The sequence below is a fragment of the Symphalangus syndactylus genome, chromosome 10 (genome assembly GCF_028878055.3).
Source record: "Symphalangus syndactylus isolate Jambi chromosome 10, NHGRI_mSymSyn1-v2.1_pri, whole genome shotgun sequence".
Lineage (NCBI taxonomy): Eukaryota > Metazoa > Chordata > Mammalia > Primates > Hylobatidae > Symphalangus > Symphalangus syndactylus.
This window is the reverse complement of record NC_072432.2, coordinates 108,289,520-108,433,698: the sequence shown is the minus strand read 5'-3', so window position 1 is coordinate 108,433,698 and position 144,179 is coordinate 108,289,520. Positions and strand designations below refer to the sequence as shown.

The 144,179-nt window shown below is 40.1% G+C and overlaps 1 protein-coding gene across 1 annotated transcript; it reads left to right on the top strand.

The window, feature by feature from the left end:
• Positions 1-46,473: 46,473 nt before the first annotated feature.
• LOC129491657 (collagen alpha-4(VI) chain-like) lies at positions 46,474-137,641 on the top strand. Its single transcript, XM_063610758.1, has 37 exons — positions 46,474-46,556; positions 50,602-51,204; positions 53,431-54,018; positions 54,713-55,318; positions 58,198-58,827; positions 63,239-63,784; positions 64,337-64,891; positions 68,984-69,318; positions 70,552-70,630; positions 72,604-72,749; positions 72,901-72,993; positions 74,594-74,647; positions 80,150-80,221; positions 82,422-82,448; positions 83,872-83,916; positions 86,166-86,219; positions 89,269-89,331; positions 89,686-89,751; positions 95,957-96,010; positions 96,128-96,163; positions 99,384-99,446; positions 101,385-101,447; positions 102,527-102,589; positions 103,100-103,162; positions 105,462-105,512; positions 109,814-109,849; positions 109,956-110,018; positions 111,298-111,360; positions 112,561-112,596; positions 113,924-113,960; positions 116,261-116,272; positions 116,362-116,855; positions 124,803-124,893; positions 127,660-128,343; positions 130,117-130,213; positions 130,861-131,090; positions 136,960-137,641. The coding sequence occupies exons 1-37, from the start codon at positions 46,481-46,483 to the stop codon at positions 137,130-137,132; spliced, it is 7,047 nt and encodes a 2,348-aa protein (XP_063466828.1). The 5' UTR covers positions 46,474-46,480; the 3' UTR covers positions 137,133-137,641.
• Positions 137,642-144,179: the final 6,538 nt, after the last annotated feature.

The following is a 144,179-nucleotide window of genomic DNA, read 5'->3' as shown; positions in this document are numbered from 1 at the left end:
CAGAGATGGGAACCACAGGGAGGGAACTAAACCCACCCCTGTCTTGCTGTCATTAGCATGATCCACTCTTTCCCTGAGTGCTGAATTTCAAGGCCATGAAGAGGCTTGGCTGGGAACGGGCCTTGAGCTTCCTGTGACTTCCTTCTAAATCTAGTGCAGTGGTTCTCAAAGTGTGATCTCTGCACCAGCAGCATCAGCATCACCTGTCAGAACCTCAGAAATGCAGATTTCCAGGCCCCGCCCAATCCTACTGACCCAGACACTCTGGGATGGAGCCCGGAAACCTATGTATGACCAGATTCCTGGGTGGTTCTGAAGCAGCTAAATGTGAGGACTACTGCTGTAAAGTCTCATTTCCCATCTCTTCCCACAGCCACACCAAGTGAATCCCAATCCTCCCAATACACGGACCTCAACACTCCTGCCGCTAGTTGAGTCTGAAACATCCATCTCTTCCTGTCCTGCTTTGCTCTTATTCTGCCTTTGGAACTCAACTCAAGCCACCTTTCTTCTGGAACACGGTTAGACTCCCCGAGCTGATTTAGGTAGTGCTCCTCCCAGCCTCTGCCTTCTCTCTTTTAGCAATTATTACATGATGCTTTTAACTGTTGGCTGCTGAATGTCTTGCTCACCACAGTGTGAGCTGTCTTGGACATTTTGTTTAATCCCCAGTGCCTGGCCCATGAAATTTTGAATATTTGTTGAATGAAATAATAAATTACCATCTCTTGGGCAGCAATTTACAAGAGAATAAGAACAGCGACATGAATAATAAGTAACATTTATGCAGTCTTTCCTGTGACTTTTTAACATTAAAAAATCAATTTTATTAAAGTAAAATATACAAACAATGAAATGTACATTTTTTTTTTCTTTTTTTTTTGAGACGGAGTCTCGCTCTGTCGCTCAGGCTGGAGTGCAGTGGCGCAATCTCGGCTCACTGCAAGCTCCGCCTCCCGGGTTCACGCCATTCTCCTGCCTCAGCCTCTCTGAGTAGCTGGGACTACAGGCGCCCGCCACCACGCCCGGCTAATTTTTTGTCTTTTTTAGTAGAGACGGGGTTTCACCGTGGTCTCGATCTCCTGACCTCGTGATCCGCCCGCCTCGGCCTCCCAAAGTGCTGGGATTACAAGCATGAGCCACCGCGCCCGGCCGAAATGTACATGTTTTAAGGATACAGTTCAATGAGTTTTGACAAATTTATGCACCCACGTGAGCACCATTACTCTGAAAACTTCTCTGTGCCCCTTCAAAATCAATGTCTCTGCCTTCTCAACTCTAGGTAAGCATGGACCCGCTTTTTGTCATTATATGTTAGTTTTGTATTTCTTAAAGATTTAGAAATGCAGAATTACAGTATTTACTCTCTAGTGTGACTTCTTTTGCTCAGAATATTTTTGGGATTTAGCCATGTTGTTGTGTGTATCAGTAAGGCATTCTTTTTTTGCTGAGTAGTCTTTCATTGTATGGCTATGCCACAATTTATCCGTTCACTGGTCTTTGGACATTTGGATTGTTTCCAGTTTTTGGCTATTGAGAATAAAGCTGCATATATTGATTGCCTTGACTTAGCCATTCTACAGTTTATACATATATTGAAATATCATGTTGTACATTACACATATAATTTTTTGTCAATTAACAAATAAAAAGGAATAAAGCTGCTATGAACATTTATGACCAAGTCTTTTTGTGGAAGTACTTACTGCTTTTTGGGTACTTTCATACACATCTTCTCTGAGCTTTACAAAACCTGGGATATCTATCAGTTAACGGCCTGGCATATGTGGGTCTCAGTAAATATTTGTTGAATGGATGGACAAATATACATAGGTATTGTTATTTATTGAAATACGAGAACACCTCTCCAATAAGTTTAGCGACTTGTCCAAGTTACGTGGTTAGTTTGTGATGGATTGTTTACGGCTAGGACTCAGCCTAGAGCTTCCCTGAGGTTTGATGCAATGGAATGAAAACCCTGGGCCTAATGTTTTGGATAGCTGGAGTGAAGGTCTTATTGCTGCGGCTTGTAGGGAGGGGACGGAAAGGATGGCAAGGCAGTCATAGCTGGTGCAGACAGATTGGAGGCGCAGATATACATGCCTTCCAGGGCCGCTGACCACAGCCTCTGAGGCTGTGCACTGCCCAGTTCCAGGGGCACCATGCATGCGCATTATGACCTTGCTACTTATGTGTGGCCCCTTAGCATCACCTGGGAGCTTGTGGGAACTGCAGACTTGCTGATTCCACCCCAGACCTACTGAATCACAATCAGCCTTTAATTACAATCAGTATCTCCAGGTGATTTGTGGACATGTTAGAGTTTGAGAAGCCCTGTACTCTGATAGGAATTGTGCTTCCTGGGGTTGTGCAGGGTGTGGCCCTGATACCTAAATGCTGGGAAGTTTGGCATGGGGCTAGGCTTGTTTTCTTTCCTGGTCCTTCCACATCATTCTTCAGAATGACTGTTGCCTCTTTCTCTGTGTGTATATATGTGTGAGTATACAAACATATATATGTGTATATGTCATCTGTGTGCCCAATCAATTTGCACGTCACTGTTTTTTCACAAACTTGTAGGAAAGGTTATGGCTTGGGGACCCCGCACTCTGATGGAGATTGAGTGGCTGAAATTCTAAGGAAGTTGAGGAGGGGAGAAGCCTGCAGACCTCCCTCCCACTTACCAGGGAGGATACCGAGACAGTGCTGTTCCCATTAAGTCTTCTTCAAGCCTGAATTTCAAAACTATGCTTTCCTGCTTCCAACTATAAATCCAGTTGTAGGAAAGGCCAAGGATTTTAACAATCAACAGCAAGGGGATTCCTAAGCAAGGGTGTGTGCAGACCAGTGCCTTCTCAAGCTTGTCCCTGTCCTGGTGTGTCTCAGCTCTTGGCAGGGGAGGGTTCCCATGCTGCAGAAAGAGGACATGCTGACTAAGCAGCTCTGTGACATTTACCACAACAGAATTTGTCCATTGTTAAGCATTCAGAGTTTGAGACCAGCCTGGGCAATGTGGTGAAACCCTGTCTCTAAAAAAAGTACAAAAAATTATCCAGGCACAATAGTGTCTGCTTGTAGTCCTGGTTACTCGGGAGACTGAGGTAGGAGGATTGCTTGAGCCTGGGAGGTCGAGTTGAAGTGAGCTGAGATTGTGCCACTGCACTCCAGCCTTGACAGAGCCAGACCCTGTCTCTAAAACAAACAAACAAACAAACCACCCCAAAGCTAGTGGCATAAAACAACCACCATTTCATTATGCTCATGGATTCTGTGGGCCAGCACTTTGGAAAGGGCACAGCAGAGATGGCGCGTCCATGCTCCACACAATCTGAAGCCTCAACTTAGAAGACCAAATAAAGGCTGGGGGGTGACACAACAGCTGGCAGCTAGAATCATCTGAAGCTTGTTTCTTCCATGCGTGGTACTGGGGCTGGGAAGACCCAAAGACCAAGACCACTGACCAGAGTGCCACACGGTCTCTCCGTGTGGTTTGGCTTTGTTACACAGCCTGGCAGCCTGCTTTGGGCTTGTTGTTTGACAGTGTGGGGCTCCATGTGCAAGTGTCCCAGAGAACAAGGTAGAAGACACATGGCCTTTTATGATCTAGCTTGGAAAGTCACATAATGCTGGTTCCACCACGTTCTACTGGTTACAAGTAACTTCAAAGGCAAGGGGACATAGACACCCCATCTAGGTGGGGGTGTGGCAAGGTAAAAGAGCAAGTGGATTGACAGATTTTTTTGCTACAGCCATCTTTGGAAAACACAATCTACCAAAGTTGTTATGATCGTTCATTCTTACAGGGGGGCAAAGTTCAGAACGTTCAGGTAGACACCAACATTTTAGTTTTTTTCTCTCTTTAATCTTTGTGGTGACTAACATCTTCCTGTAAATTAGTTTCTAACAAAACAGTTCAGAGCCTTCATTCCAGGAAAGGATGACAAATTTAGTCTATGAAGCATGGATTTTGTGTTAGTTTTGTACTAAGGAGTCTTTTCATAAAAAGGAAAAAGTATATATTGGCATCCAGGGCTCCTAGGAAGGCTCAGTCCTCCCAGGCTTTTTGTATTTCCTAGTTTCTCTCTTTCTGTTTACTGAGAAGAACATTTCTACTCTATCATGGCCTGTTTATCTAAAGAAGATAAAAGGTGAAGGAGAAGATTTAGGAGAGTATTTAAAAAATTTATTCTTTTGAGCCACTAATTCCTGATGAGTGGAAAAGGCTACTATCATAGAGGCTTTCTTTTAGCTTACGAATACCGACGCATTTATTTATCAAATACACTCATGCTGACTTTGACACTATTTTAGTGTTAAATTCGGTCATTGAACATACATTTATTGACTGTTTACTACAAGCTGTACACTGAGTTAAACAGTGGATCCAAAAAAGAGTTGCTACTCTTGTGTGTAAGGAGTTTTCACATTAGTGGTCTGGAAATACTGGTTCGGTTTAGTCTTAGCAGTACTGCTTTCCTTAGGAGATGATTTCAGAGTCAGAGCTGATGAGCCTTCATATTTATCCAGGAGGCAGCAAGGGCCAAAGGACTGGCTGCCTCTGCTTCGGGGGATGCGGAGGAAGGAGGTTGTTAGGAAGCCCTGGACACAGTGGTCAGACATTTATAGGAACTCACGCACATGCCTGCCCACATAGGAGGGTGACTTCAGCAGGTTTCAGCCCCAGATATGTGGGAAGTAGCTCTACAGCAGATATTAATACTCTTCAAACCCCACACTCTCTTGTGGGTAAAAATCTTCCAGAAAACCTTTCCTCCCTTTGTGAAACATTTATTTGATTTGAGTTAGCTTTGTTCCAAGGCTGTCTTCTCAAGGCAAAAAAAAAAAAAAAAAAAAAAAAAAAAAGAAATGTTTTTAGGGAGCCTATTTATGTAGAAAAACTGAGTCTAAACGCCTTAATGTTTCATACACTCCCTTCAGGATCTGTTCCCAGCTTGTTTCTCTTCTGCCATCTCTCCTGACTTGTCCCCTTGTGTGCCATAGTGCAGCTGTAGTCAGTTACTTGTGGTTCTAGGAAGCCATGTGTTCTCTCACATTGGGGACTTTGCCCATGCTGTTTCTGCTGCTTGGAGTGTTTGTTAATGCCTCTTCCCAATTCCACGTGGCTACCTTCTCTTTCTTTAATCAGCTCCTTCAGGAAGCTTCCTAGAGCACTCCTCATCTCCAACTGCGTGAGGGTCTCCTTGCATTCCCCGATGATGGAACTGGCCACACTTCATTGTAATTCTCTATTTATTTGCCAGAAAGTCCTCTGAAAGGCCTGCAAAGAGAAAGGACTTGTAATTATTTTTTAGTGCCTAGTAGATGCTTGCCACATAGTAGTACTAAAGTATTCATTACATGAAAAAAGAAACTTATTTGTAAGGTTTCTACAGCTTATTTATACTTTTTATAACTTAGTATTAACATGTACTTTGACTCCTAGAAAGGTACAGGAATGTATTATAGACATATTATAGAATACAATAACTTCATTGCAAGATTTTAATTAGTCAAAGCATTCTGATCAATGTTAAGATTAGCTGGAAACGTTTGACATTAGTTAGTGTTTAGATTTTGCTGAGGCAGATTGATATGGTTTGGATCTGTGTCACTGCCAAATCTCATGTTGGAATGTAATCCCCGGTGTTGGAGGTGGGGCCTGGTGAAAGGCGGATCATGGAGGAGGGTCACTCCTGAATGGCTTAGCACAGTCCCCTTGGTGATGAGTGAGTTCACATATCTGATTGTTTAAAAGTGTGTGGCACCTCCTACTCTTTCTCTCTCTTGCTCTTGCTCTGGCCATGTGATATGCCTGCTTCCTCTTCACTTTTTGCTGTGAGTAAAAGCTCCCTGAGGCTTCCCAGAAGCTGAGAAGATGCTGGCATCATGCTTGTACAGCCTGCATAACTGTGAGCCAATTAAACCTCTTTTCTTTATAAATTACTCAGCCTCAGGTACTTTATAGCAACGCACGAATGGCCTAACATACAGTTTTAACAGAGTGAGATATGTCTAGTATTTTCTCAGCTAAAGAGAATTAACTCAACCTGGGCTAGAGCAGTCCTGTCCAATGACTAGTTAGTTAGATGATGATAATGATGGTGAAGGTAATTGTGGTGTGGTGGAGGTCATGGTGATGGAGGTGGTGATGGTGATGGAAGTGGTGGCCGGTGATGGTGGTAATAGAGGTAATGGTGGAATGAGAAGTGGTGTGGATAAGGATGGTGTTGGCAGCAGTGGTGAATATGGGAGTGGTGGTAGTGGAGGTGATAGTGGTAGTGATGGTAGTGATTGTGATGACAGTAATGGTTACGACGTTGTGGGGTGGTAGTGATGGTTATAGTGGTGGTGAAGAAGGTGTCAGTGGTAGTCTCGGAGGTAGTGGTAATGGTGACATGGCATGGGGGAAGGAGGTGATGGTCGTGATGGTAGTAATGATGATGGTGGAGAAGGTGATGCTGGTGGTGATGGCCAAGCTTTAAAAAGAGATTGCCCCTACCAGGTAGAAGAAAGACTCCCATAAAAGGGGATTCTGTCATGGATCAAGCACCAGGAAAAGTGCATTTTGCACAGGATTTAACTCAATTTTAACAATATCCCCATGAGAAACATATTGCAACTAAGAAAACAGACTTGTGAGGATAAATGAATTGCCTAAGGTTACACCTTGTCTCAGCCTGAGTTCCCTGAGAAAGCAGAGCCTGAGACAAGGGCTACATGCAGGTGGTTTACTTTGGCACGTGATCTCAGAAAATGCAAATGGAGAGAGGAAAAACATACGGTGGTGGGAAGACTGTCTTGAATTGGCCATTGCTGTGGGCAATAAGAGCTTCCTCTGCGTTCTCCTGGAAACGTCTTAGAAGCTGGGTAGAATGTTCCTCAGAACTGTCTACCTGGGAGAGGAGGGTGAAGAGGAGGGGCTGGGCCCCCATGGCTAATCTTACCACGGGGGTGTGTGCTTGGGTATGAATGACTGATAGGCTCCCACTGTTGTCCCAAGCCTCCCCGCCTTAGAGAAGCCTTGTGGTGGAAACAGTGCAGCTGAGATGAGCCCTGCCTGAAGCCGGTGAGCCAACAACATGTGAGATCAGGCACAAAATGAGCCTAATACATGTAGCTTTTAGGTGATAGAGCAGGGCTTTAGACCAAGTTGGCCAAATCCCAAAGTCCACGATCTGTCTGTTCTCGCAAGCAGTCAGGGAAGGGACCACAGGAAGTTCTGATAGTCATGACTAAAAAAATGAAATTCAAACCACTGTCTGTTCCCAGTTCAGTTTCTTGTCACTGTCTCGCTCTTGTCACGTTCTGGCATCCACGGGTGTGTACTTGGGACGCCCGGCTCTGTACCCAGCCTGTGCTCCTGAGGCCTCTAGGTGGCGCTAGCACATTTTTGGCGGCTTTGAGGCGGCACAGGTGTGTGAGCTGACGGAGTGAAGGATGCAATTTGGCTACCATCAAGATTTTTATTAACAGAGCAACATTTATGAACCCTTAATAAACAGAATTCGAAGATAACCTTTAGAATATCATGATGAAATAAATAGCTGATTTTAATTTCCCACTGCTGTCTTCCTATAAAGATGTTCTCTGATGTTCCCTGAACTGAATTAAATAGCCTAGAGTTGCCAGCTTTTGCAGACAGGGTTGATTTGGAAATATATGCAGGCCTCTAGAGAAGTCTTTCTTGAAGTGTGAACCCAAGGCCCACCTGCATGAGAATGTCTTTGGGTATTAGTTGAAATGTAAAATTTTGGGATTTTCCCCAGACCCTCCATGCTAGGATTGCTGGGGAATCTACATCTTTTCACACACCCCAGCAGGTGTTTAAGCAGTCTTATTCCCAACTCTAAATTTCGACTCTAGGTTGTATTCCTCAATTTGCTCTGAAGCACTAGTCATCAGGAGTCTATTTTTAGCCATCTCACTTTTCTAATTGGCACTAAAACCCTCTGAATTGAGTTATAGGTGCCAAAATATATAAGGTTGCCATTTGAACTCTGCTCCTCTTCTCCTCAGCAGAGAAAAATGAACTGAGAGTCAGGCTTGATTGCCAGCTTGTCCACCTGATTCTCAAGCATAGAACCTCTCTGAGCTAGAGCAAGGCAGCTCACCTGGTGCAGGAGAATCTGACTTCTGGCCATACAGCTAAAGGTGTTTTAGCTCCCTGGTGTTGTGGTGGATTCATATCGTGTCAACTCATCTAAGTCGGAACATATTTTCCAGAATTTCCTTCCCTGCATGCTCTTGCTCCAGTGTGGGCCTCATGAGACATTTTTGCGTGAGAATTGGCAGGCAGGAGTGAGCTTGTGGCTGAGGTCTTTAACACTTGGAAGGTTGTTGTGGGACACTGGCAGCTCATGTTTGCTGTTGATCATTCACTGGGCAGCAACAGGGCCCACAGCTCCTTCATGCTACTGAATCTCTTTCTTTGGCTTCTTCAACTCCTGGGTCAGGTGTGTGTTTGCCTCTGTGGTGGAGGGCATCAGCTTCACCTGCAGGTCACTTGCATCATTGAAGACTGTGAGATGGTGACAGACTGACATGGCTCCATCCATCCTCCTGGTTTCTGGCCCAGCCTCACATGTTCCAGCTGGTCCTGCTCTCTCCCACCTCACATCCATCTTTCCTTCACCACATCCAGCCCTGCTGTCCTGGTCTGCAGTACCAGATGCAGATACAACAGCCTTACATAAATGTGTAACCAGCTCTCATGATTGTGTAAATTCAAATCCCTTTAATAAAGCATTTATTATTATTAAAGCCTTTATTATATTTTTCCTAGTGGTTCTGCTTCTCTGATCATCACACCTAACTGATACAGGTGTGAAGAAAAGCAACACAACCAGGCAAATTTGATGCCTATATGCACACTGGTTTTTTAAAAATTATTTTCACTCTTTGTATTTTTATGTTTTGTATATATTCGGGTAAAAAGTATGCATTTTAAAATTTCACATTTTTGCCTTTTTGATTCAGATACAATTTGAAGAATGAAATATTTTGTTCTTTCCTTGAGATGAGCCCCTTTCATTCCCAGATTCTTAGACAAATGCATTCATGGACTATAAATTAACATTATACAATTAAAATCAAATATCTCAGATATATTTTGAAATTACAATATGCATTACACAACAAAGAAGCAATCATTGAATACACAACTGTATTAGAATGTTCATTCTGCAGTATTGACACACTGATTTCTTACGACTAAAACTGTCACCTGAATTTATCATGACCATCATATCAGATAGAAAGAGCTTTCAACAATTACTTGTTTAATACCTTGATTAACCACATCAGCACTTCTTGAGCACTTATCATGCCCCAGGTGCCATGTATGAGATACTAAGTCTACAAAGAAGTGTGAGACTCAGATCTGGATTGGCACAGGAAGCAGTGACGAGAGGGCTTTGGAGGACATAATAGACTTTCTGGTTTTGCTCCTGTTGGCTCCTGGGTTCCCAAGGGTCCCAGGAAAAGTTCAGGCTCAGGATGGCAGCTGCCAAAGCTAGGGTATTGACCGAGCACTGGCTCTATGGAACCAGAGGACACTCCTCAATTCTGTGCATGCTGGAGGCAAGTAAGGCAGAGTCTGACCAAGCTGGATGCCACCTCTTCTGCCCTCCTTGCTCCCTTTCCTCTGGTTGGATAAGGTGCACAGAAGCTGCATCCCCTCATAGGTCAGAATTTTATAAATGCTGGCATTCTTTTCACATATTCTCGCCAACAAAGGTAGTCTGAAATGGTTTTGCAATTATAAATTATTCTTTAAGGTTTTGTTAAGATTCTCTTTTTGTTTTTGCTTTTTTTCTCTTATGAAGAGCCGAAAACTATAGGGAAAAACTATAGGATATTTTGTCTTTTGTAATAGTTACTAGAATTTACAGTAAAGTAAAAATAGTATTTCTACAGAATAACCAGCTGGAAAATTTAGCTATTCTGAGCTGAAAGTTGAATCAATCACAGCTGTTTAGGGTTGGGAGGGGCCTTATAAGCATGGGAAATGTTATTCTCATTCACCCCTCCCAGATTAAGACTCAAATAAGTGAATAAAGATTTGTGTGCCTTTCCCCCTGGCCCTCCTTGGTAAAATGTGGCAGTCCTGCCGATAAACCCAGCCCAGAGCTTTGTGAGGCCATAGTGTGGGTGTTACTTTTGTTATATATGTAACCCCCAGGAAGTTTTGTTTTTCCTCTGCTTGAAAAAAATAGCTGCCATATACTGGTTTTCTACTATGCACTCAGAACTGTACTAAGCTTTGAAATACATTATTTCAGTTTCTTAAAACAGTCCTTTGAAGCGATATTATTGCAGATGAAGAAGCCAAGGCACAGAGAAGTTAAGGAACTTGCGCAGGTTCAAAGAGCTAGCAAGCAGTGTGCTTGTTCCTCTGCACCCGTCCTTCTCACACTCTAGACCCCAGACCGCAGCATCAGCAGCACCTGTGAACTTATAAGAAATGCAAATTCTTGGGCCCCATCTTCAGATCTACTGAATCAGAAACACTGGCATGGATCTAAACCATCTGTTTAAAAGCCTCCAAGTGATTGTGATGCATACTAACATTTTAGAACTGCTGGTCCTAGGCAATCAAATATGAAGTTGGATCATAAAGCTCCTAAGTGCCACAGGCCACTGGGGAAGGGAGAGGTGTAATAGGCTAGAGTGCTACAGGCAGGCTCTTGGAAGAGCTGCATTTAGATTTAGACCCAGAAGGATAGGTAGACCTAGGAAAGGTGGAGGAGAATAAAGAGAACAGAATCTGGGGGGAATAGCACACAAAAAGCACAGTAGGAGGAGTGGATCTGGTTTATGAAAAAGTATCAGAGACTGGACTGAGGCAGAGGGAAAGAAAGTTGGGGAGAGTGAGTGATGCTTCCTAATAAGAACTTCCAAATAAGGAAGTTATTTATTTCTTTTATTCATGGAATGAGTTTGAATTTGTTTCAATGAGTACTGTGGAGTAATTATAAAGGTCTGAGCAGGTGAGCAATCCATTTAGCTTTAGAAAAAAGGAAAGAGTTTGCTAAGATGGAGGATTTTGTGAGCACTTATATTTCAGTGAAAAAAGCAGAGATAAATTTCAGATGCAAAGAGTATGTGTATGCCTATGTGTGCATGTGTGTGTGTGTATACGTGTGTGTAAAGTACTGGGATGGAGCAGCCTCTTCCATGGACAACTCCCTCCAATGGCATATGTGAGGAATCAGGGAGTGGCTAGGATGTTGGCTAACTTCATAAGACAAAATATTTTTGCTCATCATCTATGTCCACTCCCTTATCCCCTTTTTAGGAAAGGAAAGGGCAATTCCTGATAAGTATTAACCTCTATTCTTCTCACATCTTCCAAGTATCCTTGAACAATGTTGTCAAGAGTAGTGACGAGGAAAAACTGTGCTGAGATTCAACTTCTGGGAATTTATTAACAAGATACGTAAACTGATGCTTGTTCTATTTACACACCCCAAGGATAATTTCCATTTCTAAGGAAATGATCAGTACAAATATAAATCTCATAGTCTTTCTCCTTCAAAGAATTCTGTAGAATCATCTTTACATCTTTACCTGTTACTTCTGACAGGAAACAACTTGCAATGAAGCAGTCTCTTACATCGTGTAGTGGTTTGGAAATGCCGAGAGATTAGAGATTCTCAAGTAAAAGCAGATAATGTGAAAGACAGATGATGCTACTATGAGCTAGAGCAGGACAAAGAATCAAGAAGAACTGAATTTGAATTTTGGGCCTCCTACGTATCAGCTGTATGGCCTAGGGCAAGTCGCCAAACCTCCAGAGAAACAGAAACAATTACTCCTAGAGAATTGTAGAAGGATTAGATATAATCAATGTAAAGCAGATAGCATGCTGGGTGTATTATAATAATTCTGGATGAGTAATAATAATTAGCATTACATAATATACTTAATAATTTTCTGGTCTCCCTAAATTGTGAAAATGGCCCTATCTTTTTTTAGTGAAAATGTTAGCCGTACATCTGAACCCTTCTATAGTGTTGAAGATAACCTGTAGTGATCTGGGTTGACTATATCTGTAGGATAAATTACCAGAGTGGACTTGCTCAGTCTAAGAATATATGCATTTGTAAGTTTGATAAATATTTCCAATTGGCGCCTATGGGCATTGTACCAATTTACCCTCTTGCTAGCAAGGGGAATGAGTTAGGCAGATGCTTGATGAATAAGGCCAGATGACAGCTTCCTGGTGGAAGTTTTATGACGTATCTGCACATTCTTTGACACACCCTCCAGTAGAAGATGGGGTCTATGTCCCCTGTGACTCTAAGAATGTTGACTCATGTTTGACAGATAATTGGGGCAGAAGTGATGCTCTGTGATTTCTGAGGCTACATCATAAAAGGCCATTAGATGTTTCTCTCAGGATGCTCACTCTATGGAAAGCTGCTACTATGAAAGTTCCACCATCCTGAGATCACCAAGCTGGAGAGACCATGTACAGGCACTCCAGTAAACACTGAGCCGAGCTCCCAGCAACAAGGAAGAGTCACTGCTAGCCATGGGAGGAGTGAGGCATTTTGGATGCCCAGCCTGGCAGAGCCCTTCATTGACCACCCCCAATGTCTGACTGTAACTGCATCAGAGATTCTGAGAGAGAAAACTGACAGCCAAGCCCTTCCTGAATTTTGGATCCACACAATCATGAGCAAAATAAAATGATTATTTTAAGCATTTACATTTTGGAGTGGTTTATTATTCAGCAGTAGTAACTTGGACACTTCTCTACAGTGCTTCTTAAACTTCATTTTCAGTCTCCCCAGAAAACCTCTCAAATGAAGGTTCCCTTGGTTTACCAGGGGTAGATTAAATTTCTAACTTATTGGCTCAACTCCAGTCCTGTCTAGCCCCTCAAAACATAGGAGAAAGTGAGTAAGAATGGCATTATTTTAGGGACAACCTTGAATTGGATCCAATTTATATTAAAAAAATTATTCGTTAGTTAATTGCAATACTTCAGCTATTACCTAAGAGGCAGTACAAGGACTTGTAAGCCCATATTTAGGGACCAAGAGACCTTGATGTGAGAATTTGAGAAATGTACTTCATCTCTCTGGGCCTCAGTTTCTTCCTCTGTATTGATGATACTTAGCTCATAGGGTTCTTGAGACTTTAAATAATATAATGGAAAAATGCAATGTATAGTGGTTGACTCAGTGCATAATAGTCAGCCGAGGGAGGAGAAAGAAGAATTTCTTACAACTGCTGCCCTACTAAGCTGGGCACTACTAGGCTTATTATGGGAAGCCACTCCTTGGAGTAATACTTCTACCACACTAGTATTTACAGCCTCCTCAGTGGTTGGTCTGCTCCCACCTTTGCCTTCCAATAGTCTGTTTTCCACCTAGCAGGCCAAATGACTTGAAGTTGGGTCATGTCCCTTCTCTGCTCACAGCCCTCTCATGGGTCCCATTTCATCCACCCTAACAGACCCTACAGATTCACCTCATGTCCTATTACTCTTCACCTGACTCAGCTCCAGCCACTTAGACCTCCTTGCTGTTCCCTGTACCCTCCCAGAGGAACTACACTCTGTTGTGTAGATTGTGCCCTGCAGGAAGTGCTCAGACAAGGAGCAGGGAGAGCTGAAATTCTTCCGGGGCTATACTTACCATGCTGTGCTGCTAGCATGGTTGACATCAAGGTGTCTTCTTGGCTGGCAGTGGCCCTGACTTCCCAATGTAGGCTCCTGTCCCAGGGCCTTTGCACTTGCTTTTCCTTTGCCTTGCATTCCCTCCCTTCGGAATGCCTGACTTGTTCATTAACTTCCTTCTGGCCTCCCCTCAAATGCTACCTTGTCAGAGAAATCTTCCCTTACCCCTATAGAAGCAGTAACCCACACCCTCTTTTTTCTGCAGTGTTTTCCTCCACATCACTAATTGCTATCTGGCAAGTGCTGTATTTGCTTATTTTTGTTTTCCCCACTCTGGAAACTAAATCTATACAACGATTCTTGAGGTGTGGTAGCTGGGCCAGCAGCATCAGCATTGCCTGGAAACTTGCAAGAAATGCAAATTCTCAGTCTCACATACCTATGGAATCAGAAGCTCAGCCCTGGACGCAAGACTTATTAACCTGTGTTTTAATAAACCCTTGAGGTAATTCTGATGAACACTCAAGTTGGAGAAACACTGGTCTAAGAAAGGAATGAGAAAGGGCTTTGTCTGTTCATTTGCTGCTGCATCTCCAGAACTTAGAATAATGCCTGTTATAAAGTAGGTGCTCAATAAATATGTGTTGAATGGGCACTGAATGAATTTGTTGAGTGCTTTATAAATACAGGACAGCCTTTTAAGTGCTTAACAAGCATTGACTCATTTAATCCTCAATCAGTGCTATGAATTAGGTACTATGATTACCTCATTTTATAGTTGAGGAACCTGAGACAGAAAGACTAGCCCAAGGTCCCACGTCTAGGCAGTGAAGGAGCCAGGAACTAGCGCTCAGGTGATTAACCCAGACTGCACACACTGCCTCTCAGCAGCACCAGGGATCCACAGTGGAAGTGTCAGGCTGCTCCAGGCTGTCAAGAAAGTAGAACTTTTTATAAGAAAAAGAGGGGATGATCTCGGTGTACTCCTGTAATGAGTGGGGCTTGGGGCTAAAGGTATGCTGTACTGTGCTAGGCAGCAGAAGATACAGGTTTAGTCTTTTATTTCACTTCCTGGTGGTACAAAATTGGCAAACCTTTCAAACTCCCTGGACCTGATTGCCTTATCTGTGAAATGGGCCCGGAGCTGGGGTCGGAAAATTTGGAACAGGACAGGGCTGCAGTCAGCTCATACCAAGCTGAAGCAGGCATGGTTGGTCCCCACATCACATCCCCTCAGCCTCTCCCCACCTTCAGCCGCAGCTGCCATGGAGAGCCCTGAGAGAGCCCAGAACCCTCCACCCTGACACTTTGTCACTTTAAGAGTGTAAACCAAAAATTATCTGAGACAAGTCTCAATCAATTTAGAAGTTTATTTTGCCAAAGTTAAGGACATGCCTATGACAGCCTCAGGAGGTCCTGGGAACATATGCCCAAGATGGTCAGGCTACAGCTTGATTTTATACATTATAGGGAGACATAAGACATCAATCAGTACGTGTAAGATATACATTGGTTCAGTCCAGAAAGGAGGGACAATGTGAAGCAGGGGCAGGTTGGGTGGGGGACCTTCCAGGTCATAGATAGATTCAAAGATTTTCTGATTGGTAATTGGTTGAAAGAGTTTATCTCAAGACCTGGAATCCATAAAATGGAGTGTCTGGGTTAAGAGAAGGGGCTGTGGAGACCAAGGCTCTTATTATGCAGTTGAAGCCTCCATATAGCAGGCTTCAGAGAGAATAGATTTTAAATGTTTCTTATCAGAATTAAGGAGTGTGTTCTATCAGTCTTAAGGTCTCTGTTTTAATGTTAATTCTAGTCAGCTGTGCCTGAATTCCAAAGGAGGAGGGTATAATAAGGCATATCTGGCCCCTATTTCCCATCACAGCCTGAACTAGTGTTTCAGGTTAACTTTGAAATGCCCTTGGCCAAGAGGAGGGGTCCATTCAGGTGTTGGGGGGCTTACGTTTCTTTTTTTTTTTTGAATCTCACTCTGTCACCGAGGCTGGAGTGCAGTGGCGTGATCTGGGCTCACTGCAACCTCTGCCTCCTAGTTGCAAGCGATTCTCTTTCCTCAGCCTCTAGAAGAGCTGGAACTACAGGTGTGAGCCACCACACCTGGCTACTTTTTGTATTTTTAGTAGAGACAGGGTTTTTCCATGTTTGCCAGGCTGGTCTCAAACTCCTGACCTCAATTGATCTGCCTGCCTTGGCCTCCCAAAGTGCTGGGATTACAGACATGAGCTATTGTGCCCGGCTGGAGGCTTACAATTTTACTTTTGGTTTACAAATGTGTCTCCTGTGTTTTCCCTCTTTATAATCCAGGGCTTTCTCTAATGCTAAGGGAGTCCATTGGGCTTTCTTGTAAGCTTGGCCTGAAGTTGGTAGCCTTAGGAACCACCCTCAATTAACAGGAACAGGAAGCTGCCGTAAAGATCCTGGCCTCCAGTCTTTTAGATGGACAGTCCTAGGAGGCATTTGTATACTTCTCTGGAGGTCATCATAGGATCAAGCCCTGCTTGCTTACAGCAGCAACAATCTCCGTAACATAGCCTCAAGTTGGTCTTTTTTCCCTCTTGTCTCACACTCCACACTCCCTCACTCCTGCTTCTTGGGATCATCTTCCAAATAAATCACCTGCCTCCAAGTCCCTGTGTCTAAGATATTTCTTTAGTTAAGACACTTCTCTTTTTCCCAATTAGAAAAAAATTTACTTCTCAGAAAGGATGCAGCCCCAGGGGTGCACATCTGGGCCAGTGGATGGTGGGCTGGATCCATGTTCTTGGGCTGTAACTGTGCCCAGAAGTCTGAATTCTGATCCAAACCCTAATTGGATAGGGAAACTCAAGAGTGTTTTTCCCTTTCTTCTGGTGATCAGCTCATCCATTCCAGGTTTTGAATGAGCTTTGCAGAGGGACTGATATCTCTATCTCCAGTTTTTATGTTCAGAAGCCTGGGCCAGAGGCTAAAATTTATTGGAAATTCAATCTTTATCCTTCAGATTCAGCATAGACATGTCAAGAAAATGCTGTCTGTGGCCCACACCATGTAGATCAGAGAGATTAGCTCAGCTACTGACAGGTCACGTGGGCAACTCATCTCTTCATCTCTGCCCACTGGGCAGGAGTACTTTCTCTTTCTCTCAGCAGCACCCAGCCTATCTCACACCACTCCTGAACACAATAAGAAGGAAAATAGCCTTCAAAGAGCAAAGGAAGGAATACTTCCCTTTTAAAAATGGACTTTGGGCCGGGCACAGTGGCTCACGCCTGTAATCCCAGCACTTTGGGAGGCCAAGGTGGGTGGATCACCAGGTCAGGAGATCGAGACCATCCTGGCTAACACAGTGAAACCCCGTCTCTACTAAAAATACAAAAAAATGGCCAGGCCCAGTGGCTCACGCTTGTAATCCCAGCACTTTGGGAGGCCGAGGCGGGCAGATCACGAGGTCAGGAGATCGAGACCACGGTGAAACCCCGTCTCTACTAAAAATACAAAAAATTAGCCGGGCGTGGTGGCGGGCGCCTGTAGTCCCAGCTACTCGGAGAGGCTGAGGCAGGAGAATGGCGTGAACCCGGGAGGCGGAGCTTGCAGTGAGCCGAGATTGAGCCACTGCACTCCAGCCTGGGTGAAAAAGTGAGACTCCGTCTCAAAAAAAAAAAACAAAAAAATTAGCTGGGCATGGTGGCGGGCACCTGTAGTCCCAGCTACTCTGGAGGCTGAGGCAGGAGAATGGTGTGAACCCGGGAGGTGGAGATTGCAGTGAGCTGAGATCATGCCACTGCACTCCAGCCTGGGTGACTGGGTGACAGAGCGAGACTCTGTTTCAAAAAAAAAAAAGGACTTTGGAGGTTATTTCTAGGTGGTGGGGTTGTGGTTGGTATTTCTTTCTTCTTCAGGCTTCAGTCTCTCTTTTTTTTTTCTTTTGAGACAGAGTCTCACTTTGTCCCCCAGAGTACAGTGGCCTCATCTTGGCTCACTGCAGCCTCTGCCTCCCGAGTTCAAGCAATTCTCCTGCCTCAGCCTCCTGAGTAGCTGGGTTTACAGGCACGTGCCATCATGCCTGGCTATTTTTCTTTGTATTTTTGGTAGAGATGGGGTTTCACCATATTGGTCAGGCTGGTCTTGAACTCCTGACCTCAGGTGATCCACCTGCCTTGACCTCCCAAAGTACTGGGATTACAGGCTTCAGCCACTGTGCCCCACCTCCTTCAGGCTTCTCTGAATTTTTTACATTTTCTATTAATAACCTGGAACTGTCTTTTTTTGTGCAATATAAAACGTTAAAAAATAAATTCAACTGCACAGGTACTTTGCAGGTACTTTAAAATAAATAAATGAATCATCAATACAATGATGACAGAGGCAGCGGAACATATATTTATTATATATGATTGCATATCATCATATTCTTATTTCATTTCTCAGTTCTTAAATTCCTAGAACACTGCATACTTGGTCTAAATCCCTCTGCCATCCCCAACCTCTACCACTGACCCCATGGCAACTTTACAGAAACAAGCTTTAATCTTAGGGTCTCAACTTTCTTTCAAAGAACAAATTCAGAAACAGGAAGTAAAATGCGTTTGCTGATGGGTAAAATTGTTCTTGAGGAAGTCGTTCGTCGGTGAACCCAGTAAACGTAGCAGCCGTGACTTTTACTACTGAGTATTTGTATTAGGCCATTCTTGCATGGCTGTAAAGAAATACCTGAGGCTGGGTAATTTATAAGGAAAAGAGGTTTAATTGGCTCACGGTTCTGCAGGCTTTCTAGGAAGCATGTGCTGATGTCCACTCGGCTTCTGGGGAGGCTTCAGGAAGTTTACAACCATGGTGGAAGGCCAAACGGGAGCAAGCACATCACATGGCAAAAGCAGGAGCAAGGTGGAGTGAGGCGCCACACACTTTTAAACAACTGGATCTTGAGAGAACTCACTCACTGTCTGGAGGGCAGCATCAAGGGGATGGTGCTAAACCATTCAGGAGAAACCCGCTCCCATGATCCAATCTCCTCTCACCAGACCCTACCTCCAACACTGGGGATTACAATTTGACATGATATTTGGGCGGGACAAATATCCAAACTATGTCAGCATTAATTTTCTTTTTTTTAATTTTAGAGACAGGGTCTTGCCATGTTGCCCAGGCTGGTCTCGAACTTCTGAGTTCAAGCAATCTTCCTGCCTTGGCCTCCCAAAGGGCTAGAATTACAGGATGTGAGTCACCACATCCAGCCTATATCAGCATTTGAGTTTTAGAATGATAACATTAGAAAAAACTATGTAGCAGTTGATATGTGCCAGGGCTGATTTTAATGCTTTGCTGAGGTTAACTCATTCAAACTTTACAGCAACCTTCTGAGATCAGGACTATTACTATTCTCATTTTAGAGATGAGAAAACTGAGGTATAGTTAGATCAAGTAACTGGCCCAAGGTCACACAGCTAATAATCCAGGATTTCATCCCAGAGCTATCTAGCCCCAGAGTCCCTGCTCTCAATGATACATATTTTAAATTTCCTGTCTGTAATTTTTTTCTCTCCATGTGATGACTTCTTTTAAGATTTCCTCTACCTGGCAGTAAAGTATTCAACCCCAGGCATTTTTGAGGTTCTTTCCTCATCTCCACAGGGTCAAATAAGAATTTTCAGCTTGACGCAGGGAGGTAGTTCTGAGTCCAAGATGCTCCTACCTGGGCTGCGGCTTCCTGGTTCCATAACGGTGGCCATGCTCAGAGCTGTTTCTCCCCACTGGCTCCCAGCACTCCAGAGAAGCATGCCCGCTGTGGAGCTGCATTGTGCGGCAGACTCACCCTCCTCAGGCCCCCCAGTCCACTGGGGCTCAGTGGGCATGTAGGGCCTTGGCTGTGTGCCGTGTAGAGACCCCAAACCCCACTGCAGGGGTATAGTCTCAGGACATTTCTGTCTCCCTTCCCAACCCCAGGTATCAGGCTTTGTCACCTCTTCCTGTGAACCCCAAACTGCGTCCTCCTTTGTTGTGCCAAAACGAAGGATTTGTACTTAGTTCCTGGGGTTGACTGGAAGGGGGGTAAAGGCGTCTTAGTGTTGATCCCTCCTGGCAGGGTGGGGTTGGGGAGGAACACACTCATGTCATGTATATGTTTATAAATCCATTATCCTATTGCCAATTCCCATGAACCAACATGTGAAATGAATCAGTAGTGAAGGGAAGCAGAAGTTGGGAAACTTATGGACTAGAAAGTAAGAAAGACAAGACCTAGAATCACTTGGGGGTGATTTTTTTTCTTTAAAAATGACATTTTTATTAAAAGTCTTAAAATGAAGAGACAATGATTAAATGCAGGAAATGAAAAATTATGATTAGTTAGAATCAGTACCTCACAATAGTAAAATTTTGCTCTTTGCTTCTGGAGGAACACCCTAAAACAGGTAATAAAACATTTAAAAATAATACAAAAGGGGAGCTAAATACCTGAAAATTTAAACAAAATGAAGCAAAAAGTAAAAGGGAAACAAATTCATTGCAAGAGATGGAAAAAAATATATATATGTATGTGCGTGTGTATATATATGCATATATATACATATATATGCATATATACATGTATGTATGTATATACGTATATATATGTATATACATACGTGTATATGTATATACGTATATATATTTATATATATATATATATTTCTTTTTTTTTTCTGAGATGGAGTCTCGCTCTGTCACCCAGGCTGGAGTGCAGTGGCGTGATCTCTGCTCACTGCAAGCTCTGCCTCCCGGGTTCACGCCATTCTCCTGCCTCAGCCTCCTGAGTAGCTGGGACTACAGGCACCCGCCACCACGCCTGGCTAATTTTTTGTATTTTGTTTAGTAGAGACGGGGTTTCACCGTGTTAGCCAGGATGGTCTCGATCTCCCGACCTCGTGATCCGCCCGCCTCGGCCTCCCAATGTTCTGGGATTACAGGCCTGAGCCACAGCGCCGGGCGGGAAAATATATTTTAAAGGCTGAAAATAATAAAGAAATTAACTAAACAGCAGGCCCTATTGTCCTGGCTCCTTCAGAAAGATTACTGAAAGAAAACTGGGAAGTGGTTTGGGCAATAGCAGATTCCGGCATAAGGTGAAAAGTTCACAGGTTAGCACCAGCTGGAACAGCTGAGTTTTGAAGGCACTCTGCAGACAAAACCCCACTCCGAGTTTAAGGAGTCAGAATTCCCCAGAGGATTTTATGCATACTAAGGTTTGCGATCCTTTGGTCTGCAGAATCCAAACATTTCCGCTTCACCCGTTAACTGGTATCCTACTCTTCATCAAAGAAAGCTAGGTCATCAAAGAGAGAATTCATCAGGATGGCCAGAGAAAACCTCATGGATATGCCCCAGCTGCAGTGAGTGTTTGTGGGAGGATGTTTCTGGGGTTTTACCCACGGTGGTGTTGTCAGAGGAAAAGCGGGCCATGTGACTGAAGTTAAAAAATAGAAACTGTTCAGTAAAATTATCTAAAAGTTGGGAATGAAGCAAAAAGGTCATTACCTGACATTTTAATACCACGCTAGAGCACCTTCTAATATGCCTGCCTCAGGTTATTCTGCCTCTTAGGGAATGTAATTTTCTTTGACTAAGTACTCAGAATTAATTGGTGCCCATTTGTTTTACAGCTCTGAAAAGTTAAAGATTAAGTTGCATTAAATTGAAAAGGGACTTTTTTTTTTGTCCAGTAGAGAAGATAATCCCAAAGATTATTGTTTTGTTGCCTTGTAGGAAATTAATTAGTATTGTATCTGACTTGTAACTCTTATTTCAGCATGCTTTTTCCACTGACCATATAAACCAGGTTTCTTTCATCCTCATGGAACCGGCTTTGTCTTTCTGCTAGTTCTTTCATTAATGAGTGGAGTAAAACTTTCACATGTGCTTATCTATTTGTATTAATAACCTGGACATTATGCTTTCAGAAAGCATACCAAGTGTTTTTAGGTCTGAGGAGTAAGCTTATGTATTTTTCCATTACTATAAAGAACTACCTGAAGCTGGATGATTTGTAAAGAAAGGAGGTTTACTTTGGCTCACAGTTCTGCAGCTGTACATGCATGGCACCAACATCTGCTCAGCTTCTGGTAAGGGTTTCAGAAAGTCTGCACTCACTGTGGAAGGCAAAGGGAGAGCCTGCATGTTGCGTGGCAAGAGAGGAAGCAAGAGAGAGCTAGGGAGAGTTGCCACAATCTTCTTTTTCTGCTGCTGCTGCTTCTTTTTTTTTTTTTATTTGAGACTGTCATCCAGGCTGGAGTATAGTGGCCCGATCTTGGCTTACTGCAACCTCTGCCTCCCAGGATCCAGTAATCCTCCTGCCTCAGCCTCCCAAGTAGCTGGGACTACAGGCATTAGCCACCATGCCTGGCTAATTTTCGTATTTTTTGTAGAGACAGGGTTTCACCATGTTAGTCAGGCTGGTCTCAAACTCTTGGGCTCAAGTGATACACCTGCGTCAGCCTCCCCAAGTGCTAGGATTACAGGCATGAATTATTGTGCCTGGCTCCTGTGCACACTCTTAAACAACCAGCTCTTGTATGAACTCAGAGTGAAAACTCACTCATTACTTTGAGGAGGGCACCAAGCCACTCCTGAAGAATCTGCCCCCATGACCCAAACACCTCTCACTAGGTCCCACTTCCAACATTGGGGATCACATTTCAACATGAGATTTGGAGGGGACACACATGCAAACCATATCACTGAGGTAATAAACAGGAAACCAGTCAGGGGGGCAAGAGTTAAACTGACTAGGAACAGACTGAGAAGTGTTGCCCTAGAAAGGCTGAGGTGAGTAGTTCAGGATGTTCAGTCTCATTCTGTCTGGAAATGGCCATACCTGGGTGGACCAGGGTTGTTTTAGGCATCACTCTGGACCAACTACATAACTTGTTGTGTTTCTGTCTTGGTTGTTATTTTCCCCCTTTCTTGCTTTTTTGTTACTTGGTCTCTTCCTTTTTGTTTTGAGTTCATTCTTTGAGGCATTATTGTACCTTCTTACTACAAGCAATTTAAATTACTCTTATAACTAAGCAGGGAAAATCAAGAAAATAAAGACAGATGACTTGATATTGCAATCTGATGTAAGTTGATGTAGTTGCTCACAATTATTAGACTTTATTTTCATTCAAAACTAAGTTCTATGCTCAATTGCTACTTCTTTCCTTAGCCAACAGTTTTTTATTTTTTCCTCCTTTCTTGCTTTTTTGTTGCTTGGTCTTTCTTTTGTTTTGGGTTTATTATTTGGGGTATTATCGTACTGTCTTGTTATAAGCTGCTTAAATTCCTGCTATAACAGGATTTTATAAGCAGGGAGAAACACTCAATACAATAATGATAGACAATTCAGTATTGCAGCTTGACTTAAATTGATGTGGTTGTTCACAATTATTAGGTTCTTTATTTTTATTTTATTTTAGGTTTTGGTTAGTATCTGTAGTGTCCAATAGTTAGAAGAGGGAGCTACAGCTCTGTTAGCTTACAATTTTGCTATCATGTTACAATAAAGCAAGTCTCAGACTGAATTTAACCAGATACTTACATTGAAGCAGTCACAAACAGGCAGAGTAGGATTAGAATTAGAATTAGTTTACAGATCACCTGTTCAGCAAGATCAAGAAAGCGTTAGTTCTTTGTCTTATAGGAGATCTGATAGTACCCTGCCTGCATGAAATAAAGGCTTGATAGAAGGCAATGAGACAATGTTCTAGGGATAAGATTTGGATCACCATCTTGGTAGAGCGAAGGGAACAAGAATCCTTCCAAATCAGGGGTTGGACACAGAACCTTGGAGAATCAAGTCTTATGCAATATTTATAAAGTACACTGGGCTGGCAAAGTACTTATACCCTGTTTGTGCAATGATAGAGAGTGTCTCTAATATATCTAGCAAATCCACATATCTAGAACATCATAGATTTCGCTGAAGAAAATCAATTTCCAATGGCCATTAGGCTAATTAAAAAAACGTTGGAGATAAAGATAGCTGTAGCACTGGTTGTAGCCATATCGACTGTGTGGCCTTTTGATTAAATGCTGCTTGACTTTTCAGATTAAGGCAATTCACTTCTCCTAGGACACAGAGGAAAGCTAAAGCCCACATACCAAATTGTTTCTGGAGAAGTGTTTTAAAGAATTTACCCACCACATCATATCGATGAAATGGCAAAATTTCACTGATGCTCTATTACTCTGGTGTAGGAATTAAATAATGAGTCGCAAATCCTTTGAATTAACCTTGATTAAAATGAAAGTTGATTTCCATAGCAGTAAATTTGAAAAGGTGACACTTTGTTAATGCCAGTGCTTTTGAGAAGGCAATACACTGCTTTACATAGATGAGGAAGATTGGAAAGTATTTACACACTAGTGGGAAAAAAATGGGGTTAAAATTATTTTTAACCTGGATCTTGTCGAATAAAGTTGATTTTTGGGTTAAGTCAGTTTTATTAAAAGGCAACTTCTTGTGGTAGTCAAGAGTTTACTTAATATAAACCTCTGAAAGATCATTGACTAATAACCTTGAGATAGTATGTTACAAGGAATTACATTGGTTAGAGTATTTATTATAGAGATAAGTGTTATTTTAAATTGTAAACTGTGTTTGTCATTGGAGGTTGACTTTATGGCTGACCTTGAGATCATTGATCTCCTGACAATGACCTCTTGATTTTGTTGTAATTAGCTAATCATTGTTTAAAAATTGAGCATTTTTTGGAGAGAGGAGTATTCATCCTTGCACAAGTTCTATCTAAGTAAACATTAACTACATAAATTTAGCAGATAAAGACACACAGCAAATTATCTTTTCCCCACAATGGGTTTGAAGACACACAGCAAATTATCTTTTCCCACACTGGGTTTGGACCTGTTTTCTGATGAAGTTGTGTAACAGAATTACTGAACGTTCTGGGTACGGTTTTGAAAATAATGATATCATATGAACGACCATTTAAAAGCCCAGGCTTTGATGGTATAAAGTTAGCTATCTTTTGTTGTTGTCATTTATGTTTTGTTTCTCAATTCTTTCTTGTTCTGCTGTTTGTCATGGGTGTGGAAATCTTGTCTCTCCAGTGAACATAGCTTTTGGGTCTTGAATTCCAAGAGGCCAGTGAAGTGCCGCTTATGCTGTGAATACTTAGCCGGTATTTGTTGGTGATAACTGGGGCTCTTCATTTTTCCAGGGATCCGGTTTTGGAGTGTAGGGATGGAGAAGAATGGTTTAAACGTCCTTGATGCCTTCCCCCCGATCTAAAATGAGGAAGGACTTTATGTCTCTGTGATTTCAGGGGATGAGGTTGGGGAATAAGACTGTATGGTCCTATGTATCTCTTTCAGCTTCCGGATCAAGAGGAATTTGAGAGGGTGCCTGGGCTTATGCTACCAACAGAAATTTATTCATTAATAAGCACATGCTGTCCTGGGCGGGGCCTCATATTGGCTCATGGAGTTGCTGGAATCTTATCTCTCAAAGAGGTACTCTGAATGAATCACAGACTACGTTTGTTGCGTCATTTCTCCTTTTGCCATTTCTCACCCATGGAGTATTTGTGAGAGGTGGTTTACATCTTAAATTCTGCCACAGCCTGGTTTTTACACAGTTCTTATTGAATACATGATGTTACAAATTTGTGACTAGCATTGCTGGATTCATTCTATTAGGCACAAATAAAACATAGATCTTTAAGTTTTAGAGCACTAGAACTGTAACCAAGTCTAAGGAATTCTCGAGTTTAGCACCAAGTCTTCTCTTTCTGGCCTTAAAACTCCCTGAGTCCTCAACAATCTCTTCCCTTTTGGAAGTCACTGTGAACTTTATTTCTTGTATAAACTTCCAGGCTTTGGTAGGGTCTGAATAGTGTTAGCTTCTTGGTTAAATCTCATTATCTCTGCCCCTCTTTCCTGAGGTCACTCCTTCATTCTCTACCCTCTGCCCTCCCATCATTGAAGATGAAAATGGAAACACTTTTATTTGAGGCAGTTTTCAGATAAAAGAGCTGAGAGAATGTAAAAGGAGCAAAGTGAGTAGTGATTTTCTTGGTCAGTTACCCAAGAAAATGACTGTTAATTGCTTATGTTTTCCTTGGGCAACTCATATCACCATTTTGGACATCAGTTTTCTCTTAAATATAAGGGGTTTGACTAGATAATTTGTAAGATCCCTCCCAGGAATAAGTTCTGTGAATGTACAAACATTTGATGCAACTGGGTATTGCAGTTGGCTCTAGGATTCCTGGTAGCAAAAGAAAATAGAAAATGCAGCTGAAATATATGGTGCTCATTGTCTGACAAAAAGAAGTGCAAGCTTGCATCTGCAGAGATGGAATAAAACTCAAGTAAGAGTTCCATTCAATATGGAACCCTGGAGAAAGTTTTAAATTGTGTCTATGCAAAAGTCATAGTGATGATCCTGGATTACAAGTGACCAAAACTCAAATTGAGCTAGTTTAAGCAATTAAGGTAATGTATTGATTCTCAAAAACAACAATTACAACACTCCAACAAAACCAAAAACAAAACAACACAAAACGAAATAAAAAAAGACTACCAACATGTGGAAAGGGCAGGATATAGTTACTTGAATGTTCTCAGGATTTCATCTCTGCCTTCCTCAGTGTTTTGGGGTCAGGCTGGCTGCCCCACAAAGCTAAACAGGAAACTTCAGCACACATCTGTAAAGCTTCATAACTAGAGATGTTAGGAAGAAAACCTAAGGAAGAACTCTGATTGGCCAGTATTGGGTCAACTGTGATTCCCGATTCCTGGGCCAACTGTGGTATGTGGACTGAGATCTGTGGTCAGCAACTCCCCACTGGAACTGAGGATGGAATTTTCCCATAAGTTGAGTAGTTACCATTTAAGGCATGCAAAGAGTAAATGACTGTTTCACTGTTGTTGTCTTTCCTATACTCTAGGTTCAGGTCCACCATGTACATTTGCCCTTTTCAAAAGTCTACCATACCCTTAAAGCCTCTAGGTCTTAAAAAATTCTGGCTTAGCTCCTGCTTGAAGTTTACCTGCCCAGCTTTCTCAGGGTCTATCTCTAAGTGCTTTTCATGGCAATGACTAGCAACCTCAATAGATTAATCTGTGTTATGAACAAATTGACTAGATGTGATAAAGTCCATCTGATGAAGACCACCAAGGGCATATTTGCCATTCAACAATGTTAGGTTAACTTGCGACCAAGGGAGACCACACGTCAGAGAAACCAGCAGGCATCTCACTTGACAAAGGAAGACACAGTCTTGTTATTGTATTTGTGGGAGGGGTGGGGTTTAGGTAAAATTTAAGCAAAGCAGTGTGTGCCAGCTCAAAGCAAAGCAGGGCAGCGTATGAAAGGCTTGACATCTAGCCTGGGCTGAGATGAAACTGTCCTGTTTCATCAGAAACTACAAAGTTAAGATAAATGTGGAGTGTTGTGTGCAAAACCTTTATCTGTAGCTCTGCATCTGGAAATTCAGGCTGTTTTTCTGTGTTAAAATGATTTAGCTCCTCCAGGCAAGAATGCGGTGTTTCATTCTCATTAAATGTAATTTCAAACAGTAAAGTTTCCGACGGTCTATGATTTTAGAAAACAAGTTTTCTCATGTCTTTTTGTTAATTAACAAAAGCAGTTTTTTTTTTCACAGCTTCACAAAGGAAATTCTTTTCCCTCTACAACTGTCAGATATGCTCTTGATCAGGGTCTCTCTTGAAATAACAGTGAGCTTTTGTAGTCTAACATCAAGAAGTAATTTAAGGTGGAAATGTGATGTCAATGTCAGTTACAAGCGGAAGCTGGAGAAGGTTTTTTTTTTTTTTGTTTTTTTTGTTTTTTTTTTTTTTTTTTTTTTTTTTTTGAGGTGGAGTCCTGCTCTGTAGCCCAGACTCTAGTGCAGTGGCACTACACAGCTCACTACAACCTCCACCTGCCGGGTTCAAGTGATTCTCCTTTCTCAGCCTCCTGAGAAGCTGGGATTACAGATGCGTGCCACCACACCTGGCTAATTTTTGTATTTTTAGTAGAGACGGAGATTCACCATGTTGATCAAGCTGGCCTTGAACTCCTGGCCTCAAGTAATCCACCTGCCTTGGCCTCCCAAAGTGCTGGGATTATAGGCATGAGCCACTATGCCCGGGCAAGAAGGTCATTTTTAAGTTTAAACATATGATTGAGGTGATTATTTGCTCACGGATTCACCCTGTGAATACTTGTTGAGATCCTACTATGTGCCCATGATTATAAAGAAGATATCATTTCTATCTTTGAGCAGCTCATAATCTAGTGAGGGAAACCTCGAGGGGGGAAAAAAACTCAGTAAACCCTGATGAGGGTAATAGTGGATTTTGATTTAAATTTTTGCAAGAACAAAGAGGATGGAGTTGTGGACTCCAGTCTGAGGGATTTGGTCCCACTCCTGGTGAAAATAGTCAGGGGGTGAGTGAGGTCTTGGGGTGCGGAGATATCGTTTTGAGGAAGTTGGCAAATGCAGCCAGTTCTGTTCGTCCAGGTCCCTAAGGTGTGTCTCTGAGCTCACCTCCTGAGGGCAGCTCCTGAGCATGCGCTTTGCCTCCCATGGCAAGTGTCCAGGCTTCAGCGTCTCAGCCTGAGGGGTTTTCTCACTGAGAAGGGAAACTACTTAGCCTCCTTCCTGGGCAGCTGGGATGTGCTGGGGTTTACCCCCTTCCCTAGCCCCAAAGGCAACCCTCAACCACTGAGGGATATCAACTGTCTCTCATGGGGATGGTTCTGAGGGTCATTCTACAGAGTTTCTCAGAGGTCCCCAGTGGGATTGAATCCTAGCTGTTTACAGAGGTAACACACTCACGAAAGCACACTTTTTTTGGCTTTTCTTTCTTCAGGTCTTACTTTACCTATTCCTCCCTTGCTTCCTTGGATCACTTTCCAAATAAATCACCTACACCCAAGTTCTTGTCTCAGGATTGGCTTTGGGGGAAACCTAAACTAGACCAGCTAGCTTCTCCTCTGTGAGAGAATAGCAAACCAGGAAGAGTAGGAAGATGTCTTGAGGGTCAAAGAGAGGAGACAGAGCAGACAAAAGTGGTGAAATCCCTGAAGTAATAGAAGAAATAAGGACCTTACTAATTAACCAGGTTCAGTCTTAGAGTTCAGGACCTTGAGCCCAAGGTCATCTTGATATCCAAGATACTCCAGATGGCCCTGGAAGAATAAAAGGGAGACTTGAGGAAGAGAATGTTATTGCGTGAGTGAGCCAGAGAAGTGAACACTGCTTCCTGAGAAGAAAGGGGCAGAAGAATGAGTACATGTCATTAAATATCTGAGCTTAACTGTTTTTGCTGAAAAATTTTATGTGTATTTCTTTGAGGAAATCGGAACATTTGGAGAACACACTGCTTCTTGGCTATATGCTAAGTGACTCTATTTCCAAGCAAAACAAAATTTTGCCCCTGTTATCTTTACATTATGGGTAAATTAAGGGTACATTGATGAAGAATGAACTAGTCTATCATTTGGGAAGTTATCCTCTGAGTAGGAGGCTCTCTAGGTTTTCTGTATAAATTTAACAATCCTGGAAAAACCCAGAGAAGCATAAATTTAAACTCTGTTAATGACAGACTATCTTTCAGCGACAGTTTATTTCAGGAAACTTCATTTGACCCCATTTCCTCGAATACTTATGCCAGAAACTAAACACCACTGCATTCCAAGTATCGGTCCTCAGATTTTGAGATAGTGGTGATAAACATGTATACAAAATGTGATGGTGATGGTAGCTGAGCCCCTCACTCCTAATCCATCCTCTCTCCCCTTTTTCTGTGGTAACAGAGTTGAACAGCATGGGTTGCCTAGCTAGAAACCAAATCTCAAGGCCTCCTTGCAGCTGGGCGTGGCTGTGTGACCAAGCTCTGACTAATGGAATGGTAGTGGGAGTGATGTGAGCCACTTCTGCCTTCCTTGCTTAGGAGGAAGTCTCTGGGCTTAGCTCTTTCACCCTTCCCACTGGTGATACTTGCAGTAACCTCGGATGCCATGTGTTGAATATGGCATGTCTGCATTAGCCTGGATCTCTGAATGAATATGGAGAGAAAAGCCTTCTGCTGACCTGGAATACTTACTTTGGACTAAACCATGTGAGAAAGAAACAGTCTTCTTTGTCCTTTAAGCCATATTATTGTTAGGTTTCTTGTTATAGCAGCTTAACTCTTGCCTTAACTTATGCATATAAATACATACCCTCATTTCTAATCTGATTGACGTGAGCTAGGTTAGAGTACCCAAGGTTTATGCAGACATTTGAGCTTCCCTGCCTAGGTAAAGCTTACCAATGCAGGGAGCATTTGTCATTGTTTAATTCATTGTGTTATTTCTTCATTCGTTCATCCATCCATCAATCCATTCATCCATCAATCCATTCATCCATCAATCCATTCATGCATTATATATGGTGTGCTGAGACTCAATATGTGCAAGACTGTTTACTATGGGATATCTAGGGGATATGAATGACACAAAGATGAATGACACCCAGTTCCTGTTTTCAAGAAACTTGTAGTCTAGAGACTTTAGATGAAGACTAAAACATTGAAATAGGAATAAGTACGATGAATTTTTATTCTTGGGAATTTTAATTAAAATTGAAAAAGGGTAGTTTCATTTATATTACTTTATTATTACTTTTTTGGAGAACGCTGTCTCTTATGTTTTTGCATTCATTTTCAAGACCAGTGTTTACAGAGTGAATGGCCATTTTTATTTAATGGCAATAAAGCATGTATGAGTGCAAGCAATGTGTCAGTTGCCATAAACACAGCCCTTGCTCCTCCCCTTGCTCTCCTTCATGGTCCTGGGAGAGTATTAAACACTGGAAAAGCTGAAGTGTCATTGTGCCCTTCAGACTTCCTGTGCTCTAGGGAATTCCTGAGGCTCAAATAGCTTCTCAAGGAATGAAGACAAGAAAGAGAAATTGAAAGAACCAGGCTGACAGATTTTGACAGGTAAGAGGAATTTCCTTTTCCCAGGAATAGTTTTATGGGTGAGTGTTTTTTAGTTTATTTCTATTTATTTTTGCAAATGCATTTCTTATCTTTCATTCACATGCTGAAAGAGACAAAGCCATCCAGAAGTATAAACAGACAGATGAGAAAGAGAGTCGGAAAGACACATCATTAACAGCAAAGAGATGGAGAGAAATTGAGATACGGATAAAGACATAGAGAAACCACTGCCGCGCCCCCCGCCCCGCAAAAAAAGAATAGTTGTTAGATAGAAGAGAAAGAGTAACACCTAAAATGAAAACTACGATAAGGGTGTTTGCAACTCTTTGAACACTTACTGATCAGGAAGATATGAAATATTTGCAAATGTATCCAGGATTTACCATCTGTGTGGAAAGGGGAGCTCATGTTATGGGGACTCATGCATGTTTTATGAGTTATTTCATTGATACAAAGCTTTGGGAGACTTTAAAATTGGAGATTAGTTTACAACAGTAAGACCAAAGGAAGAAGAAAACATTAAAGATTTAATGACTAAACAGGCATAGTAGAGATATAAAACTCAGATAAAAAATGACTCTCCCTCAGAGTAGTCACAGAGGCTATAGGGGCAATTCTAAGTTAGAAGTGGATTTCCTCTTTTTAGTTTACCAAGATTCATATAATTTGACTACCATTCTGTTTACATTTGATTGTCAAATATTCTTTTCTTTCTTTCTTTCTTTTTTTTTTTTTTGACACAGAGTCTCGCTCTGTTGCCTAGGCTGGAGTGCAGTGGTGCAATCTCTGTTCATTGCAATCTCTGTCCCCCAGGTTCAAGCAATCCTCCTGCCTCAGCCTCCGGAGTAGCTGGGACTACAGGTGCCAACATGCTCAGCTAATCCCGGGTAGTTTTTTTTGTGTTTTTAGTAGAGATGGGGTTTTACCATGTTGCCCAGGCTGGTCTTGAACTCCTGACCTCACGTGATCCACTCACCTCGGCCTCTCAAAGTGCTAGGATTACAGGCATGAGCCACCACACCTGGCCTACCATATATATATATTTATATATATATATATATATATATTTTTATATATATATATATATATACTTTTAATAATAAGTCAAACCTATAGAAAAATTAAAAGAATTCACAAAGAATATGTATGTACTCAGGATCCAGATTTCATCACTAACATTTTAATATGCTTCTTTTGTCACATATCTATTCTTCTACTCATCCATTAATCTATCTTATTTTTCGACACATTTTAAGATTAATTGTAGATGCCAATACACTTCTCCCTGAACACTTCAGCATGCATGTAATTTACTAGGGTTCAAGAAAATTATTATTTTTATTAAGCACTTCAATAAAAGTTAATGTGAAATTGATTAAAATTAGATTTAATGTGCAATTTATAGATGCCTGGGGTTGATACTTCTTCACTGAATTCAATAAACAAACATAGGAATGGTGATGACTATTAGGGATGACTTCTAGGGGATAAAAGATAACATATTGGCTGATAATTATTCCACAGGAGAAAAATCTATCACTGTTTTGATATTTTTTGTATTGATCTTCAGATGCTAAGAAATAGGTTCAAGGCATAAAAAAATATAGAAGGGCCCTTTTAAATTTCAGCCCCTGAATGTAGCCCAGTGGCGTTTGAAGACAGAATTCTGTCTGGTAGTTTCCGACTCACAGGAATGAGCTTTGAAAGGTCTGTGGGGGGATTTATTTTGCCACTGGGTTAGAGCAGTAGAGCCCTGTCTACATTTTGCAGAAACAGCAAATATGGCAGATTTAGAGAGTTACAAGAAAGTGAAATGATGACTAATATTTACCTGATATTTTGGCCTTAAATATTGTGAGGCTAAAAACAAGATGACTCCTTTAAAAAAGATCATGCAGGAAATTGTCTTGCCCAAACATTCCAACCTAATCTTGTGTCTTATATTTGAGCCACTCACTATCTAAATGAAGTTTTGTGGTTGTGAGTTTTATTTTTGTTTTATTTATTTATTTATTTATTTGGGACAGAGTCTCCCTCTGTCGCCCAGGCTGGAGTGTAGTGGCATGATCTTGGCTCACTGCAACCTTCACCTCCTGGACTCAAGAGCTTCTTGTGCCTCAGCCTCCCGAGTATCTGGGAATACAGACATGCTCCATCACACCTGGCTAATTTTTATATTTTTATTAGAGACAGGATTCCGCCATGTTGGCCAGGCTGGTCTCAAACTCCTGGCCTGAAGTGATCTGCCCACTTTGGCCTCCCAAAGTGCCGGGATTACAGTCCTGAGCCACTGCACCCCACTGACTGTGAGTTTTAGATTCATCTTTCTGACCATATCTCCCCTACCTCCTTGGGCATTGGTTGCAATCACAACCTGGTTGCTCCTTTTAGATTTCTCTGAGCTCTTAAACAAAGACCCCTTCAAATAGTATGCCTATGGCTTGGTTTTACTAGTTCCATAAATCTGCCAAGTGTTTAGTTTTATGCTGTTCTGGTTAAATTTTTAATACAAACTAATTAAAAATATAATAATAATTAAAGTATAAAAGAGAACCCAATAGGCTTTGAGTCCTCCATTTACCAAAATAATGGGAGTGCTCTAGGGATCTTTCCAAGAGTCCCTCCAATCTTTTTATAGAACATTCTTTCTTAAGTATAGGAAGTCTGTTTTTCAAACAAATGAATTTATGCAACAAATATTTGTTGAGCACCTACTATGTGCCAGGCACTGGAGTCATATCTTGGAAAACAAAAGGATACTTCTTGGTGCTTATGTTGTAGCTGGAAGTGGGAACATGTCAGTAGATAATTAATAACCATGACAAATATTATATAGCATGTTAGAAGGTGATTGAGGGCAGGGTGAAAGGAAAAGCAGAGCAAGCTAAGGAGGATTGGGTGTGCTGGGAGCACAAAGGTGAGCAGCCATTTTAGATAGAGTGGTCAGGATGGACCTTATTGAGCAGCCCACATTTGAGCAAAGACTTAAAGGAGGTGAGGGAATTAGTCATGGAGATATGGAGAAGAGCTTTCCAGGCAGAGGAGATAGCAAGTGCAAAGACCCTGAATAGAGAGTGTATCTGGCTTATTTAAAGAATAGCAAGTAGGCTGAAATGATCAGAGTATAAATGAAGGTGAGAGATGAGTCAGAGAAAATGAGGGACCAGATCACATAGGACCATGCAGTCTATTTTGTCCTTTTCCTCTGAGTAAAACAGGGGACCGTTAGAGGGCTTTGATCAGAATGACTTAGGATTAAAAGGAGTTTCTCTGGCTGTATGTTGAGAAGAGACTTAAAGGAGAAACGTTAGAAGCAAGGAGACTCATGGTGGTTGTTGCAGTCATCATGCAAGAGGGATAATGGTGGCTTGCACTGGGCTGTTTGTAGCAGAAATGGTGAGAGATGGTCAGTTCTTGGATATACAGCTTTGAAGGTAGAGCCAACAGGATTTCCTGACGGGTTGAATGTAGAGGGTGTGTGTGTGTATGAAAGAGGAGCCATTAGTGACTCCATATTTGTTTGTTTTCCAATAACTTCATAGCTTTTTGTCTATGTAAATAGAAGGATGCAATTGCCATGAACTGGGAGAAGTGAAAGGAGGGAGGGAGAAAAAGAAGGAAGGAAGGAAGGAATTGTTCTGGGTGCTGAGTATATATAAATAATAAAGATCCAGCCTTAATAAATTTAAGTCATTCACTGAAATAAGTATAGAACGTTCAGAGGAAGAACACAACAGTAGTGATTTGCCATCAGGCTTGAGTTAGGCAGGTGACATCTGAGCTGGGTTTTGAGGGGCCTGCACGTCTGTGTATTTACATGTGCAAGTGCATTGGGGCTGAGGAGTGACGTGCAGCCTTCTAGGTAGAGGGAAGGAATAAGTGACATTTTCCAAATCTTCAGGGTCTGAACGAACTTGGCAAAACACTCTGTCTGGTACTTATGTGACCCTCACAAAGTTTTGTAGTCTAGTCAAGGAACCTTGCAATCTATAAAGAAATATCTTTATAGACACAAACAGGTTTGTGCTGTTGTATTTAGTGAATTTTTCAATTTGGCTTTTAAAAAATTATCATGTACAGGCCGGGCGCAGTGGCTCATGTCTGTAATCCCAGCACTTTGGGAGGCCGAGTTGGGCGGATCACGAGGTCAGGAGATCGAGACCATCCTGACTACCACAGTGAAACCCCATCTGTACTAAACAAAATACAAAAAATTAGCCGGGTGTGGTGGTGGGCGCCTGTAGTCCCAGCTACTCAGGAGGCTGAGGCAGGAGAATGGCGTGAGCCCAGGAGGCAGAGCTTGCCGTGAGCTGAGATCGCACCACTGCATGCCAGCCTGGGCGACAGAGCGAGACTCCATCTCAAAAAAAAAAAAAAAAATTATCCTATACCATGTAAGATTTTTTAAAAACTGTAGAAAGAATAGTTCAATGTCACTTAGTTATTTTAAACTGAGATCTTAGAGATAGATTAATTTTAAATAACATACCTTATTATTATTTTTTTCAGGCGTAGTGGTTCATATCTGTAATCCCAGCACTTTGGGAGACTGAGGTGGATAGATCACTTGAGTTCAGGAGTTCAAGACAAGCCTGGGCAAAATGGAGAAAACACATCTCTACTGAAAATACAAAAATTAGCTGGGCGTGGTGACATACACCTGTGGTCCCAGATACTCAGGAGGCTGAGGTACGAGAATGTCTTGAGCCCGGAAAGCGGAGGTTGCAGTGAGCCGAGATCATGCCTGTACTCCAGCCTGGATGACAGAGCAAGACTCTGTCTCAAAAACAAACCAACAAACAAAAATCAATACACAATATTTTCACATACTTATGGGGGAACAGGTGACATTTTGTTACATGCATGAAGGTGTAATGATCCAGTCAGGGTATTTAAGATATCCATCACCTTGAGCATTTACCATTTCTATGTGTTGGGAACATGTTAATTCCCTCTGTTAGCTATTTTGAAATATACACTACATCATTGTTAACTATAGACACCTTACTCTGTCATTAAACATTAGAACTTATTCCTTCTATCTAACTGTGTGTTTGTAGCCATACAAACCAATCTCTCTTTATTCCCCTTCCCCCACACCCTTCCAGCCTCTCTTCAGTATCATTCTATTCTTTACCTCCATGAGATCAACTTTTTTTGTTACAGATGAGTGAGAACATGTAGTATTTGTATTTCTGTGCCTGGCTGATTTCACTTAACATAATGACCTTCAGTTCCATCCATGTTGCTGCAAATGACAGGATTTCATATGCTATATTTTCCTTATCCATTCATCTGTTGATGGACACTTGGTTGATTCCACATATTTCCTATTGTGAATAGTGCTGCAGTAAGCATGGGGGTGCAGATATCTTTTTGATATGCTGATTTCCTTTTCTTTGGATAAATACCCAGTAGTGGGATTTCTGGATTGTATGGTAGTTCTTTTAGATTTTTTAGAAATCTCCATGCTGTTTTCCGTAATGGCTGTATTAGTTTATGTTCCCACCAACAGTGTATAAGAGTTTCCTTTTCTTTAAATACTCACCAGCATCTGTTATTTTTTGTCTTTTTAGAAATAGCCATTCTAACGAGGCTAGGATGATATCTTCTTGTGGTTTTGATTTGCATTTCTCTGATGATTAGTGATGCTGAGCATTTTTTCCTATACCCGTTGGCCATTTGAATGTCTTCTTTTGAGAAACGTCTATTCAGGTCCTTTGCCCACTTTTTAATGGAATTATTGACAGCTGGTTTTAAAGAGCTTATTTCACCCAAGTGACCACACTGACACAGCTGGGTATCGCATCTGGTACCTGGATTCAACAATTTAGGGAGGCTGTCTCTCGTTGTTGTAAAGTCTGTTACAATCAAAATGTCACTTTGGCCATTGCGTGGTTATTTCCTAGACATAATGAAGCAAAAATGTAGTCAGCTCTTTGATTCAAGCAAAGTATTTGTCTTAGAATAAAAATGTTAAGATTTGGTTCTATCAGTGAGAAAGGACTAAGTTTTTGAGATTTTGTTCTGTACGTTGTTTGGCAAAAGTGATGGTAACACCTCCAATTTTATAGCTTTGTACAAAGTCCACCCTCCCCCATTAGCTCCTGCCATCCTCACAATAACTGCCATGTGGCAATGGCAAGGCATTGTTGCCTCTATTTTATGGCTGACAGAGCTGAGGCATAGAGAGTTCAGGAGACTTGCAAGAAGTCACGTCACAGGAATGTGTCAAGGCTGACACTTGAACTAGAAAATTCAAATTCAAGTTCTGTGCAATTTTTTACTGAACCATGCTACAATTTCTCTCCAGTTTCTGGAGCAAACTTCTTCTTAAAGAACATACAGGAAATAAAGAATTGTGTATAGGATGCCAGATTAGACAATTGCAGGTGGTCATCAGGCCTTGTCTTTATTCACTAGCATGACCTGCACTTTCTATGTTTTCTGGTGACAGGAAGGGTTGGAGGTGACAGGAGTGTCCTGACCCGCCCAAGGCCTTTGGAGAGGCCCAATCTGCCCAGCGGATTGTAGGCAGCTTTCCTGAATGAAGACTCCTCAGAAAGATAGCCAAACTCATGAAATGTTGTGGTGATGAAGTTTATAAGCCACACATAATGGAAAGAGTCTGAGTAAATATTCCTTTTTTCATCAGATTAAGTCATTCAGCAATTTGTCCAATCACATATTTTTATTTATTTTTATATTCTTTTTATCTTTCTTTAACTCTTTGGAAAACTACATGCTCAATTGTTTACATAGTCTTCATAAGAGGAAAAGATTTATTAGTTGTCTTTCACGTATCCAGCACTACAAAGATTTTTAAGATCAAAGCTCCACCTTCTGTGTGTTCCCAGTCAATTGAAGGAGACAAATAAGTAAGCAGATAATGAGAATGCAACATGGCAAATGGACTATTTTTTCCCCTAAACAATACAATTTTATTAACTGTAATTCCCATATTATACGTTAGATCTCTAGACTTGCTCATCCTATTTGTTTGCTACTTTGTGTCCTTTGACCTACATCTCCCCAAGATTTTACTTTCTGTGTCTGGCTTATTTCATGCATTTCACGTATTTCATGGCAGGATCTCCTTTTTAAGGCTAATATTTCATTATATATCTATCTATCTCATATTTTCTTTATCCATTCATCCATCAATGAACACTCAGGTTGCTTTCACAGCTTGGCAATTGTGAATAGTGCTGCAAGAAACATGGGAGTTCATATCTTTACAAGATGGTGATTTCATCTCATTTGAGAATATACCCAGAAGAGGAATTGCTAGGTCATATGGTCATTCTTAATTTCCACAGGAATCTCCATATCGTTTTCCATAATGGCTGTGCTATGTTTGAATATTTATCCCTTCCAAAATTCCTGTTGAAATTTAATCCCCAATGTGGCTGTACTGAGATGTAGGACCTTTAAGAGGTGATTGGGTCATAAGAGCACTGTCCTCATTAATGTTATAATCCATTCATGAATTAATGGATTAATGGGTTAACATGGGAGTGGGGCTGGTAGCTTTATAAGCAGCAGAAGAGAGACCTGAACTAGCACACTGAACCCCCTCACCATGTGATGCCTGTGCTGCCTTGGGACCTGCAGAGAGTTCCTACCAGCAAGAAGGACCTCACCAGATGTGGTCCCTTAACCTTGGACTTCTCAGCCTCTGTAACTGTAAGAAATCAATTTCTTTTCTTTATGAATTACTTGGGTTCAGGTATTCTGTTATAAGCAACAGGAAACAGACTAAGGCAGGCTGTCCCGGTCTACATTCCCACCAACAGTGTACCAGGATTCTCTTTTCTTCATACTTTCACCAACATTTGTTATTTCTTGCCTTTTTAATAATAGCCATACTAATGGCTGTGAGGTAATGTCTTATAGTGGTTTTAATTTGCATTTCCCTGATGATTAGTGATGTTGAGCACCTTTTCATATATCCATTGGCCATTTTTATGTCTTCTTTGGAGAAATGTCTGTTCAGTTCCTTTGCCTGCTTAAAAGCCACATTATTTGCCTTTCTGCTATTGAGTGGTAAGAGTTCTTTATAAATTTTGAATATTAGTCCCTTATCAGATAGGTTCTTTGCAAACACTTTTTTCCAGTTCATAGACTGCCTTTTCATTTTATTGTGCATTCATTTCATTTGCTGTGCAGAAGCTTTTGAGTTTGAAGTAGTTCCCTTTTATTCATTTTTGCTTTTGTAGCCTGAGGCTTTGGTGTGATAACCAAAAAATTATTGTCAAAGCCAATGTTAAAGAGCTGTCCTCCTATCTTCTCTCCTAAGAGTTTTATGGTTTCTGGTCTTACATTCAAGTTTTTCTTCCAGTTTGAGTTGATTTTTGTGTATAATGTAAGATAAATGTTCAATTTCACTCTTTTGTATGTAGAAATACAGTTTTCCTAGCACCATTTATTAAAGAGACTATTTTTTTACCCATAGTGTCCTCTTGGCACCCTTGTTGAAAATTAGTTTACCATATATGTTTGGATTTATTTCTGGGTTCTCGCTATTCTGTTCCATTGGTCTTCATTTCTGTTTTTATGCCAGCACAATACTGTTTTGGTTATTATGACATTGTAATATATTTTAAATCATGAAGTGTGATGCTTCCAACTTTGTTTTTCTTTCTTAGTATTGCTTTGGGTATTTTTTTTTTTTTGGTATGTGTGTGATTCCATGTGAATTTCAGGATTATTTTTTCTATTTCTGTGAATTGGAATTTTGATAGAGATTGCATTAAATCTATATATATTGCTCTGAGTAGTATGGGCATTTTAGCAATATTAGTCTTCCAATCCATGAATATGAGATATCTTTTTTTTAGTTTGTGCCTTCCTCAATTTCTTTCAGTAAGATTTTATTGTTTTCAGTGTACAAATCTTTTACCTCCTTGGTTAAATTTATTATTAAGTATTTTATTTTTGAGGTGCAATTATAAATGGGATTTTTTCTTGCTTTCTTTGTCAGCTAGGTCATAGTTGTATATATAGAAATGCTACTTTTTTTTTTTTTTTTTGAGATGGAGTTTCACTCTTGTTGCCCAGACTGGAGTGCAATGGAGCGATCTCGGCTCACCACAACCTCTGCCTTCTGGGTTCAAGTGATTCTCCTGCCTCAGCCTCCTGGGTAGCTGGGATTGCAGGCATGCACCACCATGCCTGGCTAATTTTGTATTTTTAGTAGAGACCGGGTTTCTCCATGTTGGTCAGGCTGGTCTCGAACTCCCGACCTCAGGTGATCTACCTGCCTTGGCCTCCCTAAGTGCTGGTATTACAGGTGTGAGCCACTGCGCCTGGCCGACTGATTTTTGTATGTCGATTTTGTATCAACTTTACTGAGTTTTTATATTAGTTCTAACATTTTTTTTGTGTGGAATTTTTGGGGTTCTTTACTGATAGGAACACGCCATCTGCAAGTAGAAATAATTTTACTTCTTCCTTTCCAGTTTGGATGACTTTTATTTCTTTTTCTTGAGTAATCGCTCTTGCTAGTACTTTTAGGGCTGTGTTGAATAAAAATGGTGAGAGTAGGCATCCCTGCTTTGTACCAGATCTTAGTGGAAAATCTTTCAGTTGTTCCCTGTTGATTATAATGTTAGCTGTGGGTTTTTCATAAATGATCTTTATTATATTGAGGAACTTTCCTTCTATACCTAAACTGTTAAGAGTTTTTCTTATCAAGAAAGGATACTGAACTCTGTCAAATTTTTTTTAATGCCATTTGAGATAATCATGTGGTAATTATCTCTTGTTCTGTTAATGTGATGGGTAATATTGACTGATTTGTGTGTGTTAAATCAGCCACAGATAAATTCCGATTGGTTATGATATATAATCTCTTTGACGTGTTGTCGAATTTGGTTTGATAGTATTTTATTAAGGATTTTTGCATCAATGTTTGTCAGAGATACTGGCCTGTAGTTTTTTTTTAATTGTGGTGTCTTTGAGTTAGATATCAAGGTGATAGTGGCCTCATAAAAATATGTTTGGAAGTATTCCCTCTAATTCTATTTTTGATAGAGTTTAAGAAGTACTGGTAATAATTCTTTCAATGCCTGATAGACCAACCATGAATCCATCTGGCCTCAGACTTTTCTTTTTAGGAAGGTTTTTAATTACTTCTTTAATCTCTTGATTTTTTTTTTAAAATCTGTTCAAGCTTTCCATTTCTGCTTGATTCAATCTTGGTAAGTTGTATTTTTCTAGGCGTTTATCCATTTTCTCTAGGTTATCCAGTTTGTTGTCATATAATTATTCATAATAGTTCCTTTTAATTTTTTTATTGCTGAAGCATCTCTTGTAATGTCACCACTTTCATTTCTCGTTTTATTTATTTAGTCTTTTCTCTTATTTTCTTAGTGTAGTGTTCCAAAATTTTAAGTACCTCACAAATTAATTGTGTGCCAATCTACTGATTTCCACAGCTGATGGGAGTATCATAGCCATCAACAGCCATTTATTGCTTTGCACAGAGCTCCGCTGAACTCTGGCATTGTAATCTTAGCCTTCTCTGGAGGAAAGCTCCAAGATTCTGCATCTTGTTATTTTTTTCTGTGCCTACTGACACATTAATTGTCATTGAAATGTTTGACCTAGCCTCCCTCAAATATTTTACAACAAAGTTATAGATTTATCTGAGCCATCGTAAGATTTGTGAATGAGCACAGAAAGCAAATGTTAACGTTTATGCAATAAATTAAGACTAAACTTTAGGTTTTTTTTGTTTTTTTTTTTACTGTCAAACATGTTATGTAGAGTTTAACGTGAAGTGTACAGAAGAATCTGTTCACGTTTCTCAATTGTTTGCCTTCTGGAGCTTCCTGCCCAGACGAGGCACACTGTAAGACTATCTCATTAGAAAGCCAAAAATCTAGTTATTGTAATAACCCTGTTAAAGTGAACAGAAAGAAAAGAGAGAGCACAGCTCTGGATTTCAGAGAATAAATAGAAAGAAAATGGAAAAAATGTGTTAAATTAATTTTGCATATTTGCATTGAGTATTTCATCGAAATATTTTGAAGCTTCTGCTTACCTCAGTAATTTAAAAACATTTTAAAATCAATAATCTCTTCTCTTTTCTCACTTACTTGTTAATAGACACTTAATTTTCTCCATAGGGAATTAGAGAGGCTATTGAAAGCAAGTGGGGCAGACACTTGCTTGAGCAAGAACCACTGCATGCTAAATGCATGGAAGACTAGTTTCTTTTCTTTTCCTTTTCTTTTCCTTTCCTTTCTTTCTCTCTTTCTTTCTCTCTCTCTCTTTCTCTCTCTCTCTCTCTTTCTCTCTCTCTCCCTTCCCCCTCTGTCACCCAGGCTGGAGTGCAGTGGCATGATCATGGCTTGTTGCAGCCTTGACTTCTGGACTCAGTCAATTCTCCCACCTTTGCCTCCTGAGAAGCTGGGACAACAGGCACACACCACCACACCAGGCTAATTTTTATTTTTATTTTTGTAGAGACAGGGTCTCTTTGTTTTTCCCAGGCTGATTTCCAGCTCCTGGGCTCGGGCACTCCTCCTGCCTTGGTCTCCCAAAGTGCTAGGATTATAGTCATGAGCCACCATGCCCGGCCTAAAGAATGGTTTTTGAAATATGGTTCCTTGGACCAGCTCAGCAGGCAGATTCTAAAGGTTCACACTACACTTACAAAATCAGAAACTCTGGAGGTAGAGTCCAACAAACTGGGTTTTAACAGGTCCTCTGGGTAACTCTGATGCAATGCTGAAGTTTAAGAGTCACTGGCATAGGACGTTAGAGATGGAATCTTCGTATTTTATAGTTGAGCATTCCACAGAGGAAGAACAAAAACCTTGAAGGAGACTGGTATATAAAGCATTGCTAATTTAATTAAATGAAGGTAAGGAGGTTTGTTTTTGAAGACTGACGAATTCTGCTCAGGTCCCCTCTTCTATCCCACCTTTTAAGTTCATTCATTTCAGAAAACCAAAGATCTCCATGAGACTTATCAAGCCTTAAGAGCTTGGGCAGCACAGGTCCATGAGCTCTAATGAAGGCCTAACCACATCCCTAGCACTCCTAAACCTGAGCTCCTGAATCTGTGGGCAGCTCCTGAATCTGTTTGGAGTGTCTAGTACCTCTCCAGTGTCCTTGCATGTACATGCTGTTCTTCTTCCTGGAACACCCTTTCTTCACATTCTCACTTGCAAATTTCTACTCATCCTTCAAGTCTTCACTCTGGAATCATCTGCTCTATAAACTCTTCACCCAGGTGAAGACAGGTGCTCACCCACTATGTTCCTCAGAACTTTGTATAGCTTTCTATATTATTTTGCTTATCCCACAGTGTTACAATTTATCCATCTCTCTCTCCACTAGTTCTCTGAGGAAAAGAATGGTTTCTTTTAGTCTGTTATTTCTAGGGCCTGAAGTTTTGTCTGGCAAACAATAAACACTCAGTAAAAAGTTGTAAATGTATTGCAATGCTTTATTCCTCTCTCTATGAATCATTATAGTTTTGCTGAGCATTTGAGAGTAAGTTGCTGATAGTAAGGCCCTTTGCTCCACAATGCATCAGTGTGTATTTTTAAATAAGAAGGCCATTCTCTTACATGACTATAATACAATAATCAAAGTTATTAAATTTAACATTGATACAGTATTTTTTTTTTTTTTTGAGACAGGGTCTTACTCTGTTGCTCAGGCTGGAGTGCAGTGGCATGATTACTGCAGCCTCAACCTCCTGAGCTCAAGCAATTCTCTCACCTCAGCCTCCCAAGTAGCTGGGACTACAGGCATGCACCATCATGCCCAGCTAATATTTTTTGTAGAAACCAGGTTTCACCATGACCTTGATACAGTATTATTATATACTATTCTGCCTATATTAACATTTTATCTACTGTCTCATTCAATGGCTTTTATAGCATTTTTCCCCCCAAACCAGGATCATGAATTGCCTTTATATGTCATGTCTCTTTGGACTCCTGTAATCTGAATCAATTCCTTTGCTTTGTCTTTCATGACATTAATATTTTTGAGACCCACAGGCCAGTTATTTTTTAGACTGTCCTCAAGTTTTGGTTTATGTGATTGTTTCTTTGTTATCAGATTTAGGTCATGGATTTTGAGGAGAAATACTATATAAGTGATGTTAAGTTTTCTCATGCATAATATCAGGAGGTGATGATGTTGGTTTATCCTGTTATTATTGATGTAATTGATCACTTGGTTAAGTCATGTCCATCAGGCTTCTCCATTGTAATGGTACTTTTTTGCCCTTTGTAATTTCTAAGTAATTTTTCAGAAGATACTTTGAAAATATATTCATATTCTGTTGTGTAACAAACTTTTACCCAATGGTTTTAGCAATCTCTGATGATTCTTCCTGAGTCAATTGTTACTATGGTAGTTGCAAAGTAACTTTTAAACTGAATAAATGAATCTTAAAAAATAGACTGTTTTAGTTGGTTAACTATTTGAGCAATATATTTTTGAGAGAAATCTTTTCTATTGCAAAACTATTAAAGTTATTCCCAGAAACAATCAGTATTCTATGCTATCCCTATCTAATTCCATTTCATTTAATGGCTTTATTTCTTGCCTCCATGAGGAGCCCCATGTGTTCAAATGCAAATTCTCTTCAGCAGCTTAAGATATAAACATCTTAATGAAGTAGCACATATCATGTAGATATTAAAACTCTAATACATAGACACTTAACTCTTCATTGATATAACACAGACATGCACAGCTGTAAAATGTTTACAACCGTTTATAAATGTTTATCATTTTGACTTTCCCACTAGAGTTTCATAAACAGCTCTAGTGCTTTATTTACAATTAGCTAAAAATACTAATTTTTTATGACTAATTGCATGAATAATAATAATTGGGACATAATGGAAAATGAAAATGTAGACATAATATCTATATTTAGGTTTTATACAATAAAACCTTTACTTAAAGATTTTGTTTTTCCAATAACTTTATTAACCCAAGTGTTTCAAAATTGAAAGTGTAATATTTTATTGCAGTGATGATGGTGATGATCATGTTGATGATCCATTAATTTATTTTGGATCATTTTTCACACCTTCAGACTCTCGAGCTCTTTACCCTCATACAGTTGTTAATTCACTAGGGCAATCTATTCTTTAAGATTCAGGCATGTTTTTTTTTACCCTTGGGTAAAAGTTTATTGAAGGATAGGATATCTACAGTCTTAAAGTATCTTTCCTTTAGTTACTTATACACCTCCGGGAGGAGGCACTAGTGGGAAGTTATGTAGAAACTGAGGAACAGAGAAATCTAATTATAGCACATCTATTTCCTGGAAAAACACTGGACTAATTCCCTGGGGCATGTTTGTAATATAGTGGTCAATATAGTAGTTGGCTCAAATCAGTGCTAAGCCCTCTAGACTCATCACATAAAACCTGAAAGGTGAAACGGCTTGCTCAAGTCTGCAGAGCAGATAGCCAAGCTCAAACCAGAATCAAGGCCTATGGGCTTGCTTTAAAGTCAAGACTTCTCCCAGTATTTTCTGTTGGTGTAAATAATAAAGTAAATAAAATAAATATGGTTATCTCAAATTTTTGAATCCCTCTTAAGGAGTAAGTTGAGCATGAACAGTTCAGACGTGTTTTTAGGGAGTTGGGGTGGTTGCACTTAACACTTTCTGGAAAGAGAAATGCAGCTGTTGGGTGTCTGCTATTCCTGGGTGTTGTGATGATCACTTCCACACAATATTCTATTTAAAGAACCCAAGACTAGGAAGTGATTTAGACATGCTAGAGATTCTTGCTTAAACTCTTTGGTTTGTTTAAGAATGTGCTTTAACTATTCACAATGGTAAAGACATGGAAGAATTCTTTTGAACTTTTACATATTGGGGCTCCAAGAAGGTTTATTTTGTTTAACAAACACCTAAAGAGTGCTTTCTGTGTGCCAGGAATGGGTAAAGTGTTTTACAATAATGAACTCAATCCTGATAACACTATAAGGTAGGTGCTATTATTGCCCCTATTTTACAAATGGGGAAACCGAGGCAGAGAAAAGTGAAGCAATTTGCCTAAGATCCACTGTTAAATAGTGGATCGAAGACTCAAGACCAGGCAGTCTATCTCCAAGAGTCCTTGCTTTTTAACCACATACATTCTGCTGAAGGCAGCTGTGAGATTGGCTAGCCAAGAATATAAAGATGAGGTATTCCCTGTTCCACTTGGAACCTCTCATTCAATGGGATTATTATGTTCTTAGTTTTAAACAAATGGACTTTCTTAGAGTAAAAAAAACAGAAATGGAATTGAGAGTAGACAATTTCCATGGACCCCTTTGGAAATGGATCTAAGCTTTGGGGAGGGAGGTCTGATGTTCTGCTTTTTTTTTTTTTTGAGAATGTATGAGGTATTTTCAGACTAGGCTTATTTGACCAGGCAGATGTGCTCCTGAGATACTTGAATATTTTAGCATACCACAGCTGTTCATCAGGTCATTCCACTCTTGCATAAATATACAAACAAAATCATTCAGAAATGTTTATGACCCACCAAATGAATGCAATGTGTGAAATGGAAGTTCTATGCCATGTCCTGTATGCTTTCTTCTTTTATAGCCACATCTGGACAACTTTAAATAGTGAAGTCTGAGGTGTACACTCTGAGTGTTTACAAAATTCTTCCCGAGTTGGGTCAGCAAGACCATTTTCCTTGCATAATTGAAACAATGTGGGAACATTTCCCTCTTTATTTTGATAAAGCCTATGTTGATGTGGGGAAAGACATCCATATGCTTTAAAAAAAAATCAACTTCATGAGGTATAATTTATAGTCAATGTGTTGGACACATTTTAAGTGCATGAAGGCACATTTTTTAATTACAAGGTTTCTTCTTTTCTCTAGGTCCACATCTAGAATGGAGACTTGGAAGATATTTTGGGGGATCATCCTCCTTGAAGCTGGTTTTGGATTCATCAAGTCACAGAGGATTGGTAATACCTGGGTTTCTTTAAGCTGAAAACCATCTAGTGGTAGTGACCATCTTAAAAGGAAATATTACAGAAGCTTCATAATAAGAGGGAATCGATTCATTGAAGGAGAGTTTAGTCAGAATCTGGAAGCTTATAGTGAATGGTGGGCACTTGTTTTTTCAGTACTTAACCCCAAATGACAAAAAAATAGATATAACCAACCTTCCTTCCTTCCTTCCTTCCTTCCTTCCTTCCTTCCTTCCTTCTTTCTTTCTTTCTTTTTTGAGACGGTCTCCCTCTGTTGCCCAGGCTGGAGTGTAGTGGCGTCATCTCGGCTCACTGCAACCTCCCTGCCTCGGGCTCCCGTGATTCTCCTGCTGCCTCAGCCTGCCGAGTGCCTGGGATTGCAGGCACGCGCCGCCACGCCTGGCTGGTTTTTGTATTTTTGGTGGAGACAGGGTTTCGCCATGTTGGCCAGGCTGGTCTCTAACTCCTGACCTCGAGTGATCTGCCCGCCTCTGCCTCCCGAAGTGCTGGGTTTACAGACGGAGTCTCGCTCACTCAATGCTCGATGTTGCCCAGGCTGGAATGCAGTGGCGTGATCTCGGCTAGCTACAACCTCCACCTCCCAACCGCCTGCCTTGGCCTCCCAAAGTGCTAAGATTACAGCCTCTGCCCGGCCGCCGCCCAGTCTACGAAGTGAGGAGTGTCTCTGCCTGGCCGCTCATCGTCTGGGATGTGAGGAGCACCTCTGCCCGGCCGCCCCTTCTGGAAAGTGGGGAGCGTCTCTGCCCGGCCGCCCTGTCTGGGAAGTGAGGAGCGCCTCTGCCGGGCCGCCACCCCGTCTAGGAAGTGAGGAGCGCCTCTGCCCGGCAGCCACCCCGTCTGGGAAGTGAGGAGCGCCTCTGCCCGGCCGCACCATCTTGGAAGTGAGGAGCGCCTCTGCCTGGCCGCTGTGCAACCTTCCAAGTGTGAAGTGACAGCCTTTCTGCAGGTGTACCCAACAGCTCCGAAGAGACAGCCACCATCGAGAACCGGCCATGATGACGATGGCGGTTTTGTCAAAAAGAAAAGGGGGAGATGTGGGGAAAAGAAAGAGAGATCACATTGTTACTGTGTCTGTGTAGAAAGAAGTAGACATAGGAGACTCCATTTTGTTCTGTACTAAGAAAAATTCTTCTGCCTTGGGATGCTGTTAATCTATAACCTTACTCCCAACCCCGTGCTCTCTGAAACATGTGCTGTGTCAACTCAGGGTTAAATGGATTAAGGGCTGTGCAAGATGTGCTTTGTTAAACAGATGCTTGAAGGCAGCATGCTCGTTAAGAGTCATCACCACTCCCTAATCTCAAGTACCCAGGGACACAAACACTGCGGAAGGCGCAGGGACCTCTGCCTAGGAAAGCCAGAGACCTCTGTTCAGGTGTTTATCTGCTGACCTTCTCTCCACTATTATCCTATGACCCTGCCACATACCCCTCTCCGAGAAACACCCAAGAATGATCAATAAATACTAAGGAAAAAAAAAAAAAGCAAAAAGTCAGACAGAAAAAAAAATATATATTAAAAAGTTCCATACTCTGAAATGTATTACCAGGTTCTCAAATGCTTTTGTAAACAGGAGTCTGTTCTGCATTCTGCCTTTTCTCTTTGGCAGAGCTGTTCCGAGGAGTAATTATCATCACAAGATGGATAGCTTCACTGAGTGCTAGTGACACATCTGCAATTTTTTGCAGTTATTTTAATAGATTGTTGGGACTTTCCAAGATGAAAGTCTCATCAGAAGAAGATTATTTGAGTAGCCTGAAGTGCCAGTGAGACAATATTGAGGTTTAAATATTCAAATATAATTACACAGGCTGTTATTTGTTGGGAGAAAAAAACCATGAAGCTCTCTCAGTTTTCCTTTTGGCTCTGGCTCCCTTCACTTGTGAACAGAAGCTGTGACAGTCTTTTCATGTTTCAAACACCTTCTAAAACATTCAAAGAACTAGTGGAGGGGTTAAGAAAGTGACAGTCTATGAAAATGTAATACATCTCTCAAGTTGTTTATGATAGAACTGAAATTTACTTGCCTTGAAAATATTCTACAGCTGTGTGGTTTCCTCTGATTTGAAAGATCAGGGGAACACGTCGTGGTTTGCATTTGATCGCCCCTGAAAGAGATGTTAAGGGGACAAGCCAGTCAGCCATCCCTGGAACAGTCATTGAATTCTCTCCTCCCAGTAAGACTGCACTTTGGAGGGTTGAAGGGAAATAAAGCTTAAAGGACCTGAAGTTCATTTATCGTCTGCCTTTTCTGTGATCAGATTCCACTTGGCTTTATGACCAACGTTATGCAAACTTCTGAGAGGTTGGACCCAGGACTTCAGAAGTGACAAGTGGATTAAGTGTCCCTGGATTATACCAACCTCCCCAAGCCCTCTCTGTCTAGACTCTCACTTGGCCTTTGCCTTTCTGTAATATGGATTTCTAATTTAATCTTCATGGCAGTTCAGGGTATGGACTAGATATCAGGAGACCTGGGTCCTAATTCTGGCTCTTTGAATGGATTTACATGAGTTACTTTGCCTTTCTAGGTCTTATTTTCATTCTCTTTGAGATAGCTGAATTGGACTCCTTATTTTACACTTGTGCTGTCCAATACAGTGGCCACTAGCTGCATGTGACTCTCTGAATCAAAATAAATCAAAATTCAGTAAAATATGAAGTCCAGTTTCTGTTATACTAGCTATATTTTACATGCTCAGTTGCCACATGTCTAGCAGCTACAGTCTCATATAATTATTTCTAGCACTAAAATTTTAATTCCATTATTTGTTTTCATTAATGTTCAAGATTTCCATCCTTATAAGTGCTGTCTCTTTCCTTTCTCTCTTTTCCTCTATTCTTTCCTTCCTCAATATTTTTGGGTATCTGCTTTATGCTAGATGCTCATGTGGTGAACAAACAAACAAAATACATGGTTATTTGTTCTCATGGAGCTCACAGTCTAGTTGGGGAAATTGCCATTAATTAAATAAGCACAATCATGAATGTTACATTGCAAAGATAAAAGAACATGATCCTATGAGAATTTACCAAAATTTGCTCCAGTCCTGCAGCCACTTGGTGTCTGATCTCTCCCATGCTGGAGGCCAGGATGGGCCGAGGTGGGGTACAAATGGGCCTGGCCACTGTTGAGATGGTGGTTTCCAGGCTTGTAGCTGGGGTTGGGGAGAAGTAGCTGCATAGTGCAGCTTGAGTTCAGGGAGCCAAAAGACACATGTGAACCACACATCTAGGAATGCCAACGATCATACTAAAAGGGGCTGGTGGTGGCCAGGGAGTACAGAAGTCAAAGCTGGAAAGCTGATGTCTTAGGTCGGGTTCCTTGGAAGCAGAGTTTGGGACAGGGATTTGAGCACATTATTTTGAGAAAGTACTCTTTAGGAAAAAAATCTGTAAGGAAGTAAGAGAAGTGGGTTAGAGTAGGGGATGAAGACTATAGGTAAAGTCAAGCCTTGGCCTGAGTCATGAGAGGTGGTGATGGAGTCTAAATAACACTGCAGGGTCGTTTCACTGAAGGCAAGTGGGCCAGGCATTGGTATCTCCATGTCGATTAGACACTGGCCACCCAGGGTGGTGGTAGTGGTGTAACTTCCCAGGTGTCTCCAATTGAGGCCACTCCCTTCAGCCAAGGTTAGGACTCTGGAGAAAGTCACAGGTAGCACTTGAAGCAGCTGGAGGATAGGTGTGCCGACCAGTAAAGGCAATCTAGGTGGGTGCCAACAGCATCCACTACTGGTAGAAAACTGGGTTCTTTTATTTAGGTCAAGGGATGAATGGAAAGCTGGGTGGGTGATCTAACTGAAGGGCCAAATGTCTATTAGAATGGAACAGAGAGTGGCAGGTGAGCAGGGGAAGATGGTAGCCATGGGAAGACAAGGGAAGATGATGGTGTGTCTAGGCTGCATGCTGTGCAGGCAGATCTGTGAGGAGTAAAGGCACTGAGTCTGGAGAGATGGGATTCCAGCCAGTAGCTGTCATTTGTTATGTTTTATCTGAAAGTGACTCTCTTTCCCAGTCTGCAGGGAGGCCTCTCTGGGAGATGTTGTGTTTCTGGTGGACACAAACATCAACCCCCAACATGCACGCAGTGTGCGGAACTTCTTGCACATTCTGGTAAACAGCTTCAATGTCAGCAGTGAGACCATCCGTGTGGGTCTGGCCCAGTATAGCGATGTGCCCCATTCAGAGTTCTTGCTTTCCACCTACCACCGCAAAGGTGATGTGTTGAGACACATTCGGCAGTTTCAATTTAAGCCTGGGGGCAAGAACATGGGCCTGGCCCTGAAGTTCATTCTAGACCACCACTTCCAGGAAGCATCAGGGAGCCGGGCAAGCCAAGGGGTACCTCAGATCGCCGTGGTGATTAGCAGTGGGCCAGCTGAGGACCATGTTCATGGACCTGCGGAGGCATTGAGGCGGGCAGGCATCCTGCTTTATGTTGTTGGCGTCAGAGATGCAGTTTGGGCAGAGCTCATGGAAATTGCCAGTAGTCCTCAGGAGAATTTTACCTCCTTTCTTCCTAACTTCTCTGGTCTGAGCAGTCTCGCCCAGAAGCTGCGGCAGGAGCTCTGTGATACGTTGGCAAAGGCAGCTCCACATGTTGACCACGTCTCTCCAGGTAAAAAGGCTTTTTCTTTTTAATTTCTGATCTGGAAGTCATGAAACTCAAAGCTTGATCTCTTATTCATCCCTCTGCCCATCCTTCTTATTTTTCATATGTGTGCATGTTTTAATTTTAAAATTAAAATTTCATGAAGCCAACCCTATGCTCCTCTTCAATCACTGACCAAAGCCTCATCAGCTCTTTTTATAAATCCTGTGGGCCTTATGCTGGTTCTATATACTGATGTAGTATAAGTCCATTTTTGAATGAAGATTTATTTGTTTCTAGAATGACATTATTATTCCTAGGTTAACTTACCCGTGTTGCCTGGAGGAAGGACAGGAAGGGAGAGGGGCAGTAGTTCCCCTAGGATGTTTGCTAATTTAACTGCAAGCCTGTTGGTTTAATATACTGGTTAAGATTGTTAATTTAGGGAAAATAAAGATCTGTGTTCAAATCTTACAAAGTAGAGAAAGGGTAATCTTAGACAAGTCGCTTTACCTCTCTGAATCTAAATTTTCTTCCTAGGATGATAGTACCTGCCTCAGAGAGTTGTTAAAAACATTAAACACAATTGTGCAAGTAAAGTGCTTGGCACTATACCTGGCCAACCAGAGGTACTCACAAGCATTACCTGTTATTACTTGTCATAACCTGTGATGATGATATGCCTGTCATCAACTTTGTGCTTCTATTGGTGATAGGGCATAAAATGGTGGAAATTCTTTATAAATTAATTACTAAACTCCATAATAAAGCATACAATTTTGAGTAGAGAAGGAGAAGAATGCTTGTGGGCTCCATCAAAACCCACAAGAGGACAGACTCTTCCTGATTTATTCATTATTATGGTATTTCTGTATGGGTATGTTAATTGGAAGAACTGCTAAAACTTTTGACCCATTGATGCAGCAGGTGTGTGGTGGTAGTATTGCATTTGTATGGGCAAATAAATATTATGTATCTTCCTTTTGTACAGTACTTCAAGGCTTACCAAGAGGTTTTATATGCATAGTAGTAATAGCTACTATTTGCCTGGCGTTGTATAGTTTTCAAAGCTTATTTACATTGCTCATCTGACTGATCACCTCAACTTTGTTAGATACATAGGGTAATTAGTATTATTGTTTGCATTTTTCAGATAAGAAAACTGAAGCCAAAGTTACCACAAGTGGATTGCAGAACTAGGGACTTGATCCCAGATCTTTTAGAGCAGACCCATTCCACTAGAGCAGGGCTGTTAGGTTGTATTCCTGGGGAGCAGAGCCTGAAACAAGAATTTGGATACACATGATTTGCTAAGGAAGAGCTCCCGGGACAATGGTCAGTAAGGATGTGGGGTATTCAGGACAGAGAAGTAGAGAAAAGTAAGGAAGGGTGTGATTTCAGGCAAAAATTCTGTGAAGGGTTTTAGCCTGATCCTGCAGGGGAACTTGGTGTACATTATGCCTCAAAGTTGTCTTGACCCTGAATCTGGGTCAAGCAAGGATCTGGGCTTTTAAATATTGTGAGAAAAGTAGCTTCACTAGCTGGAGGGTAGTTTTCCAAAGAGTAGTGCATAGAATGGTAAAAAAGAAATCCAAAAGGACTGAGCAGAGCATGGCATTGTCTGCTACAGCAGATTATCTTATTTTATCCTCAAAACAACCTTGCGAGAGTATGACGGTTGGTGTAAAGATTTCAGTGCTGCAGAGAGGAAAATTAAGTCTCAAAGAGATGAGTGATAAATAGGTCACAGAGCTATTAAATGATAGAGCTGCAATAAGATGTGTCAAGGAACATGGGATATATTCCGGCTTTCTGACCAGCTGGTGCCAGCACACTCCTAGATGTGAAGTTTCTTTGTCAAAAGATAGGAGGCTGATGGCTTTTTCTGACTGGAAAGAATACATTCCCTTTCTTAGCATGTTGCTTAATTTACAGAGTGCTTTTCTTCTTAATAAAATTTAAGGGATTATCTAAGTGGATTTCAAGGTTGGAAGTATCAGTAGAGCAGGTCTGAAATCTCAGAAGGTGATGGAGCAGAGAGAAGGAAAGGTACAGGGGGATGTTAATGTTATTGTTCTGAGCACACTGTCATTTGGGGTGAGGGTAGTGTCTGAGGACCACTAAGTATAGGCTGCCTGCCATTATTCTTCTTTTCTGCATTGGTTCCAAGCAGCTTGAACCATTGGTTCAAAGGTTCAAAGCATTTTTAGTGAAGATCCAGTAATCCAATCCCTTTTGCCGTCTCTCTTATAGCTTGCAGAGAAGCAGCCCTGGCAGACATTGTGTTTCTAGTAGACAGTTCAACTAGCATCGGACCCCAAAACTTCCAGAAAGTCAAGAACTTCCTTTACTCCGTCGTCTTGGGGCTTGACATCAGCAGTGACCGTGTCCGAGTGGGACTTGCCCAGTATAATGACAACATCTACCCAGCCTTCCAGCTGAACCAGCACCCTCTGAAGAGCATGGTCTTGGAGCAGATCCAGAATCTGCCATACCACACAGGAGGCACAAACACAGGGAGCGCCCTGGAGTTTATCAGGACCAACTATTTGACTGAGGAGTCTGGCAGTCGGGCCAAGGACAGAGTTCCTCAGATAGTTATCCTGGTGACTGACGGGGAGTCAAATGATGAGGTCCAGGAGGTGGCTGACCGGTTGAAAGAAGATGGAGTTGTTGTGTATGTGGTAGGGGTCAATGTCCAGGATGTCCAAGAGTTGCAAAAAATAGCCAGTGAGCCATTTGAGAAGTTTCTCTTCAACACCGAAAACTTCAATATCCTGCAGGATTTTTCAGGAAGTATTCTTCAGACTCTGTGCTCAGCAGTGGAGGGTAAGATAAAAGGTAAGAAGCTGTGTTAGAACCCAAGATTCCAACCATGCCAGCTCACTACAATATAACCCAGAATACGCTGGGTGTATGGGAAGGCAAGGAGTACTGGCATCACTGGAGAACCTGGGGAGACTTCCTAGGGGAAGGGATTGAAGGCTGGATGGAGTTCTTGTGGGTAGAAAGGAACATCTTGCCATGTTGTTCAAAGGAAATAGCATGGGTTTTGAAAGCCAGAAGACCTGTTTTTTAATCCTATCTTTGCCACTTTCTAGTTATGTGAGCAAGGACAAGTGGCTTCACTTTTTCACTTCAATTTTCTCATCTGCACAAAGAAAATAATACTTGTCTAGAAGAAAGGTTTATGAGGATTAAATCAGATAAAGTGTATAAAAAGCTCTAGCATAAAGTGTGTCCTCAGTTAACTTCCCTTGCCTCCACTATTGTTTGAACAAGAGTAATTGAAAGGTAGGTTAGTATAATAAAACAGACAACAAGGCAGCAGGCTATAAGAGAGGAAAAGCCTTGTGATAGAGTCCCACATACAGGAAGGGAAGTACAATATACAGAGAGTTGTATAAAGATAGTACTTCTCACATTGGGCACACAAAACCATCCTTATATTCAATTTTCATGAGAGTTTGATTTGATTTACTTTCTCCTTTTGTCTTTTTCTGGCCCCCTGGTCTCCCTTTCCCTTTACTTCCAGAATTCATCAAAGCCTATGCAGACGTGGTCTTTCTTGCTGACACATCACAGGACACATCACGGGCCAGTTTCCAGAGGATGCAGAATTTCCTCTCCAGAGTGGTTGGCATGCTGGAGGTTGGCAGGGACAAGTACCAAATTGGGCTGGCTCAGTATGGTGATGAAGGTCACACTGAGTTTTTGCTCAATACCTACAAGACCCAGAATGAGATGATAGCTCACATTCATGAGCGTTTTGTGCCCCTGGGTCACTCCAGGAGGACAGGCAAGGCACTGCGATACCTTCTTCAGACATTCTTCCAGGAGGAAGCAGGAAGCCGATTTCTCCAGGGCATTCCCCAGTATGCAGTGGTCATTAATTCAGGCAAATCAGAGGATGAAGTCCAGGATGCTGCACAGAGACTAAGAGAGAAAGGTGTGAAAGTTATGTCTGTGGGTGTGCAGGACTTTGACAGGAAAGAACTGGAAGGGATGGGATCCCCAGACCTTGTCTATGATATGCAGAGAGAAGATGAAGTCAGACACATAGTAGAAGATATGAATGTGGTGATCCGAGGGACTGGACAGCAGGAACACAGGATTACAGCCAACAAGGAGGCTGTAGGAGGTAAAGTTTGGTCCTAGGATATGTGAGCCACTGGGAGATCTCAGTGTAAGAGGAAAGTCTGGGGAAAGAGCAGAGAAGGTGGGTATTCTGGATTCCTCAGTACTGGGGCACTAGCACTAGCAGACAGGAAAGAGTAGGAAGCATGGGATGCCTCAGGCACAACCTTGTTTTAGTTAACTATGGTCACAATGATGCTGCATAACAAACTGGGTGAAAAGTCAGTGGCTGAAAAGAATCACTTATTCTCACAGATCGGTTGAGGAACAGCTGATCTTGGCTGGGCCCAAACAAATGGCTTTGATGATATTGTCTGGGCCTCTTCACAGATTTGGGATTTGTCTGGGTGTTGGTTGATCTAGGTTTGGCTCTGCTCCACATATCTCTCATCTTATTCTTGGGATCATCAGGCTAGTCTGGGCATATTCTTCTCCTGGTAATTGCAGAGGTACCAGAGAGAAAACCAATTGCATAAGCATTTCTCAAACCTCTGCTGCATCATCTGCTAACATTTCATTGGCTCGAGCAAGTCATATGGCTATGTTGAGATCAGTAGAGTAGAAAAGTATATCTTACCGTGGAAATAAGGAGTAAGGAGATAATATTTCTGAGTAAGAATCTAAATTACCATATACATTTTCCAGGAGAAGGAGCACTCAGGCTTCTTCCCACAGATTAGATAAAGTACTTCCTTAGGTTGGTATCCAAGACACTCAAGGGAGATACTAGTGGCATTTTGGTTAGGACAATTCATAGTGTAGAATTGTCCTGTGCACTGTCAGAGGTTTAATATCCCTAGTTTCTGCCAGTATCATCCCTGAATCATTATGGTAGTCCAAAACATCCCCATACATTTCCAAAATGTCCCTTGTAGATATGTACCATTCTTGGCTGAGAACCACTGAGCCTTATCTCCTGATAAGTCTTTGTACACATTCTATTCACTGACCAAGCTGAACTACTCATAATTAGCTGTATGTATATCATGCATTCCAACCTCTGTCTCTGCTCTTGAATACACTATAATATCAGCTTGTGATGCCCACAGTCAAAATTTACCCTTCAGTTCTTAAGTTACCCTCTTGATGAAGCATCCTTTGAGCCCCACAGCTAGAAGTGGCCAATTTTTCCTTTCTTGGAATTGTCACACCTCTGCCCAGACCTATCAACAATTAGAGCTTGGGGTCCTTGGAAATTTATGGGCAGAAAAAAGACAAACACATATGTGACAAGAAGAGGAAAATCCAAACAGAGGTAATAAGGAACTAAGAAGCACCTTATGGAGATACTATATTAAGCAGAGATAGACAGTACAAAAGGAGGGCATACTAGATGATGTGGGCTGGGAGGAATTGTGCTTGTCCCTCTATAACAGGTATTGTTTTAATATATAGGAGAAGGGAGGAGGGTACCCTGGGCAAGGGGAAGAAGCATGTAAGGGGTCTACGCTCCTGGTAAGGGTGTGGAAATGGGAATGGTCTGGATGAATGTGGAAGAAAGTTTAAAAATGGAGCCAATTTGGATCAGTGGAAGAGTATAGAAGTAGTGAGAGATGAGATTGGATTAGATATGATAGACCCTGACTACAGGATCCCAAAGACACTAGAAGTAATTGGTGGGCAACTTTTAAGCAAGAAGTATGACATGACCAAAGCAGTCTTTCAGGAAACCTTCAGCAGGCAGGTTGGGTTCCAAATGGCACCTCAGACTCAGAAAGACTTTAAGGCTGAGCTGTCATCTGGCCACATGGAAAGGATGTCTGGGCCCAGCCCAAGGGTGGCTCTGATAATGAGGAAACGGAAGGAATCCTGAAGACAATTTGAAAGGAGGATAACAGCACTGGTACAAGAAGGTGAAGGAAGGGAGATGTCAAAGATGTCTGGAGTTTCTAGCGTCGGTGTTTTAGACTTGCTAACATTGTGGACAACACCCCCTTTTAAAATCTAGGATTGAATTTTGATTCTTTATGAAAAAGGACCACAGGGGAAACTTCAGGACACCAAGAGACAAAAGAGAAAGTTAAAAGGTTATTCTATTGCCCCTAAACCTTGTTTCACAATATTCAGTTGTTTACACAGTGGTTTCAAGCTTCCGCATGTATGGTTTTGGTTCTCTGCTAGGGAGATTTCCTATTTCACAGACCAAAGCAGATATGGACCTTGACACTATGTGGACACAGTGGGTTTCCCTGCAATAGGCACTGTCTCAAATAGAGAGAGTGGTGTTTGCATTCTTCTTGGCAGCGAGTTTATGTTTTATTCCTTCATCTGAGGTAAGTGGAAGGGAAAGTTCTTCTGTAGCAAAATAAAACAGCCAGCTAGCCTCATATTTGGATAAAGATTTTTCATAGAAACTTGCAACATTTCAGGCTGCCTCTGTTAAAACGACATGACATTGATCAAAGAAAGGTTTAGAAATTAACAGCCACAGTTAATTTTCATCTTTTGGAGGTTTCAGGCCTATAAATGAGAATTTGACCCAGGGTCTCTTGAAACTAGAAAAATGAAGAAAAATTAGTCAGGACTCAGATTCTTTTGATGGACTTAGATAAACTGAAAAGCAATCTTGAAGCACTTTACTGTCGATATTCATATATTTAAATATGTTGCAAGTGATGTGAATACTCTTCCACAAGAGAATTTCTGAAATAGGTATGAACCCTGTGATGTTCTTTGGCCATCATGCCAAATAAAGGCTTCTTTTAAATTACAAGATGTAGAAATATAAGTTCATATGATATATATTATTATAATTGTAATAATAAATATATTATGTAACATATAAAGTACATCATAATGCAGCTTTTATATATTAATGTTGTCTTTATGTTATATTAATGCTCTTATGCTAAAGCCGTTCTTTCTGATTTTGTCTGTTTGCAGCATGCGCAACTGCTGTCCCGGCTGACTTAGTATTCCTCATTGAGGAATTTAGCAGGGTTAGGCAGCCCAATTTCCAACAAGTTGTCAATTTCCTAAAGACCATTGTCAGTTCTCTAAGCATTCATCCTGATACTGTGAGATTTGGCTTGGTCTTCTACAGTGAGGAACCACGACTTGAATTTTCACTGGATGCATTTCAGAATCCAGCCAAAATCTTGGAGCATTTGGACAAATTAACCTACCGGGAAAGAAAAGGAAGGACGAAGACTGGTGCTGCGTTAGATTTCCTGAGGAACGAGGTTTTCATTCAGGAGAAGGGTAGCCGGTCCAATCACGGAGTGCAGCAGATAGCTGTAGTCATCACGGAAGGCTTCTCCCAAGACAGTGTATCTAGACCCGCTTCTCGCCTCCGAAGGGCAGGCGTCACCATCTATGCAGTGGGCACCCACAATGTCTCAGAGAGTAAGGACCTGGAGAAGATAGCATCATATCCTCCTTGGAAGTATTCAGTCCCCCTGGAATCCTTTTTGCAGCTCTCCATATTAGGAAGCAAGCTTACAAACCAGCTCTGCTCTGAGACGGTGGACAGTAAAGTTTCCATTAGTGGAACGAGCTATCCTCTACAAGAAGGTAGGAGGGTTTTTCCAACTTTGAAGTTTTTAAACAAAAAACTTTTCTTAAGTTGTTTTTAGTTGCTCCATGTACCCATCTCCTCTATCCTCCAACAAAGAAAAGATTTTGAAGTCTATTCATTAAAAAACCAGAAACTGAAACTTTGTTTATCTTGATGCCAAACAATGCAGGAGAATATGAAGTAAAAAGGCAACATTTCTAGCACCTCCTATCTTATCCTTCATCCCTTTTAAAAATTATGTAAATTTTGATCTCACACTATCACTCAGACTGGAGTGCAGTGGCACAATCATAGCTCACTGTAACGTTGAACTCCTGGGGTTAAGTGATCCTCCAGCCTCACCCTCCTAAGTAGCTGAGACTACAGGCATTCACTCCCACGCCCAGCTAATTTTATAATTGTTTTTTGCAGAGACAGGGTCTCATTATGTTGCCCAGGCAGGTCTCGAATTTCTGGCCTCAAGTGACTTCGTCTTGGCCTCCCAAAGCTCTGGGATTACAGGTGTGAGCCACCATGCCTGGCCCCCTTCTGTTTTAACAGTTTGTTGAAAAGTTGTGTATATTTACAGTAGAAGCCCTAAGGAACTGAGTGTGGACTGATCAAATCTTAAGTCACTGAAGCAGGCAACTACTTTAAAAGGTTACAAACACACTTGAATTTTTAAAATGTTATTTTCTTTTTTATTTATTTTCTTCTCAGAAACTATTGTTTCTCACATACTTGAAATTTAAAAAATTAACTTAATACATATAAATGAATGTTAATTTGCCAATGTTTTGGTATAGGGCCAAGGCTTCTTTGAGTATGAGCCCTGCTGATTGGATTTCATGTATTTTCTTTATAAACCATCCAATATTATGTTATAAATAATTTCCAGTTTCAGTTTCTTTAAAGGAGAAAGTCTTTTGAAACAATTCAAAACAGAAACAGAAATAGCTATTGATTTTTATAATCTTAAAAATGCAATCTTTTGTAATGTTATCTAGTACACTGGCAATTTTTTAAAAAATAACTTTCTTTTATTGAGTCTTTTTAAACCAGTTAAGCTGGTTTTCATAGATGCGATAAACCTCTTTTACTCACACTCAAATCCTGTTGATTTGCACAATATTTGATTAATTATGTAATTATAACAACAAAACTGCCATAAACAGGCTGGGGACAAACCCGCCTTCATCTTGGTAAGCTTGTTTTTCACTGGGTGAAGCGGAACTTCAGGCACTCAGTGTTTTATGGGAGCGTCACTCATGCTTTACAGAGGAAAGGGAGAACATTGATTTATCAGGTGAGTCACTGAAGTGGAGGTTGGTCAGGAGAGTTCCTACTAGATACGCAGTTAAACAAAAAAACACACACGCCAGAAAAAACACAGTGGTTAAGCGTATGCACTTTGGCATACGAATGCCCAAATTTTAAATCCTAGATCTGGCACTTACTGGCTGTTATGAAAATCTTTGTGTCTGTCTGTCTTCTTATCTATTTTTGTCTACCCATGCTAGTATTTCTTAGATTCAAATTAGAATCATAGATTTAAATTAGAATCGTTGAAATGTACATAATTGAGGCAAAAATTCAAGGCTGTAATCATGTTTTCAAGGGAAAATCACTGAGCTTTTTTTCTTGTTAAACACTGAGTGATCTGGTAATTTCTTGATTACTTGTGCTGAGGTCTAGAAATCTGAAATATCTAAATAAATTTCTATCTTTCTCTTTGGCCTATATTTTTAGTTCCTTTCTCTGTTCTAGGAATGAGAAACAAAATTGTTATGATGTGAATTTCATTTCCATGTGCCTATCTGCCTATATTCTGTAGATTAGAAGAACAGAAGACGAGCACTACTAGTTCACAGTATGAAGAGCTGAGAGTTGTTGTTGTTGTGGTTGTTTTTTGATACTGCAGAGAAGCTAAAAAGAAACTTGCAATCAGAAAAAGTAGCCCAAAGTCTAGATGGGTTGGGGAAGGGGGTAGCCTAGAGGTAAATAGAAGCTATGATGATTTTACCAGAATTTTGTCTTGGATGATCACAATGATCATAATATCTACCATTTACTGGCCATTTGCCATGTGTCAGATACTCTGCTAAGCACTTTATATGTATGATTGATGTGAATGCTCGGCAACCTCCAGACTGTAAGAAATATTCTCTTTCTCTTTTCCCCCAATCTGCTAAGACTGACGAGAGTGTACAGTGCAGGCAATATTTAGGGTCCTCGGCTCCTCTTGACAATCCAAGGTCCCTGGACTATAGTGAAGCCTCCTTGAGCTGCTCCTATAGGGGCTAGCTGCAGAGATGCCCTTTCCTGCACAGTGGTCCTTTTCTCTGATGCTGGCCAGCCATCTATGTGTCACCAGTGAATGCTGGAGTCCAGCAAAATTTGGATTTTTGCCTTATTTTTCCATAATTTTCCCCTACTCTCCAGAATTCAGCAAACACTTACCATGGGGTAAATGACTCCTTTCTATACCCACTTTAAGCTACATTCCTTTCCAATGCATGCCCATTTAGGATAGCATTGCCAGATGAAATATAGGACACCCAATTACATTTGAATTTCATTCATATAAACAACAAGGGTTTTTTAAGTATGCGGCACATATTGCATGGACCTAGGTCCTCCCACATGAAGACCTGAGCAGGGAGGCCAATTCCCACCTTAGACCACTTCCCTTTCAGCCAAGAAATGAAAAGGCTCTTTCTGGGGCCAAGGGAATCCAGAGATTAACAACTCAAGGCTGGGCTGCCCTTATTGAGAGGAGTGGAGAAATTTTTTTTTTTTTAGAGGAATCTGCTAGATGACAAAAATAATAAAACACCAGCTACTCTTAACTCTACATCTTTAATACTGAACTCTGCTCTGTTTACATGATATTACTGTCTTCTCACAATAAGCTTATTGAGTAGGTGTCAACATTCTCATTTGATAGATCAGGAAACTGAGATGCAAGGGGGCCAAGCTTGCTAGTAACCAAGGAGACAGGATTAAATTTAGAGCCACTTGCCCTGGAGGCTGGGTTTTAACACAAGGTGACTGATTTAATTCAGACTCTTTTTTAAAACAATTTCTTCTTAAAAAAAAAAAGGGATACATGTGCAGAACGTGCAGGTTTGCTACATAGGTACACGTGTGCCATGGTGGTTTGCTGCACCTATTGACCTGTCCTCTAAGTTCCCTCCCCTCAACCCCCCACCCCCCAACAGGCCCTGGTATGTGCTATTTCCCTCTCAGTGTCCATCTATTCTCAATGTTCAACTCCCACTTATGAATGAGAACATGTGGTGTTTGGTTTTCTGCAACTGTGTTAGTTTGCTGAGAATGATGGCTTCTAGCTTCATCTATGTCCCTGCAAAGGACATTATCTCATTCCTTTTTATGGCTGCATAGTATTCCATGGTATATATGTACCACATTTTCTTTATCCAGTCTATCATTGATGGGCATTTGGGTTGGTTCCATGTCATGGTTCTTGTAAATAATACTGCAATGAACAGATAGGTGCATGTGTCTTTGTAGTAGAGTAATTTATGTTCCTTTGGGTATATACTCAGTAATGGGATTGCTGGGTCAAATAGTATTTCTGGTTCTAGATACTTGAGGAATTGCCATACTGTCTTCCACAATTACTGAACTTATTTACATTCCCACCAACAGTATAAAAGCGTTCCTATTTCTCCACAGCCTCACTAGCATCTGTTGTTTCCTAATTCAGGCTCATTTAATAGAGAATGTTTTAAATTAACTTGTCAAATTATTAAATTAAATTAAATTTTAGGATGTACACACTTTTGCCTATGTACTTAAAAAGCACAACTTGGATGGGAGGCAGGGATAATGGAATCTGAAACAATTCATAACTTCAAATGTGCTCTGATTTTACTTTCATTTCCTTGACTTCCCCATTTGAGAAATGTCAAGTTATATTTCCTTCGTGTCTTAAGTGGGATTGATCAGAAACAGACTCTGAGACAACGATTTGGATGCAAATTATTTATCTGGGTGGTGATCCCAGGGGACGCTGATAGGAGAGTGGAGATTTAAGAACCAAATCAGGATGAGGAGTGACCTACAGGTTATTGCTACAGGCAACTGGGGACTCAGGGAAACCCTGCAGGACTTACCTTAGAGTGGTTCCATGCAATGAACAAGGGAGCTTGGGTCTTTATCTACCGACCTCTGCCAGTTATTGGGTGGTGGCTGCTTCTAGACTCACTCCCAGGCATTCTGGTCTTCCTAGTGTGCCAGCTGATCATGCTCTTGGCCAAAGAGTACCTGTAGGCAGAGTCACAGGTGCTGTCAAGGGAACAAAGAGTACTGAGGGAATATGGATGGAGATTGGGATCAATCGCTCTGGTTCTTCACCATCTCAGACTCTGTTATGATGGGTTCTTGCTTCTTTTTATTGCCTAGGTTGTGTGCACATCGAGAAGGCAGATATTTACTTCCTTATTGATGGGTCTGGCAGCATCTATCCAGAAGATTTTCTTGAGATGAAGGTGTTCATGAATGAAGTGATAAAGATGTTCCAGATCGGGCCCAACAGAGTACAGTTTGGAGTCATTCAGTACTCAGACAAAATTAAAAGTAAATTTATCCTCAGTCAGTATCCCAGTGTGGCAGAGCTCAAGGTAGCCATTGATAACATCCAGCAGGGGGGAGGTGGCACCACAACCGGTGAGGCCTTGAACAACATGACTCAGGTTTTTGCAGACACCGGCCGAATCAATGTTGCTCGATATCTTATAGTCATCACTGATGGTAAATCTTCAGACCCGGTGGCTGAGGCTGCAGAGGGATTGAGGGCAAATGGAGTTAACATTTATGCCATTGGAATAAGAGAAGCTAACATTGATGAGCTTAAGGAAATAGCTAAAGACAAGGTATTTTTTGTGTATGAGTTTGATTTACTGAAGGACATCCAAAAAGAAGTGGTACAGGACATCTGCTCCTCAGAGGGTAAGACTTTTTGTTCTTCAATCTCCTTTCCCACCTCTCCAAGAATATGTACCTGATTTATTTAAGTAAGCTTCATTCTTTTATGCATTTTTTTCCCAAGACTGGATCTTGCTGTGTTGTCCAGGCTGGTCTTGAACTTCTGGGCTCAAGCAATCCTCCTGCCTCAGCCTCCCAAAGTGCTAGGATTACAGGTGTGAGCCACCACACCTAGCCAGCTTCATTCTTTAATCATGGATTCACTGGTTGGCAGCTTAGTATTGGACACTCAAAGTGACCACAACCTAGAATGAAGCAAGATGGTCAAGTTTTACATATTTATCATACAGCTGTATCTTATTTTGAGACTACTCTGAATTGCAGAGCAACTCTGCTGGGTTGCAGAATATTTGTTTCATTGAATTCCTCTTCCACTCCCTTCTAAAATATTTTCATGTTGTATATATGCCATTCCAGACTGTCCCTGGGGACTTGTAATTAATTGGCTTCAGATTCTTTTTTTTTTTTGGTTTCAGATTCCTAATGAATGTTCTGTTCTGTTTCCTTTTTCCCCAGCCTGTAAGAATAGTAAAGCTGACATTATCTTCCTGATAGATGGTTCAGAATCTATCTCCCCAAAAGACTTTGAAAAGATGAAAAGATTTGTGGAGAGCATGGTGAACCAATCTAATATTGGTACTGATGGAATTCAAATTGGCCTTTTGCAGTTCAGCTCAACCCCCCAGGAAGAATTCAGGCTCAACCAATACTCCTCAAAGGTGGACATTTACAGTGCCATCTTTGATGTTCAGCAGATGAGGGATGGCACCCGCACTGGGAAAGCTCTGAATTTCACTCTGCCTTTTTTTGACAGTTCAAAAGGAGGGAGACCCAGTGTTCAACAATATTTGATTGTGATCACCGATGGGGTCGCCCAAGATAATGTAATCATACCAGCCAAAGCCCTCAGGGACAAAAACATAATTATTTTTGCCATTGGGGTGGGAGAAGCCAAAAAATCGCAGCTTTTGGAGATCACTAATGATGAGGACAAAGTGTACCATGATGTAAATTTTGAGGCCCTGCAGAACCTGGAGAAGGAAATTCTTTCTAAGGTCTGTGATCCACAAGGTGAGTGACAGAGAATTGTTATTTGATCCACAAGCTCATCGTAGGTGTTAGAGATCCTACTGGTTCTTTTAATAAAGTAAAACTCTGATCCTTCTAACTAGGCAAGGAGGGGAGCAGGAGATCACCCTGTAGGGCCTGAACTCCTGAAGCTGTTGTTCACCCTCCCCTGGGGATTCTTTTAATCATTCTCATGGTTGTCATCACTTTAGCTTCTGAAGGCCTGAAGCTTCTTAGAACTCTGTCTCTAGGAAGTCCTCACAACTCCTCCTTTAATTCCTTACAGCATAGGCAAAACCAGATTGGAATGTGTAAACACTACGTGCTGAAGGTTTGTCCATGTCAAGAGGGAAACAGAAGCAGAGAATAATGTCAGTTAGACAGTCTCTCTTATGAAATAGAATACGGTGTCTTCTCTATGAGGCTCTGTAAGGAGGTCTGCCTACTTGGTTGCCAATCTTCTTCCATATAGCCAAGGTCATCCTTAATCTCATTCCGTCTCCTCAAGTTTTTATCCAAAGCTGCAAGGCGCAAAGATGGGTTTTTCCTTTTGACAGTCAGGGTCCGCTTTTCTTCCCCAAGACTTGCCTTTCAGTGGGTGATTGAAGGGCTCCCAAACTTAAGCATACATTTGAATCATCTAGGGATCTTGTTAAAATGCAGATTCTGAATTCAGCAGATCAGCATTCTGCATTTCTAACAAGCTCCCAGGTGATGCAGATTTTGCAGGTCCTCATCATACATTGAGTGGTAGGCTAGGCTAGGCTAGGCTAGGCTAGGCTAGGCTAGGATAGGATAGGATGGGATAAGATAGTGTAGTGTAGTGTAGTGTAGTGTAGTGTAGTATAGTATAGTACAGTACAATGAAGCACAATAAAGCATAGTATAGTGAAATACAATATGTATGGTATGGTATAGTACAGGATAGCACAGAATGTGATAGAATGGTATAACTTTGTATAACATAGCATAGTATGGAATTATGTCAAAGGATATATAATGGAACCCATAAAACTCGAAGTTCCTTCAAGTGATCATATGTATACAGGAAATCATTTTGTTATTATGTCCCTATATAGACGTGCATTTAATTGGATCTAGAAGGTTTTTTTTTTTTTTTTTTGTAGTTTTAGGCTGAAAAGAAGAGGCTACTCACCTCTATGTTCTTACTTAACTGTGTGCCTCTTGATGAGGTCCTGCCACCTTCAGCCTTCTGCTGGAAGGCAGAATATGGGCTCTTGACATTTATAGAGCACTTTCTCATCCTTTATTTTACTTGATTTCTCACAAGTCTGAGATAACAAGCAGTATTTTAAGAAAAATCCTCTTATCAGGTAGGATGTTTTTGCCTACAAGTAATAGAAAACTCAAGTAAGAAGGACACATTTTATTCCATCTAACTGGCATTCTAAAGGCAGGGCAGGCTCCAAGTGGGGCACAATCAAGATTCTTACTTGTCTTTTTCCATTATGTATGTAGCACTATTTTTTTCCTTTTTTTTAAACTCAAGGTTGAATGCAAAGCACTATTTCTAATGTGTTAGATGGTATACATTCATCTAACATTCACATCAAACCCATGTGAAGCAGGCGCTATCATTATGATACTCAATTTCCAGATTAAAAAAAAAAAAAAAACAAGAAGGGAGAGGTTAAGAAACATAGACAGGGAGTAATAGAGGCTGGGTTTGAATTCCCCAGCAGTTTGGTGTCAAAAGTCCAACCACTAAGCATTATGTATGCCTATGAAGCCTCTCTATGAGAAACTAGGGCCTACTTGGGCCAAGATTTTTGTTTGTTTGTTTTGTTTCGTTTTTAAATTTTTAGACAGGATTTCACTCTGTCACCCAGGCTGGAGTGCAGTGGTATGATCACAGCTCACTGCAGCCTCAACCTCCCAGGCTCAAGCAATCCTTTCACCTCCAGCTGGGACCACAGGCGAGTGGATATCAGCTTGTTTTTTTTTTTTTTTTAATTTTATGTAGACACAGAGTCTCCCAGTGTTATCCGGGCTGGTCTTGAACCCCTAGACTCAAACAATCCTTCCTCTTTGTCCTCCCAAAGTGTTGGGATAACAGGTTTGAGCCACTGTGACTGGCCTGGGCCAGGTCTTATTTTGGAAACAGAGACTTAATTTTGGAGGACTAGGATGAGAACCCTGCATTCCACCAAAACTTTGAAGTCCAATTTTCTAGGACATTAAATTAATATCTTTGCTTATATTGACAAAGAAATATAACTACTTTGCAGTAGTCTAGCCAAGTTTGAAAATCATCTGAAAAGAATGCACACGTACAATTATTTTTAAAAGAAGCATGAATTATGGTATGTCCTATATGAAGTATTTCAGAGATTTTTAGTCACCAAAGTCCTATTTTTTGTTTATATGCAGGTAGGTATTACACTGGGGAGAAGAGGAGATACAGGATTCAGCTCCTTTTTTCAGTTTATTTTGCCCCTTATAGTAAGTTAGGATTTATGTTCATCTTCAACTTTGTCTTAAATTTTTTGATGAAATTAGCTAGACACTTTAATAAGGGCTAGACTCTAATTAATTATAGCATTCTAGAATCATAAACCTGAAAAAGACCTTAGAGATTACCTGGCAAGATTTAATCCTCTCCATTAAAAGGGAAAGAAATTGCTTCTTGCATTTGTCAATTACAGAACAGAGCCAGCTGGAAATGTTCCCGGTGAAAATATGAATTAGAAATATTGGAATAATATGCCATGCTACAAAAAGGAAATTCCTTTTTTTCTGAAATTTGGTCCAATATAGAAATGGGATTCACATCTGTGAAAGCTCATTTTTATAAATTTGAATTATATATTTAAAAAACCAAACCAAACCAAGATATTTTATGTGAAAGGAGGAGAGGAAGACATTTTCTGTTTTGGCAATTCCAGAAATATATCTTACCAGCTAGCATGGAGTATGATATTTAGGGGACTGAATGCTCATGGCTCAGCTCTGATCTCAGGTTTTTGGGAAACTTTAAGCTACTGTCCATGGTGAATGGTCTACTACATATTTATTTTCCCTCAAATTGTTCCTCCCCATCTGCAGTTCTGTTCTTGCAGATTCCGATACAGGTATGTAGATTCTGTTATAGACACAGATCCTTACATCATCATATACTCTAGTGGGTGATGATCTAAGGAGAAAATGTTTGCATGTCCTGGATTGCCTTGGACAGTCCTAAGTTATTCTTGTTGTGCAGAAGTAATTAATAGGTGCCCTTTTAAGGTTGTTACATTTTAATTCATCCAACCAGATTGTAACTCAGATGTGTCTCTGACCATCAACTTTTGATCCTTAGTGGAATTTTGTGCAAAATTTTATTATACACTGGTAAGTGTATAGGTATAGCCTGAAATATTAATTGGCCTTCAAATTCCAGAGAAAACTTTCCCAAGAGGGCTTAAATATTTTTAGACATAAAATTGGGAGTGAATTTTTCCTGACATTTTCTAATATGCTCCCATGCTGCTGAAACAAGGTATAGGTATGGGTGGTGAATGAGGAAAAACACTTTCAGGGAAGAAGGAAATAATTCCAGTTATTGTTGAAAGAGACTCAAGGCTCATTTATATCCTTTTCTTCATTGATTTGTCAAACATTTAATGAACATCTGTATTAGGCAATTGGAAAATTAGATGGCATAGTCATTACCATCAAGGAATCCTTGTTTAGTAGGGAAGAAGGACAAATAAAGTAACAATGAGCATGCACGGGCATTTAATAACTTAACATGAGGAGGTGAGGACAAGAACCAGAGAGTGCTTGGGGAGTGGGGTGGGGTGGGGCAGGCACTTGAACTACTACTTGAAGGACCAGACTGGGGTGGGAAGATGGGAAAAGACACTTTAGGCAAAGGGAGTAGGATCTGCAGAGGCGTAAAGCTATGAAACAGTATGTATTGTATCAATTAGCTTTTGCTGTGTAACAAACAATCCCAAAACCTAAACCACCACTATTTAGCTTATACTTCTGTGGGTTGGCTGGGGTTTGTCTTTTAGGGCTGGATTGGCTGATATCTTCTGGGCTCAGTTATGCAGCTGCAGATGACTAATTTTATTTTCTTCACCTTCAAAGGATGCAACCTGGATTTGTCTGTAGGAATTGATATCTCAACTCCTTCAAAGAAAGTTCAGCAGAAGCTTCAAGGGTTACTGCCAGAGCTAATGCAACAGTTGGCTTTACTTTCTAACATCAGCTGTGGCATTTCTGATCAGATAGATCCAAGATTCCGCTACTTGGTTCCTGGCTCAAATGGCCAGCTTATCTTTGACTCAGGCTTTGAAAAATACAGTCACGAGATCATCCAGAAGTTCTTGGTTCATCAGGCTGCCAGGAATAACAATATGGATGTGAACTTTTTGCAGTCCTTGGGAGATAATGCTATTCATCTCTCTTCTGCTAAAGTAAAGGTAATAAATGCTGAGAACTCTTGCTATGGAGCCATCAGGTAGGGTAGAATGGATAAGGCTTTGTGACTGAGGCCAACTAAATTGTTCTTAACTGGTGATCTTACACAGAGGAAAACCATATTGTTACCCAATAAAACCAACAAGAGATGCGTTTTCATTCAACAACAAATATTTTTTAAGCCCTAGATGTTCTATGCTCAATAATGCTAGTAGGAATATAAGAATAAAGTCCCTGTTCTCAAACTGCCCACAGTTTAGTGATTCATTTTCTTCCATAACATAAATTCATTTCCAAGACAACTTGGAAGATGTTTTAAGACTCCTTAGCTTTTTATGGTCACTCATTACCATTTAGAGTAGGCTTGCTATTTTTCCAGTCAGCATCTTGAACTGTCTTTAGTGAGTGCTATTTAGTACAGCTCACCCCTCAAGCCTCTCCCTCCCTTCTGCTGTCTCTGAACTATATACTCACAAAAGCCCACAGAGATGGAAAGCTTTTATGTGATGTTTATCACATCACATAATAGGAAATGACATCCCCAAACTTCATAACTTACATTTATATTGTTATGCATCCAGTGGGTGTATTTTCTAACTAATATCATCCATGTTTTATTTTTTATTCCTGTTTTAAATTAAAAATTTCTTATAAGCGAATAAACACATTTCAATTGTAGAAAATACATTACAAAGTATAACAGAAAATAGCAATAACCACCCCCCACATCTCCTCCCCTCCATCCCCGCCCACACTGCATACACCACACATGCACACACACCTCTCTGTTAATATTTAGGTGTTTTGTGTTGTTAAGGATAAATATTGTAAGCATTTTTGGAAGGTATTTTTAAATAAGTTCAGCTGATTCAAATCCTCTTTTTTTTGAAGTTGAAATAAAGGTGAATGTGTAATAAAAGAATAAGTAAAAAGGAACAGGGTGAAAGGCTAGGCATAATCAGAAAAACTCACTCTTGCATTTTAAAGAAATGTACAATTTATAATATCCATTTTATGCATTCCTTCTCCCCTTCCCCTCTGTTCCCTCCCTTCTTCCTCCCTCCTTCCCTTTCTTCCTTCCCTTCTCTCCTCTTCCCTCCTTTCCCTTTTCCTCCCCGCTCTCACTGTCTTATTACCTTCTTTTCTCTTCCTTCCCCACCCTCCCTCCTTCCTACTTCTCTTTTCTCCCTCCCTCCCTGTCTGGCTCTGTCAACCCCCTTTCTCATAAACAACAGGTCCTTTTAGTGTTTACAGATGGACTGGATGATGATTTAAATAGACTGAAAAAAACATCGGAGTTTCTCCACAGCAGAGGTTAGTGCATAGGGTTGCCCAGTGTGGGCCTCCCTCCTCCCACTGGAACTGAGGCACTCAGCTCTCCAGATGGCACTGGACTCTATGAAGCTTCCTGTGTGTTCACCCAGTGCGTGGGGCTCAGTGCTCATGAGGCTGATGCCCAGTCTCATTCTTTGTATGAGCCAGAGGATGTTTTGGAGCTGAAACTCCCTGCCTTCTTCAACAATGTCCCTGACACTGAGCGGCGTCTTCTGACTCAGACAGGACTAGCTTTTGAGGGTGGGAGGTTGAAGGTACAACTCCTACTTAAATGGTAAGAGGGGCTGTTCGTTCTTTTAGGCCAATCTGGGGTCCATATGTCATTTTCTCCCAAACTCTGGAGTCAGTCTGAAGCTGAGCCCTGCTCTTTGCATTGTAATTCTCCCCTCTTTGCTCTTAATTCTTCCTCCTTCTCCATCTTCAAGAGCTCCTGCTGCTAGTCTATATGGCATCTTTGTGCAATTAGAGAAAGACATCCAATACACTGCATGGATGCAAGTGTATTGGGCTCCTGGGTGGTGAGGGGTATGCTGGTTGGATTTGGCCATGCATTAGCTCTCTCAGATGGGTGTTCTTGTGCAGCACAACTTGTTCAACTGTACACTATGACTCTCACCATTCCCACTTTGTGCCATGTAAAGGCTTGAAAGCAACCTGAGGATGGACAACCAGCAACTTGGCTTGCTCAAGTTCCTTTCACCTCTTTTCCTCTTCAGTCGAGTATATTCAACATATTTTGCTGGGGATGATGTTTTCCATTGGTTAATCATGTGTTAGAATATTTTTTTATGACACCTCACTCCCATCTTAATTCACTACATAGATTGCCGCTAGAAGTTTAAATTGTTGCATGTTTTCTGGAGGGGATTTGGGAGTATGTAACAAGAGACTAAACTTTGCTTACGTGCTATGCTAGATCAGAAATTCCATTTCAAAGAATTTAGTTTTAAGGAATAATTAAGAATCTATACACAACTTTTAACCACACAATTGTCAAGCAGCTTGTTTACCATAGCAAAAAGCTGATTTGTATGTACGTGCCAAGAATTTACTGTTCAAACTATTAACAGTAATATTTGTTTTGAAATTCGACAAACAAGGTGATTTCTAGTTGAATTACCAAAATACCCTTCTTCGTTTGTATTTTTGTTCTGTGGACAAATCCAGATGATCTCTTAATGCCTGCATTGGTAGGATAGGCTAGATTATGCAGCAATAACAACCTCCAAACCTCAGTGACTTAAAGTAGCAAGAAGTGATTCATCTTTGCTTCCTGCTCACCATTCAAGAACCCAGGCTGAAGGAGGGTCTATCCCAACAGCTGTTTTTGTAATTGCTGTGGCAAGGGAAAGGAAATGGGGCAAATTGTGTACTACTCTTAAAATTTCTCCTGGGGATTAACACATGTCACTTCTGCTCACATTTAATTAGCTAGAGCGAGCCATATAGTCACTTCTGACTTTCATGAGATAGATAATATTTTACAGGTAAGGAATTGAGGCTCAATGAGTGTTTATAACCTGACTGGAGACGTGCAATCCTATCATGTGCCTTAAGAAGGGGAGCCAGAACATTTGTGAACGGCCACAGTGACTGCCACAATTCCTAAGTGTAAACCAAAAGTCAACTTCAGGGATAGGCTTAGAAGGATCTGATTTAATACAGCGAGGGCTGAAAACCATCTGTGAAATGACAAAATGCGGGCTATAAGAGAGCTATGAGAGTCCTTTGTGGTTCTGCTTAACTTTCAGCTGGTGGGACTGAAAGGTATCAGACCAGTTCTTCAAGAAGGCATGCCACAAACTAGTTTTAATTGTAACAAAATGCAGTTTGAGACAAGACAAGTGAAGGCTATGGGAATGGTGGAATGATGGATGAGTATGTGGGGCTGAGACAAAGATAGACCATTCAAAAGACATGAAAGTAATCTCCCACCTGTTGAAATTGTGAAGGATTCTCTGGACTCCTAATCATTGGCCTGGAAGGTGTCCATAAATTAGAAGAGCTCCAGGAGCTGGAATTTGGCAGAGGGTTTGCATATAAGCAACCTCTGAGCATCACACTGCGATCCCTCCCAAGCGTCTTACTGAAGCAACTTGTAAGTACTCTTTAAAAACGCCATCCTTTGCTGAGTTCTATTAATTATAATAATTTTAAAAACATTGAGAGAATTTTGTCATCTTAGTGTGTAATGTGATATATACTAATACAGATGAGAAAATCATATGTGATATGGATCTGTTTTTCAGGATACAATTGTGGAAAGAACATGCTGCAATATATATGCAAAGTGTTTTGGAGAAGATGGGTACAGAGGTGATTATGGGAGTTCTGGGAGGAAGGTAAGAATGTGTCAGATGTGAATAGGGGGAAGGAGAGAGACGATATTTCAGTACCCGCTACATACCAGACTGTGTTATGTATTTAACAGCATTTTCTAATTTTACCCCCCTAACAAACACTTTCAGGTAGATGTTATTTTACATGTGTGAAATTGAGGCTCAGAGAGGTGACATCACTTTCCCAAAATTGCATCATTATGAAAATGCATTTGGGAGTTAAGCCCCTATGTCTCCCTGACTCTAAGTCCCACATGATTTCCACCACATTATGCTACCTTCTTGTTCTCATTTGACAAATAATGTCACAAATTCTGCCACTGCACAGAAGTTTTCACTTATCTACCATATTTTCACTCATCCAACATCTGCTTTCTTTATAGTAGTAAATGCCTCTTTCCATCTAACATTCTTTTCTACAGCATCAAACTCTGAGAAAAGAGTTGCATCTCTGTTAATTCTAGGTTAACCAATAGGAAAATTACTACTTAACACTTCTAAGGGAGAGTATCTCATTAGAAATGATCCTCAGATATTCAGGGCTGGCAAGTTTCCATTATCACAGGGATTGAAGCTTTATAATGAGGGTATAATCACAAACACACAGGTAAGGTTAAGTTACACCCGCTGGCTTCGTGTCATCTTTTTACATGTTCTCTTTGGAAGATTTTCCATGAGGTTGTTGGAATGAGCTCTTCAGGGCTTTGCAGATTAATCTTTTAAATTTAGAATAGTATAAAGTTTATAATTACTCTTTGAAAAATGAATTGTAATCATGCCTTAGCATTATATTTTTCCCTGTCATGTTGTTACTCATTAACAGATTGGAGAATCAGAAAATCAGGTTTAGGGAGCTTCTTGATATGTTTCTTTGCAGCTTGTGCCTGTGCCTCTAAGGCCAAAGATGGGAGTATTTTAAATTTTTGACTTCTCTGCTGTTTCTGTTTGCAAGAATTCAGTAGATGGTCATAATAACTTTTATATCTTTGTTGATCACAAATAAAATATGCCTTCCAGGTCTTATTGACCAGCTTTCAGACTAAATAAACACATCTGACTATAATATGGCAAGCCAAACTTCCTTGAGAGGAAATGGTTTGTGTGTTTCGGTGTGTAAGAAGAAGTAAAAAACAAAATAGAACTGGACAGTTGAGTCATACGGAAATAAACAACCATTTCTCATGAATAAGATAGGCAGGAAGACCTTTGCTTACTGATGTTTTGTAAAACAAGGTCGAAACCTTCTTTAAGAGTAACAGTTTTCCTTACGCTTTTAACTAGAAACTAGTCTTGATTTGGATTTTTACAATAGAATGACTTAAGAAGGTATTTTGGAAAATAAGAATAGTTTGATATACTGATTATTAAGATAAACAGGTATGCATGTTTTCACTGTAACACTGGACACGAGTATTTGTTTCTGTATATCTCTGTACGTTGTGCCTGATATTTAGTAGATTCTCCATAAAATGACAACTCCGTGAGACAAGGGTATCTATTAGTAACAATTCTTATTTCACATAGATTTGAGAAATAAATAATTTAGAGGCAAAATTATTTATTTTGAGGCAAAGTAATTTATTTTGACTTCTTGTCTTCTCAGGGAGAGAAGGGTTTTGATGGGTTACCGGGTCATCCTGGTGAGGAAGGCAGATATGTAAGTACTGAATGTTATTTCTTCACTTTGAAAGAACATGGCAAAATGGATCAAATATTAGCAATATTTAATTACACCTAAGTCATGAAAGTTTTTCTCATCTATGCCATTTAAAGTGGGTCTAATATATATATATATATATATTAGACATTTGTTATAATAAATGCCAGGCAGATCTGCTTTTTAAAGATATAGTTTCTGGAATGCATTAATGATTCAGTATGGCTGTTTTATTTTTTAGTCAGTGAATTTGAACTAACTGAAAATGTGGTCTGTGTCTAGTGTGCATGGATGTCAAAGTAGTTGTTAATCATAAGCTAAATTGCAGATAATTTGTTACTATTACTAAGCTATCTATATTTGTAAATGGTTAACAAAATAATTGCAGAGAATCTAAGACCGTTCTTACTACAGGTCATTCAGATGCTTCCCTATGTGGCTGAGAAGGTGGTGGAGTTATAGTTAGCCACCGATGGCTTGCATGTAACTCTGGACACACCCCTGGGGATATGCTGGGCAAACAGATGTTATCTATTAGTCATGTGATTGTCTGTGGAGGAAATGTATATTATAGAGAGAATTGTGAGCTGGGGGACTGGGATGTGATAGGGACCGTTTTTATTACATAATATAAATGCCAGAAGGATTTTTAAGTCCCATGGTTTTTGGCTAATTTTGAATTATGGAAAACCACTTTGCCACTGGTGCCTATTTTAAGGTTGATTCATGTATATACCACTGGTTCTCAAATATTTTGGCCTAAGGATAGCATTATATTCTTCCCCCCACCCCAACTGTGTTGGGGTATAATTGACAAATAGAATTGTATAATTTGAGATGTACAGTATAATGAGTTGATATATATGTATACATTGTGAAATGATACTAGAATCAAGTCAGTTAACATGTCCATCATCTCATATAGTTACCATTTTTTTTGTGTGTGGCAAGAACATTTAGCATCTACTCTTTTAGCAAATTTCTAGTATGTTGTATAGTGTTATTAACTATAATTACCATCTTGTACATTAGAACCCCCGAACTTACTCACTTATAACTGAAAGATTGTACCTTTTAACCAAAATCTCTCAATTTCCTACACCCCTCAACCTTTACACTCTTAAAGATTATTGGGAACCTTGAAGGGCTTTTGTTTATGTGGTTTCCATGTATTATTATTTACCATATTAGAAATTAGAACTAAGAATATTAAAAATTGTTTATCTTATTTCAAAATAACAACAATAAACTCACTAAAGTTAACGTTCATGACATATTTCTTTATGAAAAATAACTATATTTTCCCAAACAAAAAATATTAGTGAGAAAGTGGCATTGTTTAGCATATTTAGCTTACTAGAAGGCAGCTGGATTTCCAATCTGCCTCTGTATTCAGTCTGTGGTGATGTCACTTGCCATGTGGCTTCTTGATAACTTCACCACAACTTGGGAGAAAATAAGAATGAAAAAAAAAAAGACGTTTTGGTGTAATTGGAAAAATAACTTCAACTTTGTGACCCTCCCAAAAGTATCTTGGAAACACAAGGGGCCCTTTGACCATGCTTTCTGAACCACTGGTACCTAAGTTGTCATTGCTCCACTTAGAGTGGCACATTGTTTCATTATTCTGAACATTTAAGGTGTAGGAAAATAAGCAGAAATCAGAGGAAAATGTAGCTGCTGAGACCCATGTAAGCTCATCCATTTCTTGTTTTTTTGTTTTTTGTTTTTTGTTTTGAGACAGAGTCGCATTTCTTTATGTTTACAAGATAATTGCTCAACTTTTCTATTTATTTTTCCTCAGTAAGCACAGTCTTAGGTGTTAGAAATACATTCAGGAACGTGATTGATGGATTTTTGCTATTTTATTTAGAAACAATGAAAATATTCCTTCCCATTTTTATTATGTTTTAAAATGTCCTTTAAGTGTTATTTTATTTTTTCTGGCTAGTCTGTGGTTCAATGAGCCCAGTCAATGTTAGGAGAATGACGTAAGGTCCATCCCACGCATTAGGACCATTGACTCCGATTTCAGACAAACAGGATAAACCAAATTCTTTTCTGTCTAGAGTGAAAGATGGTTTTGTCCCCCTTCTTTACTGTGCCAACATTATAAAACCAAGATATTTTGTAAAGACCCTTTAGTACAACGTTAGAAATATAATGCAAGTGACATTTATAATTTTAGATTTTATAGCAGCTATTTTAAAGAAAGTAAAAAGAAACAGGTGAAGTTAATTTTAATAATATATTTTATTTATCTCAATATATCTAAAATATTATCATTTCATTAGTAATTAACATAAAAATTAATGAGACATCTTACTTTTTCTATACACTATCTTCTAAATGTTACTTTACACTGAAGGCACATCTCAGTTTGGACCAGACACATTTCAAGTGCTCAATAGCCCCTGTATTTGACAAAACAACTCTAGTAGGTCTTAGTTTCTTTTTAATGCATTTCTCACAAGAGAAGGCAACTTCCACAATGTGTTGTCCTCTGAATGGCTTTGAATGTTGTTGGCTTGAAAAACTGGTCAGATTGGTCTACTCAACAGCAGAGACATCTCTGTGCAGATGTAGACCAGTTTCAGAATGGGGCCCATAAATTTGTAGGTTCAAGTTGAAAGTGTACAAGGACAAATAACTAAATCAGTGTTCCAGTTACCCATAACTTACAGTCCCACTGCCCCCCACAACCCTCACAACTTAATTGTGTAAAATAATCATTTTATTATGTTCACAGACTCTGTGGGTGGGGACACTGAAAAAGAAGCAAAAGAGGGGCCTCTTTCTTCCATGCCTGGGCTCTCAGCTGGGTTGACTAGTCTCAGACTAGACCGTCTGGGCTCTAGAAGCAGGAGTTGGAGGACCCACTGCCCCTTTCCACATGTCTGCTGCTCTGGCGTCTTAGCTGGAACTGCACAAGGACAGGCGGAGCTGGAACCGACAGGAAGCACTCCAGCAGGGAGGGTCTGTCCTGAGAGTGAGTGCTCTAAGAGACCAAGGCTGAAGCTGCAAGGCCTATGACCCAGCCTCAGAATTCAGGCTGTAACATGGCTTTCTCATGCTGTTGGTTGCAAGCCACTCACTAAGTCCATACCAGATTCAAGAGGAGGAGACTTAGACTCCTCCCCAGCATGGAGGAGGGGCATGGTCACAGAGCATGTGGAATGGGAGATATTGTTGTCTGGCTTTGGAAAATGCAATCTGTCAGACTCCCAAATTCTATGTATTTAAAAAAAATATATGTTATGAATGGGTGGTTAAATAATAACTTATGCATTGGTTACACAGCAAAACCTTACTTATAGAACAAAGTCAGATTTTCTAAGGTCACAAAAAATATTTATGTAACTCTGTAGTAACAAAAACATCTAACATTCGTTGACAGTTTGATATATGCCAGACACAGGGCTAAACATTCTTAGTTTCCTCTCTCTCTCTCTCTCTCTATATATATATATGTAATAACATATAAATATAATAATAACATATATACATATTATTATTATGTATATTATTATGTATATGCATATATGTATATATGTTATTATTATTTTTCCCATTTGTCATAAAATAGCCAAGCATTTGAAAACCTTTTAGTGGTGTTAGTCTTTCCATTAAATCATAGCTATTATTTATAGCTTTAAGCAAATACTGTGAGTAGATGAGAGACCAATTTTTAAACATTATAGAGCTTAATATTTGAATTAGAGATACTGTTTTCCACAGCAGCTACACCGTTTTACATTCCCACCAACAGTGGACAAAGCTTCCAATTTCTCCACATCCTTGCCACCAACACTTGTTATCACTTGTTATTTTCCTTTTTCTTTTTTAAATAGTAGTCATGCTGAGTGGGTTATTTTTAGTTTTGTTAAAAAATAAATTTTTCCTTGATGTCTCTGCTTCTATCAAAAACATTTGTTTTGTATATATCAACTATTTTCTAATAAACACAACAACCAATTATTCACAACGGAAAGCACTATACATTGCAATATAGTACAGTAGATATTTTAGGATCGCATTTTCCAGGTGAAGCTAAAATACCACACATTGAAGCTAAAAATACAAATAGACTAGGAAGAATGGAGGAAAACAGACATTTATTTAGCATCTATTGTGTGTGAAGCTCTGCATTAGGCATTTTGTATGTATTATCACACTTAATCGTCATCACAACACTGCTAGTACATGTTAATACTTTCGTTCTACAGATGTGAAAGTAGAAACTCAGAGAGAGTAAGTGACTTGTTAAGGTTGGAGAGGGTTGGAGATGTGTCCAAAACTGTCTGTCTGATGCCAGAACCTGTGCTTTTCTTGTTATCTATTGCTATCTAAGTATAAAACACCTCATTTGTTCAATCCATATACTTTGTGAAGTATTTCCAATACAGCATCTCATACATTCAATATAACAATCCTATGAGATGACTAGAGTCAGTATTATCTAGATTCACATTTATAAGTGGTGAAAATTGTGATTCATGGCATCCTGTGATCTTGTGCTTTTGTCTAAGCTCACACAACAGGCTGGAAGCAGAACTAGGACTCAGATACACGCCCTTTCATTCTAGATCCATAGTTTTTCTCATTTTCTCGTGTCTTTTTACTGTCCTGAATAGCATATGTAGTTATCAACCTAATTAAGTCAAAGTTAGATATTACAAATGTAGATTGTCTTTTGATTAAAGCTCATGTGATGTGCAGTGCTTTCCAATTAATATTTAATCAACTTGGCAAAAGGCATGATATCTACCATTCCCTTCCTAATCTAATGCCTAGATGAAAAGATTATATTTATTAATATAATTCAGTAAGTCATTCTTCAAATCCTGGTTGGATGTCTATTGTATGATATCAGATGCTGTGTTTGGGGCTAGAAATGCAGCGATAAAGAAATGAGACATTGTCTTTGTCTCCATGAACCTCACAATATAGCAGGAGATTCTGATGTGTAAAACCACATTTCACTATGATATATACTGATTTGTATCCTCCAAATACTACCAGGAAACTGAAGGACAGTTGGGTGGGGTCAACAGAAAAAGCTTCTCAGGAGAGGAGGTGACACAGGACTTATACCTTAGGAATGGGTAAGAATTCACCTGGAAGAGAAAGGGTCAAATGATGGTTTATTCCTTGAGGGACCACAACGAAACCTCCATCCAATTTCAGCTGACTGAAGAAAACGTTCAGACAGACCTTCTGTTTTATTTGAATTCTGAAGTTTTGCCCATACAGCTTAACTGAATTGATTAAAAAATGCAGATAGTTTGGGTTTGTGTGGTTTGGAGTCATCTCTATCAGCAGTTGATGGATTAACAATCTGAGTGCCTTGCAGGTGACCTGAGCAGGTCTTTGAGGTTGTAAAAGCAACTGTAAGGACCAAGTCATATTTTGGTCATTTTGAAGGTCCTTATTGCTAGCTTGAATTGGCTGGTGGTGACAGAGACAGTTGCTTGAGTGCATTCATGTTGTCTTCTTCCATAGGGAGAACGAGGCCCCCGGGGTCTTCCTGGACTCCGAGGTGAGGAAGGATGCCCTGGCATGAGGGGACCTAAGGTGAGTGTGACCTTGAGCTGTGGGATTCTTTCGCTTTCTTGGCTTTGTCTCTTGAATTTGAGGAAAATCATAACTCTTCAACATAGCTATGGAGTCTTAGCTCCTCCTCAGATTAAAGGTTTTCCAGAAGTAAAGACTGAGAAAAAGAGTCAATTGCAAGTATTTATTATTATTATTATTTACTTTAAGTTTTAGGGTACATGTGCACAACGTGCAGATTTGTTACATATGTATACATGTGCCATGTTGGTGTGCTGCACCCATTAACTCGTCATTTAGCATTGGGTATATCTCCTAATGCTATCCCTTCCCCCTCCCCCCACCGCACAACAGGCCTCGGTGTGTGATGTTCCCCTTCCGGTGTCCATGTGTTCTCATTGTTCAGTTCCCACCTATGAGTGAGAACATGCGGTGTTTGGTTTTTTGTCCTTGTGATAGTTTGCTGAGAATGATGGTTTCCAGCTTCATCCATGTCCTTACAAAGGACATGAACTCATCCTTTTTTATGGCTGCATAGTATTCCATGGTGTATATGTGCCACATTTTCTTAATCCAGTCTATGATTGTTGGACCTTTGGGTTGGTTCCAAGTCTTTGCTATTGTGAATAGCGCCGCAATAAACATACATGTACATGTGTCTTTATAGCAGCATGATTTACAATCCTTTGGGTATATACCCAGTAATGGATGGCTGGGTCAAATGGTATTTCTAGTTCTAGATCCCTGAGGAATTGCCACACCGACTTCCACAATGGTTGAACTAGTTTACAGTCCCACCAACAGTGTAAAACTGTTCCTATTTCTCCACATCCTCTCCAGCACCTGTTATTTCCTGACTTTTTAATGATGGCCATTCTAACTGGTGTGAGATGCTATCTTATTGTGGTTTTGATTTGCATTTCTCTGATGGCCAGTGATGATGAGCATTTTGTCATGTGTTTTTTGGCTGCATAAATGTCTTCTTTTGAGAAGGGTCTGTTCATATCCTTTGCCCACTTTTTGATGGGGTTGTTTGTTTTTTTCTTGTAAATTTGTTTGAGTTCATTGTAGATTCTGGATTTTACTGGGAGATAATTCTAGTAAGTATTAGGGAAGTAAGGAGGTGAGATAAGGAGGAAAGGAGGCTTGAAAAGGGTTCATTATCAATCAGATCACCACTGTAGGTAGATGGAGCTTAATCCTACTGAAGAACTCTGGCACCCAGAGTTGAACATGCATCTCAATGTACCCCAGTTAAGGGGTGAGGGAGCTGGGGTATTTATACACCAAATGCCATCAAGGATTAGTTAACAGTGGCTTCCAGGAGGTATTAGTTCCTAGCACTTTTGGTCTGTCTTGCTTGTGGGTAGAGCAGGCCCTGGTCCCTGAAAAAACCCTCAGAAAAGAGTGACAGGTGCTGGTGGTTGGAAGTAGGATGGAGAACACTAAAGTTTTCTTTTTTTTATTTTAAGTTCTGGGGTACATGTGCAGGATGTGCAGGTTTGTTACAGAGGTAAATGTGTGCCATGGTGATTTGCTGCACCTATCAACCCATCACCTAGATATTAAGCCCGTCATACATTAGCTATTTTTCCTGATGCTCTCCTTCCCCTAACCCCATCCCCTGAGAGAGGCCCCACTGTGTGTTGTTCCCCTCCCTGTGTCCATGTGAGAACATTAAAGTTTTAAAGGCTAAAGGGATACAGGTACATTTTCGGCTGGTTGCATTAAATGTCCCTCAACTGTCCAGGATTGGAGAATCTTCCTTAATAAACTAAAAGAAAAAAATTCTACAATCTAAGAATCCTAAAGAGAGTTTTCCTAACCACAATGGCCATGTTCTATATACCTATCAAATTACTCTTTCAATTAATTTTTCCTGTTGTTCCTTGAAGCCCTCTCATGCTTGCTAGCCAATGTATTCTCACTTTTGTTTGAAAAATATCATCATTTTAATGAGAGGCAGGCCACTGTTGTTCCCTTTCATTCCTACTATGTGAGAAATTGCGAAGTGCAATTTTCTCCAGGTTCCATGCAAAGGAGGGTAGTAGTAACCAGGGTGCTGTAATGCCCACCACATTTGCCAGACAAGGCATCTTCATTTTGATCTAATATTGTAATTGTATTTTCTTCAAACCAGAGAACATATGGTTTCCTAAATGAAACAAGGGCTTAAAAATCTCATTCAAGCTCAATTCTTTTGATCTCTTTCTAACTTTAGGGAGCAAGAGGATTTTCAGGAGAGAAGGTAGGTAATCTCCTTTATCCTTTTTAAACTGGATAGCAGTTTCTTTGGGAAATGCAATACTTATTTCAATCGCATTTCTTTGCCTGAGTGAGGTGAGGCTTCAGACTTTTAGACAAGCGATTTTGTCAGATGATATGAATAGTCAAACTTCCATGCTAATGAGTGACAATTTGTAAGACATGTATTTCAGGTTTAAGGCAGTGACATATTGTTTGCAATCCTCGCTGACTCTGTATAAGAATTGGGCCACTGTATTCATCACATGATGGTCTAGAAGTGTTGGTCCTGAATCCAGGGTGTGGTGGGCTGGGTCTGGTCTAGGTGGGTGTCAAATGGAAGAGGAGTGCTGGGATGAGGTTGTTAGGAAAGGAGTTGGCACAAGAAGGGAATGATTTACATTCAGATTCAAAACCGTGGTATCCATTTGCTGATTCACTCACTCAAAAAGGATTTATTAGGTACCCACTCTGTTCCCCACATTATCCTAGGGAGTGGTTACGAAGTGATGAACAAGACAGACAAGGGCTCATGGAGCTTCCTTATTCATGTTTTCTGGTACCACCGATTAACCTCTTGCGGCCTGTGGCAAATATGCCATGTAATTCTAGTCCAAGAGTTTGGTATACTTATTTTATGTATAACTCAGCTGTGCTTTGGTTAAAAAAATGTCTGAAACTTGATTTTCTTTTGTAGACAGTAGGAATAAATCAACTATTTCACACATGCAAATGCATTTTATTTTGCTTGTGAAACTCTGGCTTTTTCTTTAAAAGATTCTTTATAATGAAATATTATTGGTCATTTTGGGTTAGTTGGCAAAATGAAGGGCCCATAATTTGAAAGTGATGGAATATTTGATGAGGTGTCACCATGCCACTGCCCAGTTTTATCTCCTAATTAGCCTCAGCTTTTTCACTTCCTTTCTTTTTTAAAATTTTATCTCCCAAAATGCACACACATGCACACACACTCATTTAGTTCCTCATTAATCTGTGAACTACCAGGTTTCCATTAAATTAATTAATTCAGGCATATTTGCCATTTTTTAAAGAAGGTCAATGACAAAAAGACCATTTTTAGCATTCGACAACCAGTGTTTCATTTGGTCTTGTGAAAAAGCTACTTGTTCCAAGTGCAAAAGTTTAAAGGGAGTCTTTCTTATCCACTCAAATTTTGAGGTTAAAAAATACATATACATTTTTAGCACCTGAAGCTATGAGGTAAAACAGTATATAACCCTAATAACTATTTCAGGAAGAAAATAATCATTACTTTTTAGTAACTGGGTGCAGTGTATAAGTGTTACAGAGTCTAGACTCTGTATCAATTGAAAAAATATTAGCAAGGAAATTAACATCAAAGAAATATTCACATACACCTGCTTCTCTTGTCTCTAAGATTCTGATCTTCCTTTGCTTCACAGGGCAACCCTGGTGAGGAAGGAGTTGATGGCTTGGATGGAGAACAGGTGCAGAAGTTTCTCATTTAATGTCTTCCTCTCTATTAACCTGGCATTTATACTCTTGTAGAGAGTACAGCTTTTCATGAATAGCTAGAATTTTTAACGTGCATACTCAACAATGTTTAATGTTAATCTATGTATTTTTCCTCATCCTCAAAATACAAGGACTCTAGAAACTTTAATCAACTCCCTCCCATATTACATATTATTGTCTAGTATTTTATTTCCATCTTGTTTTTGTTAAATTCTGCCAATTACACATTCTGATTGTTGTTTTATATAGTCAGTGCTTATCTAGCTTTACCCTCATGTTTACTCATCTGACTGATGCCTTCCTTGTAGTCATTGATACCTTCAAAAGAACATGAAAAAGTCATGTTTCTTTTGCTTAATGCACAACTTTTAGAATTTCCTTTAATGAAGGTGAGTTCATTGTAAACTCTTCTTGTTTTTGTTTTCCTGAAAATCTCTTTGAAAGATAGTTCACTGGGTAAGCAATTCTGGTTGATGGTTACTTTCTCTCAGCACTGTGAAAATGTAATTTCAACCATGGCACGTGTATACCTATGTAACAAAACTGCACGTTCTGCACATGTACCCCAGAACTTAAAGTATAATAAAAAAGAAAAAAAGAAAAGACTTGGAAAAAATACCTAAGTGCTGCTGCTCAGAGTATAAAAAAAAGGAAAATGTAATTTCATAGTCTTTCGGCTTCTATTTTCTTCTACCTTTCATTATTGCCATTAAGAAGTTATATGTCAAAATAATTGTTCTTTTGTAAGCAACTTTTAAAAATGTATAAGTCTGCTTTAAAATGTTCCCTTTGATTTTAGTTTTTGACAGTTTGAATACGATGTGTCCAGGTGTGGATTACTTTTTATGTATTCTGCTTTGGACTTGTCAGTCTTTTGAATCTGAGCGTTTATGTTTCTTATAGATTTTGGAAATCTTCAGTGCCTAATTTTGAAATTATCATTTTGAAATTTTATTTTTCCCATTTTCTGTATTATTTCTTTGCAGAAATCTAATTAGAAATTTGTGAAAACTTCTCATTTTGCCCCCAATGTCTCTTAACTGCTCTTTTATATTTCTATTTCTTTGTCATTCTGTGCTGCATTCTGTATAATTTCTTCAGTTTCTAGTTCACTAATTCTCACCTCACTCGCGTTTAATATATTTAATTTGTCAATTGAATTTTTAATTTTAATTATATTTTTCACTTCAAGTAGTTCTATTTGATCCTTTCTGAAATCTACTTGGTCTCCTTTCATAGTTGGTTATTTTAGTCATTCTCTTCTAATTATTTAAACATACTAAATATACTCATTTTATATTCAGTATATTATAATCCCAATATTTGCAGTCATTGCAGTCTGATTTTGTTGTATGTTGTTTCTGCTGCCTTCTCCTTCATGGCATCTCCCTCACGTGTGTTGTGACTTTTGATTTAAACTCATTGTTTGATGGAATGTTATCTGTGAGACATCATTAGGGCCTGAGTTGAGGTTGTTTGCTTCTGTCGTGTGTTCCTAGTGGCACTACGTTCTGGGACCACCCTAAAATAAATTGTCAGTTTGAGGCCCTTCACACCACACACACACACACACGCACGCACACACCACACACACACACAATTACAAGAAGCCCTCTGGACAGCCATGAGCTATTACTTGTCTGCATTTTTGCTTTCTCTTTATTATGAACCATAAGGATTTTTTAAATGAGATTTTTTTTTTTTTTTTTTTTTTTTTTGAGATGGAGTTTTGCTCTTGTTGCTCAGGCTAGAGTGCAATGGCACGATCTCGGCTCACTGCAACCTCCACCTTCCGGGTTCAAGTGATTCTCCTGCCTCAGCCTCTTGAGTAGCTGGGACTACAGGCATGTGCCACCACGCCCGACTAATTTTGTATTTTTAATAGAGACAGGGTTTCTTCATGTTGGTCAGGCTGGTCTCGAACTCCCAGCCTCAGGTGATCCACTTGCCTTGGCCTCCCAAAGTGCTGGGATTACAGGCATGAGCCACCGCGCCCGGCCTTAAATTAGATTTTTAATGTATACAAAATATATTTTAATTTATCTGGAATTTTAAATTTTCAGTGGGAGGGTTATTCAAACATCTAACCTGTCACATTGTCAGAAATAGAGTAGTAAAGGTACTTTCTACTCTTGGCTAGAATTGTGAAAATACATAAAGAAAAATTTTGGTGGGACTAATAAAAGGCAGGTTCTCTGTATGTTCATTTTTCTTTTTTTAGGGTAATCGCGGAATCCCAGGGTCATCTGGAGAAAAAGGAAATAGGGGAAATCAGGTAAAGTATGATGATATTCTTTCATTTTCCTATTGAGTAACCTGATATGGATAGTTTATTTTTAAGCTGTGGGAAACTGTGGGAAAAAAATCATCTAGTTTCTTAAACCCTATGGAGTTAAATGGAGAGTTAAAGGGCAATTAATATGAGATAGCTGTTTGGAAGCTTCACCTAAGGTTTGACTCTGCTGATGGTAGAATGGGTAAAGTAAGTCCTGTGATTTAACATTTTATGCTTGAGAACAGTGATCATGTTACTTCCCATCTCACAAGCTTCTCATGGCTCCCTGCCGCTGATGATTTAGTGTTACATCCAAGGCCTTTCAACCACATTCTTTACAAATCTCTGTCAAGAAATGTCTTCCCAGGCTCACTGTCTCTGAAATGTTGCTTATGCATGCCCACCTCTGTGTCTTTGCTCATGCCAGCTGCCTCTCCTGGAATGCCTTTTTCTTGGTTCTGTATTCAGTGCTTAATCTGAATATCACCTTTTCCTCAATGCCCAGTTCCTCTCTTTCTTCCTCACAACAGCTTCCTTGGCATGTCAGTTTGTAGTGATCTTTGCCTTCTCTACATCCTTGCAATTATTTGTACTATCTGTTTGACAGTGATTACACACTTCCTGCTGATGGTAATTCTGTTTCCATTTAAGGGATGGCAGATACCTAGCATATGTCCCACAACCCTCCCTTCCTATGCCCATGGCAGACATACTAACCATTTATGGGATCCAACATGGCTGAAGGATCCATCTTAACACAGTACTATAATCAGCTTCTATTGATTGATAGGATTAGACATAAAGGGTGTAATTTATTTGCTTATGCCTCTTTGTACTTCTCATGAAATTAGAGTAATGCTTTTACTCCAAAGGTGCACAATTAGTGATGTAGATTGAATTCCTGATAGGTGAAACAGGGAGAGTCAGAAGACATGGCTCTTTACTGAGGTTTAATTTCTAACTTGAAATTTATGGATCAGACTTTGGAGAAGGTGGGAGATACCATACTTTCTTAACACCGGAGAGACTTCAGTTTCAGCTAAATTTAGTTAAATTCAATAAACACCTGTCAAGTGTTTATTGTCCCTACATGTGGGACATTTGCTAGATACAAAAAAGGGTTCCAAGATACGTAAGCCATGGCTCTGACCAACAAAGAGCTTATTGAGTGTGCAGGAGATACAACTGGTACAGGAAAAGCTATAATATGAGATAGGATAAGCTACAGGATGTAACAATGGTGCAAATAAAGAATCAATGGGAGCACAGTGACTTGGAGAGGAAACGAAAATACATTCCCTTTTCTTCATTTGATCAATCATCAAAATTTGTTGAGCATCTATTGTAATCAAGGCATGATTCTAGAATGGGGAACAAAACAGACATGGGCTCTATACCTTAGGATTGGTCTCTATGGGAAAAGATAGACATGAATGAAATAATCATGGAAATAGATATAATATTACTGCAGAGATAAGTGTATGGAGAGGAATATGACAGGGGATTTGACCCAGCCTGTGTAGTCAGAAAGGCTTCATTGAGGAGGAGATGGGATGAAATTTAAAAGACAGGTAACAATTAAGGAAGAGAGAGGGGGGCAAGAGAACAGCTTCTATATGAGCAGGTGCCGAAGGGTGGAGAGGACTCCAGCTTTCCAGAAAATGCAGGAAATCAAGACATTTTTCACTCAGACCTCTGTGAGAGGGACTGGGAGAGAGACACAGGGTATTCTAGCTTAAGAAAAAGGCTCAAGGAAAGGGTTAGAGTTAGAAGAAATCAGGATAGGTCTGGAAAAATAAGGATCCTAATTTCATAGGAGTGGAGGATAAAATAAAAAGTATAAAGAGTGGGGAGAAAGCCTGAAAGGGCAATTTGTAGTCAATTTAATGCTACATTTGGGAGTTTTGTTTCTACTGAGTAATCAAGGGCTACTGCAGGTTTATAGGCAAGGAAGACACATGTTGGAAGCTGTAGGTTTGGAAGATTACTCTGAAAGTCCAGTGACTGGGTCAGATAAAGGAGGGTCTACAAGTAGGGTGAATCATAATAGGAACCATATGCCTAAACACTTGAATTTATTTGTCTATTTAATCCCTACAATGTTTCCATAAGTTAGGCACATCTGTTTCACAAGCGAGAAAATGGAGTCTTAGAAAAGTCAAAGAAATTTACCAATGTAGGAAATTAAATAGCAGGATTGGAACCTAGAGTTATCTAGCTCCCTTTTACCATTATATTAGGCCAGGAAAGAGATAAGGAGGCATCTCAAGTAAGATTATGAGGTGGCTTCTTTTGGAGTCTAGAGAACATTTTATTTCCTTTGTGTCTGAAAGCTAGAACAGTGATCCCATCTGTCAATCATGCACACCCTCCGGCTCCAGGCATGTGATGTCATCTGAGGAAGGCACCTGTGGTGGAGCCTCTCCCCAGTTCATGGCTCTGTGGGCGCTACTACACAGGAATGGCACAGATCATGGCAGGGTTTAAGAGAAGCATCATTTACTTATCATGTCATAGTCCTATGGCAAGTTTCTTCACCGCTCTGGTTTCCTATCTGCAGTAGTCAAGAGCTCTGGAAACATTGTTCTCTCCTTTCTCTTTTTCATGAGATCTTGCTCTACTGCTGCTGCCCATGCTCATGAGGGAGAAAGCCCTCCTCACCACCACCCCCTTTTTAAGCAACAACAACAACAACATGTGTTTCTGTGTGGAGCACCACCAAGGGGTGGAAAGATCAAGGAATTTGATGGTAGGGAGACCTGGGCCCAACTTTCTAGAATCTCAGGTCCTGCATAATGCAAATTGGTGAATTCCTGAGTTGTGAGGGCTAAATGAGGTAATATACATCTAGGTCCAAGCATATGGCAGATAACCAATAAAAGTATGTCCTTCTTTACCTTTCAATCTCACCTCCTTGGCAGTGAATGCTTTAAAATTCAAGTACTAAGTTGCTCTTTTCATTTGATTCTTATTTTCCCTCTTAATGTTCTCTTCTCTCTAGGCAATATGTGATTTTTAAAAGTGACACATTTTTTCTTTGTGATTTAAGGGCTTGACAGGACCACCAGGACAACCTGGAGAGCGTGGAGAGCCTGGGTTAAGGGGAGATCCTGTGAGTGATGTTGGGGGATTTCTGCTGCTTTAATTCCAGGGACTGGAGAACTGTTTGCTCATGACACAAAGGCAATGAGCAATTAATTATTCATTAATAAAGCATCTGCTCACCCTATCTTAGTATTGCAACAAATAAGAGATTTGAGGGAAAACTTATAGAAAATTTGAGTTCTTAAAAAGGTTGGAATTTTAATTGGATTAAATGTCTAACATTTTTGAGCAGGCCCAGACAATAAAAAGGGTCCACTTTAGTTCTACCTTATTATTTTGTTTTGTTTTGTTTTAAATAATTCTTCCTATAATTTCTTTTCCTTTCTGTCCATTTGAGGTAATGAACTCTTTATTTTCTCAGGGGGATCCTGGAACTAATAGCTATATCCAAGGCCCTAAGGGAGAAAAAGGAAGGCGTGGGCGTCAGGTAAGATGTTCTGTTTCCTTGGGGGGCTACATGGGAACAGATGCTAGCTGGGGCAGAAGACTTGGGCATTCTGGTAAGATCAGCATAAAAAACCAGAGAGCAAGCCTGTGGGAATCCACTGTCTATGGAGATAGAAGCTCTGAATGCCAATCTCCACTGACATCCTTGTCCTTGCATACTTAATTCAAGGTTGATTTTTCTATACGAATCCTAACTCCTACAACATTACATCTGTCCTTGGTTTCCTCATCTCCAAAATGAAAGCACCAGACTCAATAATGCCTAAGATATTTCTAGTTTCTAAATTCTCTATCTTTATAATGATGTATTGATTTAAAAGGTACTCAGGGTCATTACAGTGCTGGCTTGCTTTCTGTCACAGCCAGTGCTGATCGATGTGAACTGGGTATTAGCCATTTTTTAAGGTGAAATCCTTGCCTAGTTCTGAAAACTAGAAGCATTGTGATAGAAGGCATCACAGAAGCAAAAAGATTTAACTTTGATCGATGTTAACTTCTTGGTAGCCATTTTTAGATTTTCATGTCCCAGACATTAAAATGTATGATTCTGAAAAATGACTAAAATAACCCAAGTGCTTCAGTCCTCATATCTTTCCTAATTTCCAGGCATGAGGTCTGCATAAAGAAATGTTTGCAGCTGGAGAGGAACCTCTATTACTTTGAACTCCAGTTTTTCATCCTTTGACAAAACTATAGGACATTGGCTCTCTTCTCTAGCTAGTTTGCATTCCTTTTATATATGTCTAGATCCTGAGTTAAATACAGTTTGTAACAAGATAATTACTATGTTGCCGTGTGAGAAAACCAGCATGACTTGCTGCAAGAATCTCATCCTGTTGTTAATTGCAGTTGTTCTGGACAAACCCCATTGAGAGGGTGTCCTGTGGTGAGTTGACATCAGAGAGCCCTGTGAATAGCCACTCAGTCGCCTATGGAATTGAGCTAAGGGAGCAGCAGGACAGCAACCCTTAACTCATGTGGGCCCCAGTTTCCTCATCTGGAAGGAGGGAAGGAAGATAGAGAAACCATTTCAAAGCTTCCATGAGTTGTGGTTGTTGTGAGAAGAAAGATCATGATCTGTCTATTCAGACTGGTTCTCTTATTTGCTCAAGGTTTTACTGCTGGGAGGGAACCTAGGCCTCTAGACAAACTGTCCAATGCTGTGTACATCACAGCACCGCAGCCACAGCAAGAGCCGCATGTTCACAGCTTTCTGAGGTCTCCATCGCTGAGTTTAGCCAAGGCTTAACCTTGAGCACCAGATCCCTAACTTGTACATGCAAACAAAAATTGTAACCCTCTGGGGCAGTGCCGTGACATATTCCATTTGTGTTCCCCATGGTTTCTGCTCCCATGCTGGACCAAAAAACGGTGGTAACTAACTATCCTTTGAATAGACTTAGATAACAGAAATCACTCCCACCAGCTATATTAGCCTGCAGCTGGTAAATGCTGACATTCTAGCCCGGGCTTGTCCAACTCACTGCCCATGGGCAGTATGTGGCCCAGGATGGCTTTGAATGCAGCCCAACACAATTCGTAAACTTTCCTAAAACATTATGAGATTTTTTTCTCTTCTCTTCTTTTTCTTTTCTTTCTTTCTTTCTTTTTTTTTTTTAAGCTCATCAGCTATTGTTAGTGTTAGTGTATTTTATGTGTGGCCCAAGACAATTCTTCTTCCTCCAATGTGGCCCAGAGAAGCCAAAAGATTGGACACCCCTGTTCTAGCCTGTTACGTGCTGTTGGGAGACAGCTCTCTACGGGGGCAACGGCTCCTTTCTGACATGAACCAAAGAGTGGATTAAATGTTGCAATCTGGATGGAGAGGGTTTCCTGATGAAGCAGTCTTTCTGACCAATCAGAATAATTTTATTAAATACCTAATATTGGAGAAAGCATGGAGAACCAATCATACCAGTCAGAAGTGAGAAAGTAACGCTTCTGGGGAGAATGGAAGTTGATACAACCTTTTTGGGAGGCAATAGGCAATGCACATCAGTCATCGGTTAGGATTACTGTTTTTTTTTTTTTTTTAATGTTTTTAAATATACCAATGACAGAAAGCCTGACTAGCAGTGTTTAGCTAATAAATGTGTTTTATAACCCAGGGATAGGTGATGACAACTTTGGCACATCAGTTTATGGTCCCATCGAGCCTCCGTGATGTCGTCAGGGACCCAGCGCCTTTCCTCCCACACTGCCGTCCTCAACGTGTCAGCTTTCAGTCCCTAGGTTTAGCAGCTCCAAGTGTTTTTTTGTCTTCACCTTTATATAAAATGTCAGGAGAAAAGGGGCTTTCCTTTCATCAAATTACTCCCGGCAATATTCTCTTTATAGCTCATTAGCTAAAATAGGCCCTGTGCTCCCTAACAGCCCTTGCCCCATTTCAAGAGATCCAGAGAAAGCAAGTCTCTAACAAAAGGAAATGGGATCATCACAGTTGGCTTAGGCCTGTCGTAATTCATCCCTTGGAGCCGGGTATGTCGTTGCTCCAAACAAAACTAAAAAGACCAGATTTTCTTAGCACAGAGGAAGGGAGGACCTGTTTTATAGGCCACCAACTGAGTCTGCCACAGCTTTAAGATGTGTATGTTGGCCGGGCGTGGTGGCTCACACCTGTAATCCCAGCACTTTGGGAGGCCGAGGCAGGCAGATCACGAGGTCAGGAGATCGAGACCATCCTGGCTAACACGGTGAAACCCTATCTCTACTAAAAACACAAAAAAATTAGCCGGGGGTGGTGGCGGGCACCCATAGTCCCAGCTACTCGGGAGGCTGAGGCAGGAGAATGGCGTGAACCCGGGAGGCAGAGCTTGCAGTGAGCAGAGATCACGCCACTGCACTCCAGCTTGGGCGACAGAGCAAGACTCTGTCTCAAAAAAAAAAAATAAAAAATAAAAAAAAATAATAAAAATAAAAGGATGTGTATTTCATTTGATCTACACTTTCTAGTCCTAGAAATTTATCTGGAAGCTAATCATGGTGCAACACAAAGATTTAGCTCCAAAGATGGTCATTGCAGTGATTTTTAAGATAGTAAAACATTGAAAATATTTAAATATCTAATAATAAAGGATTGTTCATGTAAACAATGCTCTTCCACACAGTGGAATAGTATTAGGCCATGAAACATAATGTAGAAGATGATTTCATGATATGGAAAACATCCGTGATGTAATATCAAGTGAAAAAAGCAGGTTACAACCCTGTATTTAACGTGAGTCCAAATTTGTAGAATATTTCTATATTGCCAAAATTATGTATTTCTTTTTTATTAATTTCGATTTTTATTTTAGATTCAGGGGATAATGTACAGGTTTGTTACAAGGGTATATTGCATGGTACTGAGGTTTCGGCTTCTGTCACCCAAGTAGTAAACATAGTACCCAATAGGAAGTTTTTCACTCCTTGCCCATTCCTCCCTCCCCTTTCAGAGTCCCCTGTGTCTGTTGTTCCCAACTTTATGTCTGTGTGAACCCAAGATTTAACTCCCACTTATAAGTGAGAACATGTGGTATTTGGTTTTCTATTTTTGCATTAGTTCATTTAGGATAATGGCCTCCAGCTGCATCCATGTTGCTGCAAAGGACATAATTTAGTTCTCTTTTATGGCTGAGAGTGCGTGCACTTTACATGGGACACAGTGTCCATTGTCAGCACCCTCAGTTCCTTCAGAAGGATTGGGTTACATTTTTTTTCAGTATTTAGTAGAACTGGGTTTGGCCTTCAGCTCACTTATGGTGGAGGCTGTGGAGTTGCCAGCCTGTAGCTATTCCTTTGTATGGAATAAAGAAAGAGAGATAAGAAGGAAGGAATAGAAGTAAGAAAGAAGGAATGTAGAAAGGAAGAAAGGAAGGACGAGGAGGGAGGGAGGGAAGAAAGAAAGGAAGTGAAAGGAGAGAGAAAAACCAACTTGTCTGTAGCAGCAACATGCCAGCCCCTAGTGTTTCTTTACCTTAATTTTATTCTCTGTGTTGTTGAAATAGTCCATGATGAACCTATTACTTTTTATCCTCTTCATTCTGAAAAATTTCAAATCTACAGAAAAATATAGTTTTAAGTCTAAACACCAATTTTTATCCTTTAGCTATATTTGCTTTATATCTCTTTATACAAATACTTAGGGGTCTGTGTGTGTGTAGCTGAGCTAATTGAGGATTAATTAAAGGCTTCATAACACTTTGCCTCTAAATATTCAACAAGTATATGTTAAGAAAAAGGATATTCTTCTATATAAACATAATATAATCATCACCCTCATGAAATTCAATATTTATATAATATTCTTTTCTTTCTTTCTTCTTTTTTTTTTTTTTTTGAAATGGAGTCTCACCATGACGCCCAGGCTGGAGTGCAATGGCTCACTGTAACTTCTGCCTCCTGGGTTCAACGATTTTCCTGCTGAGAGCAGCTGGGATTACAGGCACCCACCACCACACTGGCTAATTTTTGTATTTTTAGTACAGATTTTGTATTTTTAGTACACCATATTAGCCAGGCTGGTCTCGAACTCCTGACCTCAAGTGATCCACCCGCCTCAGCCTCCCAAAGTGCTGGGATTACAGGCGTGAGCCACCATGCCCGGCCAATATTATTTTCTAATACACAGTCCATATTCAAATTTTCCCACTTGCCCCATGTCTTAGGCAGTTTGGGTTACTGTAACAGAATTAATAGAGTGGGTGGCTTAAATAACAAATATTTATTTCTCATAGTCCTGGAAGCTGGGAAGTCCGAAATCAAGGTCCTGGAAGATTCAGTGTTTGCTGAGGGACTGCTTCCTGGTTCATAGCCATCTTCTTGGCTGCAACCTCACATGGCAGAAGGAGAGCTATAGTGTTCCTTCAAGCCTCTTTTATAAGGGCACTAATCCCACCATGAGGGTTCCCCCCTCATGGCCTAATAACCTTCCAAAGGCCCCATGTCCTCATACCATCACATTGGGGGTTAGGATTTCAAAATATGAATTTTGGGGGGAACACAAACCTTGAGTCCGTAACACCCCAATAATGTCCTCTGTGGCTGCTGCTGTTGTTTCAGGATCCAGCCGAGGACTATGCGGCGCTTTTAGTTGTCCTGTGTCGTCAGTGCCCTTTCATCACATTTGCTGAGTTATTTGTTTACATGACACTGACACTGTACACCAGTTATTTTGCTAAACACCCCTCAATTAGGATTTGTATGATTGTTTTCCCATAACTAGATTCAGGCTAAATACTTTTGGTATGATAGCACAAACTTTTGTGTACTTTAAAAACTTTTGAAAAACATAGTTTTTAATTGTTGCATTCCATTTCAATAAGTGTTTCTACCATAATTTGATCAACACTTCCCTCATATTGTGGGATGTTTAAATTGTTTCAGAATTTAATCTATTATGAATAACAGTTGGGTGAACAGCTTTGCACAAAACTGTGTTTTTGTTTCTGTTATTTCACATTCTTTCCCTATTTATGTATTCCTATTGAGTTAGCATGTAACTTTATGAAATAATTATCTGAAGTACTCCTACTTGAGATCCCACATGGTTTCCATTTTTCTCAAAAGATAAACTCTTTTTTTTCTCTGGACAGTACACATTTTTCCACTTCTGACCCCAAAGAAGTGAGAACACTAGAATATTTCCTCACTGTGACTATATAACCTCTTTCTCTCTCTGTCAGCATCTGTATATATTGATCACCCATGTCTTCAGAGAGACACTTTTCTACCTTCTGTTTCTATCTGCCACTCAGGACCCTAAATGATACAGGTAGAAAGAGAAGTGCCAATATTTTCAAATGTTAAGCGTGGCTTGTTGGAGACTATGTGTGACTGTGTTCCCAGCGTGGTGAACTGTAAGGAGTCATCAAAGGAACAATCTCTGGGGAAAGATGTCTACAACATTGATATTTTGAAACATCAGCATTTAATGCCATTTGCTTCTTGAGGAGCACTGACCAACAGAACATTCTGAGATCATGGAAATATCTTGTGTCTGTGCCGTCCAATGTGGTAGCCACTAGCCATATGGAATTATGGAACACTTGGAATGTGGTCAGCATAACAAAGAAACTACATCTTTAATTTAATTTGGTGCAAATTTAAGTGCTACATCTACCTAGTGGCTTCTGTATTGGACAAAAAGTTTTGCTAGCATTTGTTGTTGTTTGTTGCTGATCTTCCCTTTATTTCTTACTTTTCAGGGAAGTTCTAATTTTGATGGACCTCAGGGAGAAACTGGAAATGTCGGCCGTTGGGTAGGTGTTAACAGCTGGAGGGATGTATTTCCCTTGAGTTTGTGGAAGAGGATGGTAGGCTGGGGTGAAAATTGGTTTATATCCTTCTCTAAGGTCTCTGCTTTCCATTTTTCTTAGGGGACAATAGGAAGGCGAGGTCTGCCAGGATTAAAGGTCAGTGCTTCATGGAAAGAGTTGCTCTTTGTTCCACACATATGACTACTGTATTTATTATTGATACATAATATCTGCACATATTAATGGGGTACATGTGATTTTTGATACATACATAGAACATATAATGATCACACCAGGGTATTTAGGATATCTATCACCTCAAACATTTATTATTTCTTTATATTAGGAACATTTCAAATATTCTATTCTAGCTATTTTGAAGTGTACAATATATTGTTATTAACTATAGTCACCCTACTGTACTATCAAACACTAGAACTTATTCCTTCTATGTGACTGTATGTTTTACGCATTAATCAACCTCTTTTCATTCTCCCTACCCTCAACCCCCCTTCTCAGCCTCTGGTAACTATCATTCTACTCTCTACCTCATGAGATTAACTTTTTTAGCTCCCACGTGTGAGACAGAACTTGTGATATTTGTCTTTCTGTGCCTCACTTATTCCATTCAACATAATGACCTTTAGTTCCATCCATGTTGCTGCCAATAACAGGATTTCATTCTCCTTTATGGCTGACTTTTATTTCACTGTGTGTATGTATCACATTTTCTTTATCTGCTCATCTGTTGGTGGAAACTTAGGTTGATTCCACATGTTTGCTATTGTGAACAGTGCTGCAATAAGCACGGGGTGCAGGTAACCCTTTCATATACTGACTTTCTTTTCTTTGGGTAAATGCCCATTAGTGGGATTTGTGTATCATATGGTAGTTCTATTTTTAACTTTTTGGGAAATCTCTGTATTGTTTTCCGTAATGACTGTACGAACTTATATTCTTACCAAAAATATGTATTCCTTTTCTCTGCATCTTTGCTAGCATTTGTTGTTTTTTGCGTTTTTGATAAAAACTATTCTAATTGGGATAAGATAATATCTCATTGTGGTTTCCATCATCAGTGATGTTAAACATTTTTTCATATACCTATTGGCCATTTGTATATCTTTTGAGAAATGTCAGTTCAGATATTTTGCCCATTTTTTAATGGGATTGCTTTTTTTTTTTGCAATTGAGTTGTTTGTTCCTTGTATATGCTAGATATTAGTCCTTTGTCAGGTGAATAGTTTGCATGTATTTCCTCCTATTCAACAGGTTGTCTCTTCACTCTGCTCATTGGTTTTTTTTTTTTTCAGTTCAGAAGCTTTTTGTTTAATATAGTCCCATTTGTCTATCTTTTATGGCTTCTTTAAATTGTTCTCTGTGAGGTCAAGGAGAGTGCTGGCTGGGCTGTCTGAGGTTGCATGAGATTCACTGAAAGTTTCCATGGCAATTTTTTTCATGAAAAAGGGAAAGTTTATATGGTTCTCTGCCTCCTCCCCACCCTGCTATAACGTTTCATTTAGATTGAAAAGAAGCTAATATCCTAATATTTTAGAGTAGGGCTTTCATTTCTATTATTTATTTCATTTATTTCTGTTTCATTGCTCTATATGCCTATTTTTATACCAGTACCATGCTGTTTTGCTGACTATGGCCTTATAGTGTAGTTGATTTTTAAAATAAGAGATATAATTACAAATATTTGCAGGCTTCAGGATGAACTGGGTTTATCCACCATGTCAGTGGTTTGCTAGTTGACTCAACATTGGAGCACTGGTCATATAGGCCCATAACTCCAAATTACAGCATTCCTTGGACTTTGGGAAAATCTGGCTCAGTATTATCTACAAAATTAGATCTGCTGGCCTTTGCAAGATGTATAATAAAGTGGAATTCTAAGTATAATTTTATTTATGGAAAAGGTTATATTTATGCCAAACAAATTGATGCATACCTTTTTTGGCAATAAGGCAAGATTTTAAATTTGCTGTTTATGATAAAATTGAGAATATTATTAAATTTTTTAAAGGTACGTAAACCCACCACCCCTCTGCAAGTATTTTCATGTTTTTCTGTTCTCTTGTATAAAAAATAAAGGATTATTATAATGTACATAACATTTTATATTCTGCTTTTTCCTGTTTCCAAATCTCCCTATTATCATTTTAGAACATTATATTTTACTCTATTGAGTACCATGATTTACTAATCTTTCTTATGTTGAGCATTTAGGTAATTTCTGTTTCGTTGGGTATCGTGGTAATTGATGTGAAGAACGTCAGTGATGTGTATTATAGGTTTTTTGTTTTCTTTTCACTTTTGCTCCACTCATATTATTTTCTTAATATAAATGTATAAGCATAGAGTTATCATAGAGTCTGAACATTGCTATATATAGCCACATTGTTTTTATAAATGTTGCACTATGAATATCACTAATGTGATATGCAAATTAGACCACATTTCATAACCTGGTTCAAAATTTCTAGCTGTATTCCTTTTAAAATTTGGTTCATATTTATAAATCTAGAAATCAACTCTTAAACAGCAGAATAACATAACAGGAATGATTAATAGAACTACTGAATAGTTTCAAAAACTGATGAAGCACAGGTAATTGATCCACATATTGATTAAATTCTGACTTCGAAGTTTTTGCTCTTTGCATATCTATGAATAATTAGTAATCTAGTCAACATGTGAGCAACATGAAAAAGAAGGCAGAACAATTCACAAAATGGATGTTATCCTCAATCTTGGAAAACATATCTTTTCTGCGAAATGAAAATATTAATTTGTGGGATAAATTAAATCAGTTATAGAATGAATCATTTTAACAACTCATCCTTCACCTAGAGAGCTAGCTTCTTGCCATAAAGGTCTGTAGGGTTTTAAAGCCACTTTCCTGTTATTTTCCCAAGCACTTTTTGTGCCTTTGTCTCAGAGTGTCATGTTTATTGCTGTGATCAACATTCTGAGTTTCTTTGCATGAAATAAAAAACCTTAATGCCCTTGAACATTGAGTCTGTGTGCCTTAAAAGGAAGGACTGTTTAGGAACCAGTTATTACACAAAATAAGAGTTTGGGTTATTTAAACAAAGTATTTTTGCTCCCATCACTAGCTGAGACATTGAAAGGAGATGTGCAAAGACTGGGAAAGGCCCTAAGAATCTGGTCTTGCCTTTTCCCAAGATAAGTGTAAATACCCGTGTTTCCTCTTCAACTTCATCTCCTAAGAGGCTTGATCACAACCAGTCAAATCTTGTTTGAGTCTTTCTCTTGTGGTTTCAAGTGATATATTGCAGGAAAAGTTGCTTTCAATAAGAACACTAAAGATGGCTGGTGAACTCACTATAAATTTTATTCATTTTGACAGGGTGTGCCTGGAGAATCCGGTGAACAGGGTTACCAAGGAGAGCTTGGGTATCCAGGCTCACAGGTTGTATCTGGGAGCTTGGTTTTAGTGCTGAAGGGTGTTTGTTTGAAATTTTAACTTCATTGTTTGATAATAATTTAACATAAATCAGAATGGCTTTGGATGCCTCCTTTCCAGGGCCTCCCAAAGAAAATTGTATAACCCCTTTTCTGAAAAGATTAAACCACAATAGCTAATATTTATTGACCTCTATGTTCTAGACATTGCCTAAAGCACTTGTATTAACTAATTTAATTCTTCAGTGGGAGGCAGGTTATTATCCTCATTTTATAGGAGAAAAATAAAGAGGGAATGGAGAAGTTAGGTGAATTGGCAAAGGTCACACAGCTAGTGAGTGATAAAGCTGGGATTCAAACTCAGGCAGTATAGTTACAAAATCAGTGCTCTTGATTACTGCCTCTGAAGCTGTGTATTCAAATATTATTTAATTTACTAAAATTGAATTCATATCTTGGCATAGTGGTGTGCACCTTTCGTCCCAGCTACTTGGGAGGCTGAGGCAGAAGGGTCACTTTGAGCCCAGGAGTTCAAGGATGCAGTGAGCTATGATGGTGCCACGTCACTCCGGCCTGGGCAACAGAGTGAGACCCCATCATTCAATTTGGTAGGAAAAAATCAGTAAAGTGTTTACAGAGTATCTATTATGCACAGGGAACTGCTAATAGACCTGGGACATTCATACCATTAAGGCAAGGGTCCTGTCCTCAAGAAGTTCATCCAGTGGGGTTTTGTTAGGTTATCAAATGATAACTGGAAATTTAAACTTTCAACCTGTTCTTTCGGCATCGTCTAAGCATAACCCAAATCTGTCATTCTATAGCCCTTCTGGAGCACATTATATGTATTTATTTTAAAAAACAAATTGTTTTTAAGTATACTCAAATTGAAGAACTTCAGAACAACAAATTTTACTAATATATCAAATAATTCTCCATAATTAAAAATCCTATGAGTGTCAGATGATAATTTCAGAAGGTATCTGCTGCTCTTAGACTTGCTAAAGGAACTAAGGAAAAAAAATTGTAGTCAACGTGTAATTAGAGATTATACTTATTTTATGATGGAAAATCGTATCTGAACTGAAGGGAAAGCAACTAAAAGATGTATATATTCCCTTTTTCTTTTTGATGACTGGCTCAGGACCCTCCACCACTATTATGTCCCTGCTTTCCTGTCTATACCCACTTCATTGCACAGCTGACTGGAAGTGAAGCAAGTCATGCTGGGAACCATGAGCAACATAATCAATAAAACCTCTCCTTAATTCTCACCTTCCCGCTGGGATGCAAGCGTGATGGTCTATTTAAATAGATGATTGTCAATACCTCACCTAGGAGAGTAGAAGCCATGGTCAATCAATACTTCTAATAGGAAAGTGTTTCTCAGAAAAGCTGGAAAAATATTAAAGTGTCAAAAATCAGCAAAGTAAAATAGATTGGAGAGAAAATGAGCAAATCCCCAGCAGTGTAGTGAGCGAGATTAAGCTACTTAAATGCACCCTTGGCTTTTGATCAAATCGAAAACACAATCCCTTGTCCTTAACCCTTGTGTGTATAAGGAAAAGGTTCATTCTTCAGTGGAGATCAATAGCCTCGCTGCCCTCTCATCACCCTTTTAGGATTTAAAATTAGTTTAGTGAATTCAAATATAAAAGCAACGTTCTCAAACTTTAGTACTCATCAGATTCACCCAGAAAGATTGCTAAAAATAGAGACACTGAGGACTCACACCCTCTGCTTCAGATGGCGTGGGTTTGAAGTGAGTGTTCTAGGGTACTTCAGAGTGCAGATGCTCCCTGATTAAAGTTTGATAAACGAGAGAGTGATGGGTCAGGGCACCTTAATCTGTGCTTCCATTGGCATCCAAGGTGATTTTGTGGTTACATGGAATATAAATGACTCTTTAAAAATTGGTTGCATTTTAATTTCATCCTTGGATCAGGGACCAAGAGGAAGACAAGGACCACCAGGAACTTCTGGACAAAAAGGCTTAGTGGGTGCTCAGGTAGGTTTGTAAAACAGCTACAATGCAGCTACTCACTAACACTGGCTGGTTCATACCCCTGAGTGTTCCTGGATAAATAACATAAAGCCACACTGTTTGTTCTGGGATATGGGGATATCAGAAATTTCTGGAAAAGCTAATTTGATGCAGTAGATATTGATCATCTGCTATGTATCTTCTTCTACTCTAGGTAAGTTGTGGTAATATAGTGACAAATGAGATATGAGTTTAAACCTCGAGAGTATGTAATACAAGTTCATATTTAGCTATAGTAAAAGATGAAATAATAATACCATATAAAATTATAAATAACTAATCTGCTCCTCACAAATATGTAAGGAAGCATTACTATACCAATTTTATAGATAAGGAAACTGAGGCTAAGGGGAATTAAATGACTTGTCATCTAGATAGTAAGTGTCTGAACTGACTTCCAACTTGGTTCTTTCTACTGCCTGCTTTACTCCCCACCTAATATCTTGATGGTTCATAGGATGCTCAGATAGATTGAGACGGATGATTAGAGTGGCTTCCTGAGGAAATGAGCATTTGAGATGGCTTAGAAACATGAGCAGCATGCTTAGAGTCAGGAATGAGTCTCCATCAGGAAACTGAAAATAGCAGCTCAAAGATGGCCAGAGCAATAGTTCTGCTATTTTTCTGCCTTGATCAGGAAAAAAAATCTAGCCTTTTAACTGATTATATATTACTGTCAATCTCAGTTGAAAATATCTTCAGTTTGGAGCAGGTGAAAGCCTAGGCTTTTGTTTTCCTCATCTCTTAATCAAATAATGTTTCCCCCTGTAGCATAGAAATGATTCCTTCAATTCTCAGTATGTGGTAGATGTGGCCTCCCGCTCCCCTATCCTAAACCCCCAGCCCATAGTGTGTGTATATTATGCATTTTGTATGTTGGAGGATAGAATTAATTAATTGTATTAAATATTAAAGGTCAAACTCCCATCTCTAAGGTGATTCATGAGCGTATTACCAGTTACAGACTATTTCAATAATAACAAGAGAGACAGATAGTCAACTTGGTGGCCCTGGTGGTGATTTTGGCCATGGTCTTGTTGCAGGGGAATCCTGGGCCTCCAGGGCCAAATGGTTCAAAAGGAAAAGCTGGACCAAGAGGAGTGAAGGTAAATGTCAGAGAACACGCACTTTCTTGATTGTAGCTTGAGAGAACCCATTGGGTTTTCTTACACGAATCTTTACTTATATCATCACTTCCAGCATACATTTCTGATATGGTTGGTGATGCTTTTGACTGAAGGCAAGGCATATAGATGAACATATAGGAAAATGAATCACATGTACAAGTAAACAAAGATGTATCAACAGATAGATATACATATGGATTCACCACAAATATAAATGTGCACATCCAAATTTAGAAAAAGGCATAGTAATATAAAATTCTGTAATTGATGTTACATACCCGGTGCTGCTAATTTTCGGTACCAAAATTGTTACAATGTTTGTTAGTCATCCATATTTAACAAAGCCTAGAGAAAAGTATTTACCTTAGGCTGTATGGCATGCTACCAAAACTTGAAAGCAGTGACTGTAAAATCTCTAAGGAAAATGACACAAAATTGCATAAACTCATAGAAGAAAATTAATTAGATATTTTCTCTTTATAATAAAAGGGAGAGATTGGTGACGCAGGAGAAAGAGGCCCACACGGTCGACAAGGACCAAGAGGGCAACCTGTAAGTCCAGTTTCTCTGTTTTGGATTCTTGATTGAATTTGTTTGCCTTTTGTTCTTGTTTTACATAAAATTCTAATGTTTTAAATGTATGAAACCACTTTTATTCAGTTCAGAATATAGGTACCAGAGACAAGAAATCAGGCAAATCAGGGAGATATAGTCTAAAAAATCTCACTGTGCACCAAGCCGAGTTTTGATGGAGTCATCTACCACAGCATTAAAGTGTCTTATCCATATTTTAGATTCTGGTAAGAAATTATGAAAAAAGAGGTTTGATAAACAAAAATGGCATCAACTTGATGTAATAAATTGAAATGGCTTTAACATCATTGCTGTGAAACAAAATTTTAATATTCTTGATGAGTTAAACTCATGGTTTCAAGTATGACATGACCACCAGAGCTCTTAAGAATCAAAATAGTCAAAGTTTCTGAGACTTCTTGTATAAATTAAGAATCCAAAGATGACTTGGAATTTATTTTGCCTTCTCACATATTGAAGAGCAAAGTGCTAATGTCTCTCATCTGTTTGACAATGACATTTTATAAGCATTTGAGTCTTTTAGGAATACAGAGATGTTCAGTGAAACATTTTTTTTCCAGGGCAACAAATGAGACAGCCAGATCAGCAAACTTTTAAGAGTATGGGTTTGATTATCCAGAGCATAGAAATAATCTTTGGAGACCAAAGATCATAAAAGATTTCCTTTTACAAGACAACACTTTCAAACACAGGGCTATGCATTTTTACCTTAGTTATCACCCTGAACAGGAGAGCAAGTTAGCTATTTTATGACTATTTTCAAAAGACGTCTGCAAAAATACAGAATTTGGGTCTCGGGGGTTGCAGATGCTGGAGGTTCTGCACATCCTTCAGCAAGGAGAAAATGGAGTAACAGCAAATGAACTTCATTATCACCGCCCCTGGCCCCTGCCAAGAACTCATTTTTGGCAATCTTCTGTCTTGTTTTTCTTTCTTTTCTAGTCTTTCAGACTTTCCTATTTAGACCATAGAAATCTTTTTGTGTCTTCAAATTTTTAATTTTTCTTCTTAACTGATCTGACTGGTTTAGGGGAACTCTTTGTCCATTAAGAAAAAACACCTATAGGGTTTTGAATTTACTCTTTATTACAGTAAGCTCACTGTCGGTCTATACAGATGCTAAACTCCTTGGTAGTATCATCATTTTCATGATTATTATTGTCACCACCACTGCAACCTCCACCATCATTATCTTCAGCAATAACATCACAACTACCAGCATCATCACCACCATCACAATCACCACCATCACCATCAATACCACCATTACCATCATCACTATCACCATCACCACCACCACCATCATTACTACCACTATTACTATCACAGTTATCATCATCACCACCACTACCACCATCACTATCACCATCATCTTCATTATTACCACCACCATCACCATCACCACTACCACCAACACCATCATCACCATTGCCACCACCATCGTCATTACTATCACCATCACTATCATCAATCACCATTGCTACCACTATCACTACCATCATCACCACCACCTTCACTATCACCATCAGCACCACTATCATTACTGCCCTCCTCCGACACCGTCACTACCACTGCTACCACCAGCAGCAGACTAATTACCATTTATCAAGTACTGCCGCTGTGCCTGACATTGTGCTAAGCACTTTTCATACACAATCTCACTGAATCTTCCCAACAAGTATACAATGTAGATGATACTGTTATCCCTATTTTACAGATTAGAAAACTGAAGTTTATAGAGGTTGTGCAACTTCCCTAGGGTCACTCAAACAACTAATGTTGGAACTGGAATAAAAATTCAGATCTGTCTGGGTTTATAGTCTGTACATTTAATCACTAAACTATATTGCCTATATTCCAATCTTTTTCTCCAAAGTCTGTGCTTTTGTCTGATGATTTACCAATTCTAGAGCTTCTATTTTTACTTTATTTCACAAGGAAAGCAAGTTTAGCCCAAGGGAAAGTTTGTACAGTTGTGTATGGCTTCCTACAACCAAGGTATCATCTTGCTGATGTACAGATGGGGGTTTAAAAAAACCTAAAAACTTCGTGCTATTGTGGTCTTTCAAAGTTTTAAACCCTTACCTTCTCCAAATCTGAGTGTTTGTCCTATGAAGGTTGTCTCCCAATCTCCATCAAGCCCCACTGTTATCCTTACTTCCTTGCATTGTTGATTTATCCAAGGGTTCAGATATTACCATCAACCAAGTGTTGGTCTGCATGACTCTACAATTCATCTTATATGTCATTTTCTTAGGGTCTTCCTGGTTCTAATGGATATGGACGTCCAGGAAGAAAAGGAACAAAGGTGAGGGTAATCTTACAGGGTATTCTGAACTAAGGACTGTAGTTTTTATTTTATTTTATTAAAATAAGTGTTATTTTTCAAATTGTATGCCAGGAACGGTTTGTACATATTTACAAAATGTTTTGGCCACCAGAACTCCCTCCCTAAAAAGTAAAAATTGATTTTGTCGCTCTCTTGTTTAAAAGTCAAACTTCTTCCCTCATCTTCCACATATATGTCAGATATTCCCACCTCAGCTCTGGGAGTGCCAGACCCTTTCTCAACTTCCTTGACTTTGCAAACGCTCATGTTTCCATTTGGAATGTGCTTCCTGATCTCCATCTCTTGGACAACTTTTACTCATTTTCTAAGGCCCAGTCAAGTACCAACTTCTCCTTGTGGAAGCAGCCTTGGTCTTCCCCGGACAGAATTTGCTCTCCTATACTCTGTGTTCCTAAAGCACATTCATATTTCTGCAGTAGCTCCTTTCTGTCAAGGTTGTATTATAATTTATTCTTGTATCGCACAGGCTGTAAACCTGACAGCAGCATTGCACTTCTGTTTTTCTGGAATTGAGCCTGGCAGAGAGTAGGTGCTCAGTAAGTGTATTTGAATGAATGACTGCCACTCTCAGAAGAAGCTTGTGTTTTAATATGTAGTTAATTGGTCACTGACAGGTCTTAAAGCATGGAGGTCACATGGAACTTGTTGAGCAAATCAAATCTCAATACCCACTGTTATTCTGGATGCTTCAGTCTTCAAGTTACATGTATTGCCTCACAAAATAAGAAATTACTGAAATGTTCAGTGATGCTTAGTTGCTTAATGATGTCAGGACTCTGGGCTGGCTTCTCTGCAATTCTCTTGTTTCCCTGTGGCTGCAAGATGGCACCACTGCCATTTTATTGAGCAGAAAAATGCCTCAAACATAGTAAGTTCTCACTAAATACCTATGGAATGATGGGCTATGGGGAACCTCAGTGATCATCTAGTTTAGCTTTGTCAATTTACATTTCAGAGAATTGAGGCTTAGAGAAGTGAAGTAACTTGCCTGTGGTCACACAGCTAGTTAGAGGCAGAGCTGAATGTGGAAGCCAGTCCCTTGAAATTCCATCCAGGTAAACTAAATTTTTCTTTGCTATGGACAAGTTTGCATAGCAGGGAAATTCTGGGTAGAGTTCAACTGTGTGTGGTTTGAGCTACATGTCAGTTTGGAGCTAAGCACAACTGCAGTCTTTGTTTATTGTGATACAGCTAACATTATGGAACACAGATTCAGTCCATATTTGCATGAATTTTTCTTTGCAAGATGTAATGGCCTCACTTTAAATGTCTGATATTGCTGATTAGCCAATTGACTACATTTTCTTAATCTGTTCACTCCCCTTCTCTCTGAGTTGACTATTTTACACCCTCTCCTCTCTCCTCAAACTTCCAAGATCTGCTTTGTCTTCCATACTTAAAGCAGATGATCATGCTTCCTATTTCATGAATAAAATTGAAGCAGTGAGAAAAGAACCTCCATAAATGTTTACCACCAAGTAGGCCAACCTACTTGCCTCTGTACCCATACACCCTGCCTTCTCTCCTACTGCTATGGACGAGGGTCCATGGTCTTACCTAAGACTAATCCTTGCCTCCTAGACTGGATTCCACTCCCTTTTGCTTTCCGAGGTTCTCGGTCCATTTTTCTCCCCTGGGCAAAACTCACTGAAGGAGTAGTCTATACCAGTGCTTCTCAACAGAAGTGATTTTGCCCTCCAGGGGACATTTGACAATGTCTGAAGATGTTTTGGTTGTCAGAACTCAAGGAGAGGGTGCTGGCATCTACTGGGTAGAGATGCTGTTTAACATCTTACAATACACAGGACAGCCCCTCCCAACAAAGAACCATCAGGTCCAAAATATCAGTGATGCTGAGGTTGAAAAACTGCCACTCAAGCCTTCACTCCTCAACCCTCCCCACTCAACTGTACATCTGCTTTAGTTGTGGTAAACCCCATGTTGCTAAATTCAATGGTCACTTCTCTGCTCTCATTGTGCTCCATCTCTCAGCAGCATTTGACGGATTGATCATGGGTTTATTATTGATTTTTTCCCTCACTCAACTTCCAGTACATTCTATTTTCCTGGTTTTCACTGTCTTCTCTTTCTCATCCTGCTTCGCTAGATCTTCTGGATGTTCTTGACCTTTAAGCATCGGAAGACTCAAAGCTCTATTCACATACCTTCTTCCCTCTTTACTCATCTCTCAGGTGACATTTCTTGGGGAAATCCAGTTCCATAGCATCAATAATGATCAATCCTGTTATCTCCACTTTATCTCTCCAGCTTGGACCAATATCCTAAACTCTAAAAATATTTCCACTTGGTCATTTAGCAGGCATCTTAAAATTGGCATGTCCCCAAACAAATTTCTTCTTGTTTTTTTATTTGTTAACATTTTGTTACAGAAAAATTCAAAAACAAAAGTGGAGACTAGTATAATGACACTCTCCTGCCTCACCCCATGTTCCCATCACCTAATCCAAACAATGAACAACCCCTGGCCAATTTTGTTTTCTTTTGTTTTATTTATACACCCATTCACTTATCCTCCCACCATGCTGATTTCATACCCCCTCCTTCCTCCTCAGACCTCCAAGATCTGCTTTGTCGTCCATGTTTGAAGCAGATGATCATGCTTCGTATTTCATTAAGAAAATAGGAGCGAGGAGAGAACCTCTACCTAGGTTCACCTACTGTAGGTCATGTGATATATGGGATTTACTTCAAGATAATCATCTATTCCATGCATAGACATTTCAGGTTGCATCTTTAAAAGATTATTTAAAAATGTAACCACAATACCATTCTTACACCGAAGAATTAATAATAATCCTTTAATATTATCAAATATCCAGTCAGCCAAAACTGGTTCCCTTAACAACCTGCCCCACCTCCAGCCTTTCCTATCTCAGGGACTGGAAACTTCATCCATCCAGTTGCTCAAGACAGACACTTGCAGCTGTCATTGATAAATCTTTTTCTCTCACTCCCACATTTAATCCATCAACAAATAGTGGTAAGTCTATTTTCAAAGTACATCCAGCATTTTATCATTTCTCACAACTGCACTGCCACCCTCTGGACCAAGCCAACATAATTTTCCATCTGTGTTACTGCAATAGCCACTGAACTGGTCTCTCTGCTTCCACCCTTGCCTCATATAGTCAGTTCTCCATGCATCAGCTAGAGACATCTTTAAAAACATAGTAAGATCAAGTCATTCCTTTATTCAAAGCCCTTCTGTCATTCTCCACGTCGCTCAGAATAAAACCCACGGTCTCTAAGAATTTACACAGTGTGGTCTCTGTGAACTCTTTGACTTCATCTCCTCCTGCCTGCCCTCCTCGCTCCACTCTGCTTCAGTGTTCCTCAAACGTGTCAGCACATACTCTTCCTCTTACTTCAGGGTTGTTTTTTTTTTCACATACTCCTCTCTCTGCCTGGAACGCTCTTCCCCCCGAAGTCTGCTTGTTTTCTCAATTCATGCTGGTCTTTGCCCAAATGCCGCCTTTATAAAAAGGCTTTGCCTGACTACCTCATATAAAATAGTGTCTCTTCATCCTTTGATACACATAGTTCTTTATTCCTGCATACCCTTTCTGGAATAACATTGATCTCTTTCTCACGTATTATATATTTCTTTGTTCATTTTATTCCCCACTAGCATGTAAGTTCCATGAGAGCAATGTCTTGATTCTGTTCACTGCTGAATTTCCTGTGCCTAGAGAAGTGCTTGGAAGACAGGAGATGCAAATAGATATTTGTTGAGTGGATGATTGCTTTGGTGTATGCCTTTGGTTCTGACAATGGGCACCTGCTTCCCAACACTCAATGTGGTGCCCTTTCCCTTGGTTTCTGTTGGATTAAACCTCAGGTTATTTAAACTGAGAGATAAAAATGCCCTACGGAAGAAGTTTCATTACACAATATACTAGGGAGGAGGGAAATTTGTAAAAATTATTTACAAGTTGTTTCATGTTGAATTAGAGATATGAAATACGGCCACTTGAGAGCAGCTCAGGATAACAACCGTTGCTATAGTTGTTTTTCCTGGCACCTGTTTTGAGTCTATTTCCTCAAAATTATAGTGTCTTCTTTTTCCCCACGGCATGTCAAGGAAATTTCTTAATCACATGACGTTAAACAAAACCTTATCTCATTTCTGATACTAAGGTGAACCTAGATTATAGTGTCTTCTTTTTCCCCAAGGCATGTCAAGGAAATTTCTTAATCACATGACATTAAATAAGACCTTATCTCATTTCTGGCATTAGGGTGAACCTGGATTCCCTGGCTATCCTGGTGCACAAGTAAGAAGATATATTTCTGGGCCTGGCAACTGGTAGGCAGCATGTGTCATTTGTTTGTGCTTATTTTTCTTTACACTCAAAAAGTTCTGCTTTTGATTCTATTAAGGGAGAAGATGGTGACCCGGGCCGTCAAGGAGAAAAGGGGGCAAAGGGAATAAGAGGGAAGAGGGTAAGAATCAAAGAAACTTCCTGAGATCTATAGAAGCCCACATCATTACGGAAGTACATTTCCACTGGGTTAGGACTTCGTAGCAGGAAGCCCATTCCTGCTCAGTCAATGTCATTCCACACCTTCCTTTGGCTATCCCACTCCCCACTTAATCCCACTCTCATTTACCTCCTGAATACAAATACAGTTTACCAAGCCATAACAACAGAAAATCCAAGTTGGGAGTTTCGGTTTTACAATACCAACCTTTTAAAACCAAGTTTGGGAGCACCTCTGTCTTTGGTAAGTCTAGACATCATTTGGAAGGATATTGTTTTAGCTGTTGAGCAAACATTGCTGTGTCTTTAGGATTGTTCCAAGCCTTAACTTTCCCTTGCTATTTTTAGAAAAGATTCTTGAGAATGTAGTTGCCATCTTGGTGGACTTTGAGTCCACCGTGCTTTATACAGTCTCCGATTAAAAATCAATTCCTTTATGTTCTGAACAGTCAGGCTTGAACAGCCACAATCACTGGCAGCTCTTTTTGAAAAGAGTAAGCCTGTAGATATCTAACATCTTGGTAATGTTTAGCTGGCCAACGTTAGAGACCAAGGTCTTCTAGGAAATGGGCTAGTGTTTACTGCAGAAAAGAGGAAAGGAAAGATAATGTGTGTTTCCTAGGTACTCAAGAATTAGCATTTTCATACATTGGCAAGGACATAAAGAAATATTTGATCTGTGCCTAACTTGGCTTGCTGCTGGCTATGGTTCCTCTGATCAACTAACTTTTATTTCTAGTTTCAAATAAAAAAAGATAAAGGATTCACTGTATTTAGATAACACTGTGTAATTTCAAATACTTGGAAGATGAGCAGTGAACCTATGGCCACCATGTGCCTTTTCTGAAACACTGAGAACCAGAAGGTGATAGGGAAATTTTTCCTTTTTCCTGATGTCAGGCCCTTAATTCAGACGTCCTGCATTATTTTTATTATATAACCTCAAGACTCAACAGAGTGTACTGAGTCATATTTTAAGGATCTGTCTAGAAGTGTGTGTTTGTGTGTGTATGTACACATGTGCATGACTGGGGTTGGGTATATAGGGGGGATTTTGGATGGTTCCCATAAAATGACCTTCCTCTCTTTCTATTCTCTATGTCTTATCCCACAGATATACAGTTTATAAACTAACTGGTCAATAGCAGACTCATTGGCATTAGGAATAATAACATATCAAAGTGGATCTGATGGTTGTAATCAAGGAGGAAGCTTATTCTTCTGGCTTGGTCTTTTTTTAGGGTAATGCCGGCTTTCCTGGATTTGTTGGAACTTCGGGTGACCAAGGCCCACCAGGACAAATGGTAACATGTACCCTTCCTTTTTCTTTTGTTTTCAACTGTTGTATAAAAATAAATGAAGATTTGATAAGAAGCATCTCTAAAGAAGAAATGAACATTTGGGACAAACAGTGGGATTGACATAGAGAATGGGGCAAATTTGTTCTACAGCATTAGCTTCAAGTCTTTATACAGTACATTTATTCAATATATATTTTTACTTGAACATGGGGAAGATATTGGAGTGGCTGGAGATTTATGAACCTAAATAAATAAAATGGTGCATAAAACTCACTAGAGAGTGAGTTTATCATTGTTTATCATCGCAAACAAGATGAGCAACAATATTTATGCAAAACTAGGGGGAAAGCCTAACAAAATATAATATTTATATAATCTTAACTAACAATGTTGCAAATCCACAAATACTTTTTAAATTCCCCGGAACATCATTTGATATGAAAGGAAAGACTTTGAGGCTACCATCCTTCTGCTCTGTGCCTTGTCCTAGGAGGCCGGACTGTCAATCCATGAGGGATGGCACAGTAGGTCAGCCATGGATTAAACCTGGTGGTCTCACTTGCAGTCTAGGGTTTACTGGAGAGGTGCAACAAAGTCAGAAAATAAAAAATTTTAATGCTAGAAGGACCATTCATGGCATTTTTACAGAAGAGGAAACAAAGGCTGAGATGCTGAGATAATTATAGTGACCTGCCTGAGGTCATAAGTTACCACCTTGTAGATTCTAAATAAGAAAAATGATCTCTAGACTCCCAGAGGTTGGAGCCGTGAAGCTCTAATCTGAAGGTTTCCAGAGAAGACTTCTTGTTCAGTATTAGAGCAGAAAAAGGGTGGTGCTGGGTGGCCTGAAGAGAAGGGATAAGGGAGGAACTGGGGTCTACTTTAGAACTATCGATGAATGGTCCTGGGATCTTCGATAGCCCTTTTTCTGAATGTGATCCTAAACCATGGTTTCAAAATGATCTGGTCCTCTAGGAGTGTTTCTGTCTAGGCTTTCTGGACTCAGAGGTCTTGGATACACCTCTTAGGCAACTGTGGCTTTCTTCCTAAAGGAGTCAGACAGAACTCTAGGGCTAGGAGTGAAGGACAGAAGATGGTCTATGTAGTGTGGTAGAGTTTTTAAGACTCTTTTGCCAACTCTGTAGAAGAATGTGTTGGATCTCAAAATTTTGCATTTTAAACTCAAGTTTCTGTTCTTTCCAGGGTATCAAGGGCCCCAAAGGTTTGGTAGCTATGACGGTAGGTGAAGATTTTAATTCCAAACTTTATTATTATTATTATTATTTTTTTTGACATGGAATCTCGCTCTGTCGCCCAGGTTGGAGTGCAGTGATGTGATCTCGGCTTACTGCAACCTTTACCTCCTGGGTTCAAGAGATTCTCCTGCCTCAGCCTCCCAAATAGCTGGGACTACAGGCGTGTGCCACCATGCCTGGCTAATTCTTGTATTTTTAGTAGAGACATGGTTTCACCATGTTGGCCAGGCTGGTCTTGAACTCCTGACCTGTAGTAATCCATTTGCCTCAGCCTCCCAAAATGCTGGGATTACAGGCATGAGCCACTGCACCCAGCCAAAACTTTATTCTTCTTAGAACACAAAACTTTCCACTTTCACAAAATAGAAATCTGTTAATCTTAAAGATTCTTTAGTTTTTTTCCTCTTACAAATTCTGTTAGTACTTTAAGTTTATAGACTTTACTCTGAAATGTTATCACCAAGTCAAATAAAAATAGTAGAATGATATTTTAAATCTAGCAGGGAATTGGGGTGTTTTTGAGCAACACTAGTTGACATTAAAAAAAGAAAAGACTTTGAGGCTACTACCTTTCTGTAATGTGACTTTTTGTAAAGCTCAAAAACTGCTTATAAAGTATTTATAAACCCACACACAGGCTTTTGAATAGCACAGGTTTCTGTGTTTCATGGAACACTTGAAAACAATCTCAAAAGTTATCATAGCGTTTCATCTCCCAAGTACAAAAATACTATTAGGCAGGGGGTGGGGAGTGTGGAGGCAACTGAGGAGCAGGAAGTGAAGAGGCCTGGGATGGAGAGAAGAACAGAACAGAGGAGAGGAAGGGATAGAAGGAAAGAAGCAGAATGACTAGGTGAGGTGTTAGGGGTGCCTGTCTTGGTAGTCATTCTAAAGAAGTGATATAGGAATTGCTATTATAATATAGAGTGCCAAGAATTGAAAGCCTTTCCTTGCGTTCTCTGCTGAGATTCTTTGATTTCAACTTCTTCAAAATCAGGTTTGATTCCATTACTTTGTAAGGCAGATTTAAAAAATGGGTACCCCTTATCTACCTATCTCCAAAAATATGGGCACTATATTGCACACACATCTTTTAAATGTTTTAAAATATCGACAAGATTTGGAAATGTAATTGTAGAATAGTCTCATCTGCTCTGACAGTTTTTGGGTTTTCTGTTGTAGATTAAAAAGCTTCAGATAGGCACTGATAACATCCATATGACATTCCTAAGGTGACAAGTGTGAATAAAAATATGCTTCAAGTTAAATACTTTTTCCTTTTTCCTGTTCTCCCCCCATCTTTTTATCAGCCTTGCAAAATTGTTGATTTCACATGCGAAAACTGCCGTAAGTTGTTTCGGAAAGGCTCAAAAGGAGCCAGTGGTATGAGCTGGGGATGGATTACGGATTAGGGGCATAAGTCACCTGAGGCTCTGGCTGAGGTTTGGAAGGTGCCATATTCGTTGTGAAAGGCTCTTATAAATTCATCCATTGGGCTCAGTTGCCCTTTAGGTAAGTAATCTTTCCCAGTGTGGTCTCAGAAATAAAGTGGATTGACAGCATGCCATCTCAACGATGAAGAGAAGCTCCACTGAGCAATACTGTGCCCCAGGAGGTGTCATAGCTGCACACCTGTGTGCCTACATCTTGCTGCTTCTTATCACAAAACAGAGGAGCTTTGTTCTTTTTATGTAACCCTATTAAATGGGAGGGATCAATAGTCACCCTTTGAGAAGAAATCTGTCCTATTTTATTTACAGTTGTGTTTTAAAAATGGAATTATGAACAATCCAATCTTAAGTAATGTTTTGTCACATCCTCAAGTTGGAATTTATTATGTTCAATGCATTCCGGGATATTTGTGTCCTATGATATGTACATTTATCTACTTAACGGCCATGGGGTGAGAATGTTGATTTTGGCAAATTGCTTAGTTTGGAAGTTTGGGTTTTCTCTGCAATCATCCTGCCCTTCTTACCCTAACCCTTCCATGTTCTCTCTGTTCCCATCCAGTGGCTGTTCAGAGAGATTCTGGGCTTCTTTTTCCTAGAAATCATAAAGAATAATACCATCAGTGTGATTATGAATTAAAAGAGTCTCAGAGTCGACCATATAAAAAGTTAAAACCCTTTTACATTGAGGGATGCCATGAAGTCAAAAGTAAACAGAAAAGCTGGAAAAAATAGTTTGCAATATAAGCAAAGGACACAGGGAAAGGAACTAACTTCCTTACTATATCCTGTTGAAATCTAAAAAATTGCTACTGCTCAATCATTTTTATCTACAAACACAGACATTGCATAATGGCTAAACCTAAATGTAAAAACAAAAAAACAAACACCACTTTTAGAAAATGGGCAAAAGACATGAATGGGAGATTCAGAAAAGAAAATATAGAAATGTACAATAAATCTGTAAAAATGTTCAAATTCACCAGAAGTCATAGAATATAAATTAAAACAATGAGTTACCCATTTTGTTTCTCAGATTGGAAGTGTTTTAAAAATGCCAGAAGAATTCCTATTCAGATTGGGAAATGTGTAAGAGTACATATTGCTGGTGGGAGTGTAAATTGATACAACTTTTCTGAAGAGCAATTGGCTGGACCATGCATATAAAATCAATACTTACAGAGATTTATATAGGGCTATGATTGGACAAATGTGCGCAGACACATGTACAAGTATGCTCCTCGTAAAGGATCATCTATATAGTAGAATAGATGATATTGCACTAAATTTATTGATGAAAAAAATCATTACATACTAAGTGAATAAAGATTCAGAATAAATATATCTTAAGCTCCAAGTTTTATATAATGAAATGAAATAATTATATATTTATTATTTATATACATAAATACATATACATGATGAATTAAGGGTAATTCTAATTTTTTGGGTTTTTTTAGTATTTTTTTGAAAATGTATTACTTGTATGTACACACTTATATATAATACATGTAGTTTATAATTAGTATATATGTAATTTTATATGTGTATATATTATATACATGTATATAATATAGTTTCAGAATAGCTCAGTGTATTCGTTAGGTTTAAGTTCAGTTGAATGTGACCTAAATCCCCAGTAACAGTCGTACAAATGTTATTTCTGAAACCATAGGCTGGAACTAGTCAGTTGAGGTTGATATGGAGCCTGTGGTGGTCAGGGATTAGTCTCTTTATATTTTCCTGCTTTGCCATTGTGTGTATATGGGATGTTCTATTCCCCAAATTGCTTCATGGTCTGAAAATACATCAGACTTCAGTTGTCATATCTATATTTCAGCCACCAGGGAAAGGAAGGGAAAGGAGAAGAATGTTTTTTCCAAGTTTTATCTATCATCTTTCCTATTCTATTACCTAGAATTTGTAAGATGGCTAAGTTGGGAAATATTGTCTTTTTTCCAGGCATCCATATGCTCAATCCGAAATTGGGGGTTCCATGACTATAGAAAAAAGGGAGAATGGATTTTGGGGGACAGGTACAGGTCTCTGCCACACTCAGCAGGAGCCTGAGAAGGCCGTGCTTGAATTTCCCAGAGAAGATGGTTTTTCATATTGAAGCACACGCATGGGAAAGGTGTCACTGCCTACATAAGCTAACAATGTCTTCTTTTCTCTCCAAAATAATTTCCCTTCCAGTTTGTTCAAGAGGTAAATAATATTCCTTCTTACTCACTTCAATCCTTACCTCTTTCAAGGCATTACAGAATATCTTAAATCTGTGAATCTGTTGTCTCAAGGTATTTCCAAATGCCCAGCATTCCCAACCGAAGTGGCCTTTGCCTTGGACATGACAAATGATGTCTCCCCATTGGATTTTGAGAGGATGAGAGACATTTTATTGTCTCTGTTGATGAAGATGAAAATAAGTGACAGTAACTGCCCAACAGATGCCCGTGTGGCCATTGTTTCCTACAATGCCAAAACCAATTACTTGGTTCGTTTCTCAGACTACAAGGGGAAGGTTGCACTCCTGGAGGCTGTCAGGAACATCCCCTTGGAGCAGTCATCTGGCCCCAGGAACCTCGGGGCCACCATGAGGTTTATGGCAAGACATGTGTTCAAACGTGTACGCTCGGGTCTTCTCATGAGGAAGGTGGCTGTGTTCTTCCAGGCAGGCTGGGCCTATGATGCAGCTTCCATCAATACAGCCACACTGGAGCTTGCTGCAGTGGGCATCATCCCCGTGGTCATCACCTTCACAGAGGGGCACAACCTCCCAGACACCCTGCTGGTATGTAGGGGGAACCACAAGTGGGCAGGGAGCCGGGGATGCTAACACCTGGTTTCTACCTCTCCATCAAGGACCACATGAGGAATGAGAGGTGTTTAGGAAAAGAATTTCCCTGGAATTGATGTGTATGCAAGGAGTGAGGGCTCTCAGTATGGCCCATATACTGGTGCTACTCCTGGTACCCACTGGCTAATCTTGAGCAACCTGTTCTGTGCTATGTGCCTCACATACATTATCTTACTTAATGAGTCCCACAGCTCTGTAATGTAGGTGTTATTGTTTATTTCCATTTCTGGGATAAGAAAACCAAGGATTATGGAGGTTAAATATATCATCAAAGCCCAAATAGTTAGTTAGTGGCAGATATTGTCTGCCTCCAGAGCCTGTGCTTAACCACTATGCTAAACTATATCATTGGAGGTCAGAGAATATAATTTTCTTCCTTTTTAAAAACCAGAATATAACATACGTACTCATATAACAAAGTGGACAAAGTGCAGTGATTTTAAATGTACAGATGGATGAATTTTTATATATGTTTAAATCCCTGTGACCGATATGTGGTTCAAGATATAGAACACATTCAGTGCCCTGTAAGTTTTCTTCATGTTCTTTATGCAACCATAAAGTAGTTACTCCCCATGGTAATTGCTTCTCTGAGTTCTATCACTATCAAGTACTTTTTGCCTGTTCCGGACCATCATATATATTGGGTCATACAGCATGTACTCATTTGTATCTGGCTTCTTCCAGCCAACATGGCATCTCTTCTTGTTCCTCCATGTCGTGTGTGTGGGTAGTTTGTTCTTTATTATTCCTGTGCGGCATTCCATTGTATGTATAGATAACCATTTATTTACTTATCTATTCTCCAGACTTTACTTTCCTAATTGAAACCCATGCAACACACTCTCATGGAATGTCTGGGATGATTTATCAGAGCGAAGGGCGATTTTCTTCTTAAGAGATTCCAGGTTGCTTATGAATGTTAGGTTGGATCATGGGACATTGGCAATATTTCACCAGTTTTGAGCTGCAGAAATGGAAATGTTATATGGTTCAACGTAATAGCTAATCAATTCAGCCCATTTAATTTTCTCTGAAGGTTCAGTGTGCAGTAGAAGTGGTAGGTGAGAGATTTTGTTGACACAGCTTTGAATATGCATCTAAGAATCAATAAAGTTGTGACAGCTTGCAAACTGTGGGGAAGGATGGACAAAATATCTTGAGTTGAGAAAGTTAAAATGCAAAGGATGAGTTCCTTGTTCATCCTTACATCCCTCTTGCCTAGTATGATGTCTGTACAGGGTGGGTTGGTAGGGTACATCCTCAATAACTGCTAGAATGGATTTATAAAGGCAGGGTATAAACAAATAGCTAATTAAATTAGAGATGCAGCTTTTGTCTTTGGCTCTCTCATCAACAGTGAGGTGCCTTTGGACAAGTCTCTTCACCTTTCTTGGTCTTAATTTACTCAGCTCAAAAATTGAGAGGGGTTGCAACTAGATATTATCCAGGCTGCCTTCCAGGTGTAATTATCAAAGAGTTTATTTCTCAGGAAGGGATTTCCTTAACATTTGGAGAGTGATTCCTTGGGTGTGATCACATCCCTCCAATGCTCATCAGTGCTGCTCTCTGAGAGGGAATCCTGGGCAGACAGTGTTGGGATCTTGCACACAGATGATCCTTTGTTGTGATGTTCTTGCCCTCTTAGTTGCCTTAGGTTCTGAGTAAAGGGATATAACGGTATGTGAGAAGGACATGCCAGCTTGTGTACTTGAACCTCGGTTCTGTCATTTCTGTCTGCTCTCCTCTTCATTTATTGGACATATTCTTACCCCAGGATGCTGGGAGACAACTTCGCGTTCTTTAAATTTAACAGTTTACAAAGCATGTTAAATGATACTTGCCAGCTCAGCTATAATGAGTAACCTCATTTCTGGTGACATTGGTAAGGAGAGAAACTGTAAAAATGACAACTGCATTCTCAGGACCTTTCAGAAAATCCTCATTTCTTCACAACTGGCCAGAAAATTCAGTCCTTAACCTCCCCTACTCTGTTCCTCAGCCTTAGGGGAATCCAGTTAGAAGAGTGGAAATATCTTGTGATTTTTCTTCTGAATTATCTGCCTGAAGGCTTTCTTTGATTATGTGTGGGGCTTTGTCTTTCACCTCTATGTTATTTTGACTTTCAGAACAACACCCACATGCTGCTTCTGGAAAAATGGTGGTTGTTCAATTTGAAGCAATTATGTAAACAGATGTCCTAACTTCTCAGTCCATTTAAAAATGCTTAGAAGCTGTGGTGCATATTGAAAAGGTTTATAAAGCCATCCATTGAGTTGTCTCAGACCTAAATAAAACTGCATTATAACATTTGGACTTTCTGTGCCTAATCCCTTTGTTAAGAAATGTCTAATTGCCTTATGTCTCAAAAGAAGACTTCATTAGATCCATTTTTTTTAAGTTAAAAAGCAGAGGATTACAAGGAAAATGCAATTTGTGGGCCAGGTTTCAAATTTTGTTTTTCTTTATAAAAAGTCTAGCCCATGTTCCCTTGAAACAATGCCTAATAGCTCACATTTATTGATCTAGGCACTGTTCTAAGATCTTATTGATACATTTAATCCTCACAACAGTCCAATGAGGTAAGTATTATTATGAGCCCATTTTTCAGATGATGAAACTGAGACACAGAGAAGTTAAATAACTTGCTCAAGGTCTGGAATTCTCATTAGCAATGGGATTTTCAAAATTCAAAAATCAAAAACAGGAAAAGAAGAGAGACTTTAGAAGATTTAAGTTTTTTCCCTGTATTTATGCATTTTATCTTTACAATAACACAATGATATAGGTCTATGAATTGGCCCTATTTTGAGTTCTGTGTATTGCTCTTAAAAAAGAAGGCCAAGCAATGGAATGATAGCTGTAATGGGAGGGAAACAAAAAAAATACCTTTAGAAGCTGAAAACATTAAGAAAAAGGCTAAATAAATTTTTGGCGTATATTTTTGTGTAATTTCAAAATTCAGATAATTTCAGTAGGACATTCTTTTCTATTTTGGGGAGACAATAAAATATATGTATTTATTTTTATTTTATTTTTAATTGACAAATAATAGTTGCATATATTTATGGGGTATAAAGTGATGTTTTGATGCATATATACATCACGTAACAATCAAATCAGAGGAATCAACATATCTAAAGTTGGGAACATTTCTTTTGAAGAAAGGTGGTTTTGGGTTATGCAGTTAGGCCCTTTCAGAGGAGGCCTATGGCTGCTCTGTTCTCCGCCAGACTGTTAATGCCCTAAGGCCAGGACCAGCACCAAAGGAAGAATTAGGCAATGAGGCTTCAAACCCTGGTTTTGTCCCTTATGTAATCTGGGCATGTTATTTGGCAATGGGACCCCCTTAATTTATGCTCTGTAAAATGGGGATAAACTCACAGGATTGTTGTGAGAATTATAAGAGATGGTACGCTCAGGGATGTCTGACACTTTCTATGTGTTTACTCAATTGGGTCACTATATTACCATCTTCTTGAGGTCCATAAGAATGCCCTTTGCCCACTATTTATTAAATCTGATAGTGAGTGCCTGTGGAGTTCCAGCCACCATGCCACATGCTTTCCATGCCTTATCATCCCAACCCCTCCCTATTCAAAATGTGGTTCAGGGACCACCAGCATCAGCAGCATCACCCAGCATGTAATGCCTTTCCCCTGATGTAAGCAATCAGGATCTGTATTTATGACAAGATCCCCAGATGGTTTGCATAAATGTTAGTTTTAGGAGTATTGGTCTGAGCCTCATAGCTATGCTACAAGTTAATAATGATAATTGTACATTTCCCAGATACGTGAAGGCCAGAGGTGAAGTTACTTGTTCTCAGCTACACAGTCCTGAAATTTGCATTCAGATATGGCTGGTTCCTAAGTCTCACTATACAACCTAAACCCTTAACCCAATGCTGACACCTAATGTTTTCCAAGGAATCTAGGAAGAGTTGGCTGTTTCACGGCAGTCTTTGGTGGGACCATGCCAACTGGAAGGAGCCGAAACTGGACTCAAGCTCCTGGGGTCAGTCACGGGTTACCTAGCTACTCTCTCCCTCTGTCTCCATCCCCCTACTTTTTCCAGTTTGCTGTCCTTGTTTCTCAAGCCCTTACTTCAACTTGATGACAGATGGTTTCTAATTCTCTCTCCTTAGGGTCCAGTTAGCTCTTCCTCTGTCCAAGGCAAATCTTCCTTTCTAGCACTTGCTTCTTTCCACTCTATTCCCATCTTTCCAAGCCAAGAGACTCCCCCAACTCAGTCCCAGAGATGAACATTATCCCATGGCTTCTGGCAGCTTAGTACGACAGCTGATGCATTGACTTTAACCCACAGGGTTAAGTTTGAGTCGGGGATCATGGGGAGTTTTTTTTAATATTGAGAGTTGAAGTTTGAGAGTTGTCCTTGTACTCCTTGAGGAATGTCTTTCTGCCTATCAAACAAAAAAGGATGTTAATTTAACCCCTTTGCCATATCCTTTCCCCTCAATATACTCCTGTCTTTAGCAGACAACTAGTCCCAACAAACGACAACTGGACATTTAGGGATGAAGTTGGTTGAGAGAATTGCTAAAGGTGCTGATGCAAACTATAGTAAAATTTTGAACCTCAAGCAGACCTCTTGGTTTATGTTGAAGATATTCTACTGATATTTCCTTCTCTGGTGTTGATGGGACTTTGCAGTAGGAATCATACACAGTTTTCTCCTCTCCTCCCATGCTATCTCTCTGCTTGAACTTTCTCAGGAAGTATCTTGTCTATTTTATCAGTGACAAGGACCATGCTGCCAAGTCCAAAGTCAAAGTAATTAAATGTTTATTAATAACAACTAGGTACAGATGAATCTATACTGAATCACAGCTTCCCTGTGGACTTTTATCATGTTTTTGTTCCTACAATTTTGTTTTTGCAGGAACAGTACAAATTTTAAACATGATCATAAAATTATTGTTTGTTAGAAAAGTTTTTAAAAGGTAAGTGTTCAAATTCAGTTGAATTTGATAGTTTTCCAGCAAATATTAATAGATTAAAGATAGAAGAGTTATGTGCTCTGAGCTGCTCGAAGTGGAAAAGTTGGTGCATTGTCCTGATCAAGAAGCAAATAGAGAAGGTAGTTACCTAGGACCAGGCTGTGTTGGAAAAGGAAGAGAACTCAGGGGCATTGACTCTTTCCCTAAAACTCTGTCGCTGAGGAAACTGAAGCCAGAGGTTTATCCAAGGCCACATAACCAATTATGGCCGATGAAGGACTAGGACCCAGGTTCCTGACCTCTAATCTGTTAGTGCTGCACAGAACTTTCCCTGTGAACCATCTCTAAGACAAAGGAGAATGAATTTATACAGACTTCGGGGAATGTTTAAATTTGTTTGAAGTCTTTCATACTACTTTAAAAAGTCACTGAAATTTTGCATTTTATAATATACTTCACCCATGTTTCCTGTGCTTAAAAAATAATGTACACTAACTTAGCATTTCCCTACAACTGTTGGAGTAAAATGATGCACCCATAGTTATCGCTGCCTCTTCATATCTCCTGACACATTGCCATGAATTCTGGGTTCAGAAGCCTTCCAGATTGCCTTGCGTGATTTCCAGTACAGCTAGCTATGTGTCATATTCCTGCCTATGCTGTTTTCTCAATCCTTGGTGATTAATTAGGTCCATTTGGCTTGGTCAGTACTCAGATCTGATGATCACGTGCAGTAGATCTGAGTGTTGGATGTTGGCAGCGCTGCACTCACTTTTCATGCCAGCTTTCTCCACATGGCAAGGAGTTCCACAGATGTGTGCCATGCAGCTGCAGGTTGGAGGTGGGTGTACGCTAATCTGTGGGAGCGAGAGCATACAGCAGAATTCCAGAGATAAGCACAGTCCTCCTCTGGGCCTTTGTACGTGCTGTCCCTTCACACTAGAATGCATTTCCCTGCCTCTTTGCCAGTTAAGTATCTGACTTATTCTCTCAAAAGTGCCAGATGCCATAATTTTCATTAGGTTCCCTCTCTTCCTTTCCCTTGGAATGAAAATCTCCTCTTCCTGTGCTCCTAAAATATATTATTGGAGCTCTTTCTTGTTTGAAAATCATTTATCTATCTTTCTACTTGGATTTTAATCTCTTTGAAGATGTGGCCATGTCATCTTTGTATCTCCAAATGGCTTGCTAATGCTTTCGTGTAGTATCTGTTTAATCAGTCTTGATTGATTTGGATTTCTAAGTTAGGAAAAAGCCTAATTTAAGGTTGCTTTTGCCGTATGAGGAGCAAGAGAGGATGCTTTTGCTTTTATTCTTAGGAGACTTAGGCCTGTTCCCATGGTTTTCTGTGTTACATTAGCATAAACATTGAACTCTTCATATTTCTTTTCCCACTAGGATTTTTTTTCAAGTAAGCTGACTCTGAAAGACAATATTTGGGATACACTATAGTCCTGAACAGAAAGAGTGAAGAGCTCTGTAATGTTAAGAAAATTTGTTTGCAAATTAACCCTCGACTATCTTCCTGAGGTCTAGCCTGACATCTTCATATCCTCAGCATCTAACATCTTCATACCCTCAGCATGTTGCTACCTGGAGGAGGGTCCAGAGCCTGCTTGTTCCTGCCCACACAGATGAAGGAGGAGAAGCTGACTCTCAGTGGGGCCCTTTTCTGCAGGCTTTGGCAGAGAGTAGATACAAAGATGGACATGACTAAGCTTAGACATCCACCTCTTTGTAAACCACACCTGAAATCTTGAGAGAAGCGTTTCTAGTTTCATCATGAGTCTGACATTCTGCAAATTGTCTGTATAAGTCAGGGCAGGTTAACTGTGACACCGTTCTTTTCCAAGTCTCAGTGTCTTAACAAACATAATAAGTGGTTATTTCTGCCACCTGTCGTAAGTGGATATGGGCCCTTGCACATGTTTGTGTGGGAGAAGGCATGTTTTGCTGCATGCCACTGTTTCAGGATGTGGGCTGTTTCTGTCAGTGGCCCCATTATACCCTAGGGCCTCAAAGCCTTTTTCTGGATCCTCCTCACCTGACTGGCAGATGAGGGGAGAGGGAGTAATGGAGTACAGTGCATGCACTGGAAATGACATACATCACTTCCACCTGCATCCCATTGGCTAGACCCCAGTCAGTAGGCACCACCTAACTGCAAGAGGGGCTGGGAAATGTAGTCCAGCTGTGCCCTAGGAAGAAGAAGAAAGGGGTTTGCTGATCATCTAACTAGTTGACCCATGGACCTTGTTGGATTTATTGTTAATATTTTGCTTTTAAGCATTCTTATTAGTTGTTAAATTAATCATAATTGAAAAGGCTAAGTAAAGGAGATAAACTAAATAAAGGAGATAAATTTATATCTCCATAAAGCCTTCCCTGATCCCTCTTCACTCTTATATTCTGGTTGTGATATGTCTAGCTCTGACCACCAGGAATACTCTAGAGGGGATTCCCACATGGTGTCTACCGTTTCCATTCTAATGGTATTTGACATTTACGACTGCCCTTTTGAAGAGTCTGCCATTCAGGTCAATAGCTCCCACCACACTGCATCCGTGAACAATTAATAAAGATTTATGAAGTTTACAAATGATTTAACGTTGTCTCCTTACTCCCATTCCGATGCACGATGTTGGCTGAGTTTTACACATATTGGGAGTCTGAAGACCCACGATACACATACCTACACCAATGACAGTCCAACCTCCAGGTTAGAACTAGGGAACTAAATAGCAATAAATAACTGGAATGTATAATGCTGAGTTATTTGTACACATATTTATATAGTTATATATCCTTTAAAAATCATATTCATGTTTTTCTCATCTGAATGAGAAAACACATGAAAAAGATGGCCTGAAATTACTCCAGCTAATCATAAACTTGAGTGTGTGTGTGTGTGTTTGGATTAGATGGATGGAACCAACAGATTTTACTTGTTCATCTGGGAGACAGAGCGCCAGCAGGATGTGGAGCACGTGGCCCGCTGCATTCTCTGCTACGGTAAGCCAGGACAGCCTTTAGAACAGGATGAATTCACTGGTGGCCACAGGCTAGCTCTGCTTGGCAGATGTGTATTTACTTGGCGTATGCAGGGTTTTAAACTCTACAGAATTTCCTGTGAAGTCTGGATTTCTGGTTTTTCTTAGGAAGTCAGACTTGTCATGAGAGTCACAGACACTGCATTCCCATGACAAACAGTCAGCACAGCTGAGTTGGGCCTGACCCCTCTTAATGGGGTGAGGAGTCTCATAGTCCTCACCGCTCCCTATCTTACCCCTGGCATGCTCTGCTCATTTATCTGTCCTGCTAGCTGCTGGGGTTGGCTGGGCTTGTGGTTCCTGCCTTAGTGCACCTTAGTGTGATGGGCAGGCCACTGAACTAAGAATTAAGGGTGATGGGTTCTAGGCCTGGAACCACCATTGACCAGCAGTGGGATACTGGCCAGCCATCCAGTTTGTCTTGGTGCCCAACCCTCATTGCTGTATCCCACACCAACCTGTGCTGGAGAGAAGTTTCTGCAGAAACGCATGCATGCCCACATGTGAAGAGCTCCTGTCCACACCCATTTTACCCAGCACCAGAGTGGGTAAACTTGAAGGGATGTCGTGGTTTTCTCTGCTTGATCCACACTAAGCCTAGTACTACCACAAGATACTCAGCTATGACAACTTGGTCAAGTCAAGTGTAATAACTGCCATTTGTGAGTATGTCACAGGTGATGAACTGCTTTCACATCCATCATCTAATCTGACATATTGCTTTTTCGGGCCTCAGTTCCCTCTCCTCTAGAAACCTAAACCTAGCTAGTGTTCATCGAGGTTTTACTATGCGTCAGGCATTGTTTTGAACACTTACATATAAATTAACTCAGTTTTTCTTTTAAACTTCATAGACAACCTCAAAAGGAAGTGCTATTATTATCATAATCATTAGCTCCATGTGTCAAATGAGGAAACTGAGGTTCTGGGGAGACTAATTTACCCAAGGTCACATGCTGAGTAAGGAATAGCCCTGGACTGAACCAGGCAGCTGGGTTGCTGAGCTCTTGACTATTACCCCTGTGCTTTGCTAATGACTGGATTAGGAGTTTTTAACCTTTCTTGGTATCATAGATCCCTTCTGCATCTGGTTAAACCTATGCTCTCCTTAGAATAATGTTTTTCAGTGCATAAAATAAAAAAACAGGATTACAAAGGAAAATGATTACATTGAAATTATCAAAATACTTAAAAATTTTCATACAGTAATATATATATTTTTAAAAGTTTTATTTTTAATTGACAAATAATAATTATATAAATTTATGGGGCACAGTGATGTTTCAATGCATGTATACATTGTTGAATGATGAAATCAGGCCAATTAACATAACAATTGCTTCAAATACTTATCACTTGTGTATGGTGAATATGTTTAAAATCCACTTTTTAAAGCTATTTTGAAATATACAATACATTATTACTGACTGTAACACCATGCTGTGCAACAGACCACCAGAACCTATCCTTCTGTCTAACTTAAACTTTGTACCGTTTGACTAATGTACCTCCTTTCCCCATTCACCTCCCTGCCACCCTCCCTACCCTCTATTTCTATGAGTTTGAACTTTTTATATTCCACATATTATCATGCAATATTTGTCTTCCTGTACCCGGCTTATTTCACTTAGCATAATGTCCTCTAGGTTCATCCACATCACAAATGACAGAATTTCCTGCTTTTTTAAAAAGGCTGAATAGTATTCTGTTGTATATATATAACACATTCTTAACCCATTTGTCATGTGCTTTTTTATTCGCATTTTAAACGATAAGATCTAGCAGGTTCAATAACTATTATTTCAAAGTACTAGTGAGTGTAAATAATATTGAGCCATTTGCAACCACTGATAAGGAAATCAGTGCTTTCTGTTGGTGTCGGAATCACTAGTATTATAGTTGTTTGTTGTCTTTATGCACAGTGAAAAGAAATGTTAAATTTTATTTCAATAGAGGTAGTGAAAATAAAGATGTAATTTTTTCCCATCCTCATTCACAGACACCTTGGGAGACTGTGGTTCCCAGGTTAAGAACACCTGCCCCCGCCAGTTCTAAATGAAAGATTTTGCCTCAGCAGTGGGTCCCTAACACCATTGTTCATCAGAATACCTGTGTACATTTCAATGATAGATTCTGAGCTCCCTCCCAACACTACCAAACCAGAATCTTGGCGTGGCTAGAGCCTGGGAATCTACAGTAAAAAAAGAAAAAAAAAATTCTACATGCCATTTTGATGCTGAACCAGCTTAAGAGCTCCAAGACTACACTATTAGCTTTTCATTTAAAATTGGCAATATTTGATCTTTTTTTCTTAACCTTAAAAAAAAGGCACTTTCACATGGTCGTTAAGGTCACTTCCAGCTCTAGCAATCAATGTTTTTTTTTACGTGGTTTCCCACTAGTGTTGATTTATCTATTGTTAGATTATAATCTAGTATTAGATTATAATTATTTTTTGGAGGAGGAAATAGAGGTGCCGTCTGTGAACACAGAGACTGGGAAGCCATATGGCCTAGTGGTTGAAAACATTAAGTGTGCAATCGATCTCAATTCTTCTTATGAGAAATGAGCTCATTTACACTGCCCATTGACTTGCCACCTCACCACAATGCCTGGAAGATAGTGCTCAGAGACGGCTGTCCTTATTGAGGGTCTGGAACTGTGTTTTGCATGGAAAGGAAGGGGATGCGTGGTTTAACTCCGGCCTCTCCCTGCACTTCTTTCCTAGACAAATGCAGACCAGACCCAGAATGCCCGGCTGGAGCGCTGGTGCCGCAGGAGGTGGACGTGGACTTGGTGTTTGTGGTGGACAGCTCCTATGGAGTGGATGCCGATGTGTACCGCGGGTCTTTGAGTCTAGTGGACGCCGCGCTAGAAGACCTGGAGGTGGCTGAGCAGCCGGGCGCGTCCCACCGTGGGGCGCGTGTGGCCCTGGTGACGCACACGACACCCAACTTCTGGCCGGGTGTGGGTCGCCTCCCTGTGCTCGAGGGCTTCCACTTGACCACCTATGGCAACCGGACGCAGATGCAGAGACATGTGCGCGAGGCTTCAGCCCGCCCCTTACAGGGAACCCCGGCCCTGGGCCACGCCCTGGAGTGGACGCTGGAGAATGTGCTCCTGGCAGCCCCTCGGCCGCGGAGGGCACAAGTCCTCTTCGCCATCGTGGCCAGCGAGACAAGTAGCTGGGACAGGGAGAAGCTATGGACTCTGTCCCTGGAGGCCAAATGCAAGGGCATCACCCTCTTTGTGCTGGCCTTGGGTCCGGGTGTGGGGACCCATGAGCTAGCCGAGCTAGCCGAGCTGGTCAGTGCTCCCTCTGAGCAGCATCTACTGCGCCTACAAGGGGTCTCGGAGCCAGAGGTTAACTACGCTCGGGGATTCACTCGGGCCTTCCTGAACCTCCTAAAAAGTGAGCAGTCCCCGGGAACTAGGGCACCTTGGGTGGAGTGGGGAGAGGAATTTACAGAGCCTGGCATTTGGGCATGCAGGTGCCTGTTACAGATGCACTATTGCCTAATGTTTGTAGCCCAGCATCCCTGGGAAACGCCAGGGAGCACCCCATTTCCTGAAAACCCTGCACTATTACTGCCCTGACATTGTGTCAAGTCTAGCGATGGTTTTTTGTCCTGAGCTTCTCATTTGGTGGCTGGGAGCCTCAGACTTCCACGTAACTTTTCAATTTTCTCATTTGTCAAAATGAGAATTGCAGTCTTTTCTCTAATTGTGAAGCCATATGTTCAGGGAGGGGCTTTCAAAGCACCAATATTGTACACATATAAGGCATAGTTACTGCTATTACTATTTAGTACTACAGTTTCCAGTAGTATTTGACAGTGCTTCTCAAATTTTTACATGCACGTGAATCTCCTGAGGATCTTGTTAAAATGTAGATTGTGATTCGGTAGGTCTGCATTGGAGACAAGAGTCTGCATTTCTTACAAGCTTGAGAATGATACCAATGATCCTAGTTTATTTGATGTTTATTTTAAAGTAGAAGTTGACATGGCAGTGTGGAGTCAGGAGTTTTCAGGGACTCACTAGGAAGTAAGGGAGACAGGACAGAAGTCTAGGGTCTTCCATTTCAGGTTGGATTGATGAAACCAACAGTGAAGATTAAGGGTCAAGGGCTGTGCCAGTGGGTCCTAGCCAGAATTCTTCCCCATCCCCCTGCTCGAGCATCCTTAACTCCAGTTAGAACTAGTGGAATTGTTATTGTTTTTTCTCCTATAACTAGATGAATTAAATTCGTGGGCAGCCGAATCTGTATCCCTAGCATGATAATGGAGATTTAGAATTGGGATGACGAGGGTATTATCCTGGTCACATTGTTAGCAGTTTGTCTTGAGTTTCATCTTCCAGTGCATAATTCAACTTATGTGCAGGGTGCTTTGCTGTAACATGTGAAGCCTCCTTGCCCTCCTTGCTTGGAGACATTAGTTTCTCAGTTTATAGGTGGTTGTGGTATCCCATTGGGAGCCTTGAGGGACATCTGTGCCTTCATCACTACAAGAATAAAAGGAGTTTGATGGACATCTTAGAAGTACTAACACAGCATTTGTACCTCCCCAATTTGAGAGGCAGAAAGATCAGTGAATTGGTTCTAGTCCTAGCTCTGCCATTAGTGAGCTATGTGATCCTAGAAAAGTTCATGAATGTCTCTGAACCTTAGATTTCTTATATATGTAGGGAGTGTTAATAGAAGGCTGATGGCTTAGAGATTCTTTGAAGGAGAAGCAGCCTGAAGGAATCACTTTTCTAATCTGTTTTAATTTAATTTTACTTTTTTTTTATATTGTATTATGTTAGATTGTATTTTGTATTTTGTTTTTCTTTTGGGTTGGATTTTACTTTGCATGATTTATGTAATAGGATACATGTTATGTTTTTATTTTGTTTATTTGCTTTTATATTATATTTATTTTGTGCTTTATGTGAATATATTTTATGTCTTTTTGATTTTATGTCGTCCAGGATTAAAAACATTAATGTTTTATTTGCTTTTATTTTTATATTGTTATGTTTTATTTCATTTTGTTTCATTTGTTTTATTTTATATTTTAGGCTTTGTTTTACTTGATTTTGTGTTTTGAATTTGATGTCTTCGTGGATAATATTTTGTTTTATTTTATTTTAGAATTTTATATTATTTTATATTTGACTTGATTTTTTATTTTACTTTTAGGTGGGACAAACCAGTACCCATCCCCAGAGCTCATTGAAGAATGTGGGGGCCTACACCGTGGGGACACTGTCCTGCAATTAGTCACGCCTGTCAACAGGTGGGTTGAGGACAGGGTTGAGATTGGTCCATACCTCTGCCCCAAGGCAGAAGAGACTTTCTCCCTAAAGAAAGGTCATATGCAATGCTAGTCCTCAACTTGACCTAAACCACTGGTCCTGGGATGCTCCTGGGTTTGACAGTTCTGATATGGATTGTCTTTCTTTTATTTTCTTCAGACAGGGTTTTGCTCTATTGCCTGGGCTGGAGTGCAGTGGCATAACCTCGGATCACTGCAGCCTTCACTTCCCAGGCTCAAGCAATCCTCCTGCCTTAGCCTCTCACGTTGCTGGGACTACAGGCCCATGCCAACACACCCTGCTGGTTTTGTACTTTTTGTAGGGATAGTTTCACCATGTTGCCAAGGCTGGTCTTGGCATTCTACCAATTTCTACCAATTTCCATCCTACTATATCGCCCCAAGCTTGAATTCCATATCCCAGAGGTAAAATTGATAATGCCAAACATATCATTCTGATTTTTCAAACATGTCTGCAAAGCTAAGAAAATAGTTAATGCAATAACACAGTCATTAGGAAATGCCCAAACATAAGGCTTACAAATCACAGCAATAAAAGTAACAACAGTTGAGCCTCTCAGTTCTTGAGATTTTTTTCATGCAGTTTGACATGGATTGTTTCTATACAGGTTGCCCAGGCACCAGTTTGGTATGTCTGGCTTGGCTGATGATTTGGAAGCATTTGAAGCAACAGGCATTTTTCTAGAAGAGAAGAGAAAAGACATCACAACACCTATAACTCAGCAAGAAGCACTTAAAAATTATGAAAATAACAAATATGACATTGAAGAAAATGAACAAGAAATACCAGCAAAACAAAAAGAAACTAGAAAAGAAATAAATGCAGACACTACCTATGGTAAAAACCAAACTACTTCTTGGTCCTTAAGTTGGATTCACTTTTTTCATTTTTAACTTTTTCTTAAAAAAAATCCTGTGCACTGTGTTATCATGCAATTTTTTTTAATTCAGTTTGCTTACAAATCCACAGGTTCATGTATGCAGCTAAAGAAAACAGTTTAAAAAGAAAGACAAAAGCTACCTTTCACCTGGCTGTCAAACTGGAGCTGGATGAAAGTTATTTCAGGGTATACTATGAAGGCACACTCTATGAAGTGTCTGCACCACCTTTGCAGAGAAGCAATGAGTTATTGCAGAAGTGGTGAAGATACTCCTGACCTTGAAATGCACCTACTTGGAGACAGGCTCTACATTTCAGATACATCTAAAACAACTGTAGCATCAGTTTTGGATTATAGCATGCAGTAATGCAAATGCCAAGTTCTTTTTTTTTTTTTTTTTTTTGAGACAGAGTCTCACTGTCACCCAGGCCAGAGTGCAGTGGCATGATCTCAGCTCATTGCAACCTCTGCCTCCTGGGTTCAAGCGATTCTTCTGCCTCAGCCTCCTGAGTAGCTGGGATTACAAGAGCCCGCCACCAAGCCTGGCTAAGTTTTATATTTTTAGTAGAGACAGGGTTTCACCATGTTGGCCAGGCTGGTCTCGAACTCCTCACCTCAAGTGATTCTCCTGCCACGGCCTCCCAAAGTGCTGGGATTACTGGCATGAGCCACTGCACTTGCCGCCAAGTTACTTTTTATATGTGATCAACAAATTAAGCAGAACACTAAACACATGAGAAAGAGATACAGGAAAACTTCTCTGTGAATTTCTGGAAAGTGATTCAAGATAGCTGAAAGAATTTCTAGTGAGTGGTGTGGTTAGTCCTGGTTACATTAAAGGAGAGATCATTTATCTGAGGTTTTGAATGTGCCTAGACGATTCTCCATCTGGGGCTACTGGCTAGGTGGCCATGGGAGTTATTCACTCTCTCGGTGACTCAGTTTTCTGCTCTGTAAAGTGGGGATTATATGAGTCCCTACCTCATAGGTTTGACAATACAACTTGATAATTCATGTGTTTGCCACATAGTATACATCCACACAAGTTAGTTGTTAAGATGCTGATGATACGTGATACCTTTTAGATTTCAAAGCAAACACATGTCCAAAATAAATAACAGAATCAGGCAGACATAGGAATACCACCTCCTTAGGCTAGAATATTAAACATAGAAGAACTTTCCTTGTTGGTTCTCATGTTTTCAGTATAGAATATCCTCAGGTAATCTTACTAAGGTAGTGATTTTCAGTCTTGATTGTACATTAGAGTCACCTGGGGATCTTTAATGATTGACCTCAGCCCAAATCAGTCAGAATCTCTGGGTGTGGGACTTACCCAGTGATTCCACTGAACAATCAAGAGTGAGAACTACTGCTTTAAGGCATTCTTTCTCATAAAATCAAGGTGGAAATGTTGGGGGAGAGTTTCCTAGTCAACTAATCCAATCCCATTCACAGACGAAAACAAGTTTAAAGGTCCCCGATACTTCTCAGCTGCTCTGTTGTTACATGGCTCTGGCTGGACACTTTCCTTTCTGTTTTCATTCCAAGGCCATTCAAAACCCTCACCACCTCCTCAAGGTCCTTCCTCCATGCCTCTTCCTCTAGCAGATATGCCTCCCTCTTTTTTTATTCTTTTCAAAAGAAATAAAGGTGACCGAGCGCAACCTCCTGTAACTTTCTGTATTTCTGCAAGCCTCTCTTCCTGCCCTCCAGTTGGAGAAAAGAAATGGCCCTTCTCTTATTCTGAATTGTCAAGAAAGACCAAAGGGCTCTTCCAGACCTTGTTGACTTGTGCTTCTTAGGATCTGGCCACTATTGGCCACTACCTTCCTCTTTAAACCCTCTCCTCTCACAGCTTTGGAGACAATATTCTCTTGTTCTTCTATTCTGGCTAGTCTGTCTTTGTGGGCTCCTCTTCCCAGATCCACCTTCACAGGGGGATTCAGGTTTTATGGAATTTATACAATTTGGGGGCCCTCTTTAAGAAAAAGGTTAAAAAAAATTATTAAAATTAAGTGAAAAGTGAATATTCATTTAGAAGAGCCTTATGCAAATGATTTGCTCTGAAGCCTAGGCTTTATTAATGTCATGATGAATCTGCTACACCCTTCCCCATGATTCTTTCTTCAGTTCTCCAAACACTCTGCACACACCACACTACTTAGGTATGCATCCCCCCCTCAACATCAACTATCCCCTCTGTGCTGGTGACTCTCAAATCCATATCTTCCACTATAACTCTCTCCTGTGCTATAGCCTAGTGTATTCAATTACCCTCCAGATCGTTCCACTGGACTTGCCTGCAGTCACATCAAACCAACTTAGTTCAACAAACCCAACTCATTGTCTTTCCCATTCAAATCTCCTTCTCTTCCTTTACCAACTATCTTTATGTGTATGAACCACCACTGGCCAGGAATGGAAAGCCAAAACTCAGTATTATTTTTTAAAAATTAATTAATTAGATGTAGGAGTGCAAGTACATGTGGATATATTGCACATTGGTGAAGTCTGGCCTATTAGAGTACTCATTACCCAAATAGTGTACGTTGTACCCAAAAGATAGTATCTCATCCTATATGCCCCTGCCCCTGCCCTGGCCCTCCCACCATTTGGAGTCTCCAATGTCTTATTCCACTCTGTATGCCCACATATACCAAATGTTTAGCTCCTACATACATGTGAGAACATGCAGTTTTTGACTTTCTATTTCTGTATCATTTCACTTAGGATAATATCCTACAGTTCTATCCATGTTGCTGCAAAAGATGTGATTTCATTCTTTTTTATGGATGAGTAGTATTCCATGGTATATATACCACGTTTTTAATCCAATAATTCATTGATAAACATTTAGGTTGATTCCATGACTTTGCTATTGTGAATAGTGTTCCTATGAGCATATGGGTGTAGGTGTGTTTTTGCTATAATAATTTCTTCTCCTTTGGGCAGATACTCAGAAGTGGAGATGCTGGATTGAAGAGTAGTTCTGTTTTTAGTTCTCTGAGAACTCTTCATACTGTTTTCCATAGCGATTGTACTAATTTACATTCCCACCAGTAGCGTTCCCTTTCTCCACGTTCTCACTAACATCTGTTGTTTTCTGACCTTTTAATAATAGTCATTCTGACTACTCTAAATGCTATCTCCTTGTGGTTTTAATTAGCATTTCTCTGATGATTATTGATGTTGAGTATTTTTTCACATTTGTTGGCTGCTTGGATGTCTTCTTTCAAAAAAATGCCTGATTGCCCAATATTATTCTAGTGGAACTCTTCTCCCTTGCCTCCTGCTGTCTAACTGGTCTCCTTGATTCCAATTTGTCCTCCTGCCAATTCCATTCTAAACAGCTGATTGACATTTCTAAAACACAAATATGGTTGTGTCCCTTCTCCTCTTTTATGGTTCCTCATTGTTTATAAGATAACGTTCAGGTGCCTGTGGAAGGCACACGGGCCTTTACAATTAGACCCCTACTTTGGTCCTCTGGGGCTTTACTGGCTGCCACTTCCCTGCATATGCCTTTCATGGCCTTTATGCCCTGCGATTTATTCCAGATCTCTGTACCATTGCTTACCCTCACCTGACTGTCTACATTTCCTCCACAGTGTCCATGTGGGCTATATCTACTCATCTTTCACTACTCAGCTCAAGTTTCACCTTTCCTTAGAGTTTTTTCTATGTCCGCAGGTAGTTTTAAATTTTCACAGCCTCCTTGGTGCTCCTGAATCTTAAGACAAATTCTGCCATAGTGCCTGCTACCTTTCATTGCACCTACGTGTGAAGAATTAAATGTTATCTCTCTTCACAGGTGCCGGGCTGATCTTGGTACATTTTCAATTTCAGTGTTATATGCAAAGCACACAGACCAATGTTTTGGTTTTCCCCTCCAAGTAGGGCTATAAGACATACATGCCAGGGAATAGAATAAGCTGGAGCAAAATTATAATTTCATTGTAGCTGCTCTTCATACCTGCCAACTCTTTTCTTATCTTCACCTTTGCCTTTCTTTACTCCTGGATTCCATGAACTACTGTGAGTAAAATTGTTACTGCCACCGCATAGTTCTTCCAAGAAGGCAAAGGTTAATATTAATGGTAAAAAATAAAGCCAAATATAAGACTGGGGGCTAGCAATAATTTCTTGGGTAAAAATTTGTTGGCCCTCAATGCCTTAACATACTGGTAAAAGAACAGTTAAGACTAGTGGTATTCTGAGTGTTAAGCTACAAAGATAATTTAGAGATAATTAGCATGAAGCATGAAGGACTCTTTCACCTATAGCTGTACTGACCAATATAATAACTGCTAGCCACATTGGCTATTTACATTTAAATGTTAATACTTCAAAATTAAATAATATTAACATTTAAGTTCCTTGATTGCACTAGCCACATTTCAAATGCTCAACAGCCACATGGGAGTGGTGGCTACTGTATTGGACAGCACAGATTTTCCATTATTTCAAACATTTCATCGTTATAGAAAGTGCTACTCTAGAAGTCTAATTTAGGAAGAGCAGTCCCTGTTTGATTGTCTCTCAGACCCAAAGCAAGGGTGGAGCTTCTAAAGATGACAGAGTGTCCCTAGGAAAAGTGATGGATATATTTGAATGAATTCTTGGTTTGTCAGTTCAGAATCAGTTGTAATGGCAGAGGTCGGTGCCGGCTGATAACTAACCCGAGTCTATTTGTTGGCTCTAGAGAGTATAGCAAAGAGCTCACCATTGGAGTGTTTTTCTGCTGACAACAACAGGTTTTTGAATAAGTACTTCTCTTACTTCTCCTGGACCTGTACTGCTTGTTAACTTATATCCTCCAGAGTAGGGGTCATGCAGTGAGCAAATTCAAATATGACTATTCAAAGCATAGGACTATTTCCATGATCAATTTCTTACCAAACTAAGGGCGTATCTCATCCCTGTGGATACAGTACATCTGGTCACCTCTCCTAGAAAACTAGTCTGTGTTGATTATACTATTGGGAGGTTAGCAGATAGTTTCACAGAAACAAAGCATGAATTTTAAGGCTTGTGTTTTTGAAGATATTATCCTCTTTATTTAAGGGTACGTGGAAGGCCTAGGAGGAACTATGGGGAGGATGGCAGCATTCAGTGCTTCAGGGCCAACCTGGGTCAGAAATACTTCTATGTGATACAAAGGATACCCAAGGAAATCTGTGCTCCCTAGAAGTTGAGGTGGGGAGGGTTATATACCTGGGAAAATCATTGCCTCTTGTAAAATTCAGGGAGTCTCAGATCTTGTTTTGTTGTAATGTGTTGATTTCCAATGCTGTTTTTAATTGTTCAGGAACATCATGTTTTTCCTTTAATAGATGTCTTAATTTCTCAGGCAAGAGTCAGGGTACTATAAATAATAAATAAGCTAGATTTGCTTAGGTCATTAGAAGACTGGAGACAAGGGATTGGGATGGTTTGCAAAAGGAGGGAAAGCAGTATAATACACAAGGGAGGAGGGCTCAGTATCAGAAAGATTTATTAATATTCATTCATTTATTCACTCATTTATACATTATCTGTGGCATGTCTTCCAGGTACTGTGCAAAGTCATAGCTATAACTATGTTGCACCTTTCACATATGTTATATGACACTTTATAACATACTTGTGATATAGAAGTTTTTTAAAATATTGCTTCTATAGCTGAGGAAATTGAGACTCTGAGGGGTTAAATTACTTGCTTAAGGTCACAGAACTAGTTGGTGGTGAGGCTGAGATTCATTCCCAGGTCTGTGACTCCAAACCATTGCTCTTTTTCTGTCATGCTCATGCAGGAAATTCAGCTCTGTATTTATTTTGTTGCAGGTCCTTGTTCCATGGATCCAATGGAAGGTGAGTGTCAGGATTACACCCTGAAGTGGTATTACAACAAGGAGGAACGGGTTTGCCAGCAGTTCTGGTATGGCAGCTGTGGGGGCAATGCCAACCGGTTTGAAACCAAGGAAGAATGTGAGGCTCAGTGTGTCCCAATACAGTAACAGTACAGGCAGAGCCCTGTTACTGTTAAAGGCAGAGCTTTTAATGCTGATGAAATGGAGATTACCATGGCTGAGGCAGGACCTCACAGCTCAGAAGTGACATAGCCCATTCCAACACCTTGGACATCAGATTCCTAAATGCCTGAATGTTTTCCCGCCAACAAGGACTTGGGCCAGATGATTTGTGACTTGAGGACTGAATTCTAATAGTTAAAAAAGTAACTGAAAGATATTTAAATGAATTAGGACTGAATGAAAAAGAAACTTAAACTTGACCTATAATATTATTTTAAAATTTGGTGGTGCTATGTAGCAAAATAAAAATCAGTGTAAGCAGTGAGAAAAGCCTAATTCAGAAATGAATCGAAACTTGGTTTGTTTGTTTTTTTTTTTACCACCAGAGAATAGGGAAATATTAGTCAAAGAGAGGGCCTGGAAAAAGGGACATCTAATGTGAACGACCTTCATCCTTACTACTTAATGTAGATAAATAAAGGCATTCTTTATTAAATCATTCAGCATGAGACTGTGTGTGATTCTTACTCACTACAATCTGTGCTATACTTTGTGACATTGTGGTTGATGAAGAGACAGCAGTGATTTTTCCATGAGACCAACCCTTTGGCACCCATTATAGTGATTTCTGTCCTTCAAAACATGGTGACTCAACAATTAAGGCTGACATTATTAATGAAAAGTGAAATGAAAGGTTTACATTCACCATGGATGAAACATTTTGCAGCAAAGATATTAAGGAAAATTGTGTTTTTTGTGAGATTTTCCTCTGCCTCATGGCTTGATTCTCTGGGCCTCTAACCATGGGCCCAGCTTCCAGACAGAATTGGGAACTGTGTGGAGGAGATCTGTGGGCCATTGAGGATGCATGGCTTGGGGCCTCTGTAAGATCATGCATTAGTCAGCTGGGGCTGACATAGCAAAATACCACGGGCTTAAACCACAGAAATTTATTTCTCACAGTTCTGGAGGCTAGAAGTTCAAGATCACAGCACTGAGGGCGCTCTTCCTGGCTTGCAAATGACTACCTTCCCGTTGGGTCCTCACATGGCCTTTCCTCAGTGCATTCTCATAAAGACAGCAAGAAAGAAAAGACCCAAGCTCTCTGGTGTCTTTTTTTTTTTCATTTGAGACAGGGCCTCACTATACCAATATTGCCTTGGCAAGCCTCAATGTCTTGGGCTTAAATGATCTTCCTGCCTCAGCCTCCTGAGTAGCTAGGACTACAGGCATGAGCCACTGCACCTGGCTCTGGTGTCTCTTCTTATAAGCACACCACTCTTATTGGACTAGGGACCATTCTTATGACCTCATTTAACTTTAATTACCTCCTAAGGCCCTAAATACAACTATAGCCACATTAGGGGACAATATGAATTCTGGAGAAACACAAACGTTCAGTCCATAGCTGATCACAAGCAGCTGGTTGTCCCCCAGGGACACAGGATGGAGTTGCTTCCTGGTAAGTCCCTGGTTCTGTAAGTGGGACTGCTATAATCTGTGTGTTCCTCCACACAGTCTGGCGACATAGCAGGCGGAATGGAATCAGCTTTATACAAAATGTTCAAAGAAGCACATTTTAAATTCTATTTTTATAACGATCATTTTAATATATCACAAAAGGATGACTGTGTTCATGGTAGCAAATCTATAAGACACAGAAATGCACATGGAAAAAATAAAGATCACCTATAATCTTTTCTCCCAAAGGTAACCGTTCTGATATAATCCAGACTTTTTCTGATGAATGAATATACTACCTTCTTTTTCTTCCTTAACACAATATAGGCAACTGATTTTTGATGGGAATTAAATGGCAGATGCTCCATCCTGCCACAGAGCTGCTCATCATATGAATGGGTATATGCATTTCTCTATTTTAAGCATAACTTCAGCTGCCTGAGCATAAAATGGCCAAAGTGATCTATCCTGAGGATGGTATTTGATTTGAACGGTGATTTATTTTCTATTTCTTATTCCCATTCTTCCCTTCCTATGTCCAGGAGCTGGGAACACCAAGGCAAAGCTTCAATAATAAGATCATTGGGAAGAAACATTCAAGTGTGTTGATTGTCCTCATTTGTTAACTTACAAAAAAACATAATTTATAAATTTAGAAGAGAGAGGCTTTAATTCTTATAAAAGGTTACAGCCTGCAAGGTGGTTGTCCCACAGGCTGGGAATCCTGCCTCTAGCCAAGACCAGAGACAGGCGTTTGGAAGGAGGAGGGGTTGGGGTAGGAGTTTTGTGCTGAACAGGTTGGCTAAACATACATGTTCAACAAGTTACAGGAGGAGCTGGGTATTCAAGAAAGTGGTCCTGACACAGGCATATTAGATAAACATACATATAACTTATGACTGATGTTCATTTTGAAATGAATAGATGAAATGTATTATATCTAGCCCCTAAATGTCAAAAGATCTTTTCAGGACATGAAGGCACACAGGCGTGCAGTCTCTGTAAACCAGCAAGAACCAGTCCATGGCTGGTGGTCTTCTCATCAGGAGAAAGTTACTGAAATCAGCCTCTTGTCCAGTCAAAGCTGTTTCTGGTTGGTGGAACAGGGGTTCAGTGAATCAGCATCTGTGAGCTGGATGAGCCGTAATTGTTTTAATACTGTTTATCTGGACGCCAGTACTTGTTTAGCTGCTAGAGAAAAAGAGAAACCTTGTGGCAGTTAGAACATAGTTGATTCTTTAAGTGCAGGAGTGTGTGACTTAACCCTTGCCTGGCATGGTCTTAGGTCCTGTTTATAATTTGGTATCTTACTGCCATGAAAATCTCCTCTGTCATTCTTATGATCCCTATTTTAACATTAATGCTGGTCAGTTGCGTCTAAACTCTAAAAGGGAGGAGGTATAACCAGGCATGTCTGACTTTCCATCCCGTCATGGCTGGGAATTCAGTTTTAAGGTATTTCTGGGGTTCCCTTTGCCAAGAGAGAGTTCATTCAGCCGATAGGGGTTTAGGATTTTAAAGTTTACACATCCTTGGAACATTCATGAGATCCACCTGCAGTTCTCCCTGTGTTTACTAGGTGGCGGTATAACCCTTTCACGGAGCTCTTCTGACTCTCAGCATAAACCTTATACTCCGTAAATTCCGAGGTAGCAACAATATAGCCAAGGGCAGAAACAATTGTCTATTGTTTCAATATTCATCCCCACTCTTGTATACACAGTTTATAAAGCACTTTCCCATGTTATGTCATGTATTTGCCCAGCCCCACCACCAAATCTGGGATGTTGGCATTGTTCTTCCCATTTTGGGATAAAGAAACTATCTTACAGAATTGATGTGGCTTGGCTCAGACCCGTAACAGAAACTGGCCTTGAACTCCTTTTTATCCTGAGACTAGGGCTCCTTGAGCTATACTGCATTTGTTCCAAACCATTAGCTGCCACCAAAGAATTCTGAAAGTCAGAGCCACAGGGGTGGGAGGATGGGCTTGATTTCTGCCTCAGATTGCCTGCACTTCCATTTGCTGGCCCCGCCCCCACCCCACCCCATCCCACCCCACCCCTCTGGTTCCGGCCTGGGTGGAAGTAGGAATGGACTGAAAGAGAAGTTGAACTGCAGTGCAGGTCAGTTGTGATGGCAGCCTCAGCCAACCCCACAGGGATCTCTGGACCTAAGTGGGCTTGTGTGAGTTACCCCAGTGTGGGCTGACTTGGCTGGGTCTGTATCCCCTGCCTCCATCCCCCAGAATGGCATACCTGTGTACGAGGCAGCTCTGAAACTGTGGCAGGCTCTAAAGGGGACCAGCTGAAGCCTTTCTGCTCACAGCACTCCTAGCAGGTGGGGCAACAAGTTCTTCCTTGAAGCAGGAACTGTAGAGCACAAACCACACTCATCATAGTCCCTTTACCTGGAATGTCCTTTTGCATTGTTTTCAAATTTCCCTAGCTTCCAAAATCCAACAGGACACAGTGAAAATCATCTGTGCAAGTTCTCAGAGATCTAGCCTTTGCATTCATCTCTAGCCTCACCTATGGTGGCGGTTGTTCTGACCATCTAACTTTTCATTTGAGCAATACCATTTCCTTGAAATGCCATATTCCATTCACCTATGCTCTTGCCCTTGGTGATACTGTTGTGGGAAATGCCTTTATTTAATTTATTTACAAATATTTAATAGGCATCTATTATGTACCATATCCATTACCTGTGTCAAAACCCAGCTCAGCTCTCATTGCCTCTCAGGAAAACATCTCCCATTGCTCCCTTTCAAGAAAGAATTAATTAGTAGCTCCTATAGGCTGCCTTGTATACCCTTATCTTTTTGCCCTTTTGCCTCCATTTCACACCATTTGCCAATTAGTCTCCTTATTAGGCCATGAGCCTCTTCGTCTTGGAATCCCCTGCCCAGGACAGGGCCTGACACATCTCCCTTTAGTTCTGATATTTAAACTCCCTGCCAGTTTTCAGACTGTTAGAAATGCTCCACAGCCATCCCAACAGTTGGTTTCCTTCTATATCTCTTGCTCTAGAACAACTTTTTGCTTTGTAATTCTGCTTTTATTTTTATTCTGCATTTGTTTCAGACACCAGGGCATCTGCCTCCATCAGTCAATTGTAAAAAGGTTCATGTGTTTTTAAATTCCTCCTTGGGTCTGTTATTTCATTAATTATAACCTTGCACTGCTTTGGGGATATTAATTTATCTGATGAAAGAATTGAGACCCAGAAAGGTCAAGTGGCATCCAATCTTACACCATGATTCAACTGGTAGCCTAAAATTAGAATTAAAATGTGTTTTGAACTGATTTGGCATCTGCTTGGTTCACTCTGCAAAGTTTAAGGGTTTTAATCATTATGTGAGTTGACTGCTTTGCACTTTTAAACATGTAGTAGATTTCACTGTTCCTAGAAAAGTGGGGGGTTTGCGATTGCTAGGCTCAGAACTTGGTTCCCAGCCACGTATCAAAATGTGTAAATGCATACAGGGATTTTTCCTGAGCTCTCCTGAGTGGAGATCATGCTGACCGTGTACTATTTATGGTTCTTCCTTTAATTTCTGACCTCTTGTGATCTCCTGGTGGATTCTTCCTTTAACTTTTGAATAATCTCAAGGTATATTTCTAATACAGCTGGAGGGTCCATGTTGGGATTATGGTGTTATGGGAAATACCAAGACTGGGGCATGTGAATTCAGCATCTGGTTTCCTCCCCAGCTTTCCTGGTGACTTCATGGAAGATACTCTATTTTTTGGGCTTTGTTCTTTTCTGTCTGAGGAGACTGGAGAGGAGAGAAACATTACTTGCCCCTTTATAGTCTCTCTAAGTTCTGCAAACAAAAGCATTCCTTCTTTAGCTAATCTCTTAGGAAGCTAAAAGATGCAAGCCCAGCCAAGGACAAGAGAGCCACCCAGCTGAACCCAACCCAAATTTATGACCCACAGAATACTGAGCTAAATAAATGGCTATTGTTTTAAAACACTAAGTTTTGTTGCAATTATTAATTGAAAAAAGTTGTGGCTGGGCTTGCTCATGTGTCTAGTCAGCTACCAGTCTGTTGGTCAGCTGGCTAGCCTAGGGTCAATTCCTAATGATAAAAAAAAAATTGTATATTGGTATTTGTGTAATAATATAGCCTCAAAATACATAAAACACCAATGCAATTAGATTAGAGAAAGCATTTAGAAGCAGAATAATTGGAAAGGAAGTTGTAATATAGTTTCTATTCATACACAATGTGAATATATATCTAGAAAAGTAAAACATTCTAAGAGAACAGCAATGTTACAGGAAGAGTCTTCTCCATCAGCCTGGAGCCTGCAGTGATCATTCAACAGCTGATCATGATGGACACAAAATATGATTGAGAAAGAAACTTTTGTTTTTGTAATCCACCAAAACTAGGGGGTTGTTACTAAAGCATTTCCAGGCCTGTCCCCAGAGATACAGATATAGAGAAATGGGAACTCTCAAACATGGCATTTGGAAGCAAATATTAGAAAATGTTTTGGCATTTTCTAGTAAAATTAAAAATTTAGATACTATGAACCAGCAATTTTACTTGTAAGCATATTCCCTGAAAACTCATTTGCTTGATGACCCAGATACAACCACATTCATGAATGATTTTCACAGCAGCATTTTTAAAAAAAAACCCAAGTTGTAAAGAGCCCACATGTTCATTAAGAGTGAAATATGTAGGCTGGGCGTGGTGGCTCATATCTGTAATCCCAGCACTTTGGGAGGCCAAGGTGGGCAGATCACTTGTGGTCAGGAGTTTGGACCAGCCTGGCCAATATGGTGAAACCCCATCTCTACTAAAAATACAAAAATTAGCCAGGCATGTTGGCGGGTGCCTGTAATCCCTGCTACTTGGGAGGCTGAGGCAGGAGAATCACTTGAACCTGGGAGGTGGAGGTTGCAGTGAGCCAAGATTGTGTACTGCATTCCAGCCTGTGTGACAGAGTGAGACCTTGTCTCAAAAAACGGGGAAAAAAAAAAAGAGTGAAATGTGTGAATATGCTGTAGTATGTTAAAATAAGGTGTACAACAATGAAAATGAATGAATGAAATTGAATTAAGATTAAGCCACATTGACTAAATCTTTTTTTTTATTATTTTATTTTATTTTATTATTATTATACTTTTAGTTTTAGGGTACATGTGCACAATGTGCAGATTTGTTACATATGTATCCATGTGCCATGTTGTTTTGCTGCACCCATTAACTCGTCATTTAGCATTAGGTATATCTCCTAATGCTATCCCTCCCCTCTCCCCCGCCCACAACAGTCCCTGTAGTGTGGTGTTCCCATTCTTGTGTCCATGTGTTCTCATTGTTCAATTCCCACCTATGAGTGAGAACATGCAGTGTTTGGTTTTTTGTCCTTGCAACAGTTTACTGAGAATGATGATTTCCAGTTTCATCCATGTCCCTACAAAGGACATGAACTCATCCTTTTTATGGCTACGTAGTATTCCATGGTGTATATGTGCCACATTTTCTTAATCCGGTCTATCGTTGTTGGACATTTGGGTTGGTTCCAAGTCTTTGCTATTGTGAATAGTGCT

Coding starts and splice junctions, on each gene's coding strand:
- LOC129491657 (XM_063610758.1), top strand. CDS start 46,481: ATGGAGACTTGGAAGATATTTTGGGGGATCATCCTCCTTGAAGCTGGT. Junction 96,164..99,383: donor GAGGTCTGCCAGGATTAAAG/GTCAGTGCTTCA, acceptor TCATTTTGACAG/GGTGTGCCTGGAGAATCCGG. Junction 103,163..105,461: donor AAGGACCAAGAGGGCAACCT/GTAAGTCCAGTT, acceptor TCATTTTCTTAG/GGTCTTCCTGGTTCTAATGG.